This window comes from Saccostrea cucullata, unplaced genomic scaffold, assembly GCF_032062105.1.
Source record: "Saccostrea cucullata isolate Sc308-1 unplaced genomic scaffold, CSIRO_AGI_Scuc_v1 ctg679, whole genome shotgun sequence".
Taxonomy (NCBI): Eukaryota; Metazoa; Mollusca; class Bivalvia; order Ostreida; family Ostreidae; genus Saccostrea; species Saccostrea cuccullata.
In genome coordinates this window covers 27,252-149,846 of record NW_026918760.1, presented here as the reverse complement: position 1 = coordinate 149,846, position 122,595 = coordinate 27,252, and the positions used below count along the sequence as shown (strand labels likewise).

General features: G+C 32.5%; 9 protein-coding genes across 14 annotated transcripts; 4 read left to right on the top strand and 5 right to left on the bottom strand.

Annotated features, from left to right (window-relative positions):
• The first annotated feature begins 1,466 nt into the window (after positions 1-1,466).
• On the top strand, positions 1,467-5,295 carry LOC134270598 (uncharacterized). Its single transcript, XM_062752830.1, has 4 exons — positions 1,467-1,576; positions 2,263-2,523; positions 2,793-3,052; positions 3,881-5,295. Exons 1-4 carry the CDS (start codon positions 1,512-1,514, stop codon positions 4,537-4,539), a joined length of 1,245 nt encoding a protein of 414 aa, XP_062608814.1. The 5' UTR covers positions 1,467-1,511; the 3' UTR covers positions 4,540-5,295.
• A 4,735-nt stretch (positions 5,296-10,030) lies between these two features.
• On the bottom strand, positions 10,031-31,318 carry LOC134270676 (uncharacterized). 2 transcript variants are annotated; one of them, XM_062752932.1, is made up of 5 exons: positions 31,169-31,318; positions 23,317-23,507; positions 22,490-22,624; positions 17,101-17,222; positions 10,031-14,035 (listed from the first exon to the last, which is right to left on the bottom strand). In XM_062752932.1, exons 2-5 carry the CDS (start codon positions 23,504-23,506, stop codon positions 13,760-13,762), a joined length of 723 nt encoding a protein of 240 aa, XP_062608916.1. In that variant the 5' UTR covers position 23,507; positions 31,169-31,318; the 3' UTR covers positions 10,031-13,759. The 2 variants fall into 2 exon arrangements, with proteins under 2 accessions (XP_062608916.1, XP_062608907.1); XM_062752923.1 differs by having other exon boundaries at positions 31,181-31,318.
• Positions 31,319-33,453: 2,135 nt separating this feature from the next.
• On the bottom strand, positions 33,454-54,340 carry LOC134270657 (protein NDRG3-like). Of its 3 annotated transcripts, XM_062752895.1 has the most exons (15): positions 54,270-54,340; positions 51,059-51,158; positions 50,843-50,942; positions 50,407-50,527; positions 49,664-49,702; positions 47,267-47,284; positions 46,601-46,663; positions 45,994-46,054; positions 45,613-45,699; positions 45,296-45,373; positions 40,386-40,486; positions 40,145-40,210; positions 39,868-39,967; positions 35,177-35,264; positions 33,454-33,598 (listed from the first exon to the last, which is right to left on the bottom strand). In XM_062752895.1, the coding sequence occupies exons 2-15, from the start codon at positions 51,152-51,154 to the stop codon at positions 33,501-33,503; spliced, it is 1,116 nt and encodes a 371-aa protein (XP_062608879.1). In that variant the 5' UTR covers positions 51,155-51,158; positions 54,270-54,340; the 3' UTR covers positions 33,454-33,500. The 3 variants fall into 3 exon arrangements, with proteins under 3 accessions (XP_062608879.1, XP_062608887.1, XP_062608897.1); XM_062752903.1 differs by lacking the exon at positions 47,267-47,284 and having other exon boundaries at positions 54,270-54,337; XM_062752913.1 differs by lacking the exons at positions 47,267-47,284; positions 49,664-49,702 and having other exon boundaries at positions 54,270-54,337.
• A 262-nt stretch (positions 54,341-54,602) lies between these two features.
• On the top strand, positions 54,603-55,827 carry LOC134270588 (Bardet-Biedl syndrome 5 protein homolog). Its single transcript, XM_062752819.1, has one exon. The coding sequence runs from the start codon at positions 54,646-54,648 to the stop codon at positions 55,666-55,668; it is 1,023 nt and encodes a 340-aa protein (XP_062608803.1). The 5' UTR covers positions 54,603-54,645; the 3' UTR covers positions 55,669-55,827.
• Positions 55,828-57,981: 2,154 nt separating this feature from the next.
• LOC134270647 (EKC/KEOPS complex subunit TP53RK-like) lies at positions 57,982-66,955 on the bottom strand. Its single transcript, XM_062752887.1, has 2 exons — positions 66,705-66,955; positions 57,982-58,472 (listed from the first exon to the last, which is right to left on the bottom strand). The coding sequence occupies exons 1-2, from the start codon at positions 66,880-66,882 to the stop codon at positions 57,982-57,984; spliced, it is 669 nt and encodes a 222-aa protein (XP_062608871.1). The 5' UTR covers positions 66,883-66,955.
• A 215-nt stretch (positions 66,956-67,170) lies between these two features.
• Positions 67,171-72,991, top strand: LOC134270636 (ganglioside-induced differentiation-associated protein 1-like). Its single transcript, XM_062752880.1, has 5 exons — positions 67,171-67,299; positions 69,446-69,647; positions 70,373-70,543; positions 70,803-71,003; positions 72,154-72,991. Exons 1-5 carry the CDS (start codon positions 67,231-67,233, stop codon positions 72,477-72,479), a joined length of 969 nt encoding a protein of 322 aa, XP_062608864.1. The 5' UTR covers positions 67,171-67,230; the 3' UTR covers positions 72,480-72,991.
• Positions 72,992-76,265: 3,274 nt separating this feature from the next.
• Positions 76,266-84,509, bottom strand: LOC134270576 (GEL complex subunit OPTI-like). Its single transcript, XM_062752812.1, has 4 exons — positions 84,265-84,509; positions 82,659-82,762; positions 77,078-77,207; positions 76,266-76,689 (listed from the first exon to the last, which is right to left on the bottom strand). The coding sequence occupies exons 1-4, from the start codon at positions 84,370-84,372 to the stop codon at positions 76,645-76,647; spliced, it is 387 nt and encodes a 128-aa protein (XP_062608796.1). The 5' UTR covers positions 84,373-84,509; the 3' UTR covers positions 76,266-76,644.
• A 4,154-nt stretch (positions 84,510-88,663) lies between these two features.
• Positions 88,664-103,208, top strand: LOC134270609 (DDB1- and CUL4-associated factor 11-like). 3 transcript variants are annotated; one of them, XM_062752850.1, is made up of 18 exons: positions 88,664-88,723; positions 90,097-90,252; positions 92,628-92,728; positions 93,354-93,385; positions 93,484-93,573; positions 93,946-94,010; positions 94,615-94,715; positions 94,873-94,975; positions 95,266-95,309; positions 95,767-95,890; positions 96,326-96,383; positions 96,915-97,007; positions 97,152-97,244; positions 97,410-97,499; positions 98,350-98,413; positions 99,014-99,166; positions 100,004-100,110; positions 100,451-103,208. In XM_062752850.1, the coding sequence occupies exons 2-18, from the start codon at positions 90,131-90,133 to the stop codon at positions 100,625-100,627; spliced, it is 1,617 nt and encodes a 538-aa protein (XP_062608834.1). In that variant the 5' UTR covers positions 88,664-88,723; positions 90,097-90,130; the 3' UTR covers positions 100,628-103,208. The 3 variants fall into 3 exon arrangements, with proteins under 3 accessions (XP_062608834.1, XP_062608843.1, XP_062608825.1); XM_062752859.1 differs by lacking the exon at positions 88,664-88,723 and adding an exon at positions 88,922-88,979; XM_062752841.1 differs by lacking the exon at positions 88,664-88,723 and adding an exon at positions 89,340-89,588.
• On the bottom strand, positions 103,205-109,762 carry LOC134270627 (hepatocyte nuclear factor 4-gamma-like). The gene is given in 8 exon segments (XM_062752869.1): positions 103,205-106,054; positions 106,533-106,769; positions 106,958-107,019; positions 107,021-107,178; positions 108,160-108,309; positions 108,621-108,736; positions 109,190-109,480; positions 109,645-109,762. Coding segments are annotated over 8 exon segments (1,518 nt in total). The 5' UTR covers positions 109,742-109,762; the 3' UTR covers positions 103,205-105,647.
• Positions 109,763-122,595: the final 12,833 nt, after the last annotated feature.

Sequence of the window (122,595 nt, the reverse complement as noted above, 5' to 3'; positions counted from 1 at the left end):
AATAATCGACACTTGGTGAGATAAATAGTTGAAGACTTAACCTGAATTCTAACAAACAGTGCCAATGTTCATGCTCTCTCTCATGCTGTTTTTCGTAATATTTCCAAAGTTTAGGATAAGCAAAGTAAGATATTTGTGATTAACTCATATCATACTATAGTACTGTCTCTGAAGACTGATTTTTTTTAATCTCTATTGACTCTATCAAAAACCTTGTAAATTTATATAAATTGTAACCTAATTTTAGAAGCGAAAAACATTGAACAAAAAATATCAAAAGCAAAGATATATATGTTTTTAAAAAATCAATCGATAGATGCATTAAAACATATATTTTATATCAAAATCTCCCCATTTTCTTATCATATATATATAGTGATTGTTTACATTAGCATTCTTATCTCGCCGTGCAAAAACCCAATCCGTTCACAACCAGAGTACACTGCATGATTGTTTGTAAAATTCCAAAACTTCTGTTGTTAGCCTATAAATCATATTGGATTTAACACCCACTTGGGAGATAACAAAACAGATCTGTTCATTTCTTTCTTACCATTATTTTTTTTCTCTCTGACTTTCTTAAATATTTACGGTTGAAAAAGCCATGTTGCTTTCATTGTGATTAAGTCCTTAAAAAAACACATGGCCATCTTTTATGTTCCTTGAATTTGTACTCTTTGCTTCAAATCGATATATACTTTTTTAAATATTCACGACGTTGTAATGTCCATTCATAAATACGACTGAATGATACCTTCTGATCTTGAGAAGAATTTTAAAGACCGTTACCTAGACATGTATTTAAACTTTGACCGATCCCCTTACATGTAGTGTGACTCTATAGCCTTGTCCCGAGAGTCGTGCTTTGAATAAATTTTATGAAGCAGCTTCCACAGGGTGTTTATGTCCCTATGTTTATTCGATACGCACTAGTACGATCATTTTTGGTCAGGCTTCTGACAAATAGGTTTATGTTGCAGGGGTTTCAAGGACCTCTATGATCGTTATAATAAATTTTTAATGGTATGATAAATATCAAATGTTCAATCTTTAATTTAAAATAAAAACAATATAATTTGACTAAAGATTACTACTCCATAAATCTGGTCAATGCATGACCAACAGGGAACGCTTATTCCTCAAAAGCACCTGATCCCACTTCTGTAGTTTTAGTGGTCCCTGTTTTATGCCCTGTTAGCTTATTAATTTGTATCGTCTCATTTTCTTTATGGCGAAGCCCATAAAGAAACCTTTTTTAAAATTTACTTTGAGTACTAGTATATTGTACGTATATCGTTACAGATACACAGTTGATATACACACATTGTGACACTGAGAGTCCTGTTATAGAATGTTTAGCATACTGATAAAAGTGACGTAACAAAAGACGCAATTTGATCTAATTAAAATTTTCAAAACAACTTTTGCTCATTACTCGTTAACAAAAGGACCAGTTGGTGGATGAGATCCTTTCAAAATTTTCTACAGTCAGAGATCTGCTGTCTCATCGGATGGGTATTCCAGGCAATAACTACATACGACTGGACACCAACCTGACCCGGGCAAACTTAATCCAGTAAGGTTGTTGATCTCGAGTTAAGCTGAAGGGCCCATTAAGAGGAATAAATATACTCAGCAAATTATATACATGTAATTGTTTGTAAGCTGGAAATTTATGGTTTGAAATGAATGCTCTTAATGACACATCATCACTTTTTTTATTACTCATAAAAATTATAAAGTGACGACAATATGTGTATATTTTTCGTCTTTCCAGTTTCCTAATTTCCATAAAACGGAGTAAAGTTTATGGTCAACGTCTCTTTCGTTTCGATTTTTTTATGGAGGGGGGTCCGCTAACTCACAACGATTGTTTTATAAAGTAAAGATGATGCTTAAGATAACAGCAATGATTTTAAACCAATCTTTTCTTTTATAAATGCTTTCGCCGACAAGATTCAATGTAATTTTTCAATTACTAATTAAATAAATATGTACATATATTTCCCAAATTTATCAGATCTTTTCCAACTATATATATAAGTATTTAAAGTATGTTACATGTACTAGTTTATCACATTTATATCTCAATCTAATCATCTGATTTGTATAGATTCATTTTACTAAGCGTTTTAATTACATGTATTACAATAATAGTTACATACACATAAAAAAAGTCCGCACATTATGCATCTTGAATACTAGTTTTTATCACGGTGAATACCGTATAAGGTTGCTAAATCTGCTGATTATTGTTTTCAGACGATTAAAACATTTGGATAGGACAGGGAGATTTAGAGACAGCTTCTACTACAGCAACTTGATGTACGGTTTACTAACCAGAATAGCGGAGATTATTGGCGGGAAAAGCTGGGAGGAACTGATCAAGGAACATATTTTTGATCCTCTAGAAATGACATCGTCCAATTTTGCCACAACTGCCGACCCCTCAAAACTTGAGCTAGCGAGAGGTTACCTGGATAACTATGGGGAACTCGCAGAAGTTCCCTGGGAATTTTCTAGGTATGATGAGCATATAAATGCGGAGTACCTCTAAAAAATTTAGACAGGACATGATTTTGATTTTTGCAGATTTAAAAAAAAAAAGACTCAAACTCGAGTTTAAAACTTAGCGTTAAATGCGTGTCCAAGGCTTAACTTTTGGAGTTCCAATTTAAATCTTTAAAAAAAGTTCCATTATGATTATGTCAATATGCATTTCATATGTTATCAAACATACATTCCGAACAATGTAGATTGAAAAATGTACAATATTTTTATTACATGCACAGACGTTGGGGTGATTTATGTGGCTCGGGTTGTGTTTTGAGTACGTCAGACGACATGGCAAAATGGATGTTGTTCCATCTAGGCAGCGGTGAAACTAGAAATGGGAAACGATTGCTTTCGAAAAGTAAACTAACTATGATGCATTCTCCGCAACTAAGGGTTGCCAGTAGCTCGATATCTAAATACTACACGCGTCCATTAATTCCGGTTACTCTCACTGAGGACTCCTATGCCATGGGATGGAAAACCGGTTACTACAGAGGTTTGTATTATGGATAGGGCTATGTTCCCCACAAGGGTGCTTTTGAGCATCAACAAAACGCGTCTATGGCGCAATAATGCGATGACAATGAAACGATGATGCGAAAGCCTGATGATGACGATGCGATCGCGCAACAATGTGAAATAGTGATCATCACTTCATCATCATTGCCCCTTCATGTCATCACTATCACACCATTGCCTCTTCAAGGTTTTGCGCCATCGTGTCATCGCTTCATCGTCATCGCATTATCGCACCATTGCATCATCAATATTGTGCTATCGCATCACTTTCTCATCATTATATCATCACTTCATCGCAATCGTATTATCGACACAAACATGGACTGTGAGATGATTCAATAGTGAGTTTCATGGCATTCCATTCTAGCGTTTAAATTGAAACAGTACGATTATTCAGGAGACTAGTGAATCAAATATGGAGATAACGAACAGTAGTCAAGCTCATAAGTCCATCCTATCAATACAAATAGGAGCAGAGCAAACACGGACTTCTGAAACATCAGAGGTGGGATCAGGTGCCATGTGGGAAGTGAGCATCCTATGCTTCTTGGCGTAATTGAGAAAAATGATAACACATTGTTTGTGTAAATAAACCTTGTCATAAACATTTACACACGTCACATTCAAAATGCAAATTTATGTTTTGACAAATTTGATTTATTATTTTAAAGGTATTTATGTGTGTGTTTTAAACATTCATAAATCGAAAAGAATGGTCTTTCAGTAATAATGACAATACATATTTCTGAAAACGTGGAGGCATTGAACTCCATTTCGTTAAAATTATTTTTTTTTCATTTTGTAGGATACAAAATTCTTTCACACACCGGAAGTACATTTGGATACAGAGCCAAATTAACATTGTATCCCGACATGCAATTGGGCGTGTTCTCTGCCATGACAGGAGATGACCCGGGCTACTTATATCGCTCCAATATTCACAATTTAATTTCAGACATGTATCTTGGCGAGGACCCATGGCTAAACGCCACTTTAATGTGTTCATTTCCGGAACCTTTCAAAAGTAAAACGTCTTCATCTAAACCGCAAATAGACACTAAAAGAACACCCCTTAGAAATGTGAGGGAATATGTAGGTCTATACAAAAACACTCCCTATGGGTTTGCCTCTGTGAGTGTGAACCAAACTCAACTGACCCTCCACTATGGTTTTGGGCATTTTGACCTTTACGCAAAGAGAACCAAAGACCAATTTTATGTTAAGTCAGTAGGATTGATTTCTGGACTAGTAAATTATAAATCACTGAAATTTATTGAGGGAGAAGATGGAAATATTTCTGCTATTGAAATATATGCTTTTGATTCAAAAGTTCCGCCAGTGTTCGTTAAAGCTTTTGCATCCGATGAACAACCTACCAACACTGCCGTTCCAAAACTGTGTTTCATTTCATTCGAAATTCACATTGTTTGGAGTTTTGCAGTCGTGTTCCTGTTGATTCTTTGATGATATATGTGATTCTTTGGGACCATTTTCAGCTTAGTTTGGACTTTTAATAAGGCGTGGCATTCTCAGCGCTACATGTTTAACGCCTGTCAATTTCAACAAAGTTATTTATGTAACGTCGAGAATGCCACGCCTTACTGAAAGTCCAAACTAAGTTTGAAATGGTCCTAAATAAGGAGTGATGAATATGTCGATTTACATAATAGAATAAACAGAGTTTCATGATAATTATTTCATTATCGACAGGGAAATATGTGATTTAAGAAATATGATTACTTGACAGTTTATTTTGTACTATACTTTAAAGTAAGTTGCGTACATATTTCCGTTCCACTCTTTCTCCATATTTTCCAAAATAAATTAGGACTGAGACGATGATGAGATTTAGAAAAACAATATGTGGTTGGAAAAACAATATGTGTTTGTGTAATGAATTTCATTGGACAAAATGCTGATATTAGTTTTTTGCACAAATTATTTGGAATTTCATTTTTTTTTATCCATATGGAAATATTCATTTAATTATTAATTCCTTGATGAATTATGCTATATATATATCATCTACTCATTAGCGTTCTTCAATTGCGAATGAAGATCAATAAAAAGTCAAAGAAGCTATATACATGTATCCATTTACCGAGGGATTTAAAATCAATATATGAATATTTTTAATTGTTTTTTGTTTTTTGTTGCGAATATGAGTGAAACATTTTCCAAAAGACAAGAGCAAGCAAACAATAAACCATCAATTGTCGACGAGCACACCTGTCTGTTATGTTATTGTTGCCTCTCAAGAACTTCACTAGGAATGAGTACTGTCATTAGAGAAATCCTGCAGAATAGGTACAAGTCTTTGTTAGGGCAAAAATGTAAACATTGGCTATGTTCTATGCCAAAGATGCCGGAGGGTGTCCACGATTTAAAGTTAAGAGCAGAGGGGGTTAAACTTGGGTCAGTTAAGGATTTATCTCCGATTTCCGATGCCCTTCAGTATTTGCACACAATAGATGTTTCTGTACATACAGATAAGGGTTGAGTTCAGATGACAGTTGAGGAAAGTGGTGAAATCAAAACCGTCGGAACCTAGGTTCGCTTGGTGCGATCGCACAAACACCCTATGGCAAAATCGACATCTTTATTCATTTGTTAGAAGTAAAAAAAATTGTTTCTTTCATGTGTAAAAACAAGATTTTTAGAATGCTCCAGGATCCTAAAAATGAAATAATTCATTAGAGGAGGTAACCTTCAGGCAACTAAGTGTACGACATATCGATATTTTTGTAAAATTACAATGACAGGAATATGATTTCCAAAACTCTACAAATTCCTCTCTTAGAAATTAAACGGTCAATCTCCAGATACTGTAAAATTACATATTTTCGAGGGGTCAAATTTTCGTGGTTTGATGAAAAAATGTTGGTTCGTAGGGATTTGATTCCGTGGATGAAGAACTCTTAAGTAGTTGTGCATATGAAAATTTACATTCAATGGTGGGCATGAATTCGTGGGTCTCTTCAAACCTCGAAAACAATGAAAATTAACCCCCACGAAAATTAGTGATTTCACAGTATATTAGTTAAACAGAGTACTGTGGAATCATCATTGTTTGTGGGTCACCCTTATCCACGTATTTACATCCCTAAATTTTTGTAAAATTTTGCTTGCATAGGCACATTGACCCCCACAAATTAAGTACCAGTCCGTGTAAAAATCATGCAAAAGTGATATTTGAGTGATACACTCAGGTTCTCAGAATTCAATGATTTTCCACACATAGATTTCTCTTGACCTATGATCCATGTATGTAAAATAAAAAATGTTTTGAATCATGGTTACTATGGAAACCTGATCAAAGTAATTTCCTTAGCAAGCAACCAATTTTTCTATTTGAAGGCACTGAAAATCAATGATCTTTAAAGCCTGAAATTGTATATAAAAACTTTAACAATAATTCACATTTACTGGTATGATAAAGACACATACTTTATTTGTTTAAAACACACAAGACATTGATATTTTCTCTGAAGCTAGTACTATGGTATACATTAGAATATATGCATGTTTTTACATTTTTGCTGATTCAGCATTTTCCTTGATTTTTTACAATATTCAAGGTCAGTTTAAAAAAAATACCAAGCTAATACAGATTTTGCATGACTTTCACATAAAAGTAGAGAACTTTCTCTTTTACAGATTGTCTTTGAAAGCGTGGGTTTTTTTGAAAAATCCTATTCGTTGCCTAGCAACAAAATTGGATGTTTTGATAACTAAAAAATGAAAAATGCTAAAGGGTTGGGTCAAAAATCTTATAAATTTTTATCTTTTTGTGGCAGCTACAATTTTTCAAGTAATAGAAAATAACTCTAACATAATTTTAAAAAGAAAGAATAATTTATAATCATTAATCTCCATGGCAACAGAAAATTTTCCCTAGCAACAATGCAAAAACAATTATTTTTTCGCCCTTTTAAAATATGTATATTAGAAATAAATCGACAATTATTCTCAAAATTGTAATTGGGCAAAAAAAATTTAGGGATGTAAATACGTGGATAAGGGTGACCCACAAACAATGATGATTCCACAGTACTCTGTTTAACTAATATACTGTGAAATCACTAAAATCATTGAATTCTGAGAACCTGAGTGAATCACCTTTTGCATGATTTTTATATGGAATGATTCCACAATACTTGATTTCGATTTCAAGGATAATAAAAAAAAATCCCAAATTCCCAGTTAAATTACCGATTCTTTTGTTCAGTGTTGCACTTTCAGTGAATTCATTTATATTACGTGTATGGCACGCCAAATTCACAAAAATGAGCTAAACATAGTTTCATTAGGTTTATCGACTGTAAACTATAGTTTACAAACCCTGAACTATAGTTAACAATTCGTTAACTATAGTTTTCATCTGTAAAACTATATTTCACGGTTGTTAATTATATTTTACGAATGCTAATCTATGTTTCTCTGTGTGTAATAAAACGTTAATAATAGATTTTGTTGATAAACATAGATTCACGTCTGTAAACTATAATAATTATATTCAATCGTGAACTATAGTTAAGAGTTGTTAACATACTTTCACATATCGTGAAACTATATTTATTATGGCACGCCAAATTCACAAAAATTTGCTAAACATAGTTTCACAGTTGATACAGTAGGTTTATCGACTGTAAACTATAGTTAACAATTCGTTAACTATAGTTTTCATCTGTAAAACTATATATTTAACGGTTGTTAACTATCGTTTACGAATGCTAAACTATGTTTATCTGTCTGTAATAAAACGTTAACAATAAATTTTGTTGATAATCATAGATTCACGTCTGTTAACTTTAATTTACAATCGTGAAGTATACTAGTAGTTAAGAGTTGTTAATCATAGTTTCACAAATCGTGAAACTATATTTATCAGGTCGTTAACTATAGTTAAGAGTTGTAAACCATAGTTTACAAATTGTGAAATTGTATTTATCAGATAATCTATGTTTTGCAATCGCAAATGATTTTTTTCAGTGTTAAGTATAGTTTACGCTTCTGAAACATAGATTATCGCGTTAAATATGTTTTACTGATGTAAAATATAGATTAACGTCGTTAACTATAGTTTACAGTCCGTAAACTACAGTTTACAAGAGATAAACCTAGTTTATCGACTGTGAAACTATGTTTAGCTCATTTTTTGTGAATTTGGCTTGCGATATACATGTATATATTGCTTTTGTGTTGTCTGTCTGTCTGTTTGTCAGCAAACTTGAACCTTCGCTATAACTTTTGAACCATGAAAGACAGAGACTTCATATTTGGTATCCATACTCCACTAATGAAGCTCTTTCAAATGACATCAAAGTATGACCTTGTGACCTTGACTGTGACCTATATGGTAAAATTAACTTTTTTCTGCAACTTTAAATCTTCGCCATAACTTTTGAACAATGAAATATAGAGACTTCACATTTGGTATGCCTACTTAACTCATTAAGCTCTTTCAAATGACACCCAGGTCGATGACCTTGTGACCTTGACTGTGACCTTTATGCTAAAAATAGTTTTTTTGATTGATTGATATCATTCATTGATTGATTGATTGTATATTGTTTAACATCCCTCTCGAGATTTTTTCACTCATATGGAGACGCCGCCACCAGCCGGTGCAGAGCTGCAAATTTTGTCCTATACTCGGCACTTAGGGCCATTGAGCAGGGAGGGATCTTTTTCGTACCAGCACCTACTGCGACACGGGGCCTCTGCTAATACGATCTCATCCGAAGGACCGGTCTCCACGTCCCACAGTGGGATTCGAACCCGCGACGTAAGGATTGACTCCTTCGCGACTCTAGAGCAGACGCTCTAACCACTGCGCCACGCGGTCGACTACTAGTAGCTTCTTTGAACCTTAACCATAACTTTTGAACCATGAAATATAGAGACTTCATATTTGGTATGCATATTCCACTAATCACGTTCTTTCAAGAGAAACCAACAAATAAAGGTAAATCACAATTTTCAATGCATATATAATGTCTATTTTTGCAACAACAAAAAAAGTGGGGAGGGGGCTAAGCCCCCTAGCCCCACTCCCATCCCGGTTCTGCCACCTATGTAAACTGTACAGTTTTGTAACTACACGTCTTATTATTTATTGCTCTTACATCCATGACACGTTTTTATGCCATTGGCATAGAAATTTCGGGGTACATAGATTTTTCCCTGCCTGTCTCTCTGTCTGCTAAAACGTTAATCTTAAGACTACAAGTATATATGAAATGTTTGTTCAAAGGAATAAAGGAATATATAGGAAAAATCTTTTTAAATCTTCTTCTCAAGAATCACAGGGCCGAGAAACGAAACTTATTTGGAAACATCCTCATGTTGTGTAGATTCAAGTTTATTCAAATCCTGACTATCGGGGATACTAGTGGTGCGGGGTCACAATGGACGGCCAACGTTTTACATAGGAATTTATAGGGAAAATCTTAAAAATATTCTTCTCAAGAACCACAAAGCCAGGAAAGATGAAACTTAAGTGAAAATATTCTCGTGTAATGTAGATTCAAGTTTGTTCAAATCATGAATTCTGGGGGCAGGGCAGGGCCACGATCAAAGTTTTACATAAGAAAATATAGGGAAAATCTTCTTGGACTTTCATTATTACAATTCAAACTCCCCATCACCCAAGAATGATTTGTACCAAGCTTGATTTATAGTGGTTCTTAAAAAGAAGTTGAAAATGTGAAAAGTTTACAAATGGACGGACAATGGATGATCAGAAAAGTTCACTTGAGCTTTACACTTTATCCTTGGCGAAAAATTTTGAAGATGTATACTTCTTGACACAAATTCTTTTCTGAGATCATTACTTTGGGAAACAACATTTTAGATCTTTTGATCTTGAACTTTATTTTCACACAGACTGCCATACAAAGCAGTGTTTCACAAACATTCATTGCATCTGATTGTAAAAGAAAATGAAACGTCATGTAAATAAAAAATATTTAATATATATATCACAAGTATGCATGAACAATTCATTTGTATGCTATGCCATCTTTCTGGTAATTCAGAAAAATTTCAATTTGAACAACTTTAATGCGGTTTATACTATAGTACTTGTATTAATTTATATTAAATACAAGCACATTCTGTAGTGCACTTTTAAAGCTTTTCTTAGTATTTTTTAACCTAATTCTGTTGCAATGCTTCAGTTTTTAAGTTTCTTTACTTTCAAAATATTGAGAATTTATTTGTAAACTTCAAACTTCTGTACTTTTTTCATCCCCACATAATTTGCCACAGTTAATTGCATTTGAATGAAGGTAGTATAAAGCATTTGACAAGAACAAGAGGTCCCTCACTCCAGCTATTTATCAATTCCACTTCTGTCCTTTACTAATAAACTCAATCCCAACTATATACTAATATAAATGAAAATAATTGAAAGACAATATATTTTAGCAACCCTGTACCTCAAACTTATTGTTACAAGTACTTACAGAAGCCTTAATTTTTAGACCCTTTGATATCCGGTGAACACAAAGAGTGTATGTTTTCTATAAAATCCCTGTAATGGACCATGACTTTTAAAAAATTTAAAAGACCATAACTCAAATCAGTTTGGTCTTACACTGTATATTTTTTCACTTTCATGCTAAATTCCTAAAAGAAGTATATAAATAATACTAAAAATAAACATACTTTAGCATACTTTGCAGGGCAGGATGCAATAGAAATTGTCTTTTGACATACAAAAATACAGGAATGCTAGTTATCTAATCTAATGAGAGTTGTCTCTCCTTATCATAGAACCTTAAAAATTGTTCCAAAAAGACATGAACAACCTTCAAACTTGCATCAGAAAAATGAATTTTAAACTACAAATGACAAAGGAAACTTATAATTTTACATTTACAATACAGCAAATAAAAAAAAGAAATAAAGCACAAAAGCAAGCATCTTCAAATCAAAATGACTACTATAAAAATTGATATTATGCATAAAGTCAATCTACAGTTAGTGACTCATATATTGCATGTCATTAAAATGGCAACTGTCGACAAATATTTAAAGAAATATATTCATGACTATCTAAATTGCACTGAAGACATTTTCATTATGTTCTAAGACAGATTTCTCTGGATATATCCTTATCCATAATCAATTAATAAAATAAATTACCGGTAGTAAACAAAATTTCTGACAAGTAATTGGAACAAAATGTGAACAATATAAAGAAAATTGAATGTCAACATAAGTACAATTAACTACTGTATTTGATACATTTTGAGCATTTCCTATTAAAAAAGGTGGAATTATTTGGCACATAGCAAAACATTATGATAAATAAAGCAGTATATTTCTGCTCTACCTATTTTTGAAAAATAAATTAATTACTAAACTAAACTTTAGTATGAAACATAAATAAATTACATTTATCAAGCAAAATATATTTTAGTAACTGTTAATACAGATTAAGGGTTGAGTAAAACATATCATAAATAAATATTTTTATCTTTCACACTATAAAAAAATATATATTCCGCAAAACAGATCACAATTCAAGCTGAGTTTTACATTCAAAAAACATGAAATTGTTCAAATCAAAATTTAATTTACTTCATGATAAAGAATACCCTCTGCTTACACATTTACTCCAAAATCAATTTTAAACAAACTCATTTATTAAATATACTTCATAATAGCACATTTCATAGAATATAAAGATAATTTTTCTTTAGTCTTTTAAGATTTTAAAAGGTAAGATAGACTGAATAAACTAGCTGTGAAAATAATATTGGACTTAATTTTAAATATGAAATAATACAAAAAGAGACAGATCACCTTTTTTCTTTTAGGACATATTAAGGATATGAAATCATACTATTAAAAAGCACTTCCCACAAACATTAAAATAACACTGACATTTTCCACAACACAATGATGTACACATATATCAATGTCTTTCAATTCAAAATATAGGAGATTTTTCCCCCTGGTTTCATTTTTTTTCCTTTTCATCCTTTCATTCGCTTTTTTGAAACAGAGCTAAATCATTAGTGTGGTAGGGCAATTATAATTGAAAAACACTACAGCGTGGCAATATAATTACTTATAGAAGGACTTTAAATCAATGGCCCTTCTATTCAATACAAATAACCTATATTGACTTGACAGATAAATTATATACCGGTATATCAATTAAAAATTGCTTTCATTTTTTTTTACCTAGAATACCAATATTGAGATAACAAGATTTGACTGTAACAAAATGTTCCATCGTCTTATTTAATAACATTAACTGTTATTTCTTTAAAACTTTCTAATCTTGTTTTAATGCCCCTGGGATTATGACAATTGGTATATCAATTTCTACCACCACAAAAGAAAGTTTATAAACATGTACATGTTGTATTGGCAAGTCCTGCATAAATTTTTTTTTTTCATATGAGATCTAACTTGTTGCTACAGCATCAATAAATCTAATATTAGCACCAAAAAATCATCATCCAATCCAAATGATTGTCAGTTAATTTTAACTGTTTAGAATGTGCCAATTTAGGTACAACGTTGTGAAAACAAATAACATGCAAAATAAGTGTAAAAAAAATAAACAAAAAAAAAACAGTCACTAAGTACTTACTTGTTTTTTTTTATGCATGGAATGTTTACCAGATATGTAGCTTTAAGATAGGGTGTGGAAAATCCCAAAATTGGAAATTTTTTGCAGATAGACTAGTGCTATTGTATAGGTGTATACTTATCATAGTCATGTGCATTCTATATGAAAATTGAAGTTAATATAAGTAGAAAATGCCATTTTAGTAACACTGAAAACATTGCAATACCTATCGCAATATAGTTTAAAATATCACAATACAAAATCTCTGACCAATACCTAGCCCTAAGATACACCCTTAAAAAAGCTGTTAAATTTAGCATTTTATAATATTGTATTTTTCTGTTACATAGCTGCATAACTCGCCAAACTGCAGAATTTAGTACACATCACATAAAACATATAAGTTATGCATTATACCGGTAGTTAAATTTGAAATTTGTTTAAAAATCTAACAAAGCTTTGTTGAAACCCAAACATAAAAAAAAAACATCAAAAAAACAAAAACATTCAAACATTGTATGAAAAATAATTTAAGCAAAATAGCATAACAAGCACAAGGCAAAGTAAAAGGCCGTGTTATAAAAGCAGAGAGTAAAGCTTTCTGAAGATGTGGATTTTGGAGAGCAAATCAATAAATCACAGTCTTCAATGAATATCATTGTGAACAAAAATGAGCAAAGCATCATTCTAAATACAGAACAATGAGTCCTCAATATTCTTTTAAATTGTGCATAACATTGAGCTTGAAATATCTTTTCAACTGTTTTTCTGAATTTAATATCTTTTCTATGAAATTTAACTGTTGAGCTAACAGAATATGCTCAAATGTATACACTTAGTGGTAAGCATCAATTTATATGTATATTTGTATAACGTAAAGCAGTATAACAGTATACTCATCACCATTCTAATTGGCATCACATGTATCCTTTTGTCTTTCAAATCCGATTTAAGGGCTCATAACTCCTGTTTGTACCTCATGACCTAACCACATTGCACTTCATCAGTAAAGGCCTTCAGAACTCTTGGAATTAGAGCACAATCCCTTTTTTAATTAGTAAGTTGAGAAGTTCTATAATGATGGCATGTCTGTCACCTGACCTCAGATATAGTGTTAAGATTTGTTTTATCAGGATTAGGTTCTGCAATCTCATCATACTGAAATATCTGAACACTAGTGTCTCCTGAATTTGGACTTAACTGGTCCACGGATAAACTTCTCCTGTGACCATTACTGACTGCGGGTCTCTTGGGTACTCCCTCATATTTTGGTGACAACACAGATTCATGACTCCGGGATAGGAGGATTAGGGCTGTGTCATAATTTGGGGGAGGTGTCATTGGTTCCTCCGAGGAAGCTATCCTGTCCTGTAAAGCAAAAAATATCAACTGTAAACAAGAATTTACAGAGGAAACTGTAAAGAAATATTTATCAAGGAGGTTGTAAACAAGAATATATCTGTAATTAATTATGGAGGAAGCTGTAACAAGTATTTATTGAGGATTCTGTAATAAACAAGTTCTTTTATTGAGGAATCCAGAGATTTTTAATTGAAGAAGCTGTAAACAAGCTAGTACAGTAAAACTCAGTTATAGCAAAGTCTTTGAGACCTGTGAATTTAATTTGCTATATCCATAATTCATTATATCTATATAACAAAATTGTTTAACTATATAGTGCGAATTCACAATATGCACTTTTTCCTTCAAGTAATACTACCAAATATGTTAGCGAAGCAATTATTACAAAACATACCATGGATAACTAAGGTTTTATTATAAACTGAATTTTATATAACTTTAAAATTTTACAAAGAATTGCCAAAAATTTTGTCGGGGACCTCAAAAAACTTTCCTATATCAGTGTTCCTACTAAATGAGCTTTACTGTATTCATTGAGATATATCTATAAACAAGTATTAAATGAAAAATCTGTAAACATTTTTTTTTAACTTGAAGTTTTTAAAATAACTATTTATAATTGAGGTATCTGTTAACTAAGTATTTATTGAGGAATCAGTAAATTAAATCTTGAAGATTTTCATCTAGGAAATATTAATGAAGGCTTATATACAGAGACATTCAGGCTCTTCATGCATAATGACTTTTTATTGAAATTAAAATTTTGCAATTTTTTTGGCCATAACCTTGTCTGGTCCAGATCTCCTTTGGTCAAGGTCACTGTGAATCCCTTTTAAGTTAAGTTTTAACTTCTCATGCATATGATTTACAAATTATGAAAAATATAATCTGATCTGGTAGACATGTGTAAACTGATTATTATTTCCTATCACAGGCATTTGACATCTTATTTTTTCCTCAAATCAACCCCACTTAGTAGTTATTACACACACAATTTCTTATTTTTCTTTCAGTTATGTGTAATACACAATCATTTGGCCAAATAAGATATTATTGATAACACAAAACCAACAATGTTTGTGAAAGCAATGGTAGTTCAAATCATTGGGTTTTCCAACCTTGCATTCCCAAATATTTACATTTTCTGTGTTGTTCACGTATGATACAAACTGATAAATTGTTTTTACAAATTATGATTACCACTTTTTAATAAACACGTGAGTGTATTTAATTGAGTTTGTATATATCAATATATAATACATTGATTGCCTCAACTTTTATGAAGTCACAATGAGGCTACAAAGATGGTAAAAACAAAACTAAAACATAGGACAGCTGGAGATCAAAATTATGTGTTCATTTTTTGTTGGTTTTAAGTTAAAATGTTAAATGTAAGCTAAGTTTTTTGAATGTTATTGGAGTGTAAATCATACAGACTTACCAAACAGATGTACTTTTCTCATGAGGGATGTTAAGCAAAATACATCATTCAACCATCAAAATCTAGTTTACTTCATTAAATATTCTGAACTTCTTAATCTACACTACCTGGGGATGCTTCCATATTAATATGACCAATCATGGCTTTGCTGTTCCTGAGAAGATCTTTAAAGATTTTTAATAAATATTTCTGTATGAAACTTTGACTACCCATTTTTGCCCCACCCTACCCCGGGATATGATATGAACAAAGTTAACTTGAATCTACACTACCTAAGGATACTTGCACATGAATAACACCAATCATTGCTTTGCTATTATTGAGAAGATTTTTCGTTTAGATTTCAGTGTTAAACTTTGATTAACCAATTTTCCCCCTCCCCCAGGTCATAATTTGAACAAACTAGAATCTACATTATGTCAAGAAGTTTCCCTAAAAATTCCATCTTTTTAGCCCACTGGTTCTTGAGAAGAAGATTTTTAGATACAATCACCCAATTTTCACTATTTCTTAGTTATCTCCCCTTAGAAGAGGGTATGGCCCTTCAATTGAATAAACTTGAATTCCCCCTACACAAGGAAACTCTGTGCCAACTTTGGTTGAAATTGGCCTAGAGGTCTTGAGAAGAAGATGAAAATGGGAAAAGTTTACAACAAGGACAATGGACAAATTTTGATCAGAAAAGCTCACTTAAGGTAGGATTCTTCTCACATTTCTTGTATTCAAAAATTAATGAAATTTTCACAGAATCAAGAGGACAATATCACTAAGTGATGGTATCAGTGAGATTAAATTTGACCGTTTAATATTAGAGACAAGGTCAGGTCAAGGTCATTACCTTTTTCCTGGACATTAAGAATAAAAAATTACTGTTTCCAATCATGCAATCCCTACTTGTAATTCAAAAGATTGAATATTTTTCTTTTTGCATAAAAAGATACTATCATAGAGGGCTTATAAGATGATATTACGGAATTGACATGGATAATTCAAATAAAATGGATATTTGCTAATCCGTATTTCCTCTACTTTTCTTAAATTTTTAGGATTTATTAGTTATTTTTATATGCTTCCTATATTTAACTTTTTCCAATTTTCACATATAGTAAAGTTGTCACATAAAGGTACAAAATGATACAAAAACTAAAAGTTTTGATCGTTTACTAAAAGAGAAATAACACTTTTTACGGATTTTTGGATCAAATCTGTACTTAGATTTGAAGCATTTAAAAGCCAACATAGTTCTAGTGTGTGTGAAAAATCTTAATTATTTGATATATTTTGATTGCGTATTATAATTATAACTAAATTCAATATTCTATAATAATTTTGAGAGGCAAAAAAGAAGATATTTTCATACGCCACCATTCCGCCAAAAATATAGTGCCTTGTTTACCATTTCTATTTAAAGTTGTTTAATTGTGGTGAGAAACGAAAAATATGGTCTTTTAAATCTCTTAAATCTAAATATATAAGACATATCAACAAATGTACTTTGAATATTCCGTCTAGTCAGAAACCAGAGAAGAATCCTACCTTAAGCCTTTGGCTCAGGTGAGCTAAAAAGAGATTTATTCTGAAATGACAAAATGTAGAAATATGTAATTTATGATTGATAAGTAAAACAAACCCTTCTCTGTAGTATTTGAGGTGTAGGTGGGTATAAGTTTGTTGTGATAACTTCATCGTACGTGGGAGGAGGTAAAAATAACGACACTCGGTCAGCCTCGTCGTTTGTTCCACTGCTGCGAACTACAATCAACCAAAACTATATTATCAACATGATTAATTGTCAAACAACAATGTTAAATAGTGACAATTAATTTTTATTTATGTTAAATCAGTTGCAATACAATGTATAATAATCCAATGCACAAATGAAGCTGAGTAAATTCTGAAGCTTTTTCTTACCAAGTGTAAAGAAGTTTGATTTCTGTTTATAATTTTTCTTGTATCAAGTAGTTAACATTTGACTAAAACTATATATAAGATACTTCTTGGTGAATTCAACATAAATGAAATCCACACTTTACCAAATAAAAAGAATTTGTTGGCTTTTGTTCAACAGTATTATTCACCCTAATGAATAGGACAGTGCTGGCGTTTACCAATCATGAAGCTTAAATGCAACAGCACCTGATCGATTTAGATGACATTTTGTTGTAAAAGGCATAAGATTTCTTGGGATTCTTGGAGACAGAGTGTTCTAAATCTTCCATTTAATATCGGTCACATATTGGCAAATTTATTCTTCTCACAGCATTGTGCAATTCATATTTCTTTTTGTTACCCAGGAAAATTGATCTTTTTTCCAAAACAAGCATTCAAAAATGTTTGGATAAGATCCATGATTACATGAATATCTTCTCAGAAAATTTAATCAATTTTTGGGATTTAGTTGATCATGCTAGAAATCTATAAATCTATACTAATTTTTAAAGGTATTTTATTGCATATATTTTTAAAAATAAAAGACAAGGTAGCAACATGATAAGAAAACAATAACTATAGTTGATTTTATTGTCATCATGAATGTTAAAAGTAGAGTTAGTCAAAATATACTGATTCTTTTAATTTACTGTACATTCATCATCAATGTTCTTTACTCTTTAGAATTCCCACTAAGGTCTTTTAATTAACACCTGAACCTACAACTTGTCATATTTACTGACGCACGTGTTTAAGACTGCAATCATGGTAATTTTATACAAATAGGCTGTAATCCAGCAGTGCATCAAATTTCTCCGTACAGTATAACAAAATTATATAGAAGCTTCAGGACCTCATTTAAGAGACATCCCATTTGAAAGTATTTTTCACATCCTTTATCCCTCAATTGGATTTGGCTCTTCATATTTCATCACTTTAAAGTCCCTATATATATATATATATATATATGGGGAAAAAATATTTGTTGTTGAAGGTGTACAAAAATATTTATCCCTTAAACTTTACTTAGTCACAGTACTGTTAATAATTTAGATATTTCAAGTCTATCTTTGTGTGTACATCAATCATGGTCGACAAAGACAAGATGGGAAAACTTTATAAAGTCTTTAATGGTCTATGTGTAAAATCTAATTTTCTTATGAACAGGAAGACTGTTGTAAATGTCTTCATTATAGTCCAGTTGTACTGTAGTTAATAAGAAATATAATCTGAGGCCATTAAAGGATACATAAATCACACCTAGGCCAACCTGATTATGATACCATAAAAAACAGGAGTCCTGCCATAAATAATTGTTAATGCCAATACAAAATCTTAACTCTGTGTAGCTTAATACCTGACATTTTCAATATTATTTACCATGATCTTGAATATATGTGATCCTTCAAATTTGCAACTTAGTGAGAAATCACATTAAAAGTTATATGTATACACCCTTTCTACAAGTTCAATGTATAAAATAAAATACAGGTCTCTGCTGCCATTAAAAAATACAAATGTTCTTATTTTTTTCTTATCAATTTGTGTGACAAAATCTAAGTGTTTTTTTTATTAGTAAATAAGTACATTGTATTGTTAAAATGATAGACATCTTTAAATTTATCATCTTTGACCAAATCTTGACGTAAATATGCTTCTGTCAACCCATTAAATTCAAATAATATAATATAAGTAGAAGCCCTTAATGCATTCCAGCATTATTTAAAGTTTTAATTGTAAATTTGATTGTTTTCTTTTTTGGTGTAATAAAATAGACTGTAGTCTTTCTTAAACTTTAAAACAAGCTGAAGAAGTCCAATATCCTTGACATTAGTTATTAATTTCCTCTCTGAAATTTTTGTGATCTTGTGCTTGACTCAATAATCATGCAGTCTCCATTTTGAAAAAGTCATGAATAAAGCTACAGTGTTCAAAGGAATGCATATGTTGCTCTGGTTATAGCATAATTAACAAGAGGCCCATGGGCCTTATAGGTCACCTGAGTATTATGCAACAACTTTCCAGTGATTGAATTTGATTCATGTTTAAAGCCAGATGCTATGGCATTCACAATTTTGAAAGAGGCACCATTGATCATCATATCAATACACTTAGCAGTTGCTTAGTTTGTTTACTTATTACCCATATGCAGGGTAAGGGAACAAAAAATGCATTTCAACTAATCAGTAATATTCAGCAATAATCAATAGTGCCCCTACCACACATGAACCCCTGACCCTTAGGCCTTGATATTTGATTAATACCAAGGAGCAGATTTCAAACCATTCATTCATTTTCAGTATATAAGTACAGCCCCCCCCCCCCCTTCTATGGTACCCTGACCCTGGGGCCTTGAAATTCACAATTCTGGAAGATATGGGCCCTTGTCCAGCATAACTATATAGGTAGTTCATCTGCTTAATACCCTGGAGCAGAGAAGAAAATTTTCAAAGATTTAATGTATTTTCACTATATAATCAATAGAGCCCCGCCCTAACACCAGAACCCCTGACCCTGGGGCCATAAAATTCACAATTTTGGTAGAGGCACTCTTGCTCATCATAACTATGCACTTAGTTAGTTTATTTAATACCCAGAAGCAGAAAAGATTTTCAAAGAATTCATGTATTTTCACTACATAATCAATAGAGCCCCGCCCTAACACCAGAACCCCTGACCCTGGGGCCATAAAATTCATAATTTTGGTAGAGGCACTCTTGTTCATCATAACTATGCACTTAGTTAGTTTATTTAATACCCAGGAGCAGAGAAGAAGATTTTCAGAGAATTCATGTATTTTCACTATATAATCTATAGAGCCCCGCCCTAACACTAGAACCCCTGACCCTGGGGCCATAAAATTCATAATTTTGGTAGAGGCACTCTTGCTCATCATAACTATGTACTTAGTTGGTTTATTTAATACCCAGGAACAGAGAAGAAGATTTTCAAAGAATTCATGTATTTTCACTATATAATCAATAGAGCCCCACCCTAACACCAGAACCCCTGACCCTGGGGCCATAAAATTCACAATTTTGGTAGAGGCACTCTTGCTCATCATAACTATGCACTTAGTAAGTTTATTTAATACCCAGGAGCAGAGAAGAAGATTTTCAAAGAATTCATGTATTTTCACTATATAATCAATAGAGCCCCGCCCTAACACCAGAACCCCTGACCCTGGGGCCATAAAATTCACAATTTTGGTAGTGGCACTCTTGCTCATCATAACTATGTGCTTAGTTGGTTTATTTAATACCCAGGAGCAGAGAAGAAGATTTTCAAAGAAATAATGCATTTTCACTACCTACTTATTTAGCCCCGCCCTAGCATTAGAACCCCTGACCCCAGGGCCATGAATTTCACAATTTTAGTAGAGGACTCATTGCTGATTACAATCATGCAAACAGTTTGACTGCTTGATGTCCAGGAGTTAAGAAGAAGATTTTTAAAGATTGCATTAATTTTAGTGGTTTTGGCCCCACCCCTCAGGCCCCAGGGGGGCAGGGATCATGAAATTCACAATTTTTGTTCCCTTCAGCCATAGATGCTTTAGGCCAAATTTGGTTGAAATTGGTTCAGTGGTTGCAGAGAAGAAGCTGAAAATGTTCAAATGTTAACGCACAACGCACGACGCACGACGGCGGACGAAAACGGATAGCAATAGGTCACCTGAGTTTACTCAGGTGACCTAAAAATATAAATCTATGACAGGCCAGCAATACATCTGTGTCACCCGCTTGGCGCAGTGGTTAGAGCGCCTGCTCTAGAGTCACAAAGTAAGGAGTTGATTCTTTTGTTGAGGGCTCAAATCCCACTGTGGGACTTGGAGAGTCTGGAGACCGATCCTTCAGATGAGACCATATAAACTAACGTCCCATGTCAAAGTGGATGCTGGCACAAAAAAGATCCCTCCTTGCTCAATGGCCTTGAGTGCCGAGCACAGGACAAAATTTGCAGCTCTATGCTGGCAAGTGGTGGCATCTCCATACGAGTGAAAAATTCTCTACAGGGACGTTAAAAAACATACAAACAAACAATACATTTGCATTTAAGTATTATTGCTCATGATTTTGCCTGCAAAGAAAAGTTATTCATGGATATTAAGACTGCGATAAAATAGTATTTATTAAGAGTGTGACTATCAAACTGAAATATGATTCAGAATTTCTGTAATCCTCAAAGCTATAAAGAATAAAAAAATATTTATTTCTGAATTCTTTGGTTTAATTCAACAATCCCTTAGACTTGTAACTAGAAAAAGATTTCAGTCTCTCTTTACTGCAATTGTCAATCTACGGTTTTATTTGAAGTAGGATCCATAAATCATTAATGGTATATCAATGCGTATTAATATTAACTTTTTTCAAAGTACTAAAAGTTCACTTTGTGTGATAACTGTATATCAGATATTTTTAAAAGTACAGTGTGATGATACAGTTTGTAAACATGTAATATGTTAATTACAAGGTGCTGCTTATCACTAAATTCATAAGTCATACCTGTAAGATAAATAACCATTCAGAGTATGGTGGAAGTTCAGGGGTAAAGTGATCTTTAACAGTAAGTATCTTTCAGAATGTCTAATATAAACTGTAAAGCTAAAAAGCATGGACTTATCTTTATGTGAGAGGGACTTCTGTTTTTTTGTTGTAAGCAGTAAATGTGTATTAATGAAAAGAGATAGGTTTACCTGATCGACCTCTAACATGGGAGGGACTTCTGTTCCTTTGTTGGAAGCAGTAGAGGTATAGTAATAAGCTAGCTGAGAAGGGATACTTAAGACTTACCTGATCAGCCTCTAACATGGGAGGGACTTCTGTTTCTTTGTTGGAAGCAGTAGAGGTGGTATAATAATAATGCTAGCTGAGGAGGGATACTTAAGATTTACCTGATCGGCCTCTAACATGAGAGGGACTTCTGTTTCTTTGTTGGAAGCAGTAGAGGTATAGTAATAAAGCTAGCTGAGGAGGGATACTTAAAATTTACCTGATCAGCCTCTAACATGAGAGGGACTTCTGTTTCTTTGTTGGAAGCAGTAGAGGTATAGTAATAATGCTAGCTGAGGAGGGATACTTAAGACTTACCTGATCGGCCTCTAACATGAGAGGGACTTCTGTTTCTTTGTTGGAAGCAGTAGAGAACAATAAGGAAGATGACTACAGCCAGCCCCACCACAATCATTATCAGAATGGTGTTCTGGTTCATCAGCTGCTCCTCAGCTGCAACACAGGAAAATACTTCATACATTAATAATTCTTTTATATTATCCATGTATTAAAAAAATATATAAAGTGCATGTTCACAAAGGCATCTGTACAATATTTTCCTACATCCATTTCCATATATTTCAACAAAAAAGTAAAAAAAAAAATATTCTGGCTTGACAGTCCTAATTGGGCTAGTGTACTTTTGGGAGCAAACAAAAAGCTCATCCCATTTTGATTCATTAGGCAATGTGCTCTTACAATTTTATAATACAGAAAGTAACTTTTGCTGTGTATGTATATCACTGCCAATTTCATTTATTGAAAGTGCATTGTACATAAATGAACATCACACTTTATGGCACTAGCTATATCAAATGCCACATTCTATGGCACCAAGATAAAATTTGCATAGATACTTTTGAGATCATTTCACCATTTCACCAAGTAATATTACATGTACAATAAAATTTTATACAGATGGAAATCATGTAGGAAATCTCACCCCCTCCCCCATCTGAATTGCCAACATGTATATAAAATTGTCAATGAATTCAGAAGAAACAGAATTGTATGTCAGATGAAAAGAAATAAGGGATATTTAATTATTCAAAGCAGAATCTAATGTCAGATGACACCGCTCTGCTAAATGGATAATTTTAAGTGCAATTAATTTTACTAGTGAAAATGCAATCTGTATAACTTACGACAAAGATCCACTTGGGATATACAGCTGCCATCTGCACACAATCGATAATTCTCCAACTCGCATCGTGTTCGGTCCAGGCCGGGACCCGCGTCCAGAGTTACGGGAATGTCCCGGGACCGGTTGTTGTGCATCATCTGAAGCTTCATGGAGTTTCTTCTGATTTCATAAAATGGAGTACTGACTCCCATCCTGTCAACAGAAAGAGAGGAGATTTTACCAATGAACTAGATAATAATGATATGAATTCATCTCTCAGGAGAGCTGCATGTCCTTAACTAAATAACATTCACTACACTGCAATAATACCATCTCCGTCGTTGAAATAAGATACCCATTCACACACACATCAATATACAATGTAATACAATGATAATCCTGATGAAAATCAAAAACAGAGTAGAAATGACATCTGGAATTACCCTTTGGGAATGTACCTTTTAAGTACAAATGTACCAATTATATGTAAATGGATTTAATTTTTTTTTTTATCAATCGATTCATAGGGTGATTCAGAATATATTTATGACCTGAAACTTACACGGAATTAATGCTTATCTTTGGGGACAAAAAAAATTAATCATCAATGAGTGTACTGATATCTCTGAATATGGAAAGTCCTGATCAAATAAAATTCCCACATGTACTGTTAATATTAATGTGCAATCTACTCCTTGATTTTTTCTTTCCTTGTATCATTGAGTTCAGGTTATGAGTACTTGAGTTTACTAGAGTAATCTATTTCTTTTTTTTTTATGCCGGGTCATTTTTTATTACATTTTAGCAAACCACTTGAAAAATTAAAATCAAACTTCTCAACCAAATATCAATTAGCTAAAATACTCAGACAATTCAAGATTTAAACCAAGTATTTGTAAAATGAGTAATCTCACACTCTCTTTTCCTATTAATTATTTAAACGGATGCTGAAACTATATGCCCTCCATACGTACACAAAATCTGACCCGATATAAATTTTTACATTAAACATGTTAAATTCTTAGTTATATTCAGGGTTTTATTATACTGTAACATGTCTTTATGAATCAAAAAACTCAAAATTCATGGTATTAAGCATATATTATTAAAAGCACTGAAAATTGGCTTGTAATTTGGGAAAATTTATTTGGGGGTGGGGGGTGGGTATAAACTTTTATTTGGAACAAGGTTCTGAACCTGCAAGGGCAGAAGCCCTGCTTGCATAGCAATATTTTCTTCTTTTTGTAGTTATAGTTTCTTCCATCTCCATTTAAGAACAGACATTCCATCACAAATTAAGGCCATTTTTTATGTACAGCATGTTTGATACAATCTCAGAGAGAACATGAACCAAAATATGTCAACACGCAAAACACATGCTGACCAAATTACAAAGAAAGTTATCAACCTTAAGTTTGCTTTCTTCCCAGAATATAAAAAACAAAAAAAACTTCAAGAATGTTCCAAGATACATCAAAAATTATCTTATAGAAATGTATTTCATGAGACGGTGAGTTAAGGCAGGTTATTGCAGTCTTCTTTAAGTCTGTTAAAGTTGATTAAAAGCTTTTATAATTTATATCAAATAAATTGAAAAAAAAACCTTTTCATTGTCAAGAATCTTTGATTTAATCATGTCATAGAAAAATTTCATTCATTTGCAGTGTTGTTTTCAGAGTTTGGTGTATAATGAAATTATGTGCCCTATAACATGAAACGTTGTAAAATCTATAACCAAATTAATAAAAGTGATCTTTCTATGTAAGATCTTTATTTTAAAAAAAATGAATACAGTATGTAACAGTGCAAATTATATTTTTATAGCTGTATGAACACCAGTAGTATTGTATGCATGGTTACATGCAATTTAAGCAACATAATTCAATGGTGTTGTACTATTTTAAACTATTTGTTTGTCTAACTGTTCACACTTTACATGTGCAGTAATACATTAATCAAGCATTATGCAGTCAGACTGACATGTACGTATATTATAATCCATGCTCTAGTCATTGTGGAGTAAGAGGTCCGTGAGTCAAAGATTTCGTCAATATACACACAATCACCAGTACATGTAAATAACTATTACATATTAAAATTGCATGTACTTTTATTTTATTTATCAAGGGTCAGCAAAAGGCCTTTTACCTCTGAAAAACCTAGTTTCTTCAATTTTCACACCTAGAAATTTATTAGAATCAGACACAAAATTAGTGCAATAACCTTACTGGCCGTGGGCTCAGATAGAACAGCATTATAAAGTTGTGAATTGCATCATTAATCCAATTACATTGTAGGTGAGCCATCCCTCCAAAATGTTTAATAATCTAATAAGCTGATATATAGTATTTAAACACAACCCTCACTATATATTGACTGACAAATAAATCAAAGGATTTAAGGTTGCTCTATCATGTCTATAGTGTTCCATCATAAAGGCATCATTTAAAGATGAATCAGGATTTCAAGTCTCAAACACATCTTTTTAGAACTTGTGTATATCTTTTCAAAAGAGCCACTATAACCAAACACTTTCTTCTATGCATCACACAAGGTACAACATCTCAAAATAGTTCAGATTAGTTCATCATGTTCATTGGTTTTAACATGTTAAAGAGGTGGAGATCAACAAATGAACTACATGTGTTTTAAAAGAAAAAAAAACTGAAAATGCATTTTTCCAGAGCCCATCACACTTTCCATTATCATATTTATTTAAGAAATCACTGTCTAGTTAGTATAGTATAGTATAGTCCATTTCAATATGTGCAACCTCTCAAAAGAAAATGAACGGAAACTGAAAATAATTGGAATTTTTCTAAGTTCAAGGGACATAACTCTGTCAATTATGGTGCGATCATACCCAAAACATATCTTGACCTAGATATTCATCTGACTACTCTGTATACTAAATTGTATTTCAATATGTGCAACCTCTCCAAAGAAAATAATGGAAAAAATAATTGGAATTTTTCTTAATTTAACTTTTTCAATTATGGATACAAAACAGAACTTTTAGATTTTATCTGATATACCTGTATACCAAATTTCATTTCAGTATTTGGCTATAAAAAATTCATTTTCATTATAGGTCACAGTGACCTTGAAATAGGCCGTCTCTTCTTCGACACACCTGTCTCACATTTGAAGCAATTACATGTTTGCCAAGCTTGAAAGCTATAGGTCTAATAGTTTTCTCCGTTATGAGCCGGACAGGATTTTTCCATATTTTGCTATAGCATCTTTGTTGCAAATATATAAAAATTGAAATATAAACTTTTTTTTTTTAAATGCCACACATATATAATTAGCTTTAATCATATTATACAATACTAATTTCCCGTTTTAAAAACATACACTAATAACATCAATTTGTTTTAATTTCATTCACACCTATTTTTAATGCATTCTTGATAATGAATTTTGAAAATTAAAAATCCAGCACTGATGCTGAAATTTCCTTGGGAAAACATAATTCCCAATCACCACACTTTCCACTTTTCTTTTATCCCCAAGTCTGGAGAAGGCAAACAAACATCATCATAAAGTTGCCCTTAACTTACGGAAGTCTTACAGAAGTCTGTATTACCGGTAATCATAATCAGCTTACGGTAGTCTAAGAGTCCTATAATCAATAATTAGTACTCACTTCCTTGTACTCCTGTCCACCAATACTACAACTTTTACAGCGTTACTAAAATATTACCACTTACAAATATATGTCATGATATTTTCCACTCATTTGCAGTTGTGTATAAATATATTTTATTTATGTTCTTTATATCTAAGTTTAATTTGATGCTGATATTTCCTGTTGATTAGTGAATTGCTTATACATTATTTGTAAGTGTTTTTAAAGATGTTTTACAATTGTGAAAAGGTTGGTAAAAAAAATATTTTGAAAAATTATTAATAAAAATTATCAATGTAAATTATCAAGGATTAACTTCACAGTAAACAACCACTGAAATGGAGGCGTACAAGGCGATGACACCCCCTACTTTAGAAAAGACATTTTGCTCAATTCTAAAAGTTATATATTTTCAAAATTATATTGTTTATATCATCTTTTACACATTTAAATCTGTATTTCATTGTTTTAATATTGTATTAATAATTTATTTTTCACACACCGTTTTTAAGATATGTAAAACAAAGTTTGATTATCCTAGCCTAATAGTATTCAAGTCTCTCCATAGCCAGGGTTAGGAATGGACAGACCGTTTAACCACTAGCTGCGCTACGAAGTACATGCATTATCAACGTTTGTCAGTGTTATTTAAACGAACGGGTTTGTTGAAGTGTAAATTTTTTAGAAATTTCTGATTTTCACACCTATGTCTTATTAACCACAATGAACACAAAATTAGTGCAATAACCTTACTGAAACCACAAGGAACCACAAGAACATCATTAATTTGTCTCTAAATTTTATCTTAATCCACTGTACAAAAATCATCCTAGGTGACTCATCCCTCCAAAATATTTTAATAAAAACATTTTCTTTGTATATATATATTTAAATACATATAACTATTCTATATATTTCATTCAGACGATTAAAATATTAAGGAAAAGGTTGAAGTACATTGTAATGGCAATATAAATGAAACTTTTAAATACTGATATCAATTATCTGAAGTTTGCATCACATGCCTGTCCCATCTTCCATGTATTTAAAAAAAAGAGTCCACCTGCCTAAATAAAAAATTTTGATTTTTTAAAGTTCACACAAAGTACAAACACATCTAAAATAGTTCAGCATTCCTTGTCATGTTCATTGGTTTTAACATGTTACAAGAGGTGGAGATAATTTCCTTTATTTAGTGCAACTACTGTTACAGTTTTTAAAAAGTTAATAATCTAATACCTCATTTCCAGAGTCTTTTGTCCTTTTAACTTAAATTTTACATATTTTGTAGTTGACTTAATGCATTTTTAAAGCATGCCAAAATTTTCATATAGAATGGGTTCAGATTCCTTTTTTTGGACAAATGAAATAGATTTCACATTTACGTTTCCATCATTTAAGCATTAAGGGACATAACTTGTCAATTATGTTCCAAATTCATTTTTAATAGCTCTAGTAAAGCCATTTTCCACTAAATATGCTTAACTGTCAACTTTGAAATAAAGATTATCAAATAATATAAGTCCTTCAGTGAAGTAAAATGATAAAATGTTTTGAAGATGACATTACTGCAAACATGATTTTGAAAAAATAAAACTTTTCTGTGAATTTTGAAAATTGAGAATTTTTCTAGCTGGGGAGTCCAATTCAAGGGGCATAACTTTGTGCAGTTGAGCTAATGGAAAAGCTATACCCTCACTATGAATTTGTTAATAATAAAAATTTATATACTTCAAAATTTCATTTCAGTATGACAAACCTTCCCATCCCTATGAAGAAAGCAGTACCAACAACCAAGGTCATTTTGACAGGATTTTCATCTGTCAAGTCTAAGTCATATATTACCGTATTAATATACAGTTGTTTGGCCAGTTCTGAATTTTGACCAGTTCCGAATAATTCTTAATTTAAGAGCTGATAATTAATATATTCAAAGGTGTAAAAATAAATTGATACCTATGGAAAGAAGGCTTATTCATGAGTGTTTGAATTATGTGAAGTTTTGATTTTTTGCCACAGTTCTTTCCACTTTTCTTTTCCCCATACTTTTACAATGCAACAAATCTGAATCACCGCGATGCGTAAGTCTGCAGCAAAACCTCTGCAGAGTGTAGAGACACCAATTTTTCACATAAAACAACATTCCAGGATCCAAAATTAGTTTGATATGTACTCTAACAATAATAAAAACTTGTCTAAAACAAATATTTAGAGCACTAGAAATACTAATATTTTACAGTTGTTCTTTTAAAATATTACCCATTTTAAAATATATTCTTTGTTGTTTTCCATTGTAAACTCATTTGCAGCTTGAAAAGCATAAATATATTTTATTTATGTTCTTTATATCTAAGTTTAATTTGATGCTGATATTTCCTGTTGATTAGTGAATTGCTTGGGTACATTATTTGTAAGTGTAACTGAACTGTTAAAGATGTTTTACAACGTGTGAAAAGGTTGGTAAAAAAAATATTTTGAAAAATTATTAATATAGCAATTAACAATGTATTGATTAACTTCACAGTAAAAACTAATTAAGAATATAGGTAACAAAATATTTGTGTTTCGATAACAAACCCCCGCTCTACCAAAATTTTTTTCTCAATTCTAGAAAGTTATATTTTTCAAAATTATATTGTTTATATCATCTTTTACACATTTAAATCTGTATTTCATTGTTTTAGTATTGTATTGATAATTTATTTTTCACTCATGTTTTTAAGATATGTGAAAACAAAAAAGAAAAAGCTTCACCTATGATTCAAACTCAAGTATGAATGAGTCCTTCAGTGAAATCAAATGATCAAATGTTTTGAGGATGACATCACTGCGAACATGATTTTAGAAAAATAAAACTTTTCTGTGAATTTTGAAAATTGAGAAATATTTTGTCTTGGAACGGGGGATTGTCCACCTCTTATATGCCCTCTTTCTTTAACTGCAGTTGAGCTAATGGATGTTAATTTTTTAATAATAATTATTTATAACTTCAACTGTAGTCTCCGGAAAACAAACCTTCCCATCCCTAAAGAAAGCAGTACCAACAACCAAGGTCATTTTGACAGGATTTTCATCTGTCAATTCTAAGTCATATATTACAGTATTAATATACAATCGTTTGGCCAGTTCCAAATTTTGACCAGTTCCGAATAGTTATTATTTTAAGAGCTGATAATAAATACATTCAAAGATGAAAAAATAAATTGATACCTATGGTAAGAAGGCTTAAGTATGAGAGTTTGAATTATGCGAAGTTTTATTTTCAGTTTCGGTTTCATTACCGTACTTGAAAGAGTCAACATACTTTTACAATGCAACAAATCTGAATCACCGCGATGCGTAAGTCTGCAGAAAAACCTCTGTAGAGACACCAATTTTTCACATAAAACAACATTCCAGGTATCAAAAGTAAGTTTGATATGTACTCTAACAAATACTAAAAACATGTCTAAAATAAATATTTAGAGCACTGGAAGATATCAGAATATTTTCGCGTTGTTCTTTCACTAGTCCCGAATACCCATTTTAAACAATATAATAAACTCATTTGTTGTTGTTTTCTTCATTGTAAACATGAGTTATTATCCCCCAGCTTGAAAAGCAAAAAAATAGTGATGGGATGTTTGTCCATCCATCCGTCTGTATGTCCGTCTGTCTGTCTGTACTTCCATCCGTCTGATACCCTTTGGGGTACCCATTTCTGCAATGGTTTGGGCCATTGATATAGACCCTTTCACGGTAACTGCGGTACTGCTCTTTTGCAGGGGCAAAATGATATAGTTTGGTGAAATATGACATAAAGTAATTGTCATATATACGTCATTTAATTATCTCTCAACAAAAACTTGGCCAAACGTTATTATTTTGCCCTGCAATAGAGTTGTACAGCAGTTACCGTGAAGGGGCTTATTGGCCTGGATAGCTCATTCAGTAGATCACTTGACTCAGTTTTCATCATTTAACCCCAAAAAATGAATAGGGGGATTCCATTATACCCAGATACCAGTGCAATAGTAGATTTCACAAACGTTTTCAACACCCCCTTAAAAAGATGTACACTCACGAAACATTTATGTATACCAAGAAAACATCTGAATGTCCTGTTATCGCTTGATCACTGGATACATGGATGTCAATGCACTGGCAAGACAAAGATAAACAACAAGAACAATGTGTACACACATCCACATTGACATTACATAACACTAACAGCTACCGTATTCGAAAGAGAAGGAAAAAATACCTCAATAATTACATTTGGTCAGTCAGATACTTCATTTTCGTCTTCTCCTGTCTTTTTGATGTAATAAATGAGCATTTAAACACATTTTTCGACGAGCATCGTAAGCACTGCACTCCTCAAAAAATTCAATAACAAGTGAGTAACTACTAAAACCGGATACGAACAAACCGGAATAATAAAAGTCAAATCATTTTCATTCCAAAATCCGTGTTCTTTATCTGCACAATTTTTTTTCTTCAAAGTAATGAACTGAAATTTTTGCTTTGTTGAATTTTGTAAAGAGTGTTTTGTCATGTGAATATAAGTGATTTCCTATCAGTTTCTCCCAATCACACAGAGGCGATTTTTCTAATTAATTAATTATACACCATTATATGGGTATATTTTATAGTTATGCTATGAGTAAAACTTCACAACATAGACAAATGCATGTGAATCAGAACAGAATCAGACTCTCATGAATTATCTTAAAAGGCATTCTAAAACGTCTGATTTTGAGGGAAACATACCCCCCCCCCCCCTTCCCTACAGTGTATATCTATCTCGACATGCATCAATTATACATTAATACTGCATGGTAGTTACAACCTGGAACATTATGACAAATAAATTAGCAAAAGTTTAGATGTCACATGCATTTATGAGATTTTGTTAGCTTAATTATAACTGACCATTCTCCATGGTATATTTGCTTTTTTTCCTTCAATAATATGTTATGAAAGTTACAATTTACAAGCTACATGTATGCTTTAATGCAAGACAAGTCTAACACAAAATCAAGGTAAATATGTTTTCACTGACCTAAAACATACTTTGAGGCTTCACCTGGAATATGCTTTTGATGCCAACTGCCCTATATTTTATACATCATCAACATTGCACCCCCACTCCCCACCCCTTTCTGAAAAATAAATTGGTAGTTTATCCCAAAGTTTTTTTTATTTTTACAAACAAAATTCATTTCCACGGAGATACCAGTCTGCAAATTTTTAAAATATATTTTTCAATATTTAAATTTCCTTATCTCAGTATTTGTTACTAGTATACATCATATCTGCATTTATTTTGTGAGCATTATTTTAACAATCTTCAAACTTTGCACAGGCTGATAACACAGGTCTTGGCTGAGCCCCCTGCTTGTTTTAAAGCATATAAACATTCTAACTGTAAAATCACATATTTTCGTGCGGTCAAATTTTCGAGGTTAAATGAAAAAATATTGATTTGTGGGAATTTAAATTCTCATATTTTCGTGTGGTCAAAATTTCGAGCTTAAATGAAAAAATATTGATTTGTGGGGATTTAAATTCTAAGCTGGAAAATGTTTAGTAGTAATGCTTATGGAATTTTACATTTCGTGGTGGTGGGTCTCTCCATACCTAGAAAACAATGGAAATTAAATCTCTACAAAAATGAGTGATTTCACAGTATTTTTATTTTTTCTTTTTTTTTATAAGAAGAGCACCTCATTAAAACAAAGTAAATAAACGGATGAAAATAAAAATGTCCATAAAATGTCCTTTCATGATTTATTAAAAATAGTAAAGCAAAATCAGTTTAATCTTTTATGTACAATATAATACAAACGGAATGAAGAATGTAACAAATATATGCATGAAAACTACAGTATAAAACAAATCTCTATAAACAATAAATATCATTCAAACAAAACATTTAATGCAAAAGTCTTAACAACATTATGTACAAGCATTGACATTTAAGGGGACAAAAACAGAAAATTTAATCCACACGCACATTGTAAGGTAAGTTCATTTGTGATTTTAAAAAAATAATAATGAAGCATGAGCATTGACAAGAAAGAATTTTGGCTAGATAAAAATGTCCTTCTTTAAAAAAAGTAGGCACAAATCTACAATTCCTAGAATTTACAACAAGTAACTTTACAACATTTATTAAAAGATCTGTTACAATGAGATTCTAAGAATTAGTTGACATCCTGTGTCGGGTTCTGGACTATGTTTTTACTACTGTACATTTACACACTGTCATCCTGGTTCACACATTCAGTCACACAGCTTTCAATATTTACATGTATTTACAAATGGAATGCCATTTCCCTCTTTTCCTGACTATTGTCATTTACGGGTGTAAGAAGAACACATTGAAGCATTGCACTTAAAACAAGGAAGCTTTGGTATTTTATGGCCATCCAGTATAGACAACGAAGCATTGTCCACAATTCTACAACTACATCAACAAAAAGAAGTGTACATTGCAGTACAAATACGGCGTGTTATCTGGGGGTTGAAAGTTCAGAGTTTAAATTTTGTAGTTTGCGTATTTGGTGTATCTGTCAAGGTAATGTACGAGTTCAGCACACGGTGTTCATTTCTTTGAAATCCTGCAGCTGATGCTGGTAGTTCTTCTGTACTTGTGACACAGTGCTGGTTTTTTGCCGCAGAGTGGGAACTACAAAAAAAAACATGAAAATGCATAATAAAGAGTAAGAATCAACTGTTACAAAAGATACAAAGCAGAAATAAATGTTCTATTAAAAATACATAAGATTCACATATTTTCAATTTTTTTTTTATTTCTGGGTAAGAATATTTACCGTAATTTTTGGGTTATAGGTCGATGGGGTATATAGGTCGAAAGGCTCATTTTCAGCCTTAATTTTTGAAAAATCCTAAGATAGGACGAACTTACTATATAGGACGAGGCTTTGCTTCCCGTTTTCTAAAGATGTTTACGCAGAAACAACGTATCAGAACAGGTAAACCCCTAGAATTTCCGGGGTTATTCCGTGACATAAACGTATCAAGAAATTAAACAGGTATTTTAATGAGTACAGAATTTAAATAAAGTTTTTTTTTTTAAAAAAGTAGTTAAAACTTCTTTGAATTGTGTTACTACTTATTTTTTTCCAATTTGCCTGTTCAATGCCTCCGTAGTTTCACACCGTTGTTAAATCAAAGGCATAAATAACACGTAAATACATTATTATTTTACATCTATAATATTCGGGAAATACCCGAGACCAAAGAATAGTAATTCCGATTTCAGAACAACTTGGACACATTCCTGTTAACTTTATTCAGACATTATTTACCGGTGGACGACAATTACTTCGATGTCCGCCATTTTTATTTTTCTTCTCCAGGGATTCGCTAAAACACGCAAATGACCATTGAATGTATATATCAAGCAACAGTAAAGAATAAGTTTAATTTATAAATTTAATTGAGAGTACATTCACAATCTGACTGTCAACATGAATTTCACGGCTTTGTTTGTTCAATCATGTGTAACACTAATACCCTATAACGGCACGTGGGTTTGTTATAATCATGCCCCGCAGGCATTTAAATCAACTGAACACTGATGTTACACCTTTGTGTACACAGTGTGAATTCCTTTATCTTTCAGACAATTAAAATTCTGTTAGAAGCCAATCTTTGTATGCCGGTAATTCAATGTAAATTATATTTCTGTCACCCGTATTTATTGCTAATTCTTTGCTTAAGACAATAAAAAATATTTAAAATACTATTTCAATTTATCGCTACTAATAAATGGTAAAAACACTACAGTTGTGACCTTGAAAGGTTTTCCGTATTTTAAATTTTGATACGGTTGCGGTTTTACTTTTAGTAAACAGTAGCGACTTCCTAACTTCACAAGATGGATACCGCATGATGTTAATGGATAATACGTTGAGGAATTATTTAATAGATGAAGCAATGTTGTTTTCCTTTGTCATCAACGGATAATTAATGGAATTTATTTTGTAAGAAAGCTATAAATAAACATTTTATTGTTTACCTGGGCATTAATTTTTCTGCGTAAAATAATGAAAAAAGGAGTATGAAAGTGGCACAGATTTGCTTTGAAATTGACGTAAATTTTATTGATTTTGGGACATTTTTCGTAAACTTGAGCCTTAGAAAGGTCGAATTAGTATATTGGGCGACCCCAGCGGTTCTGAGAAAAAAGTATCGACCTATTATCCGAAAATTACGGTATTATAAGAAATGAATGTTTTACCATATCCCATTCCTTGAAGGAAGAGTCGGAATGCTTCACAGACTTTCCCAGGTTGTTCTTCCAGTGGCATACCTCCACAGTCCTGAATCTACAAAATGATATCCTTGTGTTACCGTCAGAACAAAATTTACTGCTTAGAAACACTTATAATACATAAAGTCATGAAAATTTTGTACAATGATAAATAAAGTCATATTAAAAAAAAATGTTAAACTTCAGAAATGACTTCCACTTTGAACAATTACTTTACAGTAAACTTGTTTAGTACGAACATGGATATTGCAAATTCATGGTTATAGCGAAGTTATCTTGGATCCTCAGCTATATAAAGGGGGAGTTTCGATAAGGCCGCTTTGCGGCCCACTTTTTTCATGAAAATAAATTTCAATATTTTTTTTCCAAATCAGTTTATAATACAAGATAAATATGTTAACTTTTGTTATATATATTTCAAAAGTTCAGGTGTTATATATTTATTGCTGCAGTTAAGCCGTATTTAGATGTATCTTCAACGCGTTAACATTTGGCCTATGGGAAAACACGAGAGGGTGGCATTCATTAATCGATGTTTAAAGTATGAAGTGCATGAGGGACACTCACCAAATTTTGCACAGTTACTACACATACAATATACATTATTGCCTTAAAATTTGTTGAGTGTCGCGTGTGCACTTCATATTAAAAAAAAACAAAATTGCACAAAAATGCGTATCTGAATTTAGAGGCACTCGGTCACTTGATCTGATCAAGTATTTAAATCATCAGCAAAAAGAGGCAGATATTGTTTTCATTTATGCGGATTTTCAAAAACATAAACGATATATAGCTTTAACATATCTCCTCATTATTTTGATACGGAATTCATCGCCTATATATGATATTTACGTCTTTTTTTTTCTAAAGTCATACAACTGTGAAAAAATTACTCGTGTTCTTATTTAAATTATCTTAGAAATAATTGTGCCCTCTAAAACTTAACATTTTTGATTCTGAATGTGTTTAATATTTGTATTATTATTATTATTTGCTCATAATCTTGACAAGTATTGTTTTAAAGAAAAGCCTAAACATTTAAATGTTCCTGACTATCAAACGGGATAGTGGGGTTGCAAAGTTGTTTTTATTTGTTCCGCTCATAATTGATTCATTTCTTTCGTTTAATGGTTATAGCCTGAAGAAAGTTATTTAAGCCTTTCTTTAGAATGGAATTCCTCGCTCCAACCTGCTAGAGAGGCGCCCATATATACCTCCGTGTGGGTGAAACAGGGAAAATGTAATGTTTTTCGTCTGGATGTTGAGGTGAATATTTTCTGCGGAACTTAAGATCCAACACATATCTTTGGCGTTTACACATGCATTTTGAACTGCGGCTCTAGTTTAGCAAACTAGATGCTAGGGGGAACCTCCTTTATGGTCAGCCCTGGGGAGTTGCAGATACCCATCTTGTCGTAGACATACTGAAACTCTCTAAATGAGGTGTGAATGGAGCTGTTGAAGCAAGATGAGTATCTATGGAGAGCTGGGAAGTGGGAGGGACTTAGTCCTGGCTGTGATTGCCTCAGCCGTGCTGAGAACGCGACCCAGACCTGAATGTGGGCAAATACCTCTAACTCGAAATATGGATGATTCAGAATCTAAAAATTGTTGTCTTTGTCATAGATATGTTCGCAAGAATAGCAGAAAGGTTAAAAATATGAAGAACCAAAGTCTGTACAATTATATTTCACAGAAACTTCAAGGGTCTGGGTCTTCTCTGAACATAGAGTCAGACATAATATGCGATTTCTGTCGAACTGAGTTTTATAGGGTACAAAACCTAGAGTCTAGCAGTGCAATAGATCCCCTTTTAGAGGAAGATCATAATGAACCCAGAAACGACCCATCCTTTCAAAGCCCTAAACGAATTCGGTTGTCTATACCCCGAGCCAGTTTATCACATCGTAAATGTCAGTTCTGTTCAAAGACCGAGAACCTAAGAACTATCACTGAAGAAATCAAAATGAAGGCATTCGTAGATAAAGGAGTTCTTATCCCAGAGGGTAGTAGGTGTTGTGAGCGTCATATGGTTGATGGTAAAATTGACCCCAATGTATTGGACAATCTTTCGCCAACCTCTGACTTCACTAACTTTAACAGATCAGAAATTACAACTATGCTGCTTACCTTAAGAGAAAAATGCCTTGAACGAACAGTAGGTATAGACTTTGAAAATCCGCAGTCTCTGTCTGATGAAGATTATTACAATCTCACTGGGATCACAAAATCGCAATTTGATGTTCTTTCTAAGTACATGTCTCCTCTTAGAATTTCATGCAACAGAGCACCGAGAACATGCCTTGCACTGCTACTGACAAAATTACGAACGGGCAATTCTTTGAGTATTTTGAGCAGCATGTTCCAAATCAGAAATAAAAGCATTATTTCCAAAGCTATTGCTAGTGCTAGAGATGCCTTGATGGAAAATTTTGTGCCTAAGTTTCTTGGATTTTCCCACATGACCAGAGAGGATTTTATATCCAAACACACAAGGCCCTTTGTTCAGCATCTTTTAGCAGACTGAAAGCCCATTGCTATACTTGTACTGGATGGTACATATATTTACATCCAAAAAAGTGGCAATTACACTTTTCAGAGACAGACGTTTAGTGGTCACAAGCATAGGCCTCTTGTAAAACCAATGATGGTTGTTGGAACAGACGGGTATATCCTATCTGTTTTCGGACCATATCTAGCTGATGGCAAGAATAATGATTCTGCCATATTAAACAGTGTTATCCAAAATAATGTTGAGGAAGTTCAAAGCTGGATTGAGAAAGAGGACTTACTAGTTGTCGATAGGGGATTTCGTGATTCGTTGGATTTTTTGGATAAACTGGGGATAAAACATGAAATGCCTGATTATTTATCTCGTGGATGTAAGCAGCACACAACAGAGGAGGCTAATCACTCTAGGTGTGTGACGAAGGTCAGATGGGTTGTAGAGTCGGCAAACAGCAGAATCAAAACTTGGAAAGCGTTAGACCAAGTACTTCCAAATACCCAGATAAAATGGATAGGTGATTATGTTAGAATTGTTTGTGCAAGTGTCAATGCTTTTCGACCCCCTCTCGTATCAAACAGTGATGAAGATATTGCTCTTGCCAATGAAATGAAACAACTGTCAAGAAAGTCAAATGAACTTCGAGAAAGGGTTGAAAGAGAAAAGCTTTCCAGTAAACGAGCAATTTGGAGTGAGATTTCCCAGGATTGTATTAATAACTTTCCTCGCTTAACAGAAAATGACTTGCGAACACTTACACAAGGGGTTTATCAAATTAAACAAGCAAAATCTTATACAGTGGAACACATGTCTACAGATGGATCATACAGCATATCTGTCCATAAGGATGACGCTGGGCTACTTCGAGCTAGAATCCAGTCAAGACACGTGTCTGCTAAGAAATATTTTCTTTGGATTTCCTACGATGAACACTCAAGACCTCCCATAAATGGATGGTACTGTCAGTGTAAAGTAGGATCAAGAACAGTGGGATGTTGTGCTCATATTGCAGCAATTATTTGGTACCTTGGTTATCAGAGACATCATGCAGACGATAATGAAACTGTTTCAGTTCATGACGGGGCAATTTTAAATGCAGGAGACACTGAATGGGATTCCGAAAGCGATTAAATAAATCAAATCTGTACAATCTTTATATGATAGGGAAACAGTCAATGCATTTGTTTTTAGAATTGTCGATACATATAATCATTATTCATGATATAAAAAGAAGTTTGTCTCTGAGAATATTATTACTATAAAATGCATGGTATGGTATATATTTTTAATATTGGAACCATAAATAATTTTATTTTCAAATATTAAAATTAAAAAAAATTAAATTTTTAAATTAATATAAATATTTTTATATAATTTGGAGAATGCATTATGGTATATTTTAAATTTTTTTTAAATCTAAGTATTCCATAAAAGTAAAATCGATGAGAAAATTATCTATGTTTTACTTATACACTGAATATTCCCGTATAATATCAAATCATTGTTTTGACTTCTACTTATCTTGGTCTACTTTTCTTTGTATTTTCCCCAATATGAAAATGACTTATTCTACATGAATTTCAAAACTATGAACAAAATATCAATTTAATTTGATTTTCAACCTTCTGTATTTAATACTTTAAGCTTATCCTACGTTCCAAACAAAACTTATTGTTCAATAATTGAGAAAAAACTCGTACTATATATAAAGCATTCACACATTCATTACAAAACATTTTTCAGTAAGAAAATCAATAAAATTGGTAATTTTTGGTCTTTACTAAAATATATCTTAGGTTTCCTGCGATATTTTTAGGTTTACATCTCAGTCCTCGGCTTTTAAAAACATCCATTCCAAAATTAAAGGAAAGGGGGTATACTTAAATTTTCAAGTATCACGTGATCGGAAAATGCGTAGTATAAATTATTTTCATATTTTCTGAAAGATAAGAGGTTAATTAACAAAATATTAAATTTTCATAAAATTTCTTGAGGGGCGGGAAAACGGCCTTATCGAAACTCCCCCTTTAAGGAATTCTTCATATGGATATAGCAAAGCAATTTCATCAGTCTCGGTGACTTTGTTATAACTGAGTTTTTCTGTACATTTTATTAAAATAAACATTATCTTGTAGTCTAGAAATGGAAAAACCTTGAGGAAATCTGTTTTTTCTGGATCCAGCTGTCCATTGAGCTCGACAACATCATCCAAGTGTGGAGAATCATCACCAACAATTAACAAGGTCTGGCACCTACAAATCATCATCAATGGATGCAATTTACTCAAATAACAGTACTCAGCAAAAAATCCTCCCTTTTTTTAAATGATCCATTGACATTAGCATTTCTTGCATGGATAAAATGCAGCAAATAAGGCTGTTTTACAATATAACTGAGAGTTACAACTGTTAGTAATAAATTCTACATACTGAAGGGTTTTGGTTCCAATTCTTCTCACTGGGTCCAGCTCTCTCTCTATGCCAAGACTGGTTCTCCTACAGAATAAAAACAAGCATTGTGTGTACTGCTGATTTTTGTCATTGTTCCCTTTCTTTGCAGTATATTGAAACAAAAAATTCAGAAGACAAATCTTTAAGGTGACACAGTTCTAAATTCTGTTCAGCTATGATTTGATTGGTTAGTTAATTTGATTGGTTGCTGCAGACTTACGCTAGGTATGCCTCAATGAAGAGTGACAGGTTCTGAGGGTTGACACTTTTGATGTATTCCTTGTAGACGGTTGTCAGGTCATAGTTCTCCCACTGGGTTTTCTAAAACAGAACAAAAATTCTTCAAAACGTACGCAAATACAGTGAAACTTCTCCAAACCGGCCCCCCTGGAAACCGGTTCTCCCTGAACATCGGCCAAATTTATAAGTCCCAGCAAAATTCTTAACATTTCTTTACACATAAACTCTCATAAAACCGGCCACCCCTGAAAACCGGACACCGGCCACTTTTCCAAGAACAAAAGTTAAGAAACATAGGAAATTTCCCCTCATCATACCGGCCACTTTTTGATTGCAAGAAATTTATATGTCATTGGCCATAGGGGTAATAATGACCGGCCGGAGGTGTGAAAAATAGCCTATCCACGAAAAGTCAGAGGTGTGAAAAACTGAATATGGCCTCATCATGCTCATAGGGTTTTCTATTGTTTACCGTCTTGAAAGGGGAAGTCATCGTTCCAGACTACGTAAATGGCCGGTCTAAGCTGTGTACATATGATTAACATCAAATAAACATGAATTAATAAAATATCAAGCAATTATTTAATTTAAATAATCAACAAATTATCGCACGCCATATTGCATCATCTTTTTAAATACACATAAGCGGCCTTAAAATTGGGCACTGTTAAAAAATGCTAAGAAAAAAATAAAATAAAATGTTTACCAAAATATACATATCATAATTAAAATAACAGAAATTTTGCACAGAAATGCTTTACTTATTTACTTTTTACTGAAGTTCAAACAATTTTTTTATGACGTAAGCGATACACAGATACAAATGCAGTATTCTGTATAGAGTTCAGTTAAAGACCCAATTTTTTTACCGTATGGTTACCTGAGGAGGGGGAGTGGTCGAAGTAACAGTGGTGTTATTTACCTGGAGACCCCCAATACCCAAGATGTCAAAAATCTATATACACGTAGCATTACACAGGAAGTCTGTGTTTCCTGTCTAAATTTGAGTAAAACTACTTGAAATAATTGAAATATTTCAATATAAAATTTATTTATAAATTTTAAATACTTTCAGCGATATCTAATGAAGAAAAACATTATAAAGAAATGTCGTTTTTTATATTTAAAAAAAAGACAAATTAAAGAAAAGAACACAGAGTAAAACTACAATTTAAACATATCTTTTTTTAATTAAATGTGTGTAAATATAAAAATTTTTAAAAAAATAATAAAATATTCCATTCATAGGTACATGTAGGCCTATCCGTCGTGTGAACATATACAATGTACCGTACCGCGAATATTGCCCAGTACGTTCTGAACAACAATAATGTCGAAAATATTCACCATTTCCGGGTGTTCGTGTGTTTAATTTTTTTTAATTGTTTGCAAGATTTCTTATATACTTTTAAGAATTGATCTTCGGCTGTATATATTCACTTTTTAATTTCGAATATAGGGTATTGACAGATGTTAGGAAATTCGAACTAAAAGTTACAATATCGAAACTCCTAGAGCTCTATTTCTGACATTTCAAAACTTTACAACAGAACGTGGTATAGTTTGTATTCATATATACGTAGATAAAACATGGGATAAATGAATTTTTTATCCGTGCCGTTTGTGCTGAATATCTTTTCTTATTTATCATATTTCAATTTTAATCGACAAAGAGCGTTTCTGCGCACGGACTGGTCTAAATTCTACAGCAGATATCTTGGACGACATATCGCCTAAAATACAATATAGCCGTTGAGATTAAAAGCAAATATCTTTATATATGAAGTCATGTTCTAATTATCTACTCTCAATTTTTTAAAATAAAATTTTACCAAGATTCTTTTCTTAACCCCCGTGTATACAAGGCGGCTACATGAAAGTGTTTGACGCGTGACCAGGCGATCGTTTTCAAAGGACACAAACTCAGACTATCAGGTAGCACGGGTAGCTGGCCTGTCAATCAAATCAGAAGCTATTGTTTTTTTAATGATTGACAGGCGGTAAGTTATTGATCTTGAATCAGGTAGATTTTGGGGGCGTTAACATAAAATTAGGTGTTTAAGGTAAAGGATCTGGTTTATTTCTTTGCATATGGTTGTAATAAAGTAAACTTCCATGTCTTTTCTGTTCTTATTTTTTAATTTCTCTTTATAAAAATCAACATGTATGTCGAATTTATCCTCACTAATTATAATTTCCATTTTTAAGAACACATTACGTGTCTTATGATTATTAATAACATGTAGACAGATAATTATAACAGACACCAATTATATATTTTCCATAGCATCTGTCACATAGTTCTGCATTTCTTCAGCATGTTAGATTCTTGGAAAACCGGCCACCCCTCTAGTCCGGCCATTTTATTCAGTCCAGCAGTAGGCCGGTTTAGAGAAGTTTTACTGTATACCATTTCTAACGCTAGAAATCAAAATTTTCTTTGTCGTTAGAATTTGTAGAATTTCACTGTAATGCATATTGGTGGAAACTGGTAAACTTAATGAAGGTCATGCTGACATGCCAATTTGGATAAAATCTTATCTTTTTAAGTCTCCGAAATTCCGATACATACTGTAGTCACTTTGTGCAGTAGCTCTCAGAATTTCAAAACTTAAGGATGTACAACACACCTACCCCAAAAAATTCCTGTCGTTTAATTTTCGTTATTTTTGTATATTTAGTACATGACTATATCTACTGCATGTATGCACATTTTGGACAAAATTGTTCGAGTGGTTTTTGGACAGGAAATTCCAAAAGTTACCCCCCTTTAGTTATTTACAAGGAGAGAAAATTTTTAATCAATGAACTACTTAAACCTTGATTTTCAAAAAAGCCAGGTTAGATATAAATGTCAAATTTCATTGGCTTATTCCTTTAACCATTTAACACAAAAACATAGTCATCTTTTTGATATACATATCATCAAAATAATTTTTAAAGACCTTAAACTGAAAAACTATGAATTATCTAAGCCTTGAAAATTGCGTATTTTTCAAATTCAATTTTTTTTTGTGAAAAAACCTGTCGTTTAATTTTGGTAAAAAAACTTTCTTTTGGTAGCTGGTGGTAAAAATAATTTGCATAATTTTTTGTATAATTTTTGTACGACCAGTTTTGATTTAATAGCGGAAAATTACCCCCTCCCCCTTTCTCAATAAATCACGTTCCCGCGCGTCTTTCAGACGGGGGTCGATCACTTTGTTATATGAATCTACAAATACACATTAAAAAAATTAAATTGGAATATTGCTTTTGCTTCAAAAATATATTAACTTACAAATTTAAAGTTTTCATATGTTAAGCGTATTTAAATGTAGATTTTTAGGCAATTTTTGAATACCCCTATCACCCCCACCCCTTCCTTTTTTGCGTCACAGACCATATTAGCGTTTGACGAAACGTCGTTTACAGTGTAAATATACTGGTATTTCGTCATTTGAATCCCGGAGGTATGCATTAGTTTTTAAATTCATGAATGCAGAATAAATATTGACTACTCTTTTTATATGTATCAGGAAAAAATTACTGAAGGATTTTAGTGTTTAGTCCATATAGGACCTATGTATGCGTTATGCATTCCATATCACATGAAACCTGGATACGAATTCAAGTTTTGTTGAACTTGAATATGTTGATTTTTAATTTTATTTCTTTAATTTTATTCATTAAAAAAATGGTGTATGTTCAACTCTCCTGTGATATAAATGGAATAATTGTAGTTTTTTTCATGTCATTATTTCAAACGAGACAGTATGTGTCCGTGGGGATACATCGACATTTGCATAGATGTACACCCCTCGTGATATTGTACGCATTTCTTTCAATGTCGTCGCTTCTAAAGTTAAAATGAAAATTCCGTATTCGTCCTCATTAACTTCAAAATATCAAACATTAAACTCTTCATCTATTTCAATTTATATCAAATCGCACTTTGATATTTTTTAAAGTCTTATAGGCTACGTTTTGTTTTGATTCGAGGAAATGCGAACCGACATTGTTGACAGAAAGTCAAACGATTTGCTGCAATAGGATATTCATAAATGCAGATAATTTCAGTACAAGTGAACAATTCTTTTCAATTCTATACTTACATTGTGTATATGAGGTCTATAGTATTCAATTCTCGGATTTATCAGGTCTTGCTGTAAATGTATCTGATTCTGTGGAAAACGTGAATAAAGGGAGGAAAATAAACATCTCCTACATTTTCAGAGTTGTTCCTCTTTGATCAGTAAGGGTCTGAGAACAACATCGATTTTACATTGTAAAAAGTTTTTTTGTTTATTTATTGTTGTTTTATTTAATTAAAGAAGAAAAACAATATTTATATCGTAAATGCACAAATTGTAATGAAGACCATTAATCGGAATGTTATATAGCCAACTGTACATAATCAGAATTTCGGCAATGTGAAATAAAATTTTCAGAATAAAAAAAAAAGATGCTGCGCTTTGATCAAAAATACAATTTATTGTATATGAAATGAAATGAAATAAACATTAAGGGATGGTATTTTATGTCTTTCTTTTTACGGAGTTTAATCGGGTTAATTTAAAAATACTTATTGATTGAGTATGGTACGCACAATCACAGCCAAGCCCATATCCCAGTTTTCTTTCATGATTGATTTACATCGGGATCGTTTTACTCGTCGTTTTGACGCTTTATTTTTGACGTTAAATTTGACGTCACGTCAAACGTTCAATTGAAATCGCAAGAGTTATCTCCCCCAGTGTGTTGTACGTCTTTAATTTACAAAGAAATGCTATTAATCATGGCTGATATGCATATATGTTACATGAATATATGTTTTTAAAAAAATTGTTTTGAGAAGTAATGAGCAATTCTGAAATTTCATAAACTTTTGATTTGCTGTAAAACACTCACAGATCCAAACCAGTGCCAAAGGAGGTAATCTTCTGTAAATGTTGTCATGTTTCCCCGCCACAGATACCAGGAGTTCAGCTGAAATAAAATAGTCAAACATGTATAAACATACACAGTAATAAATAGCATTTCCTAAAATTGTACTTTTTATATTGTTTGGTTGCAAAAATTTTATACATCTCACTGACTAGTTAATAGATAAATTCTACCATCATGAGAAAACTTTGCCATCTTGGTCTCTTAAATAGCATATACATGTCCCACAATCATACACAATGTAAATTTCTTGAAAATATCTTTTCTTGTTAAATTCAAACCTTTTGATATCCCCACTCCACCCAGCCAGCCTTGTCAGCTGTTCCATTGACCAACACCAGGGAATCAACAAACTCAGGATGATTCAGCTGAAAGTGTAGAGATAATATGATATAAAAAACATGAGGTATTAAATTAGAAATTACAGAGCTCAAGTACATCAGCAAATGTAATCTTTGTGGGGCAAATAAATGGTCAAGAGCAATCAAGTCTCAGATGGTTTATTTTTCAGTTGTGTAATTAAAACACCATATAAGGATATTTTTCATTAACACACCCTGTAAATTTTTTTGTTTATACTGTAAATCGCTATATTTTTGTGAGAATTATTTTCATGAGAAAGGGATATGGTGTACCATATTTAATCAATCGATATTACTCACAGCGTATCTACAAAGAACATTAACTCCTGCTCCAACACCAAACCCGATGAATCTTTTGATCCTGTAATGAAATAAAATTTTAGATTAGTCCTCTTATAAGTTGGTTTATCTGAACTCAATGAAGTTTGTGCATATTAACTACAAGGAAAAAAGAAACCATGCAGTTTTAACATTTGTGTAGCAGCTGCTTGCAGGTAGTAACTGCAAGACTTTAATTCTATATATACATCTAGCATTTTTAATCATTCCAAAAAGACAGTTTTATGGAGCACAACATACAGTATTAAACTACATGTACTGTGAGCACTGAGCTCACTTAATGATACCCCCCCCCCACCTTCCATATACTGATTATACTGGCAAAATCCATGTTTTGCTCTAGGAGACCCGTCTGATCAAAAAGTAAAATAGAAGGTGCACAATGGCATTATGTTATAAAGAATCTGTGAAAGTTTCATTAAATTTCAATAAGTGGTATAAGAGGAATTGTGAATATCAAAGGGATGGATACCCCAAAGCATAACAGACGGATGGACAAACAGATGAACAGACATCCCAATCACTATATACCCCCCCTACTTTACAGGCCAGGGGTATAATAACTTACTTGTAGAAATCAACAACTGACTGGATGCTCTCCCCTAGTTGTTCCATAGTGGGATAAGTGAACCTGTCAGAAAATCAAACAGTTTAGTCATTGATATATCTCATTTCATTGGTTGGTTGGAAAGTTGTTGGAAAATGGCTAAACTACTTCAAAAATATCTATTTTAATACATATAATATTAAGAAATTCAACAAGAAAACATTGAATTTCAATTATTTATAATTTAAAGTATACTGTAGTAAAAATTATGAAATGAAAGAAGAAATATGTGATATACCGGTATTTGTTAAAATAATTTATTGAAAATATTGATTTTTTTTTTCCAAAGCTTACGGTACATACATTACTTAATGGAAAGGAATGGACATAAGCATTGAAATAAGTATACTCAAAACTGATCAGATATAATTTAAGAGGTTAAAAAAAATGTCATAAAATTAATGACAGTAAACAGATCTAGGAATATAATTACATATAATATCATTGCAAACTAAAAAAGTAGGGGGAAATCACGAATGAAAGTTTGGCCAATAATAAAAATGCTAATTTTAAAATTTTGTGAACATAATATTGAAGCTAAGACCAAATATAGCATTCTTATATCTCAAAATAAAAACATAAGCCAGAATAATTTTTTGCTTTATTTGGGTGTATAATATTACAAACCACTTATTTCTCAAGAAGCTGCATGAAGAATCAAGAATTAAAGTTAAAAGAAAAGAAAGTAAAACTTATGACATGTATCAGACATTTCACATATTCGAGTCAAAGTTCATGTGTGCCAGCCATTTCATTAAATTGAGTCAAGTTAAAGGGAGCAAAAGGAAAGTAAAGAGGTCAACCTGTTGTATCAATGCCATTAACTGGAACTGTCACCAAGTTGACATAATAATTAAAGGGTAAATATTTAACAATTTACTAGATATGAAACTACTCTACACCAGAAATACAGATTGAATCAGTTCTATAGTTTGCTGTAATTATATTAATATAGATTATAAGTATATATACACTGATACATTGATTAATTGGTTAGGCACTAAATATGAAAATTCTTGTGCAACAGTTACTGAAAAATAAAACGGTTAGTATATTAAAGCATGAAATAAGCATTATATAACAATCATTACTCCTAGATGTCAGCTAAAAAGTCATATGCCGTCAATATGAAAGATTTTATCCAATCAATAATTGATTATTCATTTAAAAATCATAAATGTAATTACTGAGTTAAACATGCAAAGACTATAACATGCAGCTGAAAATTTTTTAAATGGACTCCTTAATTGCAAAATTTAAATCTAAAAGCAGTTATCACATTTAGGGAAGGGATAGCAGTTAACAATATCTCAATAAGGCACAGCTGGGTCATTCCAATACTCTTTCTCTGACATAAAACAGTTCATATAAACATTTATGAATTTTAAGCTCCAACACAGATTGAGTCTGGGAAGGTGGACCGGGGATTAGGGTTGGGGAGGCCCCTCAGGGTTTCTTTGAACATTTCTGAGACTAATGCCTGAGGATAAGTTAAATGAGAAAAATAGTTTGTCTTTAAGTCATGCAAAATGACACTGCAACTGGAAAATAATGAATGAATGACAGAAAATAAAATGTTGGTTAGCAAACTGGCCAAAATGTGAGAATCAAGATCTATTTTTAAAAGATTGAATGATTGAAAATAAACTATGGTACACACAATACGTGCATTCTACATAATATTTTTTGTGATTAAAAATATGACATCAATTGCCTGTGACAGTAAGCATAAATTCAAAGTCCATACTAATGGAGTAAACTTGTCAACAGTTCAGATATGAAAAGAAATCTATTCATGCCAAACATGGTAATCAAGGTATAATTTTTTAATGGGAATATGCTATAATATTGTTTTTGCATGACAAGAAATGAAATCTATACCCAAATCAAGGGACTGCATTATAAATCATTCTGTTGTTACAGAAGGGTACTGGGGTTTAAAAAATTAGTAATAATTTCATGGTTACTTCATTTAACAGTTATATAGTTGAAAAATGTCTAATATTGAATGTATGACACTGGTTTCAGAATCTGAATTACAAAGGTTTATAAGTGAAAAGATACTGAAAGATCACTTCTCTGTAAACAAGCATCTTGTTAGAAATGAAAAAGACAGAAGAAAATGCACTCTATAAAGAAATCTTTTAACACATTTATGAGAAATCTTTAACTGACAAAGTAAGACACATTTTTTTTTTCTAAAATCCTGAAAAAGAAAATATGTCTTTAATTGACATTCAAATTGGAAACTATTTTATTGAGGTTATTGATTAATAAAAAAAAAAAATTCTTACAAATAATTTAAGTTTTACTTCGTTAAAAATCTCAAATGGGTCCATATATAAAGGACAACTTTTTTTCAAAGCATTTCTTTGTCTTACAGCAGCAAATTTGCGCATCATAAAGTGCAGGAAAAAAAGAAAAGCAGAAAACCAGTTCAGTCTCGGATACATGAATCTCTCTCTTTTTCTAGCTAGGGATGCTTACAACTAACACAGAAATGGCTTTTATGCTAATATTAGTGCAAATCTGTACATGGATTACACTTTTTAATATTTAAAACACAATGAAAATTTATCATAAAATTTTTTTGCAACACAGAATTTGAATCAAAATTGTTAAATGTTAGGCAAAAATCAATTTCAGAAAAAAAGAGGTTTAAAGATGTCATTTGAATTTTTTTTGTTTTTTTTGGTTTTGAAAGAAAAAAATTGAAAACTATCAAATTCTCTTTACTGCAAATAAAAAAACACATCATGAATATTGCCATGAATTTTTATCGATTTCTATTTTAATAACAGTATTCATCCTAATAAGCAACCATTCTCTAGTACTTCTTGTGACAGGAAAAAATCTAAATGTAGTATTTGTTAGGCATAAACAAAAAATCAGTCTTTCATTTATTTTTTTTTAAAGTTCAGGATGCTGTTTAGAGTGAATACTGTACAGGAAATTTTGCTTTTGTTGCAGATGTTGAAATAACAAGCCATTTCTGTAGCTGAGGGTGGACCTAGCTAAACATACCTGTTACCCAATGAATCTGGGTTGCCTAGGGCATCTTGCCTATTGAAAATAGCAAACAACAGATAAACATGATAAAAGCAAAAGATTCAATTAAAGAAGTTTTTTCACTCCACTTATACAGATGTTTGATAAGGAAATATCGAATTGATGTTCTTATAAATCTCCTGAATGATAAAATTATTTCTTCATTCATTTAACTCTTTATTAATAACCTGAAAATTTCACTGACACCATTGCAACAAAGGTGTATACTGGTGAGTGAATTTCATATTAAATGACCTCTCCAAATCATGCTTTAAAAACATAGTAAATAATAAAAAGTGCAACACAACCCAACACCACTTTGTAAAAAGCCAAAACCCCTAAATTAAACATTTTTCAAATCCCCATGCTATAATCAACACAAATTAACATGTACAAATCTGTAACTTGGTGATCAGTTTCTCCAAAGAGAATATCAGTGAAAAGTACTATTCTTATAAAAGTACTATGGGACACATCACCAGTGATTTGCTAATTTATTTTCTTTTTTTTCATAATCGAAGGACAATTTTTTTTTTTCATGAATCCCACAACCTAAACTTATCATTGTGTTCGAGAACTAGAACTTATAATCACCCATTAACCAGAAGTAAATACATCTGCTTATATAAAATGTGACATAAATGCCTTAAATTGCTCTGATTACTGAGATCTGTAAATCTGCTCAAGTGAATAAGAAGTCATAAAATTAATTAGCTTACTCAGGTCGGAGTTGAAGAGCTGCGTCTTCTTGCCCTGGTGCGTTCACATGGTACACACAGAAATGTCGCAAGATTGGTTGCATGTCAATGAAATTGAAGAACCCTTGAAAGCATGTAGTACCTGTAAAATTAGAAATGTATTCTTTTTAGCTTTGATCTTTGTAATACCGAATGAAGTGAGCTTGCACTGTGAGCTAACACATCTATCACAGTGCTTTTTATCAACCTTTTTTTCCTGATCTAATAAAAACATTTCATAGAGGATATAAGCATATAATTTAATTGTCTGTAATTCACATTAAAACATAATATTTCATCAACCTTTTTTTTTTTTACCTTTTTTTCAATTCAAAATTTTCAAATGAACATAATAAAAGGATACATGGTCCTGTACCAAAAAAAGGGTGAACTAAGTCTAGCTGACTTTTGCACTTACTGTTTAGACCAATATCATGGAATGTCAGGATAGCCAGTTTGGATCTGTCTCCTTGAATGGCAACGTGAAGGTTTCCATAGGGGGTCTCAATATCATCCTCCTGTGTAACAAAGGAAAAAGATAAGCTAGCAATACAATACATGTACACACAGATTATTTAAAACATTAAAAGATGTCAAACGAATAAGGTATATGAAAAAGTTTCATAAGACAAACCTGGATCAGAATGCTGGAAGCATTGTTTGACAAGTTTCTTGGTGCCTTGTCTTGAACACTTATTCCAGTAAACTCAATCTCAGTTAGCTTTTCCATATTTCTAAAAAAAAAAAAATGTGAATAATTATTGATGATAAATCAATTTGTTTACCAAGCCTTTTGGAAGCAGGTAAACTGACAGAGAATTATCTACAAGCAGAAACAAATGTTAAAATTTAGTCCAGGCCTATGAATCTAACAAATAAGGCTGGGTAGAGTAAAAGGAAACTAGACTTTTTAAATGAAAGTTAAATCTTAGATAAAATTTCTAATTCATTCAAAAGTCACTTAAATTAAATAATAGATATGCAAAAAAAAAACATGTTGAGTCCTCTAGATACATGTATTGGTGTTCCACTTGCTCACAAACAATTCTATATTATTTAGGATAAATACAAATGATCCTGTTTGTTTAGCACAAGTACCAAAATTATTAAAATACCAGTAATCAAATATTGAGCATTACTTTTCTTAATTCCATGGAATATCAGTTTTACCAATGAGTGCCTATGAATGACGTGACCCACCCCCTCCCTCCCTCCTTCCCTTTATATAGATTCCATATAAGTTTATTAATTTAGTTTTTTAAGATGTAATTCTTTTTTAAATACATGTACTAGTTTCCCTAATTTGTCTTATAATTTATTGGCACCATTGCTTAAGTTACATTTATCATGTTTATATCCTTGTATACAAGTGTGAAATTGTGAAGACATGAATAACGTCATTTATCGGAGTTTAGTTTAGTCAGAGTCTTACTTGCAAAACTAGACTAATCTAGTGCACAATTCAGATGCTGTTCTGATTGTTCCTCACATCAGTCTAAATGACTTGTTATGACCATCAAGCTTATTAAATACTAGCACTGAGATATTAATGCACAAATCATGCTTATCACATCATGCTACAAGACTGGTTATGACTAGGCCCTAAACTATTATTATATCACTTTTTGTAATTAACTTATTATGTAATAACATTTTTGTACACAGCAATTATTATTAATGATAAAAATAAATGTTTGCCCAGTGTCCTTTACCCAATTCTTTGTTTTGAACATATTTTATTGTATAATTATTATTATATTACAATGAGTGACGTTAATAGAACTTGCAACCATACTCATAATGAGTATGGTTGCAAGTTCTATTAACTTTGAACTTATATAACTTAAAGATGTAATAGTTTACTTTTTAAGTCCACCTAAATTTCTCAGTGTTAACTATAATAATAAAGGCGAATAAAAACACCTGTCGTTAAAATGAATGCATAATAAATAAATAATGCTTATTAATTTATAAATGATAAAAATAAATGTTTGCCCAGTGTCCTATACCCAATTCTTTGTTCTGAACATAATTTTATTGTATAATTATCATTATATTACAATGAGTATGGTTGCAAGTTCTATTAACTTTGAACTTATATAAAATGTAATAGTTTACTTGTTAAGTCCACCTAAATTTTTCAGTGTTAACTATAATAATAAAGGCGAATAAAAACACCTGTCATTAAAATGAATGCATAATAAATAAATAATGCTTGATCTCAGATCAAAAATGTGCATATTTAGGTGTATTTTCAGTTATATATATGTTGTCAGAAGTTAATAATATTTAATAATGCATTTAAAAGACCAGGGATTTATCTAGCTATTTTGTTTTACTACCGTTTTATATGTAAAGGGGAAAAATGAGAGCCGCAGGCTCGATCTGAGCGCCGGAGGCGCGAGTATTGTAGGGGGGTACCATGCCCCCCCCCGAAAATTTTTTAATAAATGGAGCAAAATCCTGCATTCTTAGAGCTTCTGAGGGTCATTTGTAGACCTTTACAAAGGCCACAAAAACTTCACTTTTTAGACAAAATATTAAAATAACAAAAAAAAAAAAAAAAAAAAAAATTAAACCAGGTCAATACTTTATTTAATTATTTCTCTCAATATCTATCACAAATCAATTCTGATTTTTATGTTTCACTACTAACATTGTTATTGTTGTTACTCCATTCTTCCAATCCATAGTGATATAAGCTCCGTCTTACTAATCTACACTTTTCTTTTTAACTCTGCAATCCAGAGGTATATTTTGACATCATGGACATGGCACATGTTTACCGATCAATATCAAATAGAAGCTTGAATCTTCTATCTCTTTTAAAAGCGTTTGAATGACTAGGATGGTAAATTAGGATATGCTGTTAAACTTAAATCTGACAAAAACGGAAAATTTCAGTACGATGTTTTAAATATTCTCTGTTTAATCTGAGAATTTTCTATCTGAAAAGGGGAATTTTTTCACTTTTTTCAAGAGGGGAAAGGTACCGTTTACCGGTAGTAAAAACAGCCTTGATAAATCCCTGAAGACAGAAAATTTTGTACCACTGTAAAACAAATACATGTGTCAAACTCTTTTGATTCTTTATAATTGTTATGAATTTTAATAAATAAGGGGTAAATGTGAAATTTGTTTTATCATGTTTATGTTCAATATTTCTAAATATAACTATTTGTTCCATTCAATGCATGCTCTATATTCAATAAATGTTATTTACGTTCCTCTTTTAAGGGGTGGAGAATTGGAAGAGGACTCGGGGAGGGACATTTGTCCTAAATTGATACCGCTAAAACAAAGAACACAGGTTGTTTACAGATAAATGTGATAAAAAATACTCTCATAGAAATGTCATTTGACAAATGAATCTCATTGTTGATTCATATTTGACAATGACATGTGTTATTTACAGCTCTACTCTTTAAGTAGGATAAGGTACTATTGGCACAAAAACAACAAATTTATAGCCCCAGGCTGTTTTGCATACGCATGGCTTGACCTTGTTAAAACAAATACATGCTACAGAACCTTTGACTCATAATAAAAAGAAAACCAAAATGTTATCAGTGAACAGAAGTACATGTCTTTTTTTCATTGCTTAATGGTATAAACTAGCTAATCAGAAGACCATTACGCAATGATTAAATTTCGAAAAAGTCAATGAATATTAATTGCCTGGCTATAGAACTGTAGAAAAAGATATGAAAAGGATGAATTTACATAAATATATAAAATCGATTATCATGGGTCTTTCAGTATTTAAGATCACTTCTAAAATCAGAAATTATTATCAAACGGTATCTTTCAGTAAAGAATTCATACAAAAATTTTAAGAAGTTTACCTAGATCTGTCTCGTCCTTAGCTTTTCACCTTGTCAAAATTTCGTCTAGCAGATTAATAAATGGTCTAACACAACGACAAATTTGATTGGACAATGTTATATGGTAACCCAATCAAAATTATCCTTTCATAATGATTTACTAAATACAAACTCTCATGGATAAACATAGTTATATCCGGAAAAGAACAGGTAAAATTTTATTTTTAAAAAATTATTAAAAAGTATACAGTACGATAATAATTTGCACGTTGTATAAACGTATTTTAGAAATGTATTTATTTTTTTGTATTTTGATTATAAAAATCAATAATTAAAAAAATATTCCGGAAAAAAAGAAAATCATTCTGATTGAACGTCACCAAGAAACAGCGTCAAAATGGCGTCCGAGGGACTTTGGGAGGACAGAGATGTCCGTTTTGACATCAATCCACAACAAATGAAGATGCGACCTGGCGAAAAAATGATCGATGCTTTGAATGCTGTCGAAGATACAAAAGGCAATAATGGAGATCGAGGCCGAATAATTGTCACCAACCTAAGAATCATATGGCATTCTTTGGCTTTGCCAAGAGTAAACTTGTCTATTGGTTTCAACTGTGTCATTAACATATCTACAAAGACAGCACAGTCAAAACTTCGTGGGCAAACAGAAGCATTGTATGTGTTGACAAAGTGTAACAATACTAGATTTGAGTTTATCTTCACAAATCTTATTCCGGGGTCACCTAGACTCTTCACCACTGTCATATCAGTCCATAGAGCCTATGAAACATCCAAGCTTTACCGAGATTTGAAGCTTCGAGGAGCTCTTATTCACAACAAACAACTGCGACTTCTGCCTCTCGAACAGGTATACAATAAAGTTAATGGTGTCTGGAATCTCTCCAGTGACCAGGGAAATCTAGGGACTTTTTTCATCACCAATGTTCGACTAGTTTGGCATGCCAACATCAATGAGTCCTTCAATGTCAGCATCCCTTACCTTCAGATGAAATCTGTAAAAATTCGTGATTCCAAGTTTGGACTTGCCCTTGTTGTAGAGAGCTCTCAACAAAGTGGTGGATATGTTCTTGGTTTCCGCATTGACCCATCAGAAAAGCTTCATGATGTTGTGAAAGAAATCCAGAGTCTGCACAGAGTGTATAGTTCTTGTCCAATATTTGGTGTTGAATTCGAATCAGAGGAGAAGATTGAAGGAGCAGAGGATCTGGGGGTAGATTACCAGCAAGACGACGTAGAAATTGAGGCTGACAGTTCTTCGGATGCTTATGCTGCCTACTTTGCCGACGGAAACAAGGACAAGGACAGGGACCCAGTTTACTGTGAGGAACTGGGGCTTGCAATAGAAAAACTAAGAGATGGAATCACTCTGCAGGCTTTGTGGGATGTTTTAGCCTGAGATAAAATAGGTCAATTGACAGCTTGCAATTATGTACAAAAATATATTAAAATCCTGTGATTGAGAATAGAATTTTTAATATGTTATGTACTGAAGAATTTCATTAATTTATGACAGTATAATAAAGTGCTAACAAAAGTCAAAATTTTAAATTGTAAAATTTTTGCATGTTTAAAAAAAATGTTGCTTTATGCTCATCACAACCCACAATGTATTTTGGTGTGCGTTATTTCATGTTCAATATTCTATTCTATTATTTCATGTGAAAGAAATTAGGATGATTAAATCAATGAGGATATTTTCCACATAATCTGAATACAGCAATTTAAATGAGTAGATCAAAAGATCTTATTTTATTCAATTTAAAATTTCCATGAATACTTTAAAAATTTGCATCTTATGTACATGATTTAAAATTTATTTCAAAATCATGTTTTTTTATCTCAATAAATGACCTTCTACATGTTCTATTTATGTACCAGGTATTTCTTTATACTAATTTTTCTTCTTTGATGTTCCTAAAAAATTGTTAATGTATCATATATTATGATAGGATATTGAGTTTATTGAATTTTTATATAAATTAAATGGACAAGACAATTACAATTAGTTTGGTAAATACAAGACTCAATCGAGTTGCATCAACCCTGTAAGTGTCTGCATTGTAACTGATTTATTTAAAGATAAAATCAGGAAGTTCATTGGCCTCAGATGAAGACTTAACTAGGTCACATTGATCCTACTGTTCTTCATCACAATTTAGAAAGATGTTTCCTTAACTCAAACCGGCCTTGACATAATCAATTGGACTTGAATCTGCACATCAGACAATGCTTCAATTTCCATTTGACTGACATGGCCATTATTATCAATATTTTTTTTTATGCTGTAAATAAATTATATTTAGCGTGTACGATATTTGGCGGAAATTGAATTTTGAACTAGTTAGCAGAAATTTGATTTAGCATATCTCATAAAATTCTTCTTTATTTGTATCTGTACAAGACATTTAGCATTGCACTTAAATTAGCGGAACTTGCTTTCCACCAAAAGCGCTAAAAAGAATACACAGCCAGATGTAATATGTTAATACAATATTTAATGCCATGTTAACTTTTGTGTGACCCCATCCTACCCCAAGGGAGTTATGATGAACAAACATGAATTTCTATACCTTCATTTACATGAAAATCTGTTCTCAATTTTTTTTTAACATTAATTATAATATGCCTATAAATCTACTCCTGATGTGACCTAAGTAGAATTTCACAGATTTTCCCCATGCATGTAACTCGATCCTATATAAAACTTTGATCTTCTGTTGTGACTACTCCTCATGACATGATAAAATTGAATCTTTTCAGCAAGCCTTGTAATAAGTTCCATATTTTCTGTCCTAGTGGTTCTGATGAAGAAGACTTTCAAAATCTTTACTAACTCTGAATTATCTCCCTTAAGAGAGGACATGACTCTTCATTTAAAGCAGCTCATATCAAAGGTTAACATTTTTCAAAAACATTTTAATTGTCAAACTCTAAGTTCAAAACTTTTGGTCCGTAAAGAGAGGTCTTATCATAAGGAAATGATACCGTTATAAAATATGTATTGAAAGCCCATGTATCATCCATTAATCACTTTAACATCAGTTCTTTATTTTTTGTTTTCTTTAAAGCTGACCTACTATTGGAAAAATTTCACCATGGTCATATAACTTTTGAATGGTTGCTGCTGGGGTTTCCTTATTCCAGATGTTTTCCTTGTGACGAAACCTTTTAGGGGTATTATTATTTTTTGGCCTTGACTTGCATTTAAGAAACTTTACCCTTTGCTATGGGCTGCCATATAGGGAGCACATCAGTGTTTCACAAGCGCATCTTGTATTCTTTAGTTTCAGTTATACAAAAACCCCTTCCCTCAAAACCAACAAAGGTTAGTAGTTCACATGAAGACAACAAATATACTCATTTTTCATTTATTTACATCTACCTGTCATTCATTTATCTTTTATATTCACTGTCAGACATATACACTGCATCAAATTCCTTATTTTCAATGTCTTAAAATGCAATAATTGTTTGAAAATTAGTCTTGAATTCATGAACAGATATCTAATTTTCTTCACTTTCCGACATAAACATGTACCCAAAGTCATTAATTTCAATGTCTTGAGTAACAATTTGACTTAAACTAGAGTAAAGTTACGAATTCAGCCAACCATAATCCTCAGTTCCTTCCTTTCATTCTGAATGTCCTAAATTTAAGTGTCTTGAGAAGAGGTAATAATTTGTTTTAAACTCTGCTAAAGTCTTGAATTTATCCCACCATAGTCCTCTTTCTTCCCCTCATTCTGACCTCCTCCAGCTTAGCTGTGACTTCTTTTGATCCTGTGTCATTGCTCCTACAGTACGCCTGTAGTATCACATCAAACAACTGTTCTGTGTTAGGATGAGTGCTTAAAAGAGCACGCTCCAGTACATACAAGTCAACTCCCTTGTCTTCTGATAAATTTTCAAAGAAACTTAATCCGAAGTCAATAAGACAGAGTTTGTTATCGGATGGTTCTCCCCTGAGGAGCATGTTAGAGGTTGTCAGGTCTCCATGAACGATGTTTTGCTTGTGCATGATACCCAAAGTGCTTCCGATAGTCTGTGCCAATGGTGTTAGGATTTCTAAAGCTTCTGTTGGGTTTTTGCTACTCTGAACCCTTTTTATGTAGTCTTTCACTGTCACAGAATCTTGTATCTCTTCCATATAGATGCTAGATGTATCCATGTTTACAAAATACACAGTAGGTGTGAGAATACCTGTGAAGATTTTCAAAGAAAGAATTCAGTAAAAAGACATAAAAAGATTATAAGCATTAATTTATATATAGATTTCTTTTCTATTGTCTAAAACATATTACTATTTATTTAAGGAAAGTTTTAAAGTTTTATGTGAATTATTGGTGTGTAAATCACACAGACTTGTCACATAGGCATATTTCATAATGCTTATGTGCAAGTCTTGTGTCTCATACATTATTTTAAATGTATTTTGAATACCTGTATGGATATATGTCAATAAGTTGGATATCCAAACAACTTTTTCTACATGTCTTTCAATCTTGATATCTTGAATCCTTGAATATTATTTTGGAGTTTGATTGAGTTAATGAAGATCGATTGCCTGTAAATTGGACTTTTAAGATTTTATCATGGAAATGCAAAATAAATATGAATGATGTGATGACATTGACTAAATGTCAGAATAATAATTTCCCTAATTCATCCTAATAAAGTTTGAAGATGGGGATCTAAGTAAAGCTGTTTTTTTAAAATTTCATTTAAATTATGATATATGTATATCCGCTATCCAGTAATAATACAGTGAAACGTCTACCGTAATCAAGACTCCATTTATTTAGTATCGACTCTCAATGACTCCATAAATTGAGGGGTGAAACCCCAGGTCAAGTGTTCTTCAGTCCCACAGTTCCAATTGTTTATAATATATAATTAATATAATAATTTTATATTGGATATAACAGTACAATAACTACATATCATTGAGATGGTGGCCATCTCAAAGGGCCTCGCTTTCAACAACGACCATGAAAATGTAACGGAAATGGAAAGGGTTTAATTATTTTGAAGAGGAACATTTGTGTACTGCTCCATACTCTTTATCAAACAAGAGGCCCATGGACCACATTGCTCACCTGAGTAGCTTTGGTCATTCTGTTATTTATGGTAAGTTTTAACAAATTTCCCCCTTTGTAATACCTATCTTGACCTTGCCCAATCCAAAAGAATCATGATTTGAAAAATTTAGATTCTACACTACCCCAGGATGCTTCCAAATAAGTTTCAGCTTTTCTGGCCCAGTGGTTCTTGAGAAGAAAATTTTAAAAGTTTTTAAATTTCCCTATATTACTCTATGCTAATCTTGGATCCCTATTGTGGCCCCGCCCTACCCTCAGGGGTCATGATTTGAATAACATAGAATCTACAATACCCAAAGATGTGTCCATATAAGTGTCAGCCTATGGTTCTCAAGAAGAAGATTTTTAAAGTTTTTCCCTAATATATACTTCAATGTAAAACTTGGATTCCCTATTGTGGCCCCACCCTACCCCCCGGGGGCATGATTTGAACAATTTGGAATCTACACTTCCCCAGGATGCTTCCACATAATTATGTTTCAGTCTAGAATCTTGGCATTATATGAGTTTATACAAGTATTTGTTGTGTATTAAACATTAAAGTGTAAGTTATACACAATAAATAAACAAACTTCAGAATCAAACAGAAAAGACTATAATTGTTTCTTAATGACACAACAAAATTTTTATCATACAGTCTACCTTTAGTAGTTTTCACAGATTGCCATTTGGCAAACCTCAGCTGATTCTGTCACCTAAAGCAAACCTTGGAGGTAAGATGAGGTATGAATTGACCGAGGTGTGCCGACTGACAGATTGCTAAACCGTGATGTATTCTCAGAATGCCTGACCATTAAAGGTACTTGGACACAGATTTGAAGTTAATATTTTCTCATTTTTTCTGTATAATATCACGAATTATATATTTTAATAGCATTTCACACAAAAATTAATTAAAAATCTTATTTCATTTAAAAGTTATTAAAACTTTAAATTTTTTGGCGGGTTTGATTGACACATCCTTGCACTTTCACAAATTTTAACTTTATTCTTAATCCTTAGGAAAGGTGGCAATTTTGATGTGTTTTAATGAGAAATATTAAAACTTTTTTATCAAGAAAAATAATTTTATTCAGAGTAGAAATGTTAGAAAGCAAAACACCTTCACAAGTATCGTCATTCCGAACTAAGAGATGCGTACAGAGTTTAGCAAATCGAGCACACTCGTGTTATGTACACAGTTTTTGTAAACAGGACTCGAGTTCTGTTATTGTTTATATTTAGAATTCACCGGGTGCGTTCAAACGTCACAGTCTGCTTACCACAACTGCACGGACTGACAATATATTGTGTGTTTGTTTTGCTTTCGAACGTGTCTACTCTGAATTTTCTGGATTATAGTATTAATATTTTTCATTTATACAAAACGAGATTGCCACTTTTCCTAAGGATTAAGAATAAAATTAAATTTGTGAGAGTGCAAGGATATGTCAATCAAACCTGCCGAAAAATTTGAAATTTCAATATCTTTTAAACGAAATAAGATTTTTAATTAATTTTTGTGTGAAATGCTATTAAAATATATAAGTCGTAATATTATAGAGAAAATAATAACTTCAAATCTGTGTCCAAGTACCTTTAAGCCGAGAATGCGTATTCCAGAAATATGCATTATAACGTAGTTGCTAGCGCTTTGGATAATTTTGTAAAATAAATTGTTTACTCTATAACATTTTTTCCTACAATAACAAACTACATTTATCAACCTTATTCATTGAGTAATTTAAAAGTACAGATCTGGATTAATGAGACTGTGATTTAAATCTATATTTAACTCCATCCAGGAAGTAAATTACAGATCTCGTCTAAGTCTCAATTAAAATCTCACTCTCACATTCCAAAGTGAGTTTGTTAACAGATATAACATTTAGAGGTCATTTTCATTAAAAGTAAGTACAAGGTTGCCTGCAGACATGAAATTTAAATTTCTTGAAAAAAGTCCAACTTCTCTTATATCATAATATAAGATTTAATACATATATAATGGAGTAGGTTTGAGCATTAAATTTATTCCTTTTAATATGGGGGCATTCCTTTTTGGTCTATAATCAGAGTCAGACAATATTGTCAAGTTCAGCTTAAACAATTAAATTCAAGATGTAAAACTGTTGCATTTCAGAACCCATATGCAAGTAACAAACTTTTGAATGCTTATATAATTTCAGATGGCACTTTCCAAACCAAGAATTCCAGGCACTGCCCAACACTTTCTAGAGTGTGGTTTTGAAGATTGTGAAAAAAATTGTGAATACTACTGCAATTCCTGTCATCAACAGATGTGTAAACCATGCAGAGACCAGCATTTAAAGATTCCAGAAAACAAGAACCATGAAGTGGTCCTTTACCAGCAACGTAGACGACAACTCCCTTTGATGCAATGCTTGATCCACCCAACTAAAGAAATGGATATTCTCTGCAAAGACTGCAATATTCCTTTATGTTCAAAATGTTCAACATTGCAAGAGCACCAGAGACATTGTTTTATTGATTTAGAAACTATTTACACAGATAAGTTTGAACTTTGCCAAAAGGAAATCTCTAAAATCCATAACTACTTTGTTCCTACGTCACAGGATTTACAGAAAGAAGTTCGGGAAGAGGCCACAGAAGTTAAACAGATCATGGACAGCATACGGACATCCATGAAGGCTGAAGCCGAGTCTCTCAAAAACATGGTGGACACAGTGCTCTCAGAAAATATGGAAGAATTACACCAAATAGAGAAGTCATTATTGGAGAAATTAAAGAGGCAAGAGAAGACATTAGATGATTATATTACCTATCTCAGTAATGTTGTTAAAGAGTTCCAGAGTTACCTGTCCTCTACTGAGCTCACTAACTTCACAACTCAACTTCCTGACAACTTAGAAGTAAAATCCATACCAGAAATCGCAAAACCTGTCACACCCGAATTTTCTCCTGCTCAATACAACAAAAATGAAGTTGCTAAGTTATTAGGGAAAGTAATTGAAACAGCTAGAAAGGGAGAACTAAGAAGAGTAAAGCCAATGGAAATTGCTCCTATTGCTACATCAATGAAATCTACAAGTGAAAAGACAAAACAAAATAAACACGTGAAATCTGACAAGAAACAAACAATGTCTCTATCTGCCTCTGTCACCAAGGTCAGGGAGTTCAATGTACCAGGTGTTGATAATGTATTCCATGTATCACAAGATCAATCAGACAGACTCTGGATCAGTGACGATAATGGTAATCTTGTTCACACAGATCTACAGGGGAATGTGATACAGGAGATAAAAAACAGTCCTGGAGATAAAGGTTATCACACAGTGACACAGGACAGGGATCTGATCCTCACAGATCGAGACAAGAATGTCGTCATTAGGATAACACAGGATAATAATATCACTGAATTCATAAAAACTGGAGACTGGGAACCAATCAGTATACACTCCTCCCACATCAACGGGGACTTACTGGTGGGGATGACAAAGAGAGGAATGGGTAAAGTCACCAGGTACAACAAGACAGGAAAAGAACTACAGAACATTCAGAGGGATAATATTAAAGGACAGGAACTGTATAATTATCCACACTACATCACAGAAAACATCAATGGAGATATATGTACTTCAGACAAAAATAAAGGTACAGTAGTGATGGTTAATAAATTAGGAAAACACAGATTCTCCTACACTGGTCAGAAGTCAGGAATCCTTCCGTATGGAATCTGTATTGATGTTCTTGGTCACATCCTGGTCTGTGATCACTACAGTGGCACTGTTCACTTCCTTGATCAGGATGGTCAGTTCTTGTCTCTATTACTCACAGAACAACAAGGGGTAGAGTATCCCTATAGTGTGTGTGTGGATGATGAGAACAATCTCTATGTGGGACAAGGTCTCACCAACACACTGAGAGTGTACAAGTATCTACAGTGATTCTTACTTCAGAAATGAATAACAAGATTGAAAAAGTTCAATGGGAGTCGAAGTGAAAGGTCACATGATCAAATCTTGTGAAGGCAGAAGGTTTTCTCAGAAGATTTGATCATGTACCGACCCAATTCAATTCCCATTGAAGTTATTAAACTTATTATTTATTCCTTACATACACATTTGAGAGTGACATTATGAATCTATTGGAATATAAATTATTGCACTAACCATTCGTCGCAGATTTTGACAAAATTACACAAGGTACTGTAAATCAGCTTGAATAAGGCAGCTATGCTTCGAGTTCCTCAGACAAAGGATTATGTTCGAAGGGAGTATTTTATGAAAGGTTACTTGTGATCAGTAATAATGAGCAGATTGTTGTCTGTGAATTTTTGTATTCCTGAAAATCAATATTCTAAATAATGCAATTGTTTGTGAAAAACATTTTGATTGGATAATGCACTGATGTTTGAAGCAGTAAAACATGCATTTACAAGTGGGATAGTTTTTCATTGTGACATTATTTAATAGAATGGTGCAAAAACACAATGCTCTGTGACACATTTCATGTAACAAAACTCAAACCAGAAGTATCTGTCGAGACTGTAGCTCTAATGGTTTGTACAAATATAACAAAGGAAGAGAGAAGTAGCAGTTGGCAGTTACAACAGCAATATTTAGAATAATGACCCTTGATTAAGTCTTTTGTGTCAAGATTGCAATAAGACTACAAATGTAGGAGTAGCTTTTAATTAAATTTTACAGAATTTTAAATTTTAGTTACCATGGCAACATCATTCATCAAAATCAAAAAACAAAAAAGACTGTGACTGAGTGAATTACGAATCTCAGTCTAGTCTTCTTGCATGCCACATTATATTATAATCACACTACAACTGTATTTGGAGTAGCATTTTTAAAGTATTTCACAGAAATTTCTATTTTTAGTTACCATGGCAACACCCTTCATCAAAAGCAAAATTATGTAACTTAGCATACTGTCTATATATGTTCTAAGTTTTATTGAAATCAGACCAAAACTGTAGGAGGAGTAGCATTTTTAAAGTGTTTCACAGAAATTTATATTTTTATAAGAAACCACAGCAACACTGTTCATCAAAATTAAAAATTGATAAACAGAATTATGTATCTTAGAGTGGTCTTCTTTTGTGCCAAGTTATACTGAAATCAGTTCAAATCTGTAGGAGGAGTAGCATTTTGAAAGTATTGTACAGAAATTTTTATTTTTAGTAACCACAACATTGTTCATAGAAATAAAAAATCGATACACAGAATTATTTATCTTAGTGTGGTTCTTGTGTGACAAGTAATATTGAAATCAGACCAAAACTGTAAAAGGAATAGCATATTTTGAAAAAAAATGGTTACAGACAGACAAACAGACAGACAGCTAGACGGACACATTACCATTGCATAAGCTCTTCTGGTCTCTGAACAGTAGAAATAAGATGTAAACATCATACAAAATGCACATATATTGCATTGGAATGGGAACAACTAAATGTATCATTTAATTTGGTATTTGCTACCATTAATGTTGATTTAACAGTCACAAACATCCGTTTTACCAGCTCTGCTTACGCATCACCTGTAAAACTCCGTTTGTGATCGTTAAATCAGAATTAACGGTTGCATATACCAAATTAGAAGATAGTTATTTCCTGTAAATGAAAGCTGTAAAGGAATTAGAAACATGCCTGAAATTTGTTGATAGAAAGTTGGAGGAATTTTGGTCGGAAAGGGATGGACGGATGAATGAATGGAGACACTTGTCAAAGCCACTTAACTTAAAATCAAGTATAAAATTTTAGTAAAACATTTCAGTAAGGCATATTTCTTAAGATGTAGACACAGAGACACTGATGACAGCTTACATTGTTTAGGCAGAGTTGCAAAAAACCACTCACCCACTCACAAATGCGAGTAATTTTGGGCAGTGGGCGAACAACTCATGAGGATATACCACATGGTGAGTAAGAATTTTATTGTACATTTTCTAGAACCAGATCAGGTCCCACTATTAAAGGGGTTTTCCCCATCCTATTAAGATGTACAGTCTTTTATTTACAATTAGCAGCTTTACACATGTTACACATGTATTCATTAATTTTCCTCCTGAAATAAATTAAGTGTTGATGACATTTTCTGATTTTTTGTTGCTAACCCTAAGTATAGATATATTTCATGGTATGAACTTTGAAAGTTGTTTTAAGAAATTTTATGATAGAAACATTATTCAAAATGTGTCTTGTAAGTGAATGAAATTGAATCAATGTCATACAAATGTTGAAATCCATAGAAAAAAAATATGAAATGAAAGACTGTGGACACTGACCACGATGACTGGATTACATTCATATAAGGAAAGATTCTTTACTCAATGACCAAAAAATAACATTCGTATAAGGAGAGATTTTTTTATTCAGAGAACAAAAAATTGTGGGCCCCAAAATATTGATGTGGGCTCGTAAAACTTTTGAAGTTGGGGGTCCAACTGCCCTGAGGTTTGGAAACCCTGTTCTAAGAATCTTGTGGATTTACAGACAATATTCCAGAATAGAGAACATTTTAAACAGTTAAATGTTATGAAAGAGAATTTCGTAAACATCGAATAAGGCAAGGTTTCGCAATACACATCATCCAGATTTATTTAGATAATTTTCACAATACAGGACAGGACAGCTTTCCCAAGAGTCTCACTGTCAAATGTTAAAATAGCAAGTGGAACTTATTCTTAAAGAAAGTGCACTGCTTGTCATTGAGCATAACAAAAAAAAAAATCTTTTAAAAGTGTTGTTACAGATTGAATAAAATTATCTGGCATCCCTAATGAGCTATCTTTTCTAATGATGCTTTAGAGTCTCCCTTGATTTCATGTAAGATGTGGTGAGCGTGAGAGCTATTCAGTTAGTTGGAATACAACTGTGTAAACTGTGTCTTGGTACAAGCCTTCAACGGGACCATAGAATTTATTTAAGTTAAATAATGTGCCTAGAATTAGGGAGTGAAAGGTAGTTAATTGACCAAAGCTGGAAAGTGTAAAAATTCTCCCCCACAAGTGCGCAAAAAATATTGCGTCGTAAATTGCATTACAGGATCTGTAGCGTTATGGTCAAAGACAAATATATAAAACCATAATGCTACAGATCTGCAGCTATTTAACGATAGAAGAACGTTCTATCTAGTACGACTGCTACTGACTACAGTGTACTAAGGGAATTTTTTTATCGATACATTTGTATTAGACTAGTAGTACCAATTTCTTGACAGTAAAACTGCTTTCCCTTTTAGTGGATCTATATCCCTTGTGAGAAAACTATTACCTTCGCCTATGTCTCTGACGGATTCATAAAAAACTGTTATGTTTGCAATTTACCAAAATTCTAAAATAATGATCGAAATTTACTTGCCATTCATCCTGCATCTTAACATTGCTCTGACTTCAGATTTAACTCGGTGTGCTGTCAGTGATTTGTCAAGACTGGGGTGTCTGTATGATTTAACAAAACGTTCTTTGACGATGCAAGGTTTTCCATAGAAGTTTGTTTTGTAAATTTTTGCCTCGGCTCCTTGCTTCCACAACTCCATGCTCACTTTCTTCTTCTTTTGATCAAGTTATTTTTTCTTTTGAATATTTATTCAGATATCCCTTAATTACAAACGCTAAGTGGATTATGATTTCAATGTCTACTTTATGCACCTCCTAGCATAAAAGAGCTAGGTATTATTTGTTAATTTGAAAAATAATTTAGAAACATTTTTTCATAATTTACGGAAAAATTTTTATTGTTGTAATTTAGATTATTTACACTTTTTTAGAATTATTCTTTAATTGAATTTTGCAGTTTTGTTCACCCGGGTTTTCACAAATAATGAACATCTTTTCATTGATACAATAAACCCTCCTCGGGCACCTTGCAGACAGCTGGTTTCAGAATGGCACAACTTAAGGCAGAAAAGAAATTCACTCTGTATTATTTTCCTACATCATATTCTTCACAAAAGGTACCGTTCATTTTTAGTTTTGTCTTGTAGGTTCCCAGATATCTCTTTAAATCCAGTAACATTTCTTATCTTTCAGTGATGTGTATAATAATATTTGAATGAAGGTCAAACAATACAAACATGACAGAATATTTTTTTTCCACAGAGAATACATTTAATTAAGTATTACGTGCATTATTTCTGTGTAATTTTATACCTTTATTTTAAAGCATAGACAGTAATTTACCAAGTACTATCCAGTCATAATAAGCCTTTTATGGGAAGGTACAGTAATTAAAACTCGGTTATAGCAAAGTCACTGGGACCTATGAAATTACTTCGTTTTATCCGTTTAAGGAATTCATTAAATTCATATCACATGGGATCTAAGATAACTTCACTTTATCTGTGAATTCGCAATATACCTGTTCATACTAAACAAGTTTTATTGGGTGTTGCTAAAACGCGGAACGGAAAATGGAACGGAAAGCGGAACGGAACGGAAAACGGAAAATAAATGTCAAGAAAAGAACCTTGATTCGATATAAATCAGATACGAAAAGCAATATTCATGATATAAAGGTCATATTTAATGAAAAATCAACGTAAAATATGATATATTCGAGAATTATGCTCCCCTGATAACATGTACATGCGATGGTCAATAAAATACATAATGTGATATATATGTACTAACTAGTATCCGTCTGTCAAACGTTTCGTTTAAATCATTTTTTTAAGAATGCCCATTTATAAACAAAAAATCTTGCATTGAAATAGGCGGAAGGAAAAAAGACTACTGGTATGTATACATACGTGTATCGGTAAAGACAAAAAAAGAACTAGTTTTGACATAGACAGATTATGCATACATTGGCGAATCCCGGAATCTTGAAAAGGGAGGGGGTAGTTTGGGGTCGGAGTAAGTTCCCGCAGTCACACACATATATTGGTCACAAAAAGGACCGGGGAGGGAGGAGGGGGGGACTTGCTCCCCTCTTAATACATCAGTGGCATATGTTATGCGTTGGGAAATTCAGATATGAATGACTGCAAAGTAAGAAAACATTTCTTGCAAAGGAATTTAATAGCATATTAAAATTTTTCTTTGAATTGCAACTTTTCAGAACTGAGCGGAAAAATAAACTCTAAAATGTTTTATGGGGTCATTCATCCCCCCTCCCCCCAAAAAAAGAAAAAGAAATCACACTTTAACGTCATTAAACGTAAGGACGATATATTAATTTTACTACAGTTAAGATTTACATCTCCATCAATCCAGGATTTTAATTGATAGGAAGCGACCCTTATTTGTATAAAATTTTAATAACCAATTTACAATCGAAGTGTTTATCCGGGCTTGCTGGAAAGGGGTGCTCTAATAGTAATCTTAATTTTTTTTTTACATTTCATATTTCTTACCAATTACCATGATTCATTAAGATAAATATTGCCCCCCCCCCCCTTAATGTTTTCCAGACATAACCTTTGTACTATAGAAATGATCACTGAAACCTCCAACACTTTCTTTCTGTTTAAATTAAAGTAGTTAGTGAGTGTAAGAAAATAGTACTGAAAGAAATTAGAGCTTTGTCATTACTCTGTCAGTGGTTTTCGTAAGAGAATTAAAATGACTATTCAACTTGTATTTATTAAGGAGGGATCAAATATGTATAAAATATATCGTTTCTGAGGAATTTATATTTTTTAAATGATTTAATCTCAAACAATATTTTCCGTTTTCCATTCCGTTCCGCTTTCCGTTCCGTTTTCCGTTCCGCGTTTTAGCAACACCCAGTTTTATTGATATAGTCCGGAGTAAATCACTTAATTTTTAGTAGCTCCTGCTTGAAGGTGTATGAGGTTTAGGGGATTATAATGAAGGGTGTGTATGTCTGCATAAATTTCTGTAAACTTTAAGGGACCTGGGGTATCCATCTCTTAATCTAATAAGACTTCCATCTTGCTCTTCGTAGTTAATCCATTTGTCACTTGTGAAAGCAAGCAACAAATATATTTATAAAGTGCAAGATGAAAGCAGAAAAGTCTCATTTTAATTAAACTGTCCATCTTCCACAATTCCTCCTTTACTACATCTGAATAAAATTCCAGAAATAAAACTAATTGTTTTATACAATGAAATGAAGTTATTATTTCTTTTTATCAGGTTCTGCTTGCTTTTTTTGAAAAAGAATTGACCTTCACCCCTCGTCTGGTCAGTTTATTTTCTGGACAACACAATCAACCATGGTATGTCAAACTAAATCCAGAGGGTGCACATGTACCTGTTCTCAGGGATGAAACAACAGACACTACTGTTACAGATCCTGCCAGCATTATGGAATACCTGGACAAAGCTTCTGAAAATGGTACAGTCTGCTTATTTTTCATTTGTAAAACCTAATTACTAGTTCATAAGTAAAACATGTTTATTTGTATACATGTTCTAACTTAAGATATATATTTTTAGAATTTTATTATTTTTGTCTTTTGTAAAAAAAGAAAAAAAACGAAAAAAAAACTGTTACTTATAAAGTAAAACATAATTCTTTGGGAAAGGAGATTCAAGGCTGTTAAAAGGAAAACAAAGGGGTATATACATTTTAAAATGCACGGTCATTTCCACAACAAGATGGATCACATGATAAATTTATTTTGAATAATTTACATTAATTTGTTTTTAAACTAGTGCATACTGTATTGGTTAACAAGAATTGGAAAATAAATTGTAAATGAAAATATCAGTTTGTCTTAGGAAAGATACATTTGTTCAACATGTTCAAAGTACGCCCCAAGGATGATGAATTATGTGTACATACAAGCATAAATGTGTTGCTTTCAGTTAATTATTTTTCAGTATCTTTCATTGTGTCTAATGGGCAAGTTCAAGTCCATTTATTCACTTAAAACCATCTAAATATATCTCGTACATGAGGAAGATATAAAATATTGACAGTACTGTATACATGTATATCTATAAATTTAGGTCAGAGGTACTAGTGAAATAATGATATACTTTTACCATTATGATATACCAAACAACCATCACCTGGCTTCACACCCAGATATAATATTATTATAATTTTTTACACAGGTGAGAGGTTATTTCCTGACGAGTCCTCAGAACTTGGTAAACAGGTGAGACAGCTGTGTAAGCGACTGGACATGATTGAAATGGACGTGATTACGTATGGCATTATATATCATCCGCACTTGTCTGATGCTGGGTGTCAGATCTCAGGGGCAGAACAAAGGAGTATGAGGGGTAGGTGATATAAAGACTTAAAATCTTATACTGTAATAATAATTGAAACATGATAATAAGATACTAATACACATTTAAAGGTTCAGATTTTTTTCAACCTCTCATATTGAAGTATAGTATTTTGTAGCTAGGATGGAAATGCTTCCATGTCAGTCTCATCTAAGTTCTCATTTTTTATTACATTTTCTTCATGGTATAAATACTGTATTTTGCAACAGAATTCCTAAATTTATAATCAAGGCATTAATATTTTTTCCAGAGAACTTTGCTAATCGCCTGAGCTATTTAACAGAGTTAGCAGCAGCTCACCCGGCACTACGAGACAGCTACTTAACCAAAAGCCAGATAGCGGCACAGAAGTTTGACATCATCACAGATGAAGCCAAGGTCAAAGGTCACTTAGAGGCCCTGAAACGAACATTGAAAGATATTGAACAGCAGCTGAAAGAGCTTAAAGAGAGTCAGTAGATCCAAAAGTTTTCCATATTATTCAAGAATTTTTTTTCATTGGTTGAGGGTTTAATTTAGAGGTTGAAAAGGAAACACCGAACTGTATACTTGAATTCATTAAATGGGAAACATGAAATCATGGGTCTTTGCATAACCCCATGGATAGTGCAAATTAAACCCCTACAAGAATTGATGATTTTGCAGCAGTTAAGATTTATTGATAATGGAACAAAAGACATGAAATGATTATGTATTATGAATTTAGAAAAAATATAATTATCCCGGTGAATTATTGAAGGTTTGAAACCAAAAACATTGTTTGCTATTTACAAGCACCCCAAATTTACACTTTGATTCTCAAAAGAGCAAAAAGAATAAATAAGGTAATCCGATCCTTAGGTTCATAAGATTAGCAGTTACGTTATCAAAAATACTCATAAAAATACATCTGAATCCACAAAGTAATGTAAATTTACCCACAGAAATTCTTTAAAGTTAAACATTAAAGTTAATATTTTATATAGGGAAAATTGTCAAATCTCTGATATATATTCAGAAAAAGTGAATCGGAATATCAGCTATGCATTTTCTAATTGCAAATTGATCAACAAATATATTTTAGGTTAAAAAACAATAGGTATCCAGGCATTCAGAGAAATTGTCATGATTTGTATACTTATTTGGTATTCTGTGTCTTCTATTTCCTTCATGTATTATATAATAGATAGTGTAAAAGGCCTCTGCTATCATTGCAAGACATCACAAATCAATTCTAATTTCAATTCATACTAAAAAGCGTTGGTATCTAAGGATCGATTCAAGAAAATCTTACTTCTCTAAAACTGTATTTATTTTTTTTCCTTTTATGGGATACAATTGTCAACTTTTTACGAGACCTTTTCTAAGACATCAATAAACCTCAAATCATATAAAGATGAATAAGATGAAAATTATTGCATGGAAAGTTTTCATTTTCAAGCCTCATGTTCATGCTTTTTACATTAAATATTAATTTTTGGAGTTATACTTTCTGGCTGCGGATCGGATATCCTTAAGATAAAAAATTCTATTTCAGACATCTTTGATGCTCATTTAATAAGCTTTGTTATTTTCAAACTTTCCTTGATGGAAAAATAAAAATTTCCAAATTTTATTTTCAGAAAATGGAGATGTGGCAGATGAGTTGTGGTTGTTTGGTCCCATGTTCACTGCCGCAGACATCCACCTCACCGTACTCTTAAACCGTTTAACTCTGTTAGGCATGGATAGAGAATATTTTTCACAGAGCCTATGTCCTCACATTGACAGTTATTTCTCCCAAGTCAAGAAACGCCCCACGTATGTAAGGCTGGAGAAGGAAGTCTCAACACTGAGGCTGACGTTAGTGTGGGAGAACTTGAAGGCTTGGTCTCCGTACTTAGCTGGAGCGGCAGGTCTGGGCTTGGCCGCAGGGGGAGCTTATTTAATTTACCAAAAGACTAAATGATATTTATCCCATATAGTTTAATAATTAACATATACATGAGATTTTTTAAAGTTCATGTATTGTCCTATTAACTTTTATATATGTGTGAATTTTAGCACACATATACAAACCCATCAATGTTTGCTTGTGATAGTTGTGGCATTTTCTTTTTTTTTTATTTTCAAATTGATTTTTAGATCTTTCAGAGTGCATTTTACAACAGTTGAGCTGATTTTGACAATTTTTATGTACATGTATCTGTGCAATTTTGAGAATGATTTCAAAAGATTTTGGTGCTTCCATTTTGTTTCAATGTCATTGTATGTTCATTAGATAGCAATTTGTAGATGGCAGTCAAAGTTGTGTTAGAAACCAAGAAATGTGTTGCATATTGATATTTGTTTGACATACATTTATGATTGATGATAGAATGAAGCATATAGACATGAGCATTTACATAAATGCACATAAATTATACCCTCCATCTTTCTTTCCAAAAGGAAATTAGGTTGTATATTTCATTTTGCTTTTTTTTTAAATTAGGAGAAAAGATAATAATCACTTAAATTTCTTCCAATTTCAAGTAAACTTCTATGAAATATATTCTGTCTTTTTATTTGAGTAAAAGATATTGGATTTTTTTTAAGCCCCCATGAAATGTTACATTTTTACCTGCAATACCTCCTTCCAAAAATAAGCCAAAACAATCATACTGGTTTCATTCTAAGTCATAGAGACATTATTGTATTCCAAGGAAATGACTTGCTGTTACACTTTGCAAAAGTTTATGTTAATGCCTGCATTGACATTGAATCATTGGTTATTGTTTTAAAACTACATATACCATTAATGTTTTAATTGTTTTGTAAACTAGTTAGTACTAAGTCTTTTATGCCCCCTTTGAAGAAAGGAGGGCATATTGCTCTGTTGCTGTCTGTTGGTCTGTCAGTCCACCATCAGTTTCTGTGCATTTTCTTTGCAGAGGTTGCATATATTGAAATGGAATTTGGTATTATACAGTTATGCATGGCGAAAAATGAATTTCTTAGATGTACCATGTACAAAATTTGTGTAGACCTGATTAGCTCCTTTGTTTATTCAATGTATACAGATATTTAATGCAGCAGAGGTGTGAAAACTGAAACCTACATGTAGGAAATCACGTCTTGCTGGAACGAACACAGCTGGCTAGGTAATTAGCCTGGAGCAATAAAGGGTTACAAAATTGCTTGAAATAATATAATTTGGATTAAACAAGGGGGATAAAGTGAAAAAGAAATTGGTTTGAAAACAGAATTATCATAGTAGATTACACAGATTTATTTACATGAGCTTGGCTGCATTATAATTAAACCCTGGAGTCTCCAAGTTGTTTAAATAAAGTCAAGTTTGAAACCTAATTTTTATTACTTCTTAATTACTTCTTTTCACAGTTAATTAATGAAATGATGAAAATTTCCATTTCAAAAAAATGTCATATATTTTTACTAGGTCTGTAGCCCCCCCCCCCCCCTTCCCAGGCAAAAAAAAAAAAATATATATATATTATAATCAAGAGGATATTTTCTGTCAAGAGTTGGCTGATATCAATTCAATATCAAATTAATTGTATAATTCCAACAGTATTTTTTTTTCTTTTTTTTTAAATGGATACTATCATTAAGCTTTAAACATTACAATTTTAAAACAATGTCTGTGATATCCTTAATAAAAAGAATTGAATAACATAAAGTGCATTGCATTGTCGAGAAATCAGATGTAAGTATGCCTTTCCTTTTGTCGCGAAAAGTGGCGAAAAATATTTTCGGTCCAGTGGGAGCCCTGATTGTAGGTTAAATGAAGTCATTTCTTTTAGTCCCTCACTCAATTTTTTTTATTAATTATCCAGTTCAATATGCTATTATGTAAGTTTTCTTTGAACTCTCAATATTTAAGATAAATATAAATCTCTAAGAGTACATCAAAATACGAATTATAATGAACATAGTTCCAGTTTATAATGTAAAATCACATATTTTTGTGGGGTCAAATTTTCAAGATTTGAGAAAAATATTGGTTTGTAGGGATTTGGTTTCGTGGTCAGAAATTGTTTTAAAGTAGTATATCGTATATGAAATTTTACATTTCGTGGTGCATGGTCATTAATTAGTGGATCTCTCCCTACCTCGAAAATAATGAAAATTAAACCCTCGCGAATTTTTGTGATTTCACAGTATCTTTTTCTTGTCAAGCACTATAGGTGTTCATGTTTGTATAATGGTTGCATTGCATTTTTTGGCCAATGAAGTAGCATGATCATTCATATTAAACAAAGAAGTACTTCAAGGACAATGTACTTTAATTTCTTTTACTGTACCATGTGTTTACTAGTACCTGGTACAATGCCTCAGATTTTATGGTGCATAATTCAAAAAAGAAAATTTTACTGTGCCTTGAGGTTCAAGTTAGTCAAAAAAAAATTAATGCAGCATCACAGGTAATATTCACTAACACTGTATTACAATACACACTATGCAAGAATGACCTGTATTATCATTTATTAAAAGGTGTGCTGCTGGAGCAAGAAAATGCAGAGTTAATCCTAAAGTAATTTTGTCACTGTATTTTAATGGTTGTGTATTTATTTACATTTTGATTGAATGTATGCATGACTTAAGTATTTATATAAATTATATATACACTTATCTATAAAAATCTGAAATATTAGAATCTCTGTGGAATTGGAGCAGTATAGTTTATTTGTTTATTTCATGTCATTATTTTGGTTTTACCATTCACAATATATACACTTTTTATTTGGTTACAGTATTGTGATGTATTGTGATAGTTATTGTTACAAATGAATAAAATGATGAGAATGGAGATTTACATCATTATGGATTAGTACTTTAAGATAGGATCCAGTTTAAATAAAAATTATAGAAGCAGAAGGGCTTTAATAAGGATTTATATGGAGGTTTCAATACTTTGAAAAGTTAGGAACCAATTTTAATATGTGGAAAGCTGTCGATGTGACAGCAACCAAGTTTCACATGAATCTCTGTACCAAGTATGAGCTTCTAATGATTCAATCTCCATAAAAAAGTTTTAGCCAGGTAAAGAATTTTATATTTTTCAGCCAGTGACCTTGATCTTGCTGAAATGATCTTGGGTCAAGGTGGATTGACACAACCTCTAATTTTAAACAGACTTTGTACCTAGAATGAACTTCTGGTGATTATCAATTGGAGCATATAAAGCAATCTCAGAATGTGCTTCCAGTGATTGAGCATTACAAAGTCGAAGTTTTAGCATGGTGAAGAATTTTATACTTTTTCAGCAAGTGACCTTGAACTCGCCAGAACGGTCAAGGTCATTACTCACCATTGGATCATTAGCAATCTCAGGGGAGGGGGACAGAGTTCAATGGTAAATTATTAATAATAATTAATATAGGTAATCTATATTATTTTGAAGAAAAATCCTACTGGAATTTGTTACTGAGAACACAAAACTGCAATTCTTTCAAACCCAATTCCTACCTAACAGAATTTTCATAATCGGTAATATGCACATGATGCAATTACAAAATTTTGTGTAGCAACATTAATTACTGTATACAGGGAAATTTTCGCCCTTGATGGAAGTGGGGCAATTTAAAACAGGACAAATTCAAAGTACCCGGTAAACAGTATAATATCTTAAACAAAAATCTTTCTATTCGAATTTAAAATGGGGCAAACTTGTTTCCAAATCTGAAAGGGCAAAAATAACCATGTATACAGTATATCATAACCTTTTATTAAAAGACAATGGTTGACACTAAGATGTATATAATTACTTTCATTTAATTGTACTTCAATATTTCATAAATACCATATAAAAACTGAGTAATATTTACCATACATATGTGTGAACATTTTATGTTTATGCTTTTGACGAATACAACCGGCGTTCTTCAAGAAAGTTAAAAAAAAAAACCAAACTCATCCAAAAAGATCATATGTATCACTTCACAAATGACAATAATCCGTTCTGTTGGAAAATTTCACACAAATATAACAACATATATCTCATTGTGTGTTAAATGCCACAGAATTTCTTTAGTTTTATCCATGGCACCTCAGTGGTTTATGCTCCTTGCTGTAGTGAATGAGAAATGAATCTGTGTATAGGTATGATTGCTTCTGGCATCTCTAAGTCAATGCTATGAACTGGTATGTAATGATGAGTAGATTATTATCCAAGTTACCTGAAAAGAAAATGTAATCTCTTTTATTTCAGACAAAAATTTTACCCATTCAGATAATAAATAGATTAAATGAATATTTAGAGAAAATTAAGATTTTCGTATACTGTATAAACTTGGGCCACTACAGATTATATAACACACGCCATCACTAGCCTATTAAAGATACAAAATGTGTTGAAACACAAAAAATTTCACAGCTGATGATGACTTTAACAGCATCTTAACATTATATTGAACTCTTTATATCACTGTCCAAAATAATAAATCAATAACAGTAATTACAGTATTCTACAGTACATGTACTAATAATGATAATTTTTGCTCTGTCACTATATGTTTTCATCTTATCATACATGTACTACATGTATATGAAAATGACATCACATACCAGAAAAGCTGCAAATGATGTCATTAGTCCTTCTTTTAAAATTTCTGTAGCTCCTCCATATTCTTCATCATCAATTTTTTGAAACATATTGTAGTAAAGGTACACAATTCCCACGTTGAAGACAAAAAACCTGTCAAATGTAATATTCTTAGTAGAATTGCATTGTAAACTAGGGCTAATTGTAACGGGGACCGTTACAGATGTTCCCCAAACGCTCCCCAACTCCCTTTTGGTGCCATATTTCCTTAAGCTCTATTAAATAAGACATACTTTGTGCAATTTAGACTTAAACAACGTTTTCCCAGAAGACTACAAAATATATTTAAATTTTAGCATGACATGCGAGCTCATGTGAATGCATGTGGGTAATGATCATATCATCTTTTCTACACTATGTATATATATTCAAATAGACTTAATATCAAAGCATTTAATCCAGAAGTATTAAAAAATACACTTATTCAAGCATATTTTAATTTTACTCATTTCACGTGCACACACGTGCAAGCATGTGCATGATGACCATACCTTCTTGTAGGGGTCCATTATGTCTATCAATATTCTAAATACCATCTTATTTCGTTGAAAACCAAGGGAGTTATAACCATTTAAAGTTTAAGCCAATCAGATTTCAGCGCACGTGCATGCGTGTGATTTAATGACAATTGTTATATATCGTATTGTAGGATATCCTATTGTATGCTTATGTTTTAAATTTGAAAGCATTTCGTCAAAAAACGGAAAATATATTGACATTTTTGTTTCAGCCAATCAGAGTGAAAACACGTGCACGCATGTGCATGACGACCATACCCTCTTGTAGGAGTTTATTATGTCTGTCTATGTTCTAAATCCCATCCTGTTTTTTTGAAAAACAACGGAGTTATAGCCATTTAAAGTTTAAGCCAATCAGATTGCAGCGCACGTGCATGCGCATGTTTTCACGACAAGTGTTATATATCATTTTGTAGGACATCCTAATGCATGACTATGTTTAAAATTTCAAAGCATGTCGTCAAAAATTGAAAAAGATATTGCGATTTTTGTTTCAGCCAATCACAGCAAAGCACACGTGCACGCACGTGCATGCATATGCATGACAATTACTCCACCTTGTAGGAGTCCATTATGTCTGTCTATGTTCTAAATCCCATACTGTTTGGTTGAAAAACAAAGGAGTTATAGCCATTTAAAGTTTAAGCCAATCAGATTGCAGTGCACGTGCATGCGCGTGTTTACATGACAATTGTTATATATCATATTGTAGTACATCCTTAAGTATGCCTATGTTTTAAATTTCATAGCATTTCGTCAAAAAACAGAAAAGATATTGAGCTTTTTGTTTCAGCCAATCAGAGCGAAGCGCACGTGCATGCGCGTGAGTTCGTGCTAATTTGACAGTGTCACATTATCTACAGTATTAATATATCTTTATATGATGAGTTTCAAATCATTTCATCGAAAAATGTAAAAGTAATAGCTATATTAAGTATATTAGTCAATTCACTCATTTCACGCGCACGCACGTGCATGCGTATGCGCGCAAAATGACCTTCCTTCCGCACACCTACACTACACACCTATTAACCCTAAAAAGGTTTTAGGTCAGTTGGGTGAACAGTTTCTGAGAACACTCGCGGACAAAAAAAGTACCGGATAAGAAATAAGAAAAAAAATAATAATAACTAGAAACGATCTCGTTGCTAGCAACGAGAGGTCTTCCGTCCGATTCAGGAAAAAAAATCTCGTAAAATCGAGCTGAAAAGTGATTCAAAATTTTGGTCGCAAAGATCGAGGATTGAACCCATGTCGCCTTTTTCTGTTTTATCCCCAACGCGCAAACCATTAAGCTTTTGGGAGTACTGCTCTAAATATACTTGTGTGTATACTTTTGCAACAGTACACCTGTCTAAGAATGATAAAAGGCGGGTCACTATTAATAATTTGCACCAAACGCCAGGAGTAAATATTCGTGCATTTTCTTTGAACTTATCTATTAAATTGGTGTGATAGCTGCAATGAAATAAAATAAATAAAACGTTCTTATCGCCTTTATTTTATTTCGACGTTTAAAAAGTCTTTGTACACATTACATATATCGTATCTAGCCCAGTTACACTTAAGTAGTGAAACGGAAATTAAGTGTTAAGATTGACACTGAATTGCAACATACTACTACGTGAAAGTCCAAGTAGTTTTGTTTACATTTCATGCATTCGTATGTCAGAATGGTTTAATCAAACGCTCAGCTGCCTCCATAAACCCCGATTGCGAAATGGCGGAATTGACAAAGACAGCCGCCATCTGGGGCCCGCTTCAGATTTTCAAATATTAATATCTAGAATTCAGATAAGCCAATTTTCAAACAACTTAGATAGTAAGCATCAAATTGTTAAGATGGATACTTTTGCTCAATAATGTATAACAAAATATTGATCATTAGATGGTTATAGATAAAAGACTTTTTGCCCCTCTTAGCCCCTAATCTGAAGGGTCAGCCCTATTTTTTTTATATCAAATGAAAGGTCTTGCGATGTTGCACAATTTGTCTTCAATATGTTTTAACAAATTATGAACAGGTGTGAAGATATGAGACAAAATGCGTCAAATTTTGTGAGATATTTCTGAGACATTTTTTCGGCCCTACCGAACTTCGGTGCCTTTTGCGCTAGAAAGATTTGGAGACCCAATTACAACTCACCAAACCTTCCTCTATTTTCCCTGAAAATCTCAAGTCCATATCTTAAGTCGTTTCGGAGGAGTTTCCCGGACAAGCCGACCCTCTGAAAATCAGAAAATCGTCCATATCTCACGACCGGAAGTGAGATAATCAAAAAAGGAAAAAAACCTATCAAGATCAATTGAATATCTTTCAGATCTGAAAGTTTGGTAGAAATCGGACGAGCCATCTCAGAGAAATCGCTTGCACAAAATCGGTTGGAAGAATAATAATAATAATAGGGAAAAAGAAACCGAACGAAAACAAGAAGGTCTTCCGTTGGAGACGGAAGACCTTATATTGCGAGCAACGAGAGGTCTTCCGTCCGATTCTGAAAAAAACCCCCGCAAAATCGAGCTGAAAAAGTGATACAACTTTTTATGGAAACAAAGGGGATTGAACCCGGGTCGCCAGCATGAAAATCCATAGCGCTTACTATTACGCTATTGGGACCACAGCTCTAAATCTACTTGTATATACTTCTGAAACAATACATCTGTCTTAGAATAATAAAAGGCGGGTTACTATTCAAAATTTAGCGCCAAACACCACGAGTGAATCTTCGCGCCTTTTCTTTGGAATGTCCCATTAAATAGGTGTGATAGTTTCAATGGAAATAAAAAAGAACGTTCTTATAGCTAAAATTTCAAGGTAAAGAAATTGTTTGTAACACATTTACAAATTCTATGGCGTAAATAGATAAGTAACACTAAATCAATGAAACTGCTATAATTTTTTACTTTTTAAAATTTCCTGTTTATCCCCATACTGAACTATCTCAATTAGTTAAACTTTCATGAAAAGGTTGAAATGTTTCGCCGATAAACATGTGTCGCCCTAAGACGGTAAAGGAATCAAATACCATTTATGTTCAATAACTTAAATCATATCTCTGAGACAAGAATATTAATATAAACTCAATTCTTCAAAAAAAATCTTTTTCTTATGTTTGTCTTTCCTGTTAGTTTAATATGACTCAAGTGTACATGAGCAAAACAGTGGATACGTTTAATACTTACTATATATACATCGATATTGTTTCTTCGCGGGCATGTTAAGGAAGCATATAAGTCATTTTTGATGTTTTGAATTTTTTACATATGAACCCTGATTTTTCATAAAACCATGCATAACTTGGGATTCTAGCAGCACTTTCCAACTAATTTAGGAGGCAAACTTTCCATATGTACAGATTTTATGTTTTGAAATATCCATCTTATTGTTGTTCTGTTGCATTATTTGTGTAAAAAATGACTGAGGAAAGGCCGATCGGGATACGTATATAGCTGAATCTCTTCGAAAGAGAAAAATCTATGAAAATAAATTAGCATACCTGTTTTATTAACTGAACTCGATATGAATATCACAAAATATTAACAATATTTGCTGTTAAACTCCATTTTCCGTATCTTTGTACATGCCGTATTAGCCAAATTCTCTTTACACAGCATGATCAATTCCAAAGTTACTTTATGTACACATATATATGTATTTCATTTGCACATTTAGTCTTTTCTTTTTCTACTTTGAGAACCAGCCGAAACCAATTGTAGAATACGTTTGAGACGACCATGGATTTAAACTTAGTTGGACACAGAATTGCAACGTAACTACATCGTGACAATCCCCGTATTCCTTTACATTTCATTTATCCTTATTTACTTTCGTTCAAGCAAACGCTTGGCTGCCTCTGAAAAGCCCTATTGCGAAATGTCTGAGTTGACATAGACAGCCGCCATATTGGGCCCGCTTCAGATTTTCAGATGTTAATATTTACAGTTTGGATTTATCAATGTTCAAACAAATTATATAGTAAGCATTATAAGACAGTCTCTATTAATATTCCAAAAATAAATGAAAAATATTGAAAAACAAAAAATACGTACTATTTAAATTCGCTTCCGCTGGCGACCGGAAGTACTGACGACACACGAAAAGGTGATTTCACATATCTAAAAGTCATCATCTATCATCTCTAACAAGTCTCCAGTTAATATCTTGGACCATTTTCGTAAAAAAGGGGGGACAAAAATCCATTTTAAAATCAGAAAACTGTCAATAACTTGGAACCAAAGGTGAGTATTCCAAATTTTCTTTCTGATGAACAAAGTTCATATAATGACAAATAATTCCTGAAAGTTTCATTGAAAACCACCGAATAGTTTTCGAGAAATCGCCTGCACAAAATTTTGGGGAAAAAAATAAGAATAATAATAATAAGAAACAGTAGAATCACTATAAGGTCTTCCGCTGAAGACGGAAGACCTTAATAATAATAAGAAACAGAGTAAAAACAATATGTTCCCAAACTCCGTTTGGGGAACATAATTACACAGATGATTTTTGTCCATCTTGTAAATGTTAATTACCGGGTATGTGAAAATGTGAATTCCATTCCTGTTTCAGGACCACTTTGAAAGAAGATAATAGATAATTCAGAAAAATTTATATTTTTTGGAGTGAACTCTCAATTTTTAACAAATTTACAATAATCACCTCATTCTTCAACTGCAGTCCATTTCTCAAAAATTTTTCTCTTATGAATACTGTGAAATCACACATACTATTGTGAGGTCAAATATTTGTGGTTTGAGGAAAAAACTCTAGGTTTGTAGATATTTGATTTCATGGATGAAGAATTATTATGTAGTTTTGTACACTGTATGTAACATTTTACATTTTGTAGTGGACATAAAATGGTGGGTCTCTTCATACCTCAAAAGCAAAAAAATTAACCCCCAAGAAAGTTTGTGATTTCACAGTAAAATACAACGGTGAACCCCTGACAATTTTCCCTACTTGATTACAAATGACCAGAAAATAGTCAAGAGTGACAATTGTGTTTAAAGTCATGTAACTTACAACAATAATCCAAAAAATCCTTTCAGTGGAAGAAGTCCCCATATCAAGCCTTGGACAAGACCAAATACTTGTCGCATCCAGTATATGACATCTAAAAATTCATCCTGAAAATATACTACAGAGATTAGTTGAAAATTTTGACGTATTACAGTTGTTACAGTTAGTATATATTTATCAATGTTTTCCCAGAAAATTGCAGAGAGGCTTGAAATCTCAACTTTGTTATTCAATGTCCCCCCCCCCTTCACCATGATTATCCTGACTTCACTAAGGTATTCATAATATGCAATATTCTCTCCTTGGTAATTCATAAGGAAAAAGCTTTGAAAGCATCAATATAGCACACAGTTTCCAAAATATGAAAAGAGTTAGGATACAGACAGAGTTAGGGGGTATGAAAAATACTAAATTCCTCACTTATTTTAAATCTGGAAAGAGTAGTAGGACCCAGGTTTAAAGTACCAATATTTGGAATCACATGACACAATATAGGTCAAGTTCTTAAAAATTTTCCAAAGTCAAAAATTATCTACATCTTATTGGCATGAGTTTTTTGCCTTTCGACAAAATTCAAAACAAGCGAGTTCATCGGTGTGTAGAGGATCAATTATACAGAATATGAATTGGTCTTGAACTAAGGAGTGAAAGGTAGATGATTGATTAAAGCTGAAAATTGAAGAAATTCTCCCTAACAGTGCACAGAAAATCTTGCACTGTTAATTGCACCTTTTTTGCATTATGGGATCTGAAGCCTTATGGTCAAAGACTAAATGTAAAGCCTTAAGGCTATAGTTCTGCATCTAACACAAATTTGTTGCTTTAATTTTGATTCATAGCAACAAGGCATTGCTTTGTACAAATGTTCCACCTAATATATAATCATGTACATGTATATGTATCTTTTTCCATTACTAGTGAAATATTTTGGTTTCACTTCATGTACAGCTCGGTAGTCATATAGAAATTTCAAAAAGATCCAAAATAGGGCCTGAGGACAACTTGCTCTTTGGTAATGTTTTATAGATGGAAAACAGTGCCTTGTACAAGTTGGCCCTGCAAAGGGAAATTACCTTTGTAAACGTTAAGGTCGTCCAAATCCACACTTTGCAATAGTTATGTCCCTTTGTGAGGTCAACCAAAATGTCAAAAGGGTAAGCAATGACATTTCTCCTCTTTTCGCTACAAAGCATTTGGGTGTGCTCCGATAAATTCGCTGTGTTTAAATTTTTTCTTTCGATATATGGGTAGCCCCATCTTGGGGCAATCAGTACACATGATGCACATTTTTTTAGTCAAATGACAAAGTTAAAAACCAGAAATGTATGAACAGATGAAGGCTACTGTGAGGATTCTATGCGTTTTTCCCTAAGATGGTGACCAAGGCACATAACTTTTGAAAAGTGTGTATTCAACTATTACCACTGGACAGCTGGAGGGTGTATGTGTGCCAGAGACTGGGGGAGGGGTTAGAATCCTAATCTACTCTAGACCTACTGACTCCATTGAAAAGTGTTGAATGTAAAATCATTTTAAACAAAATGAACAATACAACCATGGCAAGTAAACAATAAAAGGAAACTTTCTCAAGGAAATCAATTTATCATACTTTATCTTCCCACGTGGACCCAGATGCCATTGCTTTCGAAAGTGTTGAGGCATTTAAAAATCCATTGGCTGGTTTTTCGTCCGTTCGCTTTTTCGATGAAGAAGCCATTAAATACTGCTCTCTAGCAACAATATATTAAACTGGAGGTACAAGTTTCAAATGATTTTACCGACTTTTACGATTAATAAATTTCTTTTTTGATCTTTACATCGTTCGGAATTTTTATCATTCCGATCCCGATTATAAATTACTTTGACCTTGAAATCAGCTGGATAGTTACCTCGAGATTCAGCTCGCCTGTACCACCAGAGAGAGAATGAAATATAAGGAGATAACGAACAGTATTCAAGATCAAAAGTCCATAAAACAATACAAAACAGGAGCAGAGCAAACACCTAAACAAGAGGCCCATGGGCCACATCGCTCACCTGAGAATCTTTGACCATTCTGTTTGTTACCAGATTTCCCCCTTGTAATACATATCAGTGGCGGATTGTGACCCCGCGCGCCCCCAAAATTGTCAAAGTTAGCGTAAATCAAATATGTCTACTTGGTAGAATTCATTTTTACCCTTCAAAATCTCTAGATTTTTCCTATATATTTCTATGGCAAAAATTTGATTCCCCATTGGCCCCCACCAGGGCTTTGGTAGACCTCATTTTAACCCTTCAAAATCTCTAGAATCCACACTACCCCAGGGGCTTCCCCATAAGCCCCCAGGGCTTTGCCCTGGCCCCAGTGGTTCATGAGAAGAAGATTTTCAGATTTTTGCCTATATATTTCTATCCAAATCCTGGATCCGCGCCTGCATATTGTGACCCCACTCTACCCCAATGATCATAATTTAAACAATTTGAAATCTACACTACCCCAGGATGCTTCCACATAAGTTTCAGCTTTTCTGGCCAAGTGGTTCTTGAGAAGAAGAATTTTAAAGATTTTTCCTATATATTTCTATGTAAAACATTGATTCCCCATTGTGACCCCGCCCTACCCCCGGGGATCATGATTTGAACAATTTAGAATCTACACTACCCCAGGGTGCTTCCACATAAGTTTCAGCTTTTCTGGCCCAGTGGTTCATGAGAAGAAGATTTTCAAAGATTTTTCCTATATATTTCTATGTAAAACATTGATTCCCCATTGTGGCCCCACCCTACCCCCGGGGGTCATGATTTGAACAATTTAGATTCTACACTACCCCAGAGTGCTTCCACATAAGTTTCAGCTTTTCTGGCCCAGTGGTTCATGAGAAGAAGATTTTCAAAGATTTTTCCTATATATTTCTATGCAAAACTTTGATTCCCCATTGTGACCCCGCCCTACCCCCGGGGGTCATGATTTGAACAATTTAGAATCTACACTACCCCAGGGTGCTTCTACATAAGTTTCAGCTTTTCTGGTATAGTAGTTCTTGAGAAGAAGATTTTCAAAGATTTTTCCTATATATTTCTATATAAAACTTTGATTCCCCATTGTGGCCCCGCCCAACCCCCGGGGGTCATGATTTGAACAATTTAGAATCTACACTACCCCAGGGTGCTTCCACATAAGTTTCAGCTTTATTGGCCCAGTGGTTCTTGAGAAGAAGATTTTTTGATGACCTCACCCTATTTTTGTCTTTTCTTGATTATCTCCCCTTGTGAGGGGACTTGGCCCTTCATTTTAACAATTTAAATTCCCCTTTACCCAAGGATGCTTTGTACCAAGTTTGGTCAAAATTGGCACAGTGGTTCTTGAGAAGAAGTCGAAAATGTGAAAAGTTTACAGACGGAGGGACGGACAGACGGACGACGGACAAAATGTGATCAGAAAAGCTCACTTGAGCCTTCGGCTCAGGTGAGCTAAAAAGAGACGGGATCAGTTGCCACGAAGGAGTGAGCATCCCCTGCTGACCGGTCACAAGTACCCGCCGTGTGCTCCTTGTCATTATCGAGAAATAACGAAAAAATCCGTCGTCAATTCAGTGTATAAATAATGGACAAACAATAGTATGAAAAACTTCAGTCAGCATTTGCTGACAAGGTCATTGTATCGACTCGACCAAAGAACTTACGCCGGAAATTATTACTTTTAACGAGACTGCTGATACTCTTGTTTCATCAACTTGTTTGTCAGTAATTTATATCTCTCAGTTGATTCGATAAGCAATAGCATGTATGCAGGTAATGAAGGTATAAAGCTGTGTAAGTAAGGAAAGTTGACGATAGAAAAGTTAAAGTCATCAAGTTTATCATAGATCTTGGTTGTTAGATTATCATCATCTTCGCTAGCCAAGGGTTTCTAATACGCTACTCTCCTCATAATCCCTTGGCATAGGGTGTTAATAGAAGTTGGGTTTTTTTCTCGAGTTCTGATTGGGATTCGGTACACCCGGTCGACCAATCAGCAATTGTTTTTTGTAAAAGACGATGTCTACGTTCGGGATATATCTTGACTCTTTTGTCTCGGGAACGATAAACGCAAGTAAACAACGATCCGTAAGATAACACGCAATTCTATGAATAGCTATGGTGTCATCCAATATCTTCTAAATACGTGATTAAGAATCCATACTGAAGTTCAGATTTGTACTATAAATAATTAATAAACGTAACTCAATTATTGCTTCTTAATTATTCCTTAAAAAGCTTTGAATTTTTTTTTTAAATGCACGTCTTTAATTGTTTCTATCGATGACGCAATCTGTGCGTCCTTCTTTTGACTACACCGTATGCCAAGGGATTATGAGGAGAGTAGCGTATCAGAAACAGATGGATTATCATTAACGTCTTTTTCAAGTAATATTTTAGAGTATGAAACAGATGTGTCAGACTCTGTGGTATCTTTTATCTCAAGCTCACCAGGATACTTAGTATCTCGTATTGACATAGGAATAGAAATTACCACTGTTAATTGACGATACATGTATATCAATCTAAATGTCGAGTTGAAGGCCACAGCAAGTGCTTTCTTCTTTTCACGCATAAGATTTTGCATAAATTCTGCTCCATATGAAAATACAAAAGTAGGACTGATAATAACGGGGCGCAATTGGTACTCATGGGAATTCCAATAGATTGTTGGAAGACCTTGTCTCTAAAACCACATAGATATTGTCAATCAGAAACTTAAACATCTTTTTGACAGGTTGCGGGCTCGTAGGCCCCGTGTCAAGGCAGGCGGTATATGGCATGTCAAATGTTGCACGATTTGTATTGTATCATTTTTATTTGTATTGTATAATTTTTCATATGTATTCTATAATTTTCCATTTATATTCTATAATGTTTATTTGTATATTTCATACTTTTTTTCAATGTGTATTGTATTGTGCTACTACGTGCCTGATCGTTATAGGGGGCATATTATCTTTTATTAAAAGAAAAAATAAGAAACGTCAGGTGCCTTAGATAACTTGTTTCTATTGAAAATATCTATTGAAAGGTCGGTTCCCCCTCTTGTGAGGCTTCCAATTAGCATAAAACTGCCATTTTCCCTAATATTCTGAGACATTTCTATAGTTAGGCACCTGATGCTAAAAATAGAAATGGGACCCATCAACCATTGTCCACACCAGCTAGTGGTGTCCAGATATTGTATTAATATCTGAAAATTTTCAATATACTTCCTAATTATGCAGCAATGACATTTAAAACTTTGCAAAAATTTGTTTTTTCACATTTTTTTAAAGAATATATCTATTTATAGATACATGTTACTAAAAATAGAATCAAAAGCCCATCAATATAATTTCATGAGATGACACTACTAATTCTCAAGTATAAAAACACACATAAGAACTGGAAATTTTCCGCGGACAATTTTTGTTATTTAGCCTTAAAGATCTCAAAAAATGCCAATTTCCCCATTTTTCAAATTTTCAGAAACCATGTCAGTTTGCATGACTTTTTTCTTACAGGAGGAATATTTCTAAAATAAACGATTATATGCCCTGTGTACCTTAAAAGTTCATGTTATCATATGATCCAATGATTTTTGTTCGAGTGTATTAGATACCAAAAAATATTCATTTACATTTCCTCAATTTTCATGCTTTCATGTAGTAAAAATTAAGGGGTCAACAATGGCCGAATTCAATGGATCTGTCTCCATGGCAACCGTGCACGTGTGGAATTTCCAACACCATATTTACTAATTTTGTACCAAGACACACCTATGGTGAAAATTTCATCAAACTCCGAAACATGTCTTTCCAAGATTTTTTGGTTCTTACAGAGAATGCGTGTTAAAAGTTTTCAGATTCATTAAACAGTTATATAAAAGGAATTAAATTTAATCTGACTCCAGTAATATTCTCGATTTAAAATGCCATCACTCAAATAATATATATTCATAAATTAAAAAGTTGTAGCATCAGGTGAGCTAAGCAATCTGCGAGTCTCAGTCACGTTTTGCTGGATACGACTATTTGTGGAACGAATTATCAAACAGCGTTGGAAAAAAAATGACGGAGAAGGTTAGTTGGGTTATTGTCACATATTCTGACCTTCTTTCTTTCATGAGTGTTGACAGGCCAATATGATGCTATAAAGATTGTACCAAATAATGCATTTCATGAACTGAACAACAATCAATTTCCTTTCCAAGAACTAGGTCACAACCTTTCTCAGTTCACTCAACTGAGGTACAAGATTTGTTACAAAATAGAAGCTAGGTGACGCATCAGATAAAGGAAGAAAGAAACGTCAGGTGTTGATATATCCATGCATTGGGTATTTATGTTGCTATATCCGTAAAATTATAATACTAGGGCTAATATTACAGATTTTTACAGTCTACAGTCCGATTTAATTGAACAAAACAAAAATCCCATTGTCAAGATATTTCATAACATAAAGATAGTTTAGATACATGTTACTTATAAACTTGATAAAGGTGCTAAGTAAGTAATTCAAATGGTTAATTAGTACACGTTTTTAAAGTTTAATATTGCTTGTTACATCAATCAATGATAGTGGTAGTTATAAATACACTAGCGTACACAGATTGAATTACTTGTTATGTAACTACACTATCAACCAATTATGTGTGCACACCATTTTGATGAGGTTCCTTCAACAAATGAGATGGTTGAGAAAATGTATTTAGAGATATTTGGGATTATATAGTGAAAATATGATTAAGTACTTAAGACAACACAGCAGTTCCACTTTTTGACATATATTCATTGCCCAGTTAATATAGGAGCAGTTTTCAGAACAACCTAGGTCGACTGAGTGAAAACAGCTGACCTTTATAATGCTATAGTAATGCTATATTGTGCTTGAATAAAATATCGCTAAGTTGTGTGTATTGGATTTTTCCTTGCCTATAAAATAAATGTAAGTTTTTCAATTTTTTTCCCTTTCTAAAAGATAGAGAATAATTTGGCTGCCTTCCAGATAATTTAGTATTGCACAGTTGATTGCAGTTGCACAATGTGTGCATGCAGCAACCCATTAGACCGTTTTTTTAATTTGTATATTTATCTGTTTTGTCTCACCAATCATAAAAACATATTAAATAATTTTTGTGACAATTTATGTCCCGATTTAATGGAGTTGCATAAGGAGGTCATTGTTCTCTTAGGAACATATGATCAGTGTCCAAGTAACTGCGTAAAATGAGAACAGTGTCCCACAGTGTTTTCATTATCTAAGAAAAGTATTATTTACTAAGAACATCTAAATCATTAGTAGTCTTTTAATGAGTATATATTTGATTTTGATTTCATTGATAAAATTTTATTTTTGCACTTTGCAATAACTTTTTACTTTTTTTTTTCCAAATGTGAATGGAATTTAAACTAAAAATTGTAAATTTTAATTGTGGAATTTTTTTCTTTTCCAGTTAAGTATTGCCTCTGGGTATCAGTAATGATTATATGGGGGCCAATAACTCATCACGCCAACCTAGGATGAATGTCTCTGAAGTCGAGCCATCGACAAGCGAACAACATGAAGAGTCCCCAGACCTACAGGCAATTCTAGCTTTCCTCATTCGTAGGTAGGTCAAGGTGTATAATTATGTACTGTATACAGGGAAATTTTTGCCCTTCTTTTATTTTGGCCACTTTCGCTGTCTTCATGATTGGGTAGATTTAAAACGGGGCGAATTCAAAGAAAACAGCATAATTTCTTAAACAGAACTATGACTGGGCGAACTTAAAAGGGGGCAAAATTGTTCGCAAGTGCAAAAGGGTGAAAATAACACGGGGTGAAAATAACCCTGTATACAGTTTTAAGGGATACAAGATGAAGATGCCCTGATATGTCATGGAGCGTGTTGGGAAGCACAGAGTTTCAGTCCATTATCTGACATAGTAGACCATCTAAGTTTTGTATCTTATAGTCCCCAAAATATATTTTTCAAAGCACTGTTTGTATCATTTTAAGACAATCTTTTAGAGGGGTGAATAGTTCTGTGAATGAAATACTACGATTTAATCCCAGTCATATGGAATTTAGTGTTGTGGCTCTCTGCTTGCATGAAAAACTAAGCAATTTCATGGCTATAAGTCATTCTCAGCATTCTGAGAGTATTGTGAAGGATTTGATGAAGATTATAAAAAAACAAATAGGCAAATATTTCAGGTTTTATCCTTGGGATACTAAAAGTGACACATCTTTATAAGAAAATTACAAAATTAATTTGGAAATATGTATATTTGATATAACCATTTAAAAAAATAATTTGAATATTCTTGGGGGGAAAATTCATACATGTAGTTGTTTGGACAATATTTAAAGATCCTATTTCCCTTCTTCATCATCCTAAATGTTAACATTCTTGAGTGGATTTATTTGGATGATATTTCAGAACAATCTTAGATATAATACAAACATATCAATAAAAGACTGAGAATGCAAAAAAAATTTGAATTCATATTTACATGTATTACTTTGATCATGTTCATATAACTTTCTCCTGTGAAGTAAATATAAAATACATGCGCATGATGAGCTGACATAAATAATTATACAAATATATAAAATGTAATGCTCTGTACTGCAGACATTGATCAATGTGCATGGGTTTCAATATTATTGTTGTATTAGTGAAGAAATATATCTTTCAAAAATCAAGAAAAAAGATGAAAGTTTATTTAATGATTTATTATTGTACCTCAATCAATAATTATTTTGTTATAGAATAAAAAATTATATGATGTGGAACTATTTGAAAAAAAATGGTCAAATTGGAAATGTCTTTTTCAAAGTAAAGATTTAGCGTAGAAGTTTTATACTACTAATGTTATATAGTAAACTTATGTAAGACTGATATTTATTTCATCCCCCTTCCATGTGTAATTGTAGGTGTGTGTCTGTATGTAAGTGTTTGTCTGTATGTAAGGGTGTGTCTATATGTTAGTGTGTCATTAAATATATTTAAATGTTTGCTTCTGCATGAACATATATGTAATTTTTTTTTTCTGTAAATAGAAAAAAGAAGATTATTTAATGACTTTTCAAAATAAATATATTCATATTATAATCATAAGCTTATAATATTCATCTATAGTTGTAACTAAATTGTCCATCTTTAATTCCAACAAGCACATATCATTATGCTTTATGAAATTTTTTAGACAAAAAAGAAGAAATGGAGTAAAAATCATTCTTGTGCAAAATTGCAGTAAATTTGCAATGTTCAGAACAGTTATTTATTTACGCAAAATTAATAGGATATATCCAGGATCAAATTTCATATAAATGCCATTGATGTGTGTGTATATGTGTTTGTTTAACTACATGTTTGTCCTAAATAGTGCCCTGTATCAAGAATTGTATTCAAAGCCTCAAGGGTGTATCAAGTTGCCTCAATTTTTATAGGAAAATTATTTATATTTTATGTTAGCTTATTATGTGCGTATATTTTAGCTTCCAGCAACAAACTTTTATGATATTTTTACCACAATCATCATGTCTGTCAGTCTGTTAGTGCAACTGTTTGCCTATAGACACATGGTTAATGCTATTATTTAATAGGTCACTTTTTAGCTCTCCTCAAGATGTTATCCAACCAAACTTGCAGATATGTGCATCTATGTACAAATAGTGATACATGCCTCAGATGCTGAAACTGACCTACGTATTATGCTCCAGTGACTTCCAATAAACACCATGGAATGGGGAGATAGGAGGGTGTAATTAGTCTTATATTTTTCAAATAAAGTATCTAATCTGTTAGAAAAAGTATCCATCAGCAGTTTCAATGAATTACTTACATTTACAACATATATATGTAAATTTATTAACAAAAGAGTTTTTTCCCCCAGAATTTTAGAGCTAAAAATTCAGTTCATTGCAAAAATCAAGAAAAGTGTATTGTAGATAACAAAATGATGTGCATATCTAATAAGATGTCTGATTTTCTTGTAGTGGCCAAGTTAGAATTCTCACCAATGATGAAGAAGATGTAGAAGGCAAAGACAGTGATTCTGATGGCTGCAGTTTTTATAACACAGCCCAACCCCCACTAGGTAAATTAAAAAAAATTATTGTGTAATTCTTGCATCATTCTTGGTCATGGATTTAATTGTAGTGGAGGTAGCAATGAAACCCCTTTTGTGACAATAAGGTGATTTTTGAAAGAAATGGAAAGGTTACACAAAGTGAAAATTCATAATCCCCTCCATGCCTTTCACCTAAAATCAAGGGTTTCTTTAAATCTCCTCTCTAGGAACATAGGAAATAAACTTAACATTGATGAGCAGGGGTACATCTAAAAAAAATTGAATGCCAGATGGTATATCCCCCAAACTTTTTTATGCTTCTCTGTGAAATGCAATGGCATTAACTCCCTTTCTATTAATCGTGTGTCCTCTTTGTCCCCCTTGCCTATTCACCTTTGATAATAAATTACTGTTAATAATGTAATTATTAGGTCACTTGAACTATACAATTCCTCAATAATTATAATATACTTTAAACAAAAATACCTACATTTTTCTTATGTCAAAATGTACGATTGAAGTACACATGCACTTTACACTAAGCATAAATACTATAATCATAATTGTACATTTTTCATGCATACTCGCATGTTGGGAGGTTTTCGTGAAATAAAAAAGGATCAAAAGTTTCAGCATTTTTTTTTCATTACAGAGGATCCGAACCCAGACACAGCAGAAATAGACGTGAGTAAAAAAATTTATTTCATCTAATTTTGTATTAAGAGAAAAAGATTAACTGTGTTAAATGTGACAGTCCTACAGGGGTCTATGTCTCCTTTCAGATGAGTGACCTACGGCAGGAAATACTGAAGGCATCAGGGCGAGCCTTCAGAAAGAAGATGAAGCCCACAGTTCTTCATATGTTGCAAAGTGTATGTAAAAGTTTTAATATATTGGTGAAATTTCTATCATTGAAATTTTACTGTGACTTGTCATCAATATTTGAAGCAAATATTTTCAGTAAAAAAATTTCATGTCTACATTTGAGAAATGATGTCGGCTTTTCTGTTTGAACACTTATACTGTTACAAGATTTTTATGTCTTGTCTCATAATAAACCTACTACAGTGTAATCTGTCTGATCTGACCGTATACTGGCATGTGACAAATTTGGTATAGGGATCAACAGTGTGGATTGTACAGGTGTTGTGTTATACAGTTTGCACTGTACATCATAATATTACTCAGTGAAAGAGCCTGGAATAAATGTTATGATTCTTGCTTCGTTTAATTTCTTACTTTAGCGAGAGCATGGTAGAAACAAGAAGCAGCAGTTTACATTGGAGGATCAGAGGGTTATTAATTGTCAGTAAGTAAAGATTGTTCTGATAGGGAATTAATGCATTTGTCAGTAGTATAAATGAGTAAAAGCTGCATCGACTACTATATATGAGTTATATTTGCCCTTTTACACTTCTTAACAATTTTGCCCCGTTTTAAATTCGCCTATTCCATGTATTCGTAGTTAAGAAATTATACTGTGTTCTTTAAATTTGCCCCGTTGTAAATTCTCCCACTCGTGACAAAGGCAAAAGGGGCGAAAATAAAATGGGGTGGAAATTTCTCTTTCACAATAATTATATCACTGCTCAGTAACATTATAAGGAGAGGGAGTAATCTTGAATCATAATGCCCATCTGTCTGTATGTCTATAGACATTAGGTTAAGCATAGCAATTAGGTCTTTTTCTGGATCATCTGAAGTTTAATCAATAGTGAGATGTGGGTCTTGACTATGTTTTTGTTGGGTATATAGGACACAATTTATTTTTTTCTGCTTTTGAAATTGAAGCGTTTTTTTTTTTATTGTTGTTCAACATTGCAATGTTGGAATTTTCACTTGAATTGGGGAGGAGGGGGTGGGGATTGTATCAGCTTTATTTTGCTTCTATTAAAGTTTTCTCTTTTTTTAAGGTATTTGCCAAATCACATGAGGACAGTTGCCAACTTCCGGAACAAAGCTTTCTGTGGCACCTTCTCTAAAGATGGCAACATATTTCTGTCAGCTTCACAAGGTCGGGAATGTTTAATGGCAAAATTTTCTTTTTACAAACTGGAATTTATCCTAATGTGCAGATTTGTGTTCTTAATTTCTGAAATATTGAGGAATATTGGAAATTCACATTGTTTAATACATGTATTGACCTTTTTTTAAAAAAAAATACAAAACAGATCAAAATATCAGGATATATGATACGAGGGAAGGCCAATTTGATCTCATTAAAACAATACGAGCTCGAGATGTAGGCTGGAGTGTCCTAGATACTGCATTCAGGTAATATGGCTGCTTATTATGAGAAACATAGATCTTACCCATGATATATTTTATTCAAAATTATGTCTGCCTTTTTTCTTCAATGAAAAATTATTCAGGATTGTTTACTTTATGTAAAATAGATATTATGACTCCCAAGTTGCATGAAGAAATACTCTTAATTACTTTTCATTACAATGATTTTGTTTACCCATTTTACATATTTTTATATATATTAAAAATATTGTATTTAGAGCTGATTTTGTTAGAATAAAAAATGCTAATAGTTTTTTTTTTTTACTCCTTTGCAGTCCTGATGGGAATTACCTGATATACTCAAGTTGGTCTGATGCTAGTGAGTTGACATTGTTATGATATTAGTTAGACTCTTGGATAAATAAAAATTCTTTTTCATTAAAGCAATTAAGTCTTGTGGTCTTGTAGTATGGGTAAATTATTCTTCTGTCAAACTATGAATATTCAAAATTGGTGGCAGGAAATTAGATTTAAAAAAAATTATTTAAACTGATTAAAGTGAGAAACGAATGTTATTTTTAAATTACTGTATGAGCAGAATTTTTAGCGAGGATTAATTTTGGCATTATTAGCAAGGGTGCAAAGATGGCTAGAATTGAATATTACTAAGAATTAATTACGCTTTATTTTTAATAGCTTTTTGGGTGCACTTTTTAAAATTGCTAAAATTTCATCTTGCTAAAAATAAAATACCAGTTTTTTAAGGACAAATTGCTAAATTTGCGTCTTGCTAAAATTGCTACTTAAGTATATGGTATATTTTCATTCCTTTATAGTTCATCTATGCAACATTCATGGAGATTATGACACACACATTCCTCTGCCTCTGATGCCTGGAGACCATAGTTTTGCCATTTTCTCCATGACGTTTTCATCAGATAACACAGAAATATTAGGAGGGTAAGATTCTAAATTAAAGACATTTTATTTACCAGTAAATTGCAAAACAGGTAGACTTTACTTTACTGGTCCCCAGATCCGCAAGATCCTTGCGCTCGTTGGACTATGACGTAAAATTTACGTCACTCAACTAATAAGGGTTAACTGCAAAAGAAGAAAAAATTGTCTTTTTTTGCATAGCTGGAAACTTTAGTTAAGAGCTCATATCTAAACATTTTACATGGTACTGTATTTCAAAGAAGCCTGTAAGCTTTAAAGGGATTTAATTGTAAAATTGTTAAGTTTTCTAAAGTGTATGGGTAGTAATGATGTATATCTGCATAAAAATTTTGAGACCACAAGAGTTCCGAAAATTTGACCCAATTTTATTTCTTTATGATACATGTGATTTCATCTGGAGAAATATTTCTGTTCAAAACATTTTGATTATTTCAGAGCAAATGATGGCTGTCTGTATGTTTATGACAGAGAGCAAAATAGACGCACTCTAAAGGTAATGATACTTTTATACATGTATATATTTTTGTGTATTTTTCAATTTGTTAAGTGTATATAACTATGTATATTAATGAAGTAATCACGCAGCTTTTATTTGTTTCATAAGAAAATGTGATAGCAATCTTTAAACGTAAAATGAATGATTATGATGCTAAATTCTCAAAATTCAATGCAAACTAAAGACTATTGAATATATTAATGAAAGAATTTAATACAATTACATTGAAATCCTTAAAGTGACATTGTTTATACTGTGTCCATGAATTCATAGTTAAGAAAAGCATGTGTAAAACGTAGTTCAAACTTCAATGTCACATGGTAAAAAATATACATGTATTTTAGTGTATTTAGAAAGGTCTTGTCCCAAGTAATATACATGTGTAATATGAAATCCCTGTCTTATCTTGTTCAAACGATGTGACGGAGGTTCAAGTTTTTGTGACAGACTGACAGAAGAATAAGATTTAATGTCTCCTTGCTTTTGCGAAAGTGGGGGATAATTTTAAAGTACCACAATTTTACACAGATTAATGCACACGATGATGATGTGAATGCAGTGGCCTTTGCTGACAACTCTTCTCACATCTTGTTCAGTGGTGGTGATGATGGATTGGTCAGAGTAAGTGGCTCAGTGAAAACCTGTCTTGATTCTGGCATATGAAACTTTGATATTATAGATTATCTATTGATGATTTAATCTTTCAGTTCTTATTATCTCTGGGTAATGTTTGAATGAAGAAGAATAAATGTTCATGTCTTTTAGGTCTGGGATCGACGAACCTTACGAGAGAGCAACCCAACACCTGTGGGTACTTTTGGTGGTCATTTTGATGGAATTACCTATATTGATTCTAAGGTACTACCTGCATTGATTCAAATGAGAGAAAGAGAGAGAGGGAGATTAAATATGTTTGGATACACTCAAATAAAAAAGTAATAAAATAATAAAAATATCTCATTGATTATACAATGATTGTTTGGATTTTTTTTTTTTTACCTGTTTGGCATGTGATATTGATAGGGAGACGCTAGGTACTTATTGTCCAACTCAAAAGACCAGTCAATCAAACTCTGGGATGTGAGGAAATTCTCAACAGTGGAGGGAATAGAGGTACAGTGGGATATTTTCTTTACGTTTTCCTTTGTTTCAGCAAGAGTTATATTCAATAAAAATGGGGACAAAAGTATTTTTAAAAGAACTGAAAGATTTTTTTCTGCTTTGATGGCAAACTTTCATTTCTCGTTGTAAATACAAACTGTGTGGAAGAATGTAATCCAATTTTCTGGTTTTGTTAACAGACCTTTAGCAAGAACAGGTTACGAAGCCTTGTTCTATAATGCAACCTAACTGTGTTAATCCATGGTCAGAAATGGTCAATATAGCAGATAAAAAGGTTTATTTATAGAACAGATGACCTTTGTCCTAAAATCTGACCAACTTAAATAATCAGATTTTGTACTGAAAGTACATGTAGACTAAAGTGAAAATACAGCTTACAAGTTTAATTCTTAAGTCCTTTTGTAAAACGGGCCCCTGATAATGAGGAGAGTAGCGTTACCAGCATATCAGAAACCCTTGGCTAGCGAAGATGATTAATAAAGCCTACTCAACGTCTTTTGACCTGGACAATTCCTTTGATATTGACCTCACTTTTCATAATTTCTTTTTAGCCCAATTTCAAAAAAACTTTTCAAGATATTTTCATTGAGCCATATATGCTAATACATACTGATGAAAACTGTCCTACTTCATCTATATTTTTTGACCTTGCCTTTCTTTTGATATGGGAAATATGAAAGCCATATCTCTTCTCATTCAAATGTTATGACCTTAAAGCTTAAAGTTTTTATGATAGACAGATAGATGAATGGGATTTTTATGTGTTCTTGCTTTCACAAAAACAGGAGACCGAGAATGGTCAGTTGTTGTAATATATTTTTAGTTTGAATTATAATTACAGGGTACAAGGAGAGCTGTGGCCAAACAGAGCTGGGATTACAGATGGCAACCTGTGCGTAAAGCAGGTGAGAAGGGAGCAAATGGGGCCAAGATAGATAGAGGAAAGGGTACTAGGGTTGGGGTGGGGGGGAGGGGGGGGGGTTCTATCTCATACATCCCAGAAAATGGAATAAGGTAGAAAAAGTTCTACAAAGTTGTGGAGCTGATGCTGAAACTTTATAGGGTTATCCATCCACCTCTTAAAATTTGGCTTAAGTAAACACTGACAATTTTCTAAAAGTTAATTATAACTTGATTATGATTACAGTATAGCACAAAATTTCAAATCACTTTGCGGGGCAAAATTTGACAGAAATTATCTTCTCAATTCTCTAAAGGCATAACAGTCATTTATCCCAGATATAGTTATGTCTCGTATGTGAAATCACAATTTTTTGGGGTGTGTGTGTGTGTGTGTAATTTTTGTTGTTTTTGAGGGATGGAGAAACCCACGAATTTTCGACTCCCATGAAATGTAAAATCTGATATGGTATTTCTATTAAAAAATATCCCTACAAACCAATATTTTTTCCTCAAATTTCAAAAATTTGACCCCACGAAAATATGTGATTTTACAGTACAATGTATATACATGTATGTACATGTATTGAATTTTGATATTGTAGTGTGTAAAAAGAGAAGGATTAATGGTGATTCCTCCATAATGACCTACAGAGGCCATTCCATTCTACACACACTGATCAGGTGTCACTTCTCCCCGGAATTCAGCACCGGTCAGCGGTACATCTACACCGGCTGCGCCACCGGGGCTCTCGTCAGTAAGTATACGTAGAAAAAAAACGTGTAAGATGCTGACAGTCTCTATGAATAGATACATTGTACAGTGTATTTGTACATATACATGTATATTGGCTGATCCACAGGAGCACTTGTCAGTAAGTTTATGTAGAAAAAAAATACTGTAAATGTATTATATTTAGCGTGTACGATATTTGACGGAAATTGATTTTTGAACAAGTTAGCGTAGATTTGATTTAGCGCATTTCTTAATGTTCTTATTAATGTACATATGTGTAAGACATTTAGCATTGTACTTGAATTAGCGGAAGTTTCTTTCCGCCAAAAACGCTAAAAAGAATACACCACCAAATGTAATACGTTTACAGTGTGTAGGATGATGTCAATCTCTATCAATAGAGATATACATCAGTATCAGCACTTTATGTTTTTACGTAGAAAGGTGAGATCTTGTACGGATTCAAATACAAGTAAGTGTCAAAAGAGGAAGTTTGAAACTGATCAAAGTTGTCTTTCTTGTATGTACATGTACTTACAGACAAGATGCAAATTTAGATATTTAAAATTTTTGCAAGCTGCTACAAAAAAAAAACTACTAATATAAGCCAAAGTTAGCGTTCTCTGCATTTATGTATTTTTGCTGTGTTTAGTACTTCAGTTCAAATTGGAAAAATATTTTGACCCCCAGTCTTCATTATAGCTTGAAAAGTAATCACAATGGTACATTCAATGTATAGATCCTAGAGAAGTACCAAATCTCAGAAATTCCTTAATTTGAATATAGTTATTCTCCATATGTAGAGACTATTGTAATAATTCATGAAAAATAAAGTTATGTAAATATGTTGATATTTCAGTATATGACTTGTTGACGGGAAAAGTGGTGTCCAGACTGAAAGGCCATGCCTCGTGTACTAGAGATGTTTCCTGGCATCCGTACGAGAACATCGTAATGACCTCCTCTGTAAGTCTGGGGCATTTTAATAAATAATTCATCAAGACTCTTTCTTCATGATTCAAGAAAAAAATTCTTTAAATTAATTTATGGTAACTATGGGATGGATGTAAATGTTTTACTGCATCTAAATGATTCCTTAGTTAGCTTTTCAACCTAAACATTCTTTTAATGCAAAATAAGAGTGCACACTGTCTGAAATATTTAGAAACAGAGATTTCTATATTGTTAATTTTTTGTAATAAATTTATATTCAGAGATGTGCAAAGGGGCATAACTTAAAAAAATAACTATCAGTAATGTTGTTAAGGTTAAATACCTTGCTTATTGTACCTTGTTCTTTCCGCAGTGGGACGGTACGGTGAAGAAGTGGGACTACCAGCACGAGGAGGAATCAGACGAAGAACTAGACGAAGATTATAATGTGTTCGACGACAAGAAACGGAAATGTACGCGAACCACGAAACACGAACGGGTATCAAAACAACGTGTGTTGTGTGGAAATCGTCAAGGCCTCTTTGAATGATGCTGTTGATCATTAAGTATAGATTTCCACCATTTTTTACCACTAGTTCCTTATAAACATTGCTCAAGCAGGAGAGTTACAGTAGAAATATATTGACAGAGACATCATTCTGTTTATAGTTACTTTTCATCATGTGAATGATTTGGGGGTACCAGTGTATTTGTACACTGTGGAAGTTTTTATAAATGTGAATGGACATGAACTTGATTTCATAATGGACTCATTAATATTTTGTATGTCGTGTTTTTGAAATGAGGTCGCTTATGACAAGCTTACTCAGAGCACTGAAGGTACTACAGTAGTTTTACCTCTATTATGTGTAGCCTACCTTTACGTCCTTTGTACATATTAATTACCATAAATACTGCTTGTAACATATACTTGTATATTTATGTATATATAATTTTGTTACTTAATAATTACCGGTATCCTTTCACTGATTTTTTTTGTCTTTTTACCAATAACACCAATTACAAATGATTTTTTTAAACTAAAACATAAATTAAAAGGGGCAGAATCTTTCATAAATGATAGAGAAATACCTCAATATATTTTTTATCTAAGAATATATTTCTATTTAAAAAAGGTGATTTTTATCACTGAAAAACACACACTAAGGACCTTTTTGAAGTCCTTGTGTGTACTTGTAGAAATCCATTAAGGTTCATCAATCCTCTGATAAAGAAAGATAACTCTAACTGAAATAAATTGCTGTTATTTTTTTATAAAATATTCATGTTAAAAAGTCATTTTTGTCCAATTTTGCCTAGCTAAATATGCAGGAATTGCGTGGCATGTACTGCATTATAATTATGAATCAATTTCTTTTTGAAAATCATAAATATTAGGAAGGATTTTATATGAATAAGAAGAGAGATGATGACCTTAAATAATCGGAGGGTAGATGAACCTTAAATTATCGTGGTCAGTATATTCTACAGAGGGGTTGTATTTGTGAAATCGAGAGTGCATACAGTTTAATTGGAATTGAATATAATCTGTGAGATTGATACAGCTTTCTTATTTCACAATGCATTGTACCATGCACAAGACAGATACATATACACATATATATCTAAAACATGTTTTATGCAGGAAAAAGAATTAACACAGATTAATGCAGGGTTTGAAAACCCACCCTTTATTCTGTTCAAAAACTGGTATTTTAATATGAAATGTTTTAAAAATGTTAATCTTTATTCTTCGAAATGTTTTTGTACATGTTTTTTATTTTCTGAAACATATTTCATTAATTTTTAACTGATATATTTTTTTTCTTTGCAACAAACCATGTAATCCTAGACTAGCAATTGTAGATCACCATAGCTAACCAATACAATAGGTTTGATACATACATTCTGTTTCAAGGTGTACTTGGTACAGTATAATATAATGAATCTGGCGATGGCCATTTCTGTTTATGGTATTATTAGTACATGTAAATATCAACCTGTACAATAGTAGCCTATCAGAGTAGATCATGTGAAAATTTGTACTGTCAATTGCATGTGCGTGTATATTTCACAGAAAAAAGCGCAATGGCCAGTATTAGTAATGAAAGCCTGAGTATCTTTGTATAGTCTTTTGAGGATTGTTTTAAATATGTAATGATGAAGATCTTGTAAAGATACGTTTGTTTTATTTATGAGTTTGATTATTTTTGTTTGCAGACTGTAGCCATTACTTATTATGTATGTTAAGGTCTGTTGTTTGGTTACGTCCCTTTGTTATCATATATTGTCATATTTTTAAAATGTAGTAATTTGTTTTGATTTGTTTATTTTTAATCACATGAACAATGACAGTTTCATCCGTCTGTTTAATAATACATTTAAAACCTATTATGTTCGATTTTTGTCTTTGAAAGAAAAAATCTCGGATAGATCTAGATATTCACTTGATTCCAGATAATATTTATCTGTGTTACTTGGTATAAATATACATGTAAGCACTTTTTTTTCATTTTCACATTTAATTTTATAAGGGGGGGGGGGGGAGAGAAGATTTTCTGTGAATTTCAGCTGGTGAATGGGTATAAGTTTGAAATATCCCTGTCAATCATTCAGGAACTTCAAATATGTCAATTAGCACTGGTCATATAGAAAAACCCAGTGATGTGATTTTGGTACAAGCTGAAAATTACAATTTGATGCTGTTCAAGTTTAGATAGACTGTCTGTTACTGTAATTCTTTTTATGGTTTGTTTAATTTATGCTAAAAATGTATGCTTTATTCATAAGAACAGAACTATTATTGTGTATGTACTATACAACGTACGGTACCTAATGTTCTACTTGAACTCTTCTCAAGAACTGATGAAACATAAAAAGAAATTAAAAAATATTCATTTATTTTGTCTAAAAACCCCTAGATCGTGATTTTGCTTTCAGTATTCAAAAAAATGTATTCTAAAGGTATTGTATTATGATGATAGATACATGTAAAAGAGGGAAAAAATCAGCAACAGATTAATAAACTTGTAGGAAGAATATTTACTGATATTGTAGAAGTTCTGTGATTTTGTTGTTATCATTTGATAAAAAATGTTAATAATTTGAATAAATAAAACCAATAATGCATATTTGCTGTTTATTTCTTGTGTATTTTTATACACATACTTACAAGTGTATGACTGATTTCTTCTGTTCTTATAAACACTGCCATACAATTACTGTAAAATCACATATTTTTGTAGGATCAAATTTTCGTGGTTTGAGGAAAAACTCTTGGTTTGTGGGGATTTGAATTCGTGGATGAAGAATTGCTTAGTAGTTATGAATGTAACATTTTACATTTCGTGGTGGACATGAATTCGTGGGTCTATTCATACCTCGAAAACAACGAAAATTAAACCCCCTCGAAAATTTGTGATTTCACAGTATAAGGTTACTTTGTAAATTCTGTAAGGTAAGAATACAAGTCTAAAACAAATTTTAGATCATCCTAAATATTTGGGATCTGCTAGACTGTTAAAAATTTTCTTTTGGGGTTTTCAATAAAATTGTGCACCTATCTGATGGGGGAATCAACAAAACACTCATAGGCCACAATGCACACCCGAGAAACCTAAGCTCATTTGTTTTTCAGAACACTGAAACTTTTATTATAATCATTCAATAGAAATGCCCTAGCACTGCAAACCAGTTGCATCAATCTGCACTTTGGAAGCATTTCCTTGTTTACCCCTTGGGTTTCTTTTGTGTAAACTGAATCCTTCTCAAAAACTAGTACTCAAATTCTTCCCACTCTGAAGCTTCAAATTTTTGGATTTTAAGATTTTACTACAATAACAGGATTTCAGTTTAAGCTTTAATTATTTCATAAAAACAGCATTTGATCCATCAGTCAAAAATACAATGTTATATAAAAATATAGAAATTTGCATCAGATAACAGCACAATAATCAATGATTGGATATTTCTAGAATGTCTATAATTATATACACAATTTTTGCATTGTTCATGGCACTTGGTCCTTGCATTGAATAAAATTCCTGCCAAGCTTAAAATCACAGGTAATCACAAAACTATGTACAAATCTATAACATATACCAATAGAATGGTTATTTCTAACAAACTGTGTTTCACTTTTAACAGTATCTACCAAGCTTTTCAATTTGCAAAATTCAGGTTAATGTTTATAAATATTGGGTGATTTCAAATTCTACAAAAATGCATTGAAACTGGCACTAAATCACTCAATCTACTATGTTAGTGACTATCAGTGGAATTAGAGTGTATAATGTATACACTAGCTCAACATGTATAGCATCATTTTAAATTTATGAAGGCATATAAATGTGAATGGATTGGTTGATGTAAGGTTGCTGTAAATGTGAATGTTTTGATTGGATGTAAATGTGTTGGTTGCTGTAAATGTGAATGTTTTGATTGGATGTAAATGTGTTGGTTGCTGTAAATGTGAATGGTACCTGTAAATGTGAGTGACAATTGCTGTAAATGTGAATGTGATACTTGGCTGTAAATGTGAAAATTATTGTAGTTGTAAATGTGAATGCATTGATTGGCTGTAGATGTGAATGTGTCAGTAAGGTTGTCGTAAATGTGAGTGAGTTGTTTGCTGTAAATGTGAGTGCTGGTTGCTGTAATGAATTTGTGGCTGTAAATGTTAACATATTGGTTGCTGTCTCACAGTATCAATATCCTGGATGATTGTGAAAGCAAAAAAATCACAACAATTATCACAAGTGTTTCAATATTTAAGTCCCTAAAGCTCTTTTTAAGAAGGGTGGTTGAAAAGGGTGGTATGCTTTTCATAAGAGAAAAAATTTATATTTGTCTCTGCACTGTACATAATGTACCAATGGTTTTGTTAAATGAATTCAATAACATGTACTACAAATAAAACACATAAACAAATCAACATAAGTATTAAAATACCTTACAAATAAATATGGTGTTAATACATCTTGTGCGGATTAGATATCACTTCTCATATTTACAAAAAGTATATATCTACACAGAGATTCAGTTAAAATAAGGCTTTGCTACAATTCATGATGTCAAAGCCCATCTGACTTAAAGTAAGTAAAATCTTCATGCAAATATTTTATTATCAATCCTTCCTCTTAAAAAATTTAATCTAGCAAAGCACTCTGAAAGGAAATAACACTTTTTTACAGCCGTGAACAAGTGCCTACATGTATGCTGTAAATGACTTCCAAAATTTGAAATGAGATCAAAACAAAACAGAAACCAGATTTAAATATCAAATATTAAAAACATCTCCTGAATAAATTTAACATGACTAGATGTCTTTGAAAAACATATACAGCTAAATCTGCATAACATTTTTTTTTTTCAAAATGATGGCCACCAAAATGACTCAAACAAACATACTTATAAGAAATATTGGTCAATTTAAGCTTATTCACACTGGAATATATCTGGTTATAAAATGAAGATGTACAAAGTATAACTGTTTTTAACCATCCTAGTTAAAAAACAAATGACTTCACACAAACATATATTTAATATATGACTCACAAAGCCAGTCTGTATTATGAAGACACTTCTTGTTTGAATGAATAAGACGACCCATTGACTTTAGTGTAGGATTCCGTAGACAGTGGAGGGGATGAGATTGGTGATTCGTTGTGGTGTTGTATGGCCAGGTGGTCGATATTTGACGTCATTGCGGATGCCGTCAGGAGATGGTCAGCAGTGGACAGGGGTGGGGTTGGCGTTTGTATGCTGTGGTGCATTCCTAAATTTAAGGGGCTCCCCATGGGAGAACCCTGGCTGTTGTTGGGGGAAATGCAGGTATGGGGGGAAGGGATGGTGGCCGTGGCAATGGAGAGTACGTCTGCACTATTGGAGATCTGGTCGCTGAAATTGTTGACCATCAGAGATGGCTGTAGTGTGGTGGGGGTGGTTGATCCTGTGCTTCCATTCTCAGGAGCTGCTCCTGTTAAAATATTAAGATAATTAGGTTAATGATTAAAGAGGGATTTTTTAACCACCAAACAGCAAATCTTAAAGATCAACAGTAACACATTTATAAAAGAGATTCAAAAAAATCAATTTGCAATAATCAATTTTTGGGAATGCAAAAAAATTATTACAAAATCCAAAAAAAAATTTGTTTGGATCAATTTTTGTGAGTTAAAGTATACTGCAGATATCGTGAATATTTCTACCAGGCAAATAAAAGTTGGTTTACAGTATAGCAACAGCAAGATACAAAAGATAAAAAAATATTTAAACAATTTAAACCACAACAAAAAATTATACAAAATCCACTAAATTTTAACGCTAATCTTTAATTATTTGAAGAATTGCATGGAGGTGAACTTTTATGAACTTTGTTGATTACACCATACACATATTTTTTTTCTATGCATCAATGTTCATCTAAATCTATTCAGAGAGAAAATTCCACTTGCCTCCCAGTAACATTTCCTGCAGAAGATTGTCAATCCTTGCCATTCCAAACAGTTTGGCAAACTGCACCTGTTCTATCATCTGCCAGGTAATACTCTGTAGAGGAGGCAACATCAGGAGGATCTCCCCAAAGCGCCCCCTGGTGTCATACTGACGGTCGTTGATGTAGTCCTCCAGATTCACCTGAACCTGGTAGCGGAAGCTTTTGATTTTCTGGGGATCACTCAGTCCTTTGGCATCTGTCAATAAATACATAGTTTTCTGTGAAAATTAAAGACATTTTGGCCTATTAAGTCTTTTGAAATTTGTTTTAATAAAAAATTATACAAATAAATGAACACAGAAACTTGTTTTTATATATATGTTTAAAAAAGCTTTTAAATATATGAATTTTAAAAAAAAACTATCAGTCAACACGTGTACTGACCTGGATCAAAGAAAACAATGGCTTTTAAGCAAAAAATCCCATTTGGAATTGGTTGGAAAGAAATCCAGGATTCTGCTGGCAACACGACCTATTTCTACTTCTGGGGTATTTCTGGGAATGATGGCATCATTGCCTAGCAACAAAACATCCTTGACCCCTAAAGATCGTCTGGCCACACCCATAATCAAATGCTCACCAGCATGTGCTCTCAGCAGTGCAACCTGGGAAAATAAAAAAGTTTTTAAAAATTGTACAAAGGCATTTCATTGAAGAGTATGTATTAACCAGAAGTCTCTGTTGAGACTGTAGCTCTACTGGTTTGTACTTTAAACAAAGAAAAGGGGCAGTTGGGACCTGTAAATTTACATGTATCTCAGTGTACATTAATAGTTAACACATGTATTATAAGCACCTGTATTTGATTGCAAAGAAAACTTAATGGCTTTCAAAATCAGTTGATATACAGTTGATAATCAGAATTATGTATCTTAGTGTGGTCTACTTGTGTGCAAAGTTATATTGAAATCAGACCAAAACTGTAGGAGGAATAGCATTTTGAATGTTTTTCATGGAAATTTCTATTTTAAGTAACCATGCAAACACCGTTCATAAAAATCCAAAACCGATTTCTACTTCTACCTGTGTGTCAAGTTATTTCTGGGAATGATTTTGGCATCATTGCCACTGCAACACCGCAACAAAACATCCTTGACCCTTGTGTGCCAAGTTATATTGAAATCAGAGAAGAGTAGCATTTTGAATGTTTTCCACGGAAATTTCTTTTTAATAACCACAGGCCACACCCATAATCAAATGCTCACCAGCATGTGCTCTCAGCAGTGCAACCTGGGAAAATAAAAAAGTTTTAAAAAATTGTACCAAGGCATTTCATTGAAGAGTATGTATTAAGAATCATTTGATACAGTTACTACAGTAAAACATGTTTAATCCAGATGTTGTTCCATAATTTTGCCTAATATGATGTTAACTTTTATTCCCTTTGCACCAAATATCTGTAAATGTACTTTTCTGTTGGGAAAATAATTCAATGGAATCAAAACAATGGCAGAAAATTTGCAAAAATTAAAATGCACAGAAAATGAACTTCAACAATATACCTAATTCAACCCATTAATATTGAACAAATGGCATCTGGATTAGACAAGTTCCCCTGTAATTGGTGCAATATTTAGTTTATTTACCTGATCATCCAGGGCCAGCTCACAGAAGCAGGGAATGTATTTGGCCCACTCTACCAGAATGAGCAGCTGCTGTTTCATCGACTCACAAACATCATTAGCTGTGGCTACCAACTTCTGGGACAGGTCTACGTTCATAGGTGAAGGGGTGATCTATAATTAAAAACATTAGGGGTGTACATTATAAAACCGATTGTCAGTGATTGGCAGTCTAACTTATTCCCAAAAGTATCAAAATGTGCTTTCAAACCAAATGAATTAATGTTAACTATGCTTTTATTTTAAGAAGGAAAAGTTTACAATATTTTTGTAAACACAATTGGCAATTGAACCATAACAGTTTACTACTATAAAAATCGTTTTTTTTCTGTATTAGAAATAAAGATACATTTTGTTTTCTTCAAATTTCTGTTTTTATATTGTTAAAATTTTTCAATTTAAAAGGGTGCAGAAATATCACAAACCTGTCTGGAAAGAATTTCTGCATTTAACAGTGTACTGACGGAGAGGGAGTTTGTCTGGTTCACGTCCTCATAACTGGTTCTCCTCACACTGATTCTATCTCGCTCATTCTGAACAGCTGTGGAGACATCAAAAATGTCTTCGTCAAGAACATCATTTTTTAGCATGAAATTTTTTGTAATAAAAAAGACAAAGAAAATTGGTAGACAGTGAAAAAAATAAATCAAGAAAAATATTTTTAAAATATTGGTTTCAATTGCTAGGATATAAAAGGGAAAAAATCAGAAAAATTATTTTTCACATATATTGCATCTATAAATTTTAAGAGGGCTAACATGTATACTTTTTTCTGAATCATTATGGTACAACAGATACATACAGTGTATACAGTATTCCATTTTACATTACCGGTAATACTTTTAAAAGACATCAAGTCCAAAAACGTAGGTACATAATTATATTTAACTACAAACTGCAATAAACCAAACATACATGCCATTTACTTTTCAAAACCAAAAAAAATATATTTATTTATATCTTCACTTAGAAGTACAGCTCAGCCCAATCTTACCTTCTTTCTTCATTCCTGCCCGGAAGCACTTTCTGAGACGACAGTATCGACACTGATTTCTCTTGTCTTTGTCCACGACGCAGTTCCTGCTGAAGCGACAGGAGTAGACGTGGTTCTTCCTCACGCTCCGCCTGAAGAATCCTTTACATCCGTCACAGCTGGAAGCTCCGTAGTGTTTGCCGGTGGCCCGATCACCGCAGATGGCACAGTACTGGCTCATGCCTTGGGTGGGGGAGGTACTCCCTGCTGACGGCATAGGGCCCAGAGCCCCCATTGTCATCTCCGGGGAATCTTTAAGAAAAAGAAAAAAAAATCCTTTCAAAAATGGACTCCTTTAAAATTTTGACTGAAGTTTCAAGGAGGAGGAAACAAAAGGGAAAATACATTAAAAATTGGCTCAATTTCTTCAAATTTTAGAATTTTAAAATGAACAAGTCTGCTTCCTTTTCTTTTACCTGGGTCATATTCATAATAATACTGCTGCTGTGTGGCTGCCTCTAGATAGCTGTAGAGAAAGCTATCACAATCTCTCATTGTCATAGAATAGACCATTAAATCAAAGTGTTCTACACAGTTATACTAAGGACTACCTCTCAGACAAGGACTGAAAGTAGGAAAACGAATTTGATATTTCTCCCGAGTTTTATAGTTGCAGCCCATGACAGTCTCTAGGTATTGTATTAGTCACATGATGTCAACAATGCCCTTCTGGACACACCTCCCCCCAGACCTGGTAAAACCTGAATGGACTATTGCTTAATTCTTTATCTTAACCCTCCACAAAAGAGATAAGGACTGAATCAGATGGGAAAAATGGTTATTTTATATACACAAAACAGCAGCAAAAAAAATTAGTGCCCATAAAAACCCAATATACTCAAAATAATTTAGAATCTTTAAAAAAATTCTATAAATCCATTTTCATTTTTTTTCTATTTGAATAATCATTTTTATATTGGTACTTTGTTTGTTTTATTTCTTTAACTAGGTTGTAATAATTATTATCTATTGTTATCAGTGGGTGCCTGATAAAGGACTTGAGAAATATTTGAGCGTGTGTGTGGTAACCTGAGGAATGCAAACATGATTGACACGGAAACAAGTGGATTCACACCTGAAACTGTTACAGTAGATGCCTTTATCTACCAATATTTGTCCATACTGATTAATTCTTGTTGATTTTTGAATTAATACCAAGCTACTGTCAGAGACTTATACATGACTTACACTGCAGGACCTGACACAGACAAACTGAGAGGGAACAAGATCAGAATTAGTTTTTCCATCTCAATTTTTTTTAAAGTCAATATTGTTTTTGAAATAAGTGTACTCTAAGCTGATAAAAAAAATTTTTTTGATTGCTTACATTCTCCCACTTACCACTTAATTAGAACTAAAGAAAAAATTTGAAAACTAGATTTTTATTTTCACGCATTCTTAAAAAAAAAAGAAAACTGAACTAAATTTTATTTTTATTCTTAAAAAAAAAAAAAAAGGGACAAGCCAAAACAAAAAACCTCAACCCCCCCCCCCCCCATTTGATCAAGAAATCTTAGTCATAAGTTCATGCACCTCAAATCAGCAATAACATGACATTATATTTTGAGAAAATAATCAAATTTTGCCCTGCAAGAAAGCAGTACCGCAGTTATCGTGAAACGGTCTATTATATTTTGAGACATCAAATTTTCCTTTGCGTTTTTTTAAAAATAAAAACTAAATTATATTTTACATTTCTTTGGTTCAGGAAAAATGGAATGCTTCTTGTCAAAACATTTATATATATTCCACGATTTTTATACATTCCACAGCTTACAATTCCAATGTTTATAATTCAAAACCACAAAATTGATAAAATGGAAAACATGACCTCTATGCACTCTAAAACTACCTTACATGAAATGTATTTAAAATAAACTTACAATCAAAACAATAAAAAAAAGATGAATAACAATCCATTATGAGAACTGAATGTTACTTTAAATCAACAACTACATATAAAACTACTTAAATATGCATTGCCATTGCAAGACTGAAGCCTCAATTAAAGAACATGGTTCACTAAGGGCCTTATTTGGCCCTTTGAATTTCCGAAAAAAATCAAAACTGCTCTAATAGATTAAATTTCTAATGGACCCTTGTCACTGTATATCAATTAAAATGACAATTTTCTTTCTAGACCATTATGATGTCATTAAGTGTGTCATTTTCCTCATATCTGAACCTTTAAAAAACGCCAAAAATTACCGAGTACTCTAAGTGTTTTTCAATATTTTGCATTAGCCCCCAACCTCTAATCTAAAATGTTTAATTATATGATGAAAGAATGTATTAGAAGATTCTTGTCCAAAAAAAATTTTGGTAGAGGTAGACTCATATATATATTATATATTTTTATAATTAGCTAAAGATGTTCTGAAATTCATCATTCTATTTTCTTCAAAATTCAAGAATATTGAAATTTCACAAATCCTATTTTGCAATTACTGAACTCTCAAAGGAAACTTTTCTTTTATCGTAAATGAATAACTAACTCTCTAACTATAAAATGATGGACATTTGAACTCAGTCAGTTAATTGGTATAAGGGACTGAGGGCCACTTTATGGAGTTCGTGAACCTTGCTAACTTTAAATTGTAGGCAAGCATGCAATCACTGAATGTGTCCACTAAACATAACATAAAGAATTAATTTTTTCAGTCACTATCTATCTTTTTAATGATTTTCTTTTCACTTAAAACATTGATGGCAATTAGGATTTTGTATTGTTTACAAATCATGATAAACTTCAACTGATGTCACGAAATGTCAATTGTTTTCAAAAAATAACCCTCTAAGGACTAAAGGAAGATGAAATAAATGTATAGAAGTCTGTATAGGAAGTTGTAAAATATTTAATTTTCTACATCACTTACAAGTGAAAGGCACATGATTTTTCTAAAAGTGATCAATTCATGAAGACTATAAATTTGATTTTATTTACTGTAGGAATAGCTATATGCCATTTTATTTTTTACTGGTATGCAGTTTTCTATAGAGATCCATTTCTTTTCTTGAACCCTGGCCGTATTACACTACAAGTAGCAACATTTCATCAATGACTAAATGGAAAACTTTTATTAACTTCATTACTACATGCATTTTTTTTCATTCACCAGTACACATGTACTCCAAAAACCACTTTACCATCCACTCATCCGCACGCAATGCAAAAATGAAACAGTCCAAGGTAAATACTCTGGAAAAACCAAACTCTCACATAGAAAATGTGACCTCCAAATTCTTGTCAACCCAACCTCTATCAAAGGGAGGGATATTTGTCAATGAGAATTGTCTAAAGTTGCCAACTACTTGAAATATCTATATCAGTAATATTCTCTGTTTAGCCGTTTGAGTGGTTCTACAGATCAGGTCTATTGGGTTGTTTATGCAGATTAGTGAATCCATAAGTCCCAAAATGCCTTTCTACTAGAATTTTGTCCAAGCCGAAATAATCTGTTTTTACCTGTAGAATCAGGTGTGTCTTAAGACTGATAAGCATTGCCCAAGATAGCGGTACAATATATTCTTGTATACAGTTGTATATCTTGATAGGACTTTTCAAAGTTTAGATTATTTTACTATATAGTCCTTAATCAAGATAGACTATCTAATGTATAAAGACAGTATTAAAATTAATACTCTTGAAGTTAAAATATTATATCTGAGAGGAGATGAGGGTTCTGATAATGACATAAGAGTCAAATCATATAATAATCTTTCAAAAATGAAAGTGCAAACTATATGTTCTCATAATGAAAATGCATCTACCAATCTTAAATGTAGATGTATCTAGTTAACTTTTTTTCAGAGCTCCACCACTCTACCACAATAAAAAAAATTAAGATATCTAAATTTACAGAATGGGAAATAGATTTCTAAAACCTATTATTTACCATAACCCCCTCCCCATTTCCTTAAAATTGCAAAGTTTTAGAAAAAAAAAATTATGAGCAATATGCAGTATTCAAACAATTGATCATTCAGTATTTAGTAAATGAAATAGAATTATGATATTTAGCCATTTAAAAAATTCTTTTGGAAAAATTAGCACTTATATATTACTAAGAAAAGTATGAAACTTCGGCATCATTAGCTCTATAGTTTAATATTAAAAAAAAAGAGAGAAAAACACAGATCTTATATTCACATACATTAAACCCCATCAAACATGTGCATGTGCAGAACAAACAAATTCAAACTATTGTGTGGTAGCATTACATTATTATCAAAAGATACAGGTATATAAACCTTTGGACAAAAGGCCAAAGACCAGGAGATTGATCACCAGGTAGACTCATTTAAAATACAGAATGCAATAACCTACCCAAATGGATATATGTAATCCCATCCAGATTCATTAGAGCCATGTTGATTTTTTAAACTAAGACTTGTTCACAACTAAATAATTAATAAATCTGGTCTGCAGCAAGGAGCTGTGATGTGGCATTGATTCTAAATATAAATCTTGCATGCAGTGTATAGATGCTCAATGTTGATGAATATAGGTAGGATAAGGTTAAACACTTGGGTACGTCAGGATTTAATCTGATAACACAATTATCATGTCAAATGTAATGTTTAATTAAGCATGATAAAAGTACCTGTATGCTAAAAACTGGTATAAATATTAAATCATTATCAAAATCATAAACAATTGTCTTGTTTCAATTTTTTCTTTTTTTTAGAAAAAAGTTCTTAAAATGTAAAAATAATCTTAAAATATTGTTAATTATAATATAGTAAAAGAAAGTAAAAATCAAAAATGTACTTGACTGTAGTTTAATTTTTTACATTGCTTGCAAGATTTCTTTTTTCTATCAAATGAGGCAATATCTTTATACGCTAATGAAGGCTGACATGGACCGTCTTGACATTTACGGATTTACCTGGTATTCAATTTTTTAAGATCCACAACTTCCAATTAAAGTGCAAAACGCTTGGCAAAGGAACACAGTTCCAACCCATTTTTTTTCATCAACTCAAGATTGTAGCGGCCACTGGCTTTGAACCCACAACCTTTGACTGATCTCGGAGAGAGTGCTCTACCGAGTTACTTTGAGGGTGAAAATCAAATGTGTACTCAAAGTGTACAATATGTATAATTCTACTAGAATAAAAAACTTGTTACAAATACTACATCGATTTTCCTTGTTTCCATAATCTTCAAGCATATATAGATATAGCATTATAAAATTACTGGCATATCAAGGAGCATAAACAGTTATTCATTCATATAGTTCAAGAAAAATATAAAAATCGCATTGTCACATATATACTTGTCAGAATTTATAGCTTGATAAGATAAGATTTGTGACAAAATGTGATACACATGCAGGTTTTGAGATAAAGATCAAGTGGTTTTTCTTCTCATGTCATTTAAAGACTGAGCCAATAAAAGATTGTTGTTTTCCAAAAATCATTTATCCTTAAAAATAAAATAAGTTTGGACTATCTACATTGGAGCATGAATTTTATCATCATATTACAGCAAACATTAATCTAGAAGATAATTTGGTTTAAGAAAGAATTATTAAATTAACTGAAACTTGAAGAATGCAATTTAAATTCAAACAAAATTTATTTAAATATTATATTTAGGGATGTCAAATCGGTCAATTTTCAATACTCGGTTACTCGGACGTTTTTCTGATCGAGTACCCGGGTACTCGGTAAAAGTGTAAATAAATATGAACAAGTAAATTGAAGACTGTAAAACATTGTAAACTCTTGTAGAAATAAAACCAGATGCACTGACAGGAGGCTTATCCGTAAATGTATTTCTTTTGTAATAATGATGAGCACTTCGTGCCCGACGAAATTTAATATAACATTTTTTAAAATTCAATTTATTTATCAGATAAACACAAGAAATAAAATCATAAGTAGTTCACAGTGTTTTGGTTTAAAAAAATCATAACTTTTTGTCGCGTTTGACGACCAGGTATCAGTCGTCAGAGCTACGTACAGTATCAACTTAAACTTGATCAAGTTCTCCTAACAGAGCGGATTTACGATTTTCGTACACTTTTTCGATCCTAGATTTTATAATATTACGGAACAGTATTTTGTAGTTTGGTGCAACGATGAACATCAGTTTTTTTTTTCAAGCCTTTGCCTTCAACCAGTTGTACATGTATTGGCATGTAATCAAACACAACCATATCAACAATCGCACGTGTAATATCATACGCTCTTTTCCCGAGAATTTACGGCTTCTCGGAGAATTGACAAAATTATCTAATTTATTAAACATACTGGATCGTAAACGATGTTCAGTGAAAACAAATAATTAAAGCCAAACAAAAATTAAGGAAGAAGGCAGCCGAAGGTGAGAAAAGCAAGGTACCCCAGATGCTTGGTCACGATAATTACTGTATAAACAATGCCACAGGCAATAACGGTCATTTAGAGTCGTAGTAAACCCGAATTACTGTATGTACAAGTGCAATGAGAATTTAACGTTTTAAAACAGATTGTTTAGTGCATTAATAAAGAAGCTTAGAAATATTCAAAAATATACATCCGAGTAACCGAGTACCGATTTTAGTATTCGATACACGTTCGAATTGGTCCCTAATTATATTATTAATACACTTTTATATAATTACTTAAATCTGATTCTGCATGGTCTCAAAACATCTTTGTTAAATAACATAAAAGTGATGAATGAAATCACACCCTCCAGTGAGATTTTAAGAACACAGCAACAGCCAACTTTAATTAAAGATGGATGATAATGTCCCCAAAAATATTGACTGTGCAAATTTTAATATGCAACGTACTTTATAGTTTACCAATATTGATGTACTGTATGTATGCATGTATCTGTATATAAAACATTCAGCATAATATGACAATTAATGCATGTTGTTGAGGGACAGAAATTTTCACCCCAAGAAAACGACTGTCGATTATGGTAACATGCAAGCAGGCTGAAAATGGTTTTCCTCAGTTGTAGTTTTTTTTAATGTTTGTAGTGGAAATTTAAAAATTCACAGACATGCAAAGGAAGATTCAATGTAATTTTTTTTAATTACACACTATTTAATTATCAATTTTAAAATGTCATAATTTTAAGCTAATTATTGATAGGTATTGTGTTAATCATAACGTCTGTTATGCAACATCTGTCTGATCATAACAAAACTTAATGACATTATCCTTATAATACAAATTTCAATGAGTTTGAAAGTCAATATGATGCAATAATCCATCCTCTCTTATATTTGTGTTTATTTTACAAGTCCATGAGAAATAAACATTAGGATGCCACCAAATATGACAAGAGAGTTCATAACAGCCCGGTGGGGGGAATCTTCTCACGGTCCCCTCACCTGCCAAACATATCCCCCTCAATCTCTTGTGACTGACCAGAGAATCCTCCCTATCTTATAAAATTCATCACTTGTTTTTGTGTGATGAACGGTAAATGATTTGGTACTTATCAGATATTTGTGGCTAGTTTGATACCTTGTAAACCCAGATCAAACAGACTGGACAAGCCCTTATCTGCAGAGTTTGAAAGTCTGAGCCTAGAACTACTTATTTACTTAAGTATTTCTTATCTACGACTTTAAATAACTGTAAACCATAAATTATCAATGATTATTAAAAAGACAAATAAACAAAGATTGATCATTAAAGGGGAGAGAAATACAAAATGAATTAAAATGTGACAAATAATTAAAATACATCAAGCATTAATGTAAAAAAATATGCAGTTCAATTTTTTAATTTACACTAAAGGGATGCTTAAGGATGAACTATAATACATAATTTACATATATTTATCTTGTAATACTTTTAATCTACAATGTAGGTAAATCAAACAAACACTTATCTAAGAATTATCAATCCAACTTATCAAAGGGGAGATAAACTCTCTGCTGAGGCTGTAGCTGTTATCTCCCTTTATATCACTGACAATGATGTTGTACCATCCTCAGATGGGCCTGGTACATACAAGTATCTACATGTACATTTACATTACTTGGAAAGGAATTCATTTATCACAATTTTTCGAGTATTTTTATCTTTCTGTTACAGTCTTTTGACCTTTTTGGAAAGGTTCTCAATGGATTTTTGTCAGATTCTACAAGTATTATACGCATCAGCAGTTTTTCTTAGCTGTAATATTTATCAGAAGCATACCCACCCAAAGTCCTTGAATTTTATCAAGAATATAAGGGCCTCAAATAAGCTCCCTGTCTTAAATTTTCTTTCATTTTTGTAATGGTCAGCAGAAAAATAAAAGCAATACACATTTACGAGACCTATAGCCATACATGTAATACCTACATGACTCCAAATACATAATTCCTTTTCCTTTAAAAAATAAACGGACACACTCATGTAATAATACAACTACAATTCTTACTATGATTCAAGTACCTTTAAATAGCCACTTAAAAACAAAAAATATGAAATCAATTTGCATGATTTATGATCACCCAGATTTAATTATCGTGAGAAAAATTAATAATTTACAAAAAAAATATACATCTGTATTCTGTTCCTGGTGTGACCACACTAAAAATCAGGAAAGGGTGGAGTTGGTGTATACAACATTTTTAACTTCACTGGATGAAAAATCAATAAAACCTTCTTAGAGTCCATGTACATGTATTTCTTTTTCCTCTTGTGGCATTAATAACTAGTCGTATCAGAGAGTACCATATTTATGAGACACTGTGAGAATTATTTTTACCCACCTATCCAGTGAATATTTAAAGCAAAACCCTTAATTTAAAACCTGAAATTTGAAATACATTCATGCTTTCCTCAGAAATAAATTTATAATGTTTACACGAAGTCTTTCAAAAATAGATGTTCGGTTTTTCTAATTTTATTTTTGTTAAACATGTAAAAAATATAGAGATTAAAATTTCACCAAATGTTTTTTTTTCAGTGCTCTTTTCAGAAGGATTTCTTCATATTCTTCTTGTATAATTAATATCCTTTAAAAATAAATTTAATATTACTGATACAGTATTGGTATTCATTGGTGATTAAAATTATATAGGTTTATTTCACTTAACTTTAATAAAAAAAAATTAAATCCCTAATAAATTTTAATCTAAAAGTAAAAAATTTAAGTTTTTCTAGAGACCAGCATCAGAGGACATATATCAAATAATACTTAAATTATTTAAATTAATTAAATTAAATTAAGTAATTAAAATAATTAAATTGAGGAATAAATTCTTTTTAATTCATAATGAGCATCTGCATAACAAACAACCTCTTTCCCTTTTGAATGATACAGTGGGATCTCAATATTTCAGTGACGGTTTTTAAAGATAAACATCGTAAGAGGGAGGTTGTACTGTAATTTAAACATCCACAAAATTCCTTTTATGAAAGAATGTATCAATAACCTTGTTGTCTATAATTTAAGCAGTTTAAAATACCAATATGCCTCCTTCTAGGACTAAAATTTTAATTAATTTTTTTTTTTTAGTTTAATTTAGTTCTTTTATTTTCACCATGCACACCTTAAAAAATTCTCAAAAATTCAGAATTTGAATGGTTTAGAGATCAGTTTTGTCATCATAGTTAAGGAAGGGTATTTTTTAATTTAGGGGTTGTATATTATTTAGTTTAAGCATTAATTATTATGATCAAGTAGTTACAAATATACAATTAAAATGCCTACTTGTTAATGAAATGAAAAAATTCTTAAATGATTAAAAAAAACACACCTAATTGTTAATTTTCTTGCATTTTCTAAAAAAAAAAGAAAAATTATCCTTTAGTCCTTCAGTTGGGAGAGCATTAAGAAAACAACAATTTATTTTAAGATGACCTTAGGCCATTAATTTAAAAGATTATAATTTTATTTCATCGAATATATTCATGTATTAAAATTTTTCAGATGACAGCAAACTAATAAAACGATTTTCAAATTCCAGAATAAAATAAAAATGAATTAAAGTAGCAATTCTAATCTCTATTTTAAAATTAAACATATCTGAATCTGGTCTACTTTTGGAAGAGAACATACAATGCATATCATTTGATACGTTATACATATAAAGGGGAGGGGGAATGTACACCAGTCATTAATTTCTGTCATGTTAGATGAGTTATCCTTCTTGAATCTCATATTCATTAATTCATTTGAATCTCTTTATTATGTACAAGGATCTCCTTAACCAATTATTGATTAATTTCTTTAAAATATGTGGTGAATATTAATTTTATCAATATATTATTATAGAAATGTGCAAAAGAGAAATCTAAGCCCTAATTCAAAAGCTTTATTTAAATTTCAATTTTATTAAAAACATATTTGTATACATGTATTCATTTTAAACAGAGTACTGGGTAGTTAAAATTCTCTTATAAATAATATCCTTGCTCAGTTAAAATCCATTTTCACTAACATATTTATGTTCCATCAATTTATCCCTTGATCTTCAGTATTTTTTATGAAGGAAACAACTGACTGCATGAAAAAAAGTTACTGTTTTTTCAAAATGGTTTAAAATCTATATTTTTAAAATGAAAATCATGTATGTAAATAATAATACTTCAATAAAAATAAAATAATTATAAAAAGAGGCATAGATGTATACCTCACCTACCTCATTTTTTTTCGTTTATATAAAGTATATTAATATCCACAATGTTAGAATTATATAAATATTTACAAATTATACCAGTGGAAATGTAATCACAAACTGACAAACTCGACATCTCATAATAATATTTATAAATATGGCTAAAGCTTAATTATTAATTATCTTTGTACATTGGACATGGCATGAGGGAGAACAAATTTCACATCAGCTGTATAAAGGGCAAAATTAGTCTAGGTTCCATTCATTAACTGTGCACTTTGACAACAGATAAATAAAGACGTACTCAGCCATAGTCTGCTCATCAGACATCACACAGATAAACCTAATCACCCCATACAACTTACAGCCACACGAAAAACACTACTGTCTGCTGAAAAAAAAACTGTCCACCGTCACGCAGGGTACACACAGGACACACACTGTTGATGGTGTATAGGACACATGCAATTTGTAGCTTTATATAAAGTAAATTTAGGAAGACATGATACATATAATGTGTACCATATTAATTAAACAAAGACTGTACTTGAAATTTATTTGGTATATGTGGATATGTAAAAGTTTCTACACTGTGGGGTCACTCATTGTCCAAGCAAATTAAAGTACTGCAGATGTACACGTTTCACATGCTATTAATTTAGCCAATTTCACACACATGCATAAAGTTGAAACCTAAGAAATCTGTCTACCTGCAGATTGAACAGAAATTGTGATTCCACAGAACTATGACCCTGTGGTAAAAGTACATTTACAGTAACTGTATTGGGTGGAATTATCTTCACTATTCAGCATCCCTTAGTAAAAAGAATAAATGATACCTCAGCAAGTGTAGTTGATACCTTCAAGTAAGTACTACTAAGTTAGTAAGTGTACATATACCTAAAAAAAAGTGTAGGTGATTACCTCTGTAAAAGAGTAGGTGATATCTATAAATACATGTAGTAAGTGAACATGATACCCCAGTAAATGTGTAGGTTATACCTTTATAAAAGTTGAGGTTATACGAGGTGACACCTGTAAAAGTATAGATGATACCTTTCATTTTCAAGGGTTTTACATTCAATCGGACATATCATTTCACAAATCTGACATACCTGAGAACCTATTCAAGAAAAGACAACTTCATGTGCTGACATTTGAGTTGAGGTCGTTGACTATTGATAAAAATAAGGGAAATTCCTTATTATGTGATGAAACTTATTATAAATGCCTACAGAATCTCTATAAGTAAACAGCACCCAAGTAGTTCTTACCTTCAGTACCTCAAAACATAGGATGGAGAAAAATGTGTTCAACATGTAGTGGGATGGGATATAGTGTGTGTTCAACATACAGTGGCATGAGGAGGAAAGTGTGTTCTGCACAGTGGGTTGGGGAGGAATGCATGTTAAACATACAGTGGCATGAAGAGTGTGAATTCTGCACATTTATCTAAAGGATGAGGAGTACTTAGTATGTGTTCTGCTCAGAAGGATGGAGAGGAGTGTGTTCAAAATACAGAGGGATTGAGAGGAGTGGGTGTTCTGCACAGTAGGACTGAGAAGAGTGTAGCATTGGGAAGGAGAGTGTTCAGCTACTGTGGCATGGGAAAGAAAAGTGTGTTCAACTACTGTGGCATGGGAAGGAGAGTGTGTTCAGCCTACTGTGACATGGGAAGGAGAGTGTGTTCAGTTACTGTGGCATGGGAAGAGTGTGTTCACCCTACTGTGGCATGGGAAGTGTAGTGTGTTCAGCTTCTACACTGGCATGGGAAGAAGAGTGTGTTCAGTTCTGTGGCATGGGAAGAAGAGTGTGTTCAGCTACTGTAGCATGGAAAGGAGTGTGTTCATACTACTGTAGCATGGGAAGAAGAGTGTGTTCATACTACTGTGGCATGGGAAGGAGAGTGTGTTCAGCTTCTGTAGCATGGGAAGAAGAGTGTGTTCAGCTTCTACACTGGCATGGGGAGAAGAGTGTGTTAAGCTTCTACACTGGCATGGGGAGAAGAGTGTGTTCAGCTTCTACACTGGCATGGGAAGAAGAGTGTGTTCAGCTTCTACACTGGCATGGGAAGAAGAGTGTGTTCAGCTGCTGTGGCATGGGAAGGAGAGTGTGTTTAGCTTCTACACTGGCATGGGAAGGAGAGTGTGTTTAGCTACTGTCGCATGAGAAGGAGAGTGTGTTCAACTACTGTGGCATGGGAAGGTGAGTATGTTCAAAACACTGTGGCATGAGAAGAGAGTGTGAACATCTACTGTAGCATGGGAAGGAGAGTGTGTTCAGCTATAAGAGTGAAACGGTTCACCTTGTTATCGATTCACCATGGTATTTTTTCACGGTTCGATACACAGTACAAAATCTCTATTTGCGGTTCGGTTCGTTTTTCGGTCGGGATTGTCATTCAATCGGGTTTGGCATATTTAGGTATAAACATGCTCCTCCATATAATTAGTTCTAAAACGTAAATTTTTTTAACTTTAAGTTTGTAAAATAATTTTTAACAGTCAAATCAATTAAATTGATTTCTTCTATCCATTTTGCACATAAATTATTTGACTAGATTAAGTAAAACGAAGCATAAAACAACAGTTGGAATTTTTAATTTCTATCAAAATGTATTGTATTGAAAATAACCGAACCAAAACCAAATTTTACGATACATATCGAACTGTGAAGGAGGCGTATCATTTCACCCCTATTCAGCTACTGTAGCATGGGAATGAAAGTGCAGCCTCCTGTGGCATGGGAAGGAGAGTGTGTTTAGCTACTGTGGCATGAAAAGAAGAGTGTGTTCAGCTTCTA

Bases quoted from the DNA above. Each gene is read 5' to 3' on its own strand.
- LOC134270598 (XM_062752830.1), top strand. From the start codon at position 1,512: ATGGGTATTCCAGGCAATAACTACATACGACTGGACACCAACCTGACC. The intron at 1,577-2,262 runs GTAAGGTTGTTG...TATTGTTTTCAG, and splicing joins ACCCGGGCAAACTTAATCCA to ACGATTAAAACATTTGGATA. The intron at 3,053-3,880 runs GTTTGTATTATG...TTCATTTTGTAG, and splicing joins GAAAACCGGTTACTACAGAG to GATACAAAATTCTTTCACAC.
- LOC134270676 (XM_062752923.1), bottom strand. From the start codon at position 31,203: ATGAAGTATCTGACTGACCAAAT. The intron at 22,625-23,316 runs GTAAGTTATACA...CCTGTGTTGCAG, and splicing joins ATCCCAAGTGGATCTTTGTC to CTGAGGAGCAGCTGATGAAC. The intron at 14,036-17,100 runs GTTTGTTTTACT...TTTGCTTTACAG, and splicing joins CTCAAATACTACAGAGAAGG to GACAGGATAGCTTCCTCGGA.
- LOC134270657 (XM_062752895.1), bottom strand. From the start codon at position 51,154: ATGGAAAAGCTAACTGAGATTGAGTTTACTGGAATAAGTGTTCAAGAC. The intron at 45,374-45,612 runs GTTTGAATTTAA...ATTTTATTTCAG, and splicing joins TGGAGTGGGGATATCAAAAG to CTGAACTCCTGGTATCTGTG. The intron at 40,211-40,385 runs GTAAGTCTGCAG...TTTATTCTGTAG, and splicing joins TTCATTGAGGCATACCTAGC to GAGAACCAGTCTTGGCATAG.
- LOC134270588 (XM_062752819.1), top strand. From the start codon at position 54,646: ATGGCGTCCGAGGGACTTTGGGAGGACAGAGATGTCCGTTTTGACATC.
- LOC134270647 (XM_062752887.1), bottom strand. From the start codon at position 66,882: ATGGAGTTGTGGAAGCAAGGAGCCGAGGCAAAAATTTACAAAACAAAC. The intron at 58,473-66,704 runs GCAAGTAAATTT...AAATCTTCACAG, and splicing joins GTTAAGATGCAGGATGAATG to GTATTCTCACACCTACTGTG.
- LOC134270636 (XM_062752880.1), top strand. From the start codon at position 67,231: ATGGCACAACTTAAGGCAGAAAAGAAATTCACTCTGTATTATTTTCCT. The intron at 70,544-70,802 runs GTAGGTGATATA...TATTTTTTCCAG, and splicing joins AGAACAAAGGAGTATGAGGG to AGAACTTTGCTAATCGCCTG. The intron at 71,004-72,153 runs GTCAGTAGATCC...TTTTATTTTCAG, and splicing joins GCTGAAAGAGCTTAAAGAGA to AAAATGGAGATGTGGCAGAT.
- LOC134270576 (XM_062752812.1), bottom strand. From the start codon at position 84,372: ATGGCTTCTTCATCGAAAAAGCGAACGGACGAAAAACCAGCCAATGGA. The intron at 82,763-84,264 runs GTATGATAAATT...GTATATTTTCAG, and splicing joins GGTCCACGTGGGAAGATAAA to GATGAATTTTTAGATGTCAT. The intron at 76,690-77,077 runs GTATGTGATGTC...TTTTCTTTTCAG, and splicing joins CATCATTTGCAGCTTTTCTG to GTAACTTGGATAATAATCTA.
- LOC134270609 (XM_062752850.1), top strand. From the start codon at position 90,131: ATGGGGGCCAATAACTCATCACGCCAACCTAGGATGAATGTCTCTGAA. The intron at 99,167-100,003 runs GTAAGTATACGT...TTGATATTTCAG, and splicing joins CGCCACCGGGGCTCTCGTCA to TATATGACTTGTTGACGGGA. The intron at 100,111-100,450 runs GTAAGTCTGGGG...TTCTTTCCGCAG, and splicing joins ACATCGTAATGACCTCCTCT to TGGGACGGTACGGTGAAGAA.